This window comes from Diplotaxodon limnothrissa, linkage group LG13, assembly GCF_057381915.1.
Source record: "Diplotaxodon limnothrissa isolate DT_005_m linkage group LG13, D_limnothrissa_male_GT1.1, whole genome shotgun sequence".
Taxonomy (NCBI): domain Eukaryota; kingdom Metazoa; phylum Chordata; class Actinopteri; order Cichliformes; family Cichlidae; genus Diplotaxodon; species Diplotaxodon limnothrissa.
Window position 1 is genome coordinate 3,334,456 of NC_140608.1, and position 144,179 is coordinate 3,478,634.

General features: G+C 38.7%; 1 protein-coding gene across 1 annotated transcript; it reads left to right on the forward strand.

The window, feature by feature from the left end:
* Positions 1-30,448: 30,448 nt before the first annotated feature.
* LOC146619683 (contactin-associated protein-like 4) lies at positions 30,449-109,879 on the forward strand. The gene is made up of 24 exons (XM_085369020.1): positions 30,449-30,683; positions 47,685-47,795; positions 58,334-58,527; positions 63,251-63,398; positions 64,910-65,113; positions 74,293-74,468; positions 74,588-74,713; positions 76,438-76,702; positions 77,380-77,529; positions 77,760-77,931; positions 85,514-85,620; positions 87,909-88,028; positions 88,205-88,405; positions 89,037-89,199; positions 89,471-89,598; positions 89,737-89,907; positions 93,977-94,195; positions 95,986-96,225; positions 98,400-98,639; positions 103,945-104,078; positions 104,318-104,405; positions 105,740-105,958; positions 107,796-107,867; positions 109,683-109,879. Exons 1-24 carry the CDS (start codon positions 30,449-30,451, stop codon positions 109,877-109,879), a joined length of 4,080 nt encoding a protein of 1,359 aa, XP_085225146.1.
* Positions 109,880-144,179: the final 34,300 nt, after the last annotated feature.

The window sequence follows — 144,179 nt, forward strand, 5'->3', positions numbered from 1 at the left end:
ATTGAAGTGATGTCTCCTTTGGTTTCGAAGCAAGTTGGCCCTCACTTAAACAGTAATGAATCAAATAGTCACAAACTTTTTAGTTTATTCTTCAGTTAACAGTACTCGATTAGGTTTAAATAACATGCCTTACAGTGTAAGTATAAGTATTTATTTCATTTTTGCTTTGATGTTGCAAAATCATCAGTGAATCAACTTTGTAAACAAATATTTCCTTTACTGTATACAAAAGGAACCCCTGACCACCATCACTGGGTTACTTCAAAACTGAAAACAAAAGGCTCCAAGAGAATGTCTGAAGTGTTCACAACAAAAATCACTAAAACCAAGTAAGCATTATATAGAGGAAAGATGATAATATGCTTCACAATTGCACACACATAGTACAGTGCAATGCTCCAACAAAATGCACGTTCACATTCAGTGTTTATTTGTGATCTTTTTGATCATGCTCAGAAAATATAAAATGTCAAATATATAGCAAGTTGAAAGTCTTTCAGGCACATTTCCAAGCTCTTCCTGTCTTATTCACTCAGAAGCATGTGTGCTATATAAAGATACTTTTCTTCAGTTATTCGAATGGGAAATTGATCCAGAACACTTTGTTGAACCAGTTAAAGCCGAGAAGAGTGTTCAGTGGAAAAAAAGAAGACCCAGACGTGCAAAGTGGTGCAGTGGAGGCTGAACATTTCATGGGTTCATATGAAATTTCTGTGCACCCGGAGCAAAGGTGCCAATTTTCTGTGACATTTTGGCTTGACGAGTGACGAGGGAATGGCATGTTCCTGAGTTAATGAGATTTATCCAGAAAGGCCAATCTGCTGATCGAATGGCATTTCATCCCCTTTTAGACTGATCATTTAGTGGCCAGAACAGCAGACTTTCCCCACAGGCTAAACAAGAGGACAAGACTCTAACTTCACACCATTAAATCCATTATTGGGGTCCTTAAAGAATGAGGGTTATTCATTTGAAAGCCACAGTAAACAGCTGGTTCCTCTGAGTAGTGAAAAGAGGCATGGTTAGATATGCATCACTTTACCTCAGGTAAATACGATAAGAAGTACAGACAACAACAGATAAAAACAGCATAACCAATTAAAAGACAGAGATCTAACAGCAACAACTTGTGCCACAGGAAATCTACTTATTCAACCTGGTTCTGTAATAGGAATTCTAAATAATTATAATATAAATGGCACTAAAAACATCCATTCAAAGTTGAGGATGTTGATGTCCATGTAGGTGTTCAACATATAAAGGTTATCTTATCTTATTGTATGGAATTGTATGGAATTTAATGAATAGTTTTCAAATATGCCGACTAACTAAATATGCACCATCATTCATTTCCAACTGAAGAAAGAAAATAGGAAGAAAACAAACTGCTAAACCAGGAAACTTATACTAAAATAATAAAACAAGGAAGTATCTGAACGATGAATGTCAGAGTGTTCTCTGGTCTTTTGGAAATGGATGTGTTAAACCTACAAAACAGGCCAGTCAATAAATATCACAAAACTCTACAATCTGCCATCTGTAACTATTTGTACCTGTTAATGTTTCTGAGTTTAGGGGCTGATGATTTTGCCCCCTCAAAAGATCATTCACATCCCCATACCATCACAGACTTTCTGCCACATCTGGTGGTCAAGTTCACTTTCATCAGTCTCAGCAAGGTTCACCACAAGTAAGTGACACGTCCTCTTCATTGCGATGATTATTTCTTTTATTCCTTCTCTTTCTTTGAATTTCAATTAGGTTACAATAAATATAATTCTTTTCTGTAAGTCTAAACATGTGAAAGTTTGCATACAATGTGACAGATTCACGCATTTTGATTCCATGTGTGGGTGCTAGGTTTCTGTAAGAGCTCACTAACCATCAGTTACTGGCTGACTTTTGACATTATATAAAACAAAGAACACAATAAACAAAAGTGGAGAGAAGACTTTTTTTTAAGAAGATTGAAAACCTTTTCTTTGAAAGTAAAGATTCCATGCTCCCTTCTACTAATCTGTGTTTAAATGAAGTGTCTGCCAACACAACAAGCCAAGCAATCACAGCCTCCAGAATCACTGTCAGTCAACAGCACCAATCACAGGCAGGGCAAGTTTAATCAGGCCAGAAAAATCAATTTGCTCCATGTAAGGCATGTTAACGGCTTCAAGGATAGGCAGCTCTGCTAACGTGAAAGTCTTTCAGCGCGGATTACTTTAGGACTGATTAGTTGGTTCTGCTTTACCACACTGCTGCTGCCATGCAGAAATCACCCAGCTGCTGGTGGTGATTTAAATACGGTTTGGGTGTTTCAGGTGAAACTTGTTTTATTTTCCCAAGCCAAGGGTGAAGCTATGATTTTGGAAAAAGGAAGGGGAAAAGATCAGGTTTTAGAAATATATTGTCTTTCATTTTCCCTTCACTTCCCTTTTCACTTCCTGCTTTTCATTCCCAGTTTTTCTTGACAAAACCCACTGGATTAAATAGGGAAACTGTCTTCCATCAACAGCAACAAAAGCAGAAGAATATTTCTGATGTGTCGACACAAAGGACAAGAAGCTTAAATGAAACTTATTAGGCATTTGTAATCAAAGGCTGCAAAAGACAAACATAACTGCTGTGACGTGTTATTTTTTTTATGACCCACAAGTCACAAGAGGACACTACACGCTCAAGTAGTAAACATAAATCATCAACCCTAAAGCAAATACTGATTAATTGAAACTAGCAGGGGTTTTTTTGGGTTTTTTTTGCAGAAAATGAACAAATTTTTAAATGCACTCAATGAGGATGTAAATTGAGGGATGCATATACAATCTGAGCTGACCTCTGCTGTCTCCAAAATGTATTTATGTGCAGTTCATGCTTGGCACAATATATATATATATATATATATATATATATATATATATATATATAATTTATTTTTTGAGTTCCAATGTCAGCATTCAGATTTACTCCATGACTCTACCTTCACTTAGCTCAGGAGTGTCCAACTCTAGTCCTCAAGGTTACTGTCCTGCAGCTTTTAGACGCATCCTTGTTCTGACACACCTTAATCAAATGAATCGCTTGTTATTAGGCCTTTGCCAAACTTGACGGCATTATGATTCAGCCGTGTTGGAGTAGGGATGCATCTAAAAGCTGCAGGACAGTTAGTCTTGAGGACTGGAGTTGGAAACCCCTGAGTTTGATTTTTGCTGTGAGGTCTTTAGAAAAGAGTTTTCTTGAATCTGGTTACAGAGAAGATACTATATACAATGCAAATCTTTTTAAATCACCACTTACTTTGCAGCTACTGAAAAAGTGAAATCTCTGCTGGCTTTACCCACACATGGTTGCATCCAGAATTCTGATCTTTCTGTCTTGAGGATCCAGACAGTAAGAGCTCATTAAGAATTGGGAAAAAATGTAATTACCCTCATGGATGTCAAATGGTGACGCTTAACAAGTTCTGATGCTTGGTCAGGGCATTCTCATTCTAAGTGAACAAAATACAGTTTTTTCAAAGCTTCTGGTGTCTCACTTACACACCACAGATGTCCTGTGGTGGCTGTGCCTGAAAATCCACCTTATGGGATTAGTATAACAGGCCTGTCTTTCCCAACCCATCATTTATCAGTGCAAAGAATTTAAAGGCCATGTTATCAGCCAATCTTTCTCTTTACCTAAGTGCTTTAAAGCTTTAAAGCAAGCACCCTTTAATGCTTAAAACTAAAAAGCAGGAAAAAGCTCAATTTAAAAAGGCAGTTAAAAAAACAAATAAATAAACAGAAGCACCCTTTTGTAGGTGCATCTTTGCAGGTGGTGTCTTGATGCACCTGCAAAGATGCACACACAATTCCACTGATGAAAAACAGACCAAACAGCACCGTGTGGCACCACGTAAACGGTAGATTAACAATCCCCCTGACCACTAGAAAGTCCAATATCACAAAATTGCTTTGAGAGAGAGGGAGACAAAGAGTTTTAAACATACAACAAACATCTCAGTCTGGATTTAGTCCTTGGACTTTGTAGTTATTTAGCCACCAACATGCCCTTAGATGTTCTGTTTTATTTAAAAACACTAGTTTTGGAAAATGTGCCTACTTATATCAATAACATTTGCTGATGACCAACATTGCAAACTCACCTCATGGTCCTCGTGATTGACTCCTCTTGACTAAATTATTACAAAATATAGCTTCTTCGTAAGGATTTAAACGGGTTGACATAATCTGTTCTAGGTAGCTTCCCATTCTGAGTACTCGGGCCTGTTGTGGAAGACAGAGTTGTTGGTTCGTGGCTTTTTTGAATGTAAGCAGCTCAGAAAAAAAAGGGGAAAAAAATCATAATTACCCGTGAAAGGTTTTCAATGACCCTAAGCACAATAACCTTTTATGGAATTACTGTTCAAGCCGAGGGCAAGATGATTAGATAAAACCTGGCACTTCTGCAAAACACAGGGTGCTATAATGGAGAGCCTGTTAAAACTACAATTAGGGAAATAAATGGCAGCTAATGAAGCCACAGTGGTACTCAAATACTGAGTAATATACACAGAATTTTAAAGGTTATCCAACAGGAAATTATGGACTTACCAGGGCAGAACAAAGTGCTCTATTAAATTATGTACATTAAACAGCAAATGCTTCTACCAACCAATTTTTTTAACATCATTTTTAGTAAAATGCCTCTGTAACTCAGATGGACAGGACTGAAACTGGAGCTGCTGTGCTCCAGTTAAGTAACATGGATCACAGACGCTAAGATTTAGATTCTGCTAATTAACTTCACTTGCTATAAAAGCCAGTTGTTTTCAGTTGAGTTTCAGTTCAGATTATAAGTATGAAAATAAACCAAAGAATCTTATCAATTGGAGGTTAACATAAACATTTTCAGCAGAATCTCTCTCATTTAATGAGCTGGGGAAGAGGTGGCTGGCAACGTGGCTTGTAGCTCTGCATCAGCTGCAGACGGGCTCAAGAAGCTTAAATAGCTCTGGATTACTCGGATGCATTGAGGGAAATTGGCAGAGTTATCACCTTACATGAGGTCATATTGGCCTGGTCTTCTGGGATTATGGCTGAGCTTGACTCTGTGGCCTGTCTTAGCTGAAGAGTTTGGAAAAAAGGGAAGTAAAGTGGTGACATGTTAAAAGTTTCCTTCTTACACCAGTGGTTGGTTCTAACACTTACTTCTAACACAAGCTGCATCTCAGATTTGTCAAACACAGCAGTTTCTGAAAAACTTTGTGGTCAGTTTACTTTCATCAGAAAGATGTGACAGTCTGTCACCTTCTGTACATAAAATGAAAATATCAACATATGCTGCCTTGTGTGGATAATTTGTTTTTAACTTAATTTGCTTTCGTAGAACTTTAATGCAAGTTTATATTTATGGTGATTCTTTGACAGCAAGCAATGCCAAAATGTGCTCATGCAGTAAACAGCAGGCAAAGCGCTGTCACATGTTGGTATTTCTGTAAACAAACTCAGCACTGTTCCATCCAGGTCTCTCTGTATCCAGGTATCTCTCTATAACTTTATGCACCGTTACCTTAATTAAATAATGAGATGATCCAGGAGAAATCAGTGGTTGTGCCAAAGCATCATTTTAATGAGGTATGGTACTCTTTATTTTACATATACAGCAGGTTTCTTAATTCCCTCCTGAGACTCAGAGATGGTGGCCCACCAGTGGAGTCTGTCTAAATAAAGATGATGTGATTCTTTGATCATATTGGAGTTTGGAAGCTGGACATCCAGTTTTTGCTGATGTTGTTAAATAAGCAATATATACCAACTCACTGTCAAGTTGTGTTTTACTGGTGCAATTATTGCTAACAAATAGGACTGTGTATGGGCATAAATATTCTCTATGTCATTATTCCCACCTAAAGAACAGAAGAATGGGACTTTAAAAGCATACTCTTGTCTTCTTATATATTTTTTGGTAATCGTTAAAATGTCTGAGAGCAAAAAGAATTTTGAGAATGAAAGTTTTTGTTTTCTAGCTACCGGTAATAGGATGAGGAGATTCTTTGGACTAGCAACAAAACTATTTTACAGTGTTGAGTGTCTAAGTTTTCAGGCTTCTTCGTTTCTACCATTTTCTGAGAAACATTATTTTTGTCCTTTCTTAAGCCACCTAAAACTGACTTATTAGTTATTCAAGTGTTTAAAAAAAAGGCACCTACCTCAAGGGATGAACCAGTGTCTATATGTAATAGACAACCTAGCTGAAGAAAATACAAAATGGGAAAAAAAAAAAAACCCAGCAAAGACCTGTCACACGAGGAACACCTGACAGATTCATGTGGTCCTTTAGGTGATCAACTACTGTTTGCTAAAGTCAGAAATGGTATCTGTGGGAGGGTGGCTGGCATGAAGGAGGGGAAACATTACACAAGCACTGGAAGTCAGTGGCAGTAGGTTTAATGGGGGGGGCTCCAGAGAAAGGAACAATGATGAGATCGGCACACATCTGTAAAACATGGTCCATGCTCTGTTGACATTGATGGAATTCTCTAAACAGAAAAGTGCGCCATGCTAAATAATCTGAAAAGTTGTCTGATTCAGTTTTCAACATTTAAATGATCTAAACCACAAAGCCAATTTAGTAAAAGCATACCTGAATTTAAGTAACAGTGTTCCACACAATGGACTGGCCTCCTCGTAGCCTGAGACTTAACATTAGTGAAGCAGTGTTGTGATATTGTAACAGAAAACAGACAAACTTGAAATGTCAAGTATCATTGAGAGCTTTTCCTAAAGACTTCTTCAAGAAATTCTAAGAAAGCTTTCCTAAGAGAATTCAGACTGTTAAATAATAAAGGTGGTCATACCAAATATTGATTATCAAGCTCATTAGAATTGTTCAAAATCTGCTTTTGTCTTATATACTGTATTTCCATACATATTCAACAAATCTAACCTGAAAATCTGGGCAAGCAACGATTGTGAAACATGTGGCGCTTTCAGATTTCAAAGACCAGAAAAAAAAGCATAAGCACAGGGGATGTTTTATTTCTAACAACAAAGAGACAGCCAAAGGATGAGCTTTCCTCCCAAACAGATGGCTCCTCTTCGCACACTGCCAACCACAGAGAAAAAAGACACAGATGAGGGCAAAGTGGAGAGAATGCCAAGCCAAAATGTCCAGCATCTAGACTGACACTTGCGATGAGGATGTTTGTGGTTTTATGGTTTGTTTGTTTTTTTACTTTATGGAAGTAATTCCACATGTGTCATCCTCTTACTCTCTGAAATATAAACTCAGAACCTGGTTCACAGCTGACATAGATGGTGGGATGGAAACATGTACCAGTGAACCCTTTTCTGTGCATATATAATCAAACAGAATATGAAATATTGAACATAATGAGGAAGCCAAGCCAGAACTGAAGCAAGTGCCTCTCTATTGGCAGTCCAGTTAGTTCAAGCAGGCAGAGTACAACACTACACAATGCAAATTCAGGAATTTTAATAACTAATCATCCTAAGCTGGAGAGTTTTCTCTTTTTCTTTTGTTATTGTGCAGCTGCCACCTCTACATTTCTGGCATGCAAACATTTGCATACAGAATTTGTTCTTGTTTTTGCCAAATAGTTTATTCTGAATAACCCTTGCTATGAAGTGCTTTTAAAGTGGTTTACACTGACATGATACATACCATAATGTACAGCTGTAACTAATGAGAATAGGTGTAATTCATTTCATGTACGATTAGGGCCTTAATTTGTTTGGCCTCTTCACAGTACAACAGAGTATTTTAAGGGGATGGGGATGATATGAAGTGCAGACTTTCAGCTTTAATTCTATGAGTATTTCATTGTTGAAACCTTGGCACACCAAAAGCAGCCTCAGTGTGTCCTTCTCTGTCCAAGTTCCATCCCTTTCCTGATATATTCTAGTTTGGATTGTGGTTTGGTTTGGAATTTTTGTGCCTTCCATCAATCCATCAGTCAGTTCATCCATACATCCCTTATGTATGGATCAATCATCCCCTCGAATCCACTGGTAAAAACTGACGCCAACATACCACCAACATGCCGCTTTTTCTGAATGCAACCCAGACTGGAATAAAGATCACCTCCTCTCCAGGAGACTGGTTCCAGAGCCCAAGCACAGCATTGAGGTGAGCTTGACTATGTCTATCCTTACGCACTAGTTCAGGCTCCATCCTCACCAGACAGGTGACGTTCCATCTCCCGGTAGTTTGGGAAGTAATGAAAAGGACGGGTGCATTTAAAGTATTGATTCCTCAAAGTTCCTGTGTAGACACCGGCAATTTGGTTACAAGAAGTAATTTACAATAAATATTCTTCTAAGTAGTTTTTCTTTTAAATTTGTCATCGGTTTCATACAATTCAAAATTTAGATTGTTTAATAATAAAAGAAGAAATTGAACTAATGAAAAAACTTTTGAACCTCAAGTCATACATGATCAGTTGCAGGAAACAAATAAAATGAAGCACTGGCTTTCAGATTTACCTGGTGGAAATGAATCTATTAATGAATAACCGACGCTAACAAGCAAATCTCAAGAAGGTCAACATAAATTTTTCAAGAAGGAAAAAAAAAGCTTAAGCTGGCATGATGATCCCAGGTGGGATTTCTGTATTTCAAAATCTGAAGTTGGGGAGTAAGTTGGGAACGACTGACTTAACAAATGGGCCCATCTACAGTTAAACTGTAAACAATAATACATACACATTTATTTATCACAGGTGTTCAGAAGATTTCATTTTAAGTCAATGTGTAAATATGAATCAGCCCTGTTAATTAAGCTTTAAAGTTATTCAGTTATGTGACAATTTTAACATTTATAAAGTTAGATTTTAGCATTTGCACAGAATATATAATGTTACACTTATATATGCATTCCCAGGTAATACACTGTTATCACCTCCAACAGTGAAAAACACACATTCCTCCTTTTACTGTTGCACACACTAGCACACAGATAAGGTCCGATAGAACAGATACAGCCCACAGTTGGTAATCGTGTGTTACTCTCACTGTGCAGAGCTGTTTATTCATCCAAGTTGACTCCCAGATAGTATCACTGATGCACTGTCGACACTGCCCTGATACAAGTGGAACCACGGCTGTTTTTTAATGAGACAAAATAACACACTCTTCTCACTGCATCCTTTTAGCTCTGACACCAAAGTGTCTGCAAGGCTCTTCGCAGATTTCCTACAGTTTCATACCTCCTGCTGCTTGAGGCGTGTGTCTGTGAGTTTGTTAAAAACAGAGCGATAAGCTGGCTAGCAGGAGGTACATTGAATGAAGGGAGGTGAGAATAGAGCCGACGAGTTGAATCTGTTTTTCAATAGATTCGACACCACAGTGTCTGCTCCCACCCCCACAACCTCACCTGCAGTCAGCCTGGAATCCAGAGCCACACCACTGTGCCAGCCTCTCTCTTCACATGTTGCCTCCTGTGAGATTCCTGACACCCCTCCCCCACCCATCACCTTCACTCAATACCAGGTTGAGATGCAAATGAGGAGACTTCACTCAGGCAAGTCTGCTGGACCAGACGGAGTGAGTCCCCTTGTCCTCAAGGCCTGTGCCCCCCAGCTGTGTGGAGTCTTTCATAAACTGTTTATGCTGAGTCTGAGTCTGCAGAGGGTCCCGGTGATGTGGAAGACATCATGCCTCGTCCCTGTACCAAAGACGCCTCGTCCCAGTGGCCCCCAGGATTACAGGCCCGTGGCACTGACCTCCCACATCATGAAGACCCTGGAAAGGCTCATCCTGGACCAGCTGCGACCCATAGTAAGACCACATCTGGATCCCCTTCAGTTCGCTTATCAGCCTCGTCTCGGAACAGAGGACGCCATCATCTACCTGCTCAATCGTGTCTACACCCATCTGGACCAGCCGGCGAGCACTGTGAGGGTCATGTTTTTTGACTTTTCCAGTGCTTTCAACACCATCAGGCCGACCCTCCTGGGTGATAAGTTAGCAGCGATGCAGGTGGATGCTTCTCTGGTGTCCTGGATTGTTGATTACCTGACAGGAAGACCACAATATGTACGTCTCCCACAGTGTGTGTCTGACAAGGTGATTAGCAACACAGGGGCACCACAGGGGACTGTCCTCTCCCCCTTCCTCTTCACCCTCTACACCACAGACTTCAGCCACTGCACAGAGACCTGCCATCTTCAGAAGTTTTCTGATGACTCTGCGGTGGTTGGGTGCATCAGCAGGGATGATGAGACAGAGTACCGGGCTGTGGTCGACTCCTTTGTCACGTGGTGTGAGCAGAATCATCTGCAGCTCAACGTGGCAAAGACCAAGGAACTGATCGTGGACTTCAGGAAGACCAGGAAACACTTGACCCCTGTTTCAATCCAGGGGGTCAGTGTTGACATTGTGGAGGACTATAAATACCTTGGAGTACACATTGACAATAAACTGGACTGGGCTAAAAACACCACAGCACTTTACAGGAAGGGCCAGAGTCGTCTCTATTTTTTGAGGCGACTGAGGTCCTTCAACATCTGCCAGAAAATGCTGAGGATTTTCTATGAGTCTGTGGTGGCCAGTGCGATCCTCTATGCTGTTGCATGCTGGGGGAGCAGGCTGAGGGTCGCAGATGCCAACAGACTTAATAAACTGATCCGTAAGGCCAGCAATGTTGTGGGGATGGAGCTGGACTCCCTCAAGGTGGTGTCGGAGAGGCGGATGCTGTCCAAGATAAAGACAATGTTGGATAACACCTCCCACCCACTCCATGACATGCTGGTCAGTCACAGGAGCACGTTCAGTGAGAGACTGAGATTACCGAAAAGCACCACTGAACGACACAGGAAATCATTCCTGCCTGTGGCCATCTCCCTGTACAACGCATCCACTTAACACACTGTTTGCTGCTACAACTACACATGTTTCTTTTCCAAATATTTATTTATAAGTGACTTATGTATGTATGTATATATATGTATATATTGTACTATTCTTAGTTAGCGTATTGTCTGTCTTGTCTTAATGTTGGTTTAAAATGGAGCACTGTAACAAAAAATAATTTCCCCCAGGGATCAATAAAGTATTCTGATTCTGATTCTGATTCTGAAACAGTGAGACAGATGGAAAACAGAGAAGGCAGGACAACGACAGAGAGGGTAAACACAACAAGATGCAGAGCATATGGAGAAGCAGGTGGAAAGAAATCCCGCTTAGCCATGCTCCCACTCCTCAGTGGTATTTCATGCCTTCATCCTTCTTAATGCATCGATAGTTATCAAATCATTAATTAAACTTCATCAGATCTCCATGGCTCAGTGTGGAAATGGAGGCAGAAGATATCAAAAACAATCAACCACCTGCTCCCCACGCATAGTTAGCATGGTTTCAGAAGTGGGATGTGATGCACCAAACGAGGGCAAAAAACATCTAGGCAATAGGGGTTCTCTTAATTTACTAATCATTGCATGTCTTTAGTTTTGGTGTTATCTTGTAATTTGGGTTAGTAAAGCAATCTGTGAATTAATTAATCATTAAAGTGCATAATAACCAAATCAGCAGTCATCACAAGTCACTGGTGGAACTTATCCAGGTTTTGTGGCTAGGATGTTCTTGGAGGACCATGACCTTCTTAAAGGCAAGTCATAATATCAATATAATATTACAGCAAGACAAAGACACTTGCCTGTGCAAGTGTGGGCATGAATGGCGACAAACTATCTCATCTGACAGCAGGTGTGGTCCCTGAAAACCTTTGGTAAGTACAAGTATCATCCATTTACAATCAAGCTTGGTATTTAAGCTCAAACTTCTCCACTACTCATTTGCAGTTTGTTGACCTCATCTAATTGTATTGTGTTGCTCAGGTTCTAATATCTGCTGGTGCCGAGTAATCTATGAAACATTCGTGCTCCTTTCTTCTCCTTTGCTCAGGATCCTCTTTGGAAAACCCATCCCATTATCATTGTGCCTGTTTGCTATTCCCACTCCTTTCTGCGTGCAATACGCTGCTTTACAAGGGCCAAACACAGTCACTGGTATCCAGCAAGGAGAAGGGAGATTGGTCATTACTGTGGAATTCATCTACCTTCTCAGGAAACAGATCGTAGGTTGCAGAGTGTCCAGAGACTATGAATCTTTTTGCATAACTAAACATTCCAGCACTCAGTGGCGTTCCTGCTTGCTCGTAAACCTGAGAATACTTGTCTAAGTTTTGATTACTGGTCTGCTTGCACACCTTGCAAATCCACCTGTACCCTGCTGAATTAACTCCTGATTTACTTATATTAAAGTATCAAACTTTTTAGCATTTCCTGGGCCTAAATCAATATAAGTAACATTGCTAAATCATGTCTCTTAAAAAAATGTTTCCGGTGATGCTTCCAGTGATGCGTGCACTTTCCTAACCAAGCAGACAAAACAAAAAAAGTTATTTAATTTATGCTTTTATCACAGATATTTTGTGGCTCCTATAATGTAACTTACATAGTTTATATAGTTAGTTTACATAGCTTACATAGTTAAACATAATGCATTTTTATTTCAGCCCTGAATGATAAGGCTGAAGTCCCCTGAAACCGACAGACTTTTATGTCTATTTTACATTTGAAAACGCTTTCAGTATAGATCTAACGGATGATGAAAGTTCTGCAATATACACTTGGGGAAAATCCAGTTATTTATTCAGCAGCAAGGACTCAAACCTTAAAGTCAACCAGATTCAGCTGGAGGCCAGTAGAGGACAGCCAGTGCAACGAAGGCGTTTGCTGATCAGGAAGTCTGGGCTTTTTTGGAAAGCATATCCACTGATCTAGTGTTCTTGACTGTGAATGTCTTGCAGTTGTGCTGCTGCATCTGCCCTTGACCTTTACACTCCCTGAAGGAGGACAAATATAAAGATAAATTCCCCACAGAAAGAAATCAAAGCACATTATTATGATTAAAACTACTTTATGCAGCTTTTTGCCTTGCACCATTGAAAGCGTGACTCCCATTACACTTGACCTCAGTGGCTCACATCCCCTCATGTCACTCAACATGATGAGCTGTCTGCCTTGAAACGGCATCAGACTGAAGCTAAAATGACAAGTGTCTAGAGGAGCTGAAGAAAGCAGGCAGTGAACATAGACTCTGTAATTTCTTACTGATGGTAAGACTATATCTGAACAGCTCATGCCTGCAGTAAATGTGTGCTTGTATAACATGCATATACTTGTTGGTACCGTGTAATTTATGACATTTTATTACCTTTAACCCTCTCAGGCTCAAATTAAACTTTTTGTTGCTAATTGTCAATAGGAAATTGTACTTAGTAGTCAGTATAATCTTTTAATGATATAAGTTTGCATATGGTAGAATACTGCATGTAATCATTAGTGTTTAGAAGTATATAGTTGGTGGCATATTGAAAGAATGTCTCATCCTAGGAGGCCTGTAACTTTCCAAGGTGCTCTAGCTTCACCCCCACATCCTGGGAGCATGGGAAGAGGTCGTACCTTGTCTTATTGTTTTACGGTAGGATTAACGTAGCTATATCTGTCTTAGTCTAAGTGCTTTTTGGTTTGATGAACTACTGGACTTCGAGACCAGCAGGTGTGGAGAAGTCATTTATGGGGTCACACTCTGACCCCCCCCCCCCCCCCCCCACACACACACACACACACACACACACACACACACACCTCCACATTTCAATGTAAGGAACAAACACTCACCGAAGCATATAAATAAAGACCGGGGCAGTTTCTCAGTGCGAGTCTCAGTTCTGGAGGCTGCCCTTGCTAGCAAGAAGTTCTGTGTTTTTCTCTTCTCTGAGTCTTTACTGAAGAAGTGTTTTAGAGTATACTTCTTGACACTAATGCACAACCAAGTCCTGCAGTGGTACTTCTGAGTAAAAAAACCTTGTAAAATATGTATGTGGGGTAATCAGGTTGTTAATTTTTAACTGTTGCAATTTGGCAACGCCTGCCTCGAGAGGGTTAAAGTAAAACAGATTCTGGTGGGACTACTGGTTCATAAGATTTAGGATCACATTATTTAACCTTCTATACAGGAACAGGATTAAATTTCAAATGTGGCTCATCAGCATCCTCGTAGAAGTTAGGTAAAGTTAGTCTGACAAAAGTTGTGATTCTGCAGTCCAACCACAGTTGGCTTCTTCGGGCCATATTTCACTGAGCCGGTGTCTCAACTTCCATTTCATTCTGTTAACGGAGCAATGCAGAGGCTGTTCCAACTGCTGATTACTCTAAGATTATATATGTATGAGGCGGTGATGACGGGTAAACCTCTCAATCCCAGATTTATCTGGACAAACAAGAGAACCCAAATCACAGGCAGACCCCACTGCAGGTTTGACAGAAAACTGTAATGTTTGTTTTTAAGATGTAATCACAGCTTTCGGATTGGCTTTGATTGTGCAGAGCAGTGAAAATGACACAGTTTCTGATTCCACAGTCATAAACAGAATACTAAATGGCAGCGTTGGAGCAGCTGCACTCTAAAAGTGAAAAGGCTTTGAAGAACATTTAGAGGATTCTTTTTTTTTCTGACTGCAACGCAGAGGAAATCGCAGAAGCTTTCTTCAGAGGTTTCACTCTGACTGTGATGACATGATTATATATGAGTTTGCGTCCATTTAAGCTCTGCTCCTTTTGAAAAAATGCATTGATCAGTCATGTTGTGGTATGTAAGCTTGCATCACTGCTGATATATTTCAAAAGGAGTCTTCACTGCACACATTCTGCTTTATATGTTTTCTGCCTTTTTACAAATATTTTCACAAGGTGAGGAAGTCTAGGGAGAAAAAATGGGACAAAAAACTTAAAGAAATTCAGTCTATATTTAGCTTCCTGACAAAGTATCTTCTACTGATAAACCCTTTGGTGTTGGAGCTTCTTTGATTGCGCTAGAAAGTGAAAGTGTAGCCATCAGTTGCTTGTATATTATTCAAAATTTTTGTAGGATTTAAAAAGGCTCAGCAGTAATGCAAATAATTCATGACATGCACTGGACCTTCAAAGAATCTCAGATAAAGTACATTTTTTAGAGCATGCAAGACCTTCTCAAATGAAGAACAACAAAAGGGGAAAATAATTTTTAAAAACTAGGAGGAGATCCAAGCCTCCTTTTTCCATTTCCCTTATCACTGCGTGCACACAACAGAATGAAATGCAAGAAATGACAAATTTACAAAGGGACAGGAATGCATTAAACAGGCTGTTCACTGTGTGTCCCAAAGTGAATACAGTCCTTTCATCTGGCTGGGTTTTGTCACCACTTCTTGATAATCATTTAATGCACATGAAGGACCCAATTTCAGCTGTTTGTTGCAATTTAATATGTTAATCTCACCCCTGTTTGGAAGCAATTTTCAGTGATTTGAGTTTGTCTCTTCCTACATCTTTCAAGTACATGTTGACTTTTTGCAGAGACTAAATTTACTAAAAATCCTGCTGCCTAAAGCAAGTACAAGAATATCACAACACCAAAAACCCACAGTGGACTGTATTTAATTTCCTGTACATCTAACCATAATTCCAGAGGTGGGAATTAACGAAGCACAAATACTTTGTTACTGTACTTAAATACAATTTTCAGGTATCTATACTTTACTTTGGTAGTTTTTTTTTATTTTCACTGCTTACATTTTAAAACAAATATTTGTACTTTTACATTTCAAAAAAGGTTAGTTACTTTTGCTTTAACGCAATTGGGAGGAGTTATTATTTCGTCACTTCAAGCCTTCGAACATCAAACTGATTTGAGCCCAAATAGAAACAAATGAATGGCACTCATGTTCGTTTATTAATCACCAGAAGATGTCGCTTAAAAAGAGATGATGTGTGTCAAAGTCAGGGGTTATAGTGGGATGGTGTTTTATGTTTTGTTTTTGCCTGTTTTATGCCACAGCACCTGAACAACTCAGCATCTGGCTAACTCTATAAAAGAAGAGCAAACATAAAGGGAGTGACTTTTTAAAAGTGTTAGGTAATTTAAAATGCAACATTTCTATCAGCTCAACAAAGAGTTTGTCTGACAGTGTGCTAGCTAAAGATCCAATTGCTGTATTTCACAGGGAGAGAAAAGAAAGAGACTGAACTTCACTTAGAGATGGAGAAATTTAGAAAGACAGGACAGGAGACGAAGAAGAGATGTTATATTTAAAGGTAAGGACTGCTCAGTGGTGTTTAATAAACTGGAAATTTAAAGTCCTCATGTTTTTAAATCAGATATTGGGTTTGTACATGTGACATTGTGTTTTTTCATAGTGTGAAACATGCAAAACAAACTGAAGTAGACTAACTGTTATTTAAAGGCAACATGAAAATACTCTGTTCTTTACTTTAAGTCCATCACAGTAGACTAAACTAATCTAATCTGTTTATCCTGCACTAACCTGCAGTGTGTGGCTGCTGCACTGGTTTCATGGTCGGAGGTAGATTACATCAAGTGTAGCAGATGTAGTGTAGCAAATATGAATTTTGGCTGATGATGCTTATATTCATCAACTGAATTCCACCTTTATACCATCTAGAAAAAAGACAGCATAAACAGTGTACTGTCAGTGTAGAGGATGGAAATCAGCCAGGACAGCTCATGAAACATCTGCTGACATCTGGTTAAATTCAGTTGTGTACATCCACAAAGAGCAGCAGGTCAGCTGTGCACTAAGAAAATCTACTCGAGCTCTCAATATAAATTACTGTGAGTTGTGATTCTTTTCCTCAAACTGAGCAATTACAACCAATTTTAGGGTTCCCCCATCTGCTGAATCCCACTCACTGCTGTTCAGAGGCAAAGTCACCCTCTACAGTGTAAGCAACAGAAAATAGATATTTTTTATTTTTCTTCTTTTTCTTCAGATTCAAGCTGATTATAAGCAGAATAAAAAAAGTTAGACTGAAGTTTGTATTCTTATCTACTGATATTTTCTTATTATAATGTTTTAATGGCAAAATGTTGTGTTAGGTTTGCACAAAGATAGAAACATCTTCCAAAGAGCTACTCTTTAGTTTGTTACTTTGAGTATATTTCAGAGACTGTACATTTTTACTTTTACTTGAGTAAAGAAGTTAAATCAGTACTTTTACTGGAGTATTTATAAACAGTAGTGCTTGTACTTCTACTTAAAGTATAGAATGTCTATACTTTCACCAAGTGTGCATAATTCCCACCAATCCTAACCTTCCCACCATGATATCCTTTATCTATTGTACCACTCTCTGTTACACCATGAGTAATAACTGGACAATACACACACATGAACACCAGTATAACGGTGTATTTAGTTACAGTTATGTTCTGTAGATTTATTCATAAACCATATGTGTAAAATGCACAGGCACACATTGACTCATTAGTGCTTTGTGGACCATTAGAATGCTCCAAAGGGCACCATCAGCAGGTTTAATGACTCAAAGTAGTGAATGAGGCCTAAAAGACTGGCTCCAGCTGCCCGTGTTAGGAGACAGTATCAGTGTGGTAATACTCCTTATTCAATTATAGAGACTGATTTTTTTTTTTTTTTAGATCAGTTGTTATAATGGGCGAAACTATCAATAGAGGCCAAAACTATAACAGGCTGTCAGTTTTTTTTAATAATAGTAATAATTTCTTGTGCTATTATGTTGGGCATTTTAGCTTGGGGGTCTGTGGTGATTGATTGGAACCAGCCTTTAGTGTTTGCCACTTTGTTGGCTTCATTTTTCAGATATGGAGGTGGCCTTGTGATACACAGACCGAACCGTGCAGGGAATGCAAGTTTAACAAGTCTCTCTTACACGTAAGCCCAGTTTGTTCTTGTTGTTGTGACTCTCATGGACCGTGGCCAAAAGTGCTGGTGCACACCAGGCTTTGGTATCATTTTGGCTTTCATGAACTGCAGATTGTGACAGCTTGATAGGCGATGTTCTGGAACACACATTCAAGAGCAAACTGGGGGAAAAAAAACCCAACTTGATATCTTTTCTTCCTGCTTCTACTTCTACTTCTATACCACTGCTGATAAACTGCCTTTTTTCTGGTGTTGTCGGAGCCAATATGACCATAAATTTATCTTCACTCTTGAAACCCTGTCTATGTATAAAACTGCTCTCTAGCAGACAGCTGGTCTCTATTTAACATTCCATGCTGTCATTGCTCAGATGACATATTTTCAATTAACAGTATCCTTTGCTCCTAATGCTGGCCTCAAACCTGAAGCTCACAGTTCAGATTAATTTAACCTATTACCGATCGACTTTACTCCACTATTAATGTTCTTCCCGTCACTTCAAGTTGCCGAATTTCATTGACGTTCAGTGATCTCTGTTTATCATGTAGCTTCTTGTCTCTTCCGTGTGCTCATCTCTCATGTGCTCAGCAGGTCATTAGCATTTCAGGTTAATCCTTTTCAAAGAAAATCAAAAAGCGCCCACCTCAAAATGCCTTTATTCCATTTTTATAATGGTAAAATAGTTTTAAAAACATTTAACATAGGAGGTCTCAGTCTTAACTAACCCTAACTATGTTTTTGAAAAAAAAAAAAAAAGCATTTATTTAGAATAAATAAAAAATGCTTTTTTTCTTGTTTGTGTGTTTCCAAGATTTGGTAGAACAATTCTAAAAATAATAAAATAAAATAATATGTTCTGATAGCAGACGTTGTCATAGTTGTGAAACATTGCCTATGCTAAGACTGTCAAGCAAAGTGCTAACTCCAGAGCTATTAACAAAACAATCCAAGCTGCAAAAACGAAACAACAATTCAGCATAACTGATGACACTGCACTAAAATAAGTTAGTCTTACTTCAGCAAAAATTAAGTTTTTTTTTTTTATTTATTTAATTTTTTCATTATTACCACTGCAAGTGTCTTTGGCCCCACAGACAAAAGGAAAAGTTTAGTTATCTGATTTATCATCCTCTTCCTCCAAACAGACAGAGAGAGACAGAGGTAGAGGCAGGCAGCTAAAATTAATTTTAGCTCGGGTGAAAAATTGCCCACATGACGACCTTCAGTGCAACAGTGAGCAGAAACACAACAAAAAGACAATGCAAAGTCCAAAACTGCCACACAAGTAAAACAACTGAAGACTGTATAGTGTAATCAAATGGTAGCAGTACCTAAATTGTGGTTAAAACAAACAGGTTAAGGCTCTGCCTAAGTTACGAGTGCATTTATGGTAAGGGACTCTTTACTCTAATATCCAGGCTGATATTAGGAGTGTGACACTGAATAACATGTATTTTAATATTGAAACTCGAAATATATGAATATCTACAGAAAATGAAAATGTCTGAAATATTTTGTCTTTGACATTACGCAGAACATATTAATTTTGTGTGTAATTTGTCTCAGACCAGAACCAAGATGAACAAAATAGATTTCTGTAACTGAGCAATCATTCCTATCATTTGGTCCTCCAGTCTAACAGCTACTACAGTCTAATAGTGAGATATTTATAATTAGAGCTATTTTGTTACATTTAGTAACTTTTGAATGTGTTGTATTGTTTAATATAGTTTAGTTACTGTCCCTACTTACTTGGAGCAACGGTGAGCACATAATTTCTTCAGGGATTGAATAGTATTCTGATTCTGAATACCTGTGAGCCTGTCTGAAATGACATTTAGGGGCATTTTCACTAGTGAGAATCAATAAAATCTGTCTTATATATGAAGCAAGGGAGCAAGAAGCAGGACACACACACAGCTTTTGGCCACTAGAAAGGTCTTTGAGTCTTTTCCATAGCAGTTCATTCTTCTCAGTATAAATGATAGACAGGCTGCTGACATGCTCCTCTGGATACACACCACACAAACTCAACATTGTGCACTTTGTAAAGAGCATGGATACACTTGACCTATCAGGAAGGTTTAGCAAAGTCTCTTTTGGACGGTTCACAGCTTTCTAGGTCTGTTCTGTGTTCCATGCACAGGCTGCAAAGTCACCTGCTCTCCGAGTCATTCTGTCCCACCTTTCTTCCTGGAGCTGAACTAGAGACCAAACCTCTGTCTCTTACAACTGCTTTTTGCTTTTGTTTTCACTCAAAGTACGACATTAAAAAATGTCAGAAAGCTTTATCCTCTGCATTTTCAAGGTTTCAGGTTTCACCCCGTCTAAAGGGGCTAGATTCATTTTCTGAAGTAGAATAGTCACCCCCACCCACTCCCTGTGTAACTAAACATGTAGGTAAACAAATATAAAGACAGAAGGTCTGGCGGTCACCACCTTGCATCATCCTGCCAGACCACAGAGTATGTTCAGTTTGAAAGTAGTGTGGAGCATTTGGTTTTGTTTCCATGAAGGTCATCACACTATTCCCCTCATCTAGTTTAATATTCCACACAACCAGATCCTTAACCTTCTGCTTTGGGTTTATATTGCAATTGATCAACGGCAATGAGTAGTTGACTGCAATTAAAACCAAACATCAGTGTCATCAAACGTTAACTATACTTATGAGAAGTGAGAACAGAAACAGTATCCAGATAATGCTTCAGTCTCATTTCCTCTGTTTTCCCTTCTTAGTTTTGCATTTCTTCACCCTCCTATTGTCTCCTACATGCTTCATCCTGTCCTTCTCACATCTCTCTATAGCGCATTACTTGTCATCGCTGTCTTAGATAAGTAATACCCCATAAGCCTGGTGAACCTGGAACCACTGATGCACAAAAAAGCTCCATTACCATCCTGTAATGCCGTTAGGCTCTCCATTAATTCGTCATCTCCATACACTGCTGGTTTACCACAATAAACTGCCAGCAGCAGGCAGTTCAATCAGCCAAATGATTAAATGTGCACAGATTCAGTGACTGATATGGATTTGAGATGAAAATGTATTCATAACACTTCACAAAGCTATGTAAATTTTAGAAGATGAAGCTGCAGAGTTACCTACTGAGATTATGTCATTTGTTGGCTGACAGGAAGAAGCTTAAGGTTCATATAATTAAAAGAAGAGCTACTTTAGGAAGCTGTGTATGCAATAAGACAGTTACATTTGGCTTACTGCTTAAGAATTACTTATGAGCAGCTTTCATTTAATGACATTACTTTAGCAAAATACATGATTAATTACAAACTTTCACTGAGGAAAAGGAATATAAATCACAAATTAGTATCTCTCCTAGTGTCACGGTATGGCATGGCACACCGTGGAAGGAGTGGGGAAGGAGGACCCAGGCGCGGTGCTCTATGTACAAACAGTGTTTATTTACAGAGTGAAAACAACGTAACAATAAATCCCCGTGTTCTCCCAGACTCCCGTGTCGTGTCTCCCGTGAATAGTCCGTGTGCTCTCTGCTCCCGTGTCAGCACCCCCCGGTGCTCGCTGCTCTCCGTGCCTTCCACGCTCTTCCTGCGGGAAACAATAGCGCAGCTGTCAGGACACTCAGAAATGGCAGGCATACACTTTCTGACTAAACTTAGACAGGGTGACTAACGTGGAGTCTCATGCAATGATCCCGCGTCGGTGGGAGCTCCAAGACTCTCTTAAGTAGCTCCCCCGACGAGGCCTGATCAGCAGCAGGTGTGTGGCTTCGGGTGTGGCCAGTCCCCTTGCAGGGCCACACCCTCCAGGCCTGACGCCGCCTATAAACAAGTGCTCAGCCACCCACACACACATATACACAAGCACAGGGAAGGGGGAGCAACACCAAAATACACAACAACAATAATAATAATAATAATATAATACATGACTGCTCAGGGATCCTGGGTCGCCCAGTCCCAGGACCCTGACACCTAGATTCATATAGTTATTTTCAATATTATTTGATCAATCATTCCTTTTTGGCAAATGATGTTGAAAACAACAGCTGAATATAATTTAGAATGTATGAAAATATAAAGTAGGATGGACTAATAGGATCTTTGCAGGTAATATAAAAAAGTAAAATAAGAGAAACTGCAATAGGAATTTATGGTGCACTGCACAAGCAATTGCAAATCAAGACATGTGGAAAGGCAATGAATTCAAAGTTTCATTCTTCAAATGACAAAAACGTCCTATCCTAAATACGAGATCACTGAAGGTCCTAAATTTAAAAATGTATTTTTATTGTCAAGTTTGAATGAAAAATTAAGGATTTCACGTGTCTTTAATGACACTGAAATAATGTAAACAGCAAAAATAAAACCCAGAACTTAACCATCCAGTCATCCAAGTATAGAAATATTGGATCGTCATATCTTGACTTGAAAAGTAATGTAGCTAACCCAAGTAATGGAGCTATTTCCTCAAGTAAAAGTTAGGAGATTATCACTGTGAGCACGACTGAACCTGAACAGAGAAACCCCGTTGAAATGGTTGGTTTTAGAAGAAAGAAATGAATAAACATATGTTACTTTACACTTCAGAGTTAATTGCAACTTGCAGAGGTTACAAAAATAACAAAAAGGAAGGCATGCTGTACTTTACCTCCTGTAAGAGTGAAAATCAGTTTACTCAGATTAACACAGCTCTTGTCAGCAGGAGATTGTCTGAAAGGAAATTGGTGTTGGCAGTGACAGACAAAAAGGACGTCAGAGACACAAATGAAGAGACGACAAAGAGCTGAGGTAGACAGAGAGAGAATTGTTAGCTTGGATGTGGATGGAGAGTGGGTAGGAAACCAGAGGTTATCGTTGTCCCTGGTCTTGATCACTGCATCATAAGCCAGGATTGAGAAATCTGCCGAGCCGTTTCAGAGAGATTTTTGTCGCCTACATAAATTTAATGGAGCACTCGCTGAGAAATGAAATGGCAGCCTCATATGTGGGATATTTACTTTATAGTGCTCCTGTGCCTAACGGTGGGGGAAGAAAGAATTCAACTTTATGAACAGATTATACACTAAACAAACCCACTATAAGGGTCAGAGGTCACCACAATGACAGATTCACTGACTGAATGCTCTTAACAGCAATGCAGGTCAGATAGAGTGAGAAATCCTTAAACCAATTTTGCTGGTTATTGGTGAGATTTATCCACATCTCTTCCAGTATATTTTTGCCTTGCTGGAAACTTCCTTTTATAAACGGCAAAGCTAAGGTTGATGTGCATTGTCTCCCCAGAGTTGCACATTGAACTAAGGTCTTTCCTATCATCAAACCCTCTGACTCAACTCCATATTATCTCAGCACCAGTTCTGGCTGCAAGATCCTCATCTCGCTGGATAATGACAGAGTAAATAAAGGGTGAATGTAGCCTCAGCAGGTACAGGCACATCTTATTTGCAAGAAATGTGCTTGTTTTGAAGTGGTTTGCATACAACAAAAGGAACCGTATGCTGAATTGATTTAAATTCATGTTATAATAAATGTTGCATGGTTTAGTACGTCCTCTCTGTCCCAAGCAAATTTACCCTCTGGCACTTATCCTGTTCTCTAGCTAGTAAAAGTCACACCCCCAAAGTGGTGTTTTCTTCCAGCTGAGTGGCTCCTGTCAGTCACTGCAGATGGGTAAGCATTGCTCCGAAATCGTTAAGGCTCTGAGGCATCTTGGCTCAAAGACTTGCAGCTAATATCACGCTTCACAAACCGGTCAATACCCAGCAGCTCCGTGAAAAAGCCCAGCCTGAGCCTAAATGCCCCCAGAACACTAGAGGACATGCTTTCATTCACCCCACTGCTCACTGAGGTCGGAGCCACCAAGAACAAATCAGCTGTCATATGTCTGGGAAGTGTAAGAGCAGTCACTCAATCAGCAAGACAGCCAGACAATAAATATGAAAGTCAGTTTTTCAGCTAAAGATCGCAGCTCGGGTGGTCGACTGCAGATTTTTGTTTGTTTGTTTGATGTCACAACCTTTAAAATCATTAATCAGTAGTGACCGGCTGATTCTGCTTATAATCTTATCCAATTGAAAGTTAACATATTAATGTAATAGGGACTTTTTTGGAAAAAAGCCCAGCTTAGACATTCATGCCAAATGAACACGCAGGGACACACTAGTGAGATTTATAGAAAAAAGTTTTGTGTGGCCTGAAGCATGCGAAGATTATTTTAATGCTTTTGAACCTTCATTCACTAAGGACATAAATCAGCAATTGTGGGAGACTATCAATCCATTTTCTTCTGCTTATCCAACTAAAGGACACAGGAGCCTATCCCAGCTGTTTTAGGACACACTCTGAACAGGTGCCCAACCTGTCAAGCCAAATTATTATGATTTTTTTTATTATCCAGTCTCACAGTGGGCTGTGTGTTTGTAGCAGTAATTACATTATTATGCATACTTTGACATTAAAGCGTACACCAAAATATTGCCATATGTAGACTAGTAACAAGGAGTGCACAATGCTGATTGGATAAATTTCTATAACATAGAGAGTATCCAGAATTTTCATCAGCTTCACAGACAGATATGCTGTTTATTTGGACTGATATGGAACTATCCTCTTTCTTATGCATGCTCCATTGTGGTCTCATAATCAGTTTTTGACTTGTGTTTGGTGCCGTGACAGTCATTAAATTAATCTGCTGTCATGAGTGATTGCTGGGGCATTAATATATGGAAATTTAGAGTGGCTGATATTTTGGTAGGTTGAGCAGTGCAGTAGCTCTGTCATGCAAGTGAATGGGGGGAAGGGATTGCCTTGAAAAAGTCAGAGCCCTGAGGCCCTGTTGTACTTTAATTTGCCCTTGTATTACAACCTCTGTTTTCTCCACATTCTTAGGGTTGACTGAAAGCTAAGCTACCAAATCTTACATTATGCATGTACACAGTTTTCATGGATGACATTGATTTTTCAAAACAAGAAACACAAGTGCTGTATGAATCAGTCTGTTTCATCAATGTTTATTAAAATTATTCATGCATTAGCTGTTTTGGAGTTCAGCTGAAATACAAAGAAACCAAGCATTTCTCATGGCCAGTAATGAAAGTGAAAAAAGTGAAGTCAATAGTGGAAACAGCCACTTCTGTGAAATTAGCCATGGCAGCATTCCATGTAGAGGAATTCTACCTAAAGTGCTCTTAGTCATATTATTTAAGAATTAGCTGCACATTCAATTGAAACAAATAATCAGCTAGGCAAACACTGCTGCTACCAAAGTGAAGATGCACTTTTCTGCAAGAAAGTGCTCCAGGCTGCCAAATAAACAATGCATGCCAGTGGTTTGCAGATACCCCTCATAAATAAGTCAGTTTCTTTGTTGCAGGATAAATTTTCATTAATATTCAAGGTGACCAAAGACTGAACATTAACAACCAACACTATTCCCCCTTTTAAGGTGTTAACAAAGAAATCTGTGAATTTCTTTTTTTTTCCCAATGCAGTGAATGAAGAGAAAAAGAGCAACATCACCGGTTTAAATGCTTACCATTTCATGGCTATCACTAGACCTTGACTAAAAGATCATGCTTTTATTTATGTATAAATAACATTTTCTGCTCAGGAAAAAAATCTAACTCCAAGCAAATCCAAAAAACAGCTCTGCATTTGCTAAATACTTCAAAACTGACAGCATTTTTCTCAGTGGAAGTTACACTTAACATCTCTTCCTAACATTTATGATAAACACTTGTAATTGTAATTAGGAAAACAACCCATACATCACTGTTACCCTGTAACCACTCATACCCACTTCATAATGAACTGCAAAAAAGCAAAATCAAAACACTGACCACCATTAAAAACTGTCCTTGGTCGTCATTACACGGGGTAAAATCAGCAGTAATTCCTGGATCAGATTGTTCTGCAGTGGTCATGGGTATTTATTGGCTCCAGCTCTCGTTGTCAGTGATGGAAATGTGGTGGACATACAATATTTTTCCCCTTTTTTTATTTCATGTCCAAGTACTTAAACCAATAACAGTGCATATGAGAAAAATGTTAAGAGATGCCTGACAACAACATGATAATAGTGTCAATAACCCATACGATTGTACCATTAACAGGATACATTTGTAACCTCACAAAATTTATATTTAGTTTAGACTGTGAGAAAAGTCTTGGATTTCCCTGTTTTGACATTTGGCAAGTTAATAATAAATATAAAAAAACAGGATGAATTTTAGCTTTCCCCAAAGACAAAATCTTTACACAGACAGTGAAGTGAAGCAGAGTGCGAGTACATCAGTCATTGGTGGGCTTTATTTGGTATGCAACAATAAAAACGATTTCAATAAATGATCCCTGACACGTGGCTTCAGAGGGCCTCAAATACAGCTGCAAAGCAGAGGGACAAAGTCAAGGCAAAATAAGCACTAATGCACCAAAAACACAATGTCAAAGTAATCTCAGTTATTTTCACTTTGATACAATTCATAGGAATTCATTAGCTGTTTGAGTTGCCACCAGGCAGATTTGGAAATGACATCCAGTCAACTACTATAGGAACATGCATAATTTATACCATTTTTTTTTCTAAGAGAGCAAAAATGGCATGGTTTGGTCGAAAAATATTTTTCACATTATAACCCAGATGGTAGATTTGTTGATTCAAAAATGAAAAAATAATTCTGCATCCAGGATGAAACAGCAGGAAAAAGAAACTAGCAAAGATCTACTTAAAGGAACACTATTAATATGTGACTTAAGTAAATTAGGTTGGAAAAGGCTGTACTCAGTTGTACCACAAGAAATCGAATGGATGATACGTTTGTTGCATTATGTACAAAATACTGTATTTGTTAGTTTTGATCAAAAAATATTCTCAGCTCTCAATCTGAATAAAAAAATATAAATTAATTAAGTGAATTTATTAACCAGATGTTTTAGTTGCTTCATAGGTGCAGCATATTTAGACAAACTGCTCTCAGTAAAGGGAACCAAATATTGGAATAGCATACGAATGGCAATGAAAGAAACCTCTACACATCCTCTACACAAACAATGTATGATGGCAAACCAGATCTGTGGTCACATTTAGCTCACCTTTGTAAGATACTGAATTTGCTTTTGTTTTTGTTGTGTATCTTGGTTATTGTAAAGTTTCATTTGCCCAGGGACCACATATGCCTTTGTGCATGGCATTTGCCTGTTCTACCTGTGCCTGCATGGGTCCTCTCTGGGTTATCCAGCTTCCTTCCACAGTACAAAGGCCCACAGATGTCTGCTGAGCCCAGGACCTTCTGCATCACTGGGTGGCCTAATAAAGAAGAAAATCATCATATTTTTCAAAGATCCACTGAAATGATGGATAATCACTAGATGGTTTTTACATCAGTATTTACACAGTGAATCTGCTGATGACACAGAAATATTTGAAAATGCTGAGTAAATATTATCCATGGAAATATTTACAGTCAGCTTGGTCATTACCCTACAGGGCACTGAGTGTCATCCTGTCACTTTATAAAGTCTATGCAGAGTAGAAACTTTTTGGAAATGTCATGCTTTTTAGAAATGAAGCAATGATAAGCTTAATGCATGGTAATTATTGCTTGCACACCTCCGGGATACTGAGATAAGAAAGCGTGCTCTCCCACCCATCCCCCTGGAGATTGCAGTTAGGGTTCATCAGGACAGATTCCTCATGGCACATGAGCACTTTCCTTCCTCATGCATTGGACTTCTTAACATACCCTACACCCCACTCGCAAACCTACCATTGGTCAGGACATAGGTGATGTGTTACGATAACACACTTATTTGCTCAGGCTGTAACATTTTACACACTAGTTTGATTAGAAACTCTGCAGATCATGCTTTCACTTACATTTTGCACATCTCCCTGCCTGCTGTCAAAAACATGCATCCAGGCTCAAAAACTTCCTTGAATCTTATCCTTATCTGTCCCTTTGCAAGTTGTACCTCAATCAGATGTTTTTAGTGTTTCAGTGAAAAGTGTATAAATATTTGCCAGATGTTTTAGTCAGTAAGCTTCTGTCATAATAAAGGCTGGAGATTTAACCACTCTTCTTAGCAAAATTGGTAGAATTTATTTAAGATGGTTTGTTAGATTATAGATCATGATGCTGCCATCACCATGCTTGACATGAAGGTTACCATTATTGACAGCAGGTTGTTAAGATTATGAAGCTTCACCCTTACTCCTGTGTCTTGTCTTCTTGTCAATCTTCCTCCCCTCTCACCATTAAACTTTTCTCCAGACTTGGGAAGCTTGGTTTCCACCCTCTTAGTCCATCTACAACTTGCTTCATTGTGGACAGTGATGCTCGTGTTACAACAATTTCCAGTGCATGGCAGGCTTGAGACTTTGGATTATTCCTGATCAGCCTAACCAATTTCCTAACTTTTCTCTTATCCTCTCAATTTTATCCCAACTTAAATCTCTTCTCTGTCTTCTGTCTCTGTCTGTTCACCGAGTTTGCTGGACTTTCTCCGTTCTGATTGTATTGGTCAATCAGAACGAATGCTTTTGACTTTTTTTCTGGCAAAGAGAAACTATTAGTTTTACTTTATCATAATCACTAGTGTGACGTTAATAGGCCTTGGTCTTGTGAAGTTAAAAGATACTTTGGACTCTTCAGTACCATTTATTCAAATATTTTAATGAGTGTATGCATATATTTGAGGCTATACGTAGAGTTTTAAGCCTGTGTGGATTAGAGAAAATCCAAACTAAATTCAAACTTGTTAACCTAATTCTTTTCTTTAAAAGTCATTTTAAAGTCATTAAAGGTGCATGCTGTACAATCATTCCACCCTGAAAGAACAGAAATCAACCCCCCAAATTACCATGACATTCATGTTCATGATGGTTTTATGTAAACATCTGACCACATCTGGATATTCCATTTCTGTACCACTCTTTGCACGGCACCAAGCCAACGTCTCTTTGTGTAAAAGCTTGCCAATAAATGTAATTCTGACTCTGAATGACCTTTTTGCTGACATATAAATACTCAGAATACCCAATGCATGTTCTTTGTGCGTGATAGGATGAGAGTGGGTTTCAGCTTCTCACTTTCAGAAACGTTTAAAACTAAAATTACACTTCAATAAGATGCAGGCAGCTTCAGCCCGTATCTCTAGTTTCTCTGTCACAGTGCTTACTCATTCATATGCAGCCTGCCTCCCTGCTCCTGAAAAGCCTCTCTCACATTCCTGAGTGGCTGCATGGTAAGCCATCATGGCAGATAAAACAAGCACAGCGACGTGATCCAGGAATAGTTATATTAACTGTGATAATGCCACAAAGACCGCCGTATTATCTACTTCTTCATTCAGAAGAAGTGAGCTATTTACACAGTATTCACATCAACGTGTGAAAACCCAATTTAGACAGAGAAATTACTTCTCTCACCTCCTCATTATGTGTTGGTTTCAAATGACAGATGACTGCGCAGCAATGTCGGACTTTTCAAGTGAACAATAAAGAGTATTTTTTAAGACAGGTGGTGTTTTATCAGGCCTGTTTTTCTTGTCTTTTTGTTTGAGTACAAAGACTGGAGGTGGCGAGAAGAAAAAAAAAACAATACCTGAGGCTTTCTGTCACAATCCAAGAGCATTGTTTCGATTTGGCAGTTTTTTTTATTACTATTTTAAAGCTGTTGCCATATTGCCATATACATTTTAGAAGCAATAAATTTCCATGCTTGGACTCGAATGTATCAAATGAATATAGAGATGAAGAAAATTTGAAGCCTAGATTTTGATTTCTAGCTTCCATGAGCAGAGAATAAATTGTTCTGGATGTTGGAGGAGTTCGGACTAGTGTATATAAATACTTGCAAATTACAACTTCAGACCTAATTAAAAGGACTTCTGTTTTCATGCTATGAAGCACTCATTGCCAGCAGGAATTTATACTGTCAAACCAAAGCCAGTGTAGTGCTAAAATCTTTAGATGTGATTACAAGAGGGCGTAAACTCATTATAATTATAATTCTTCATTGATTAAAGCTGATTGACTAAAATACTTGGAAAATAATACAGATGGTGATTAGCTTGTATGTTCAAAGTGGTTATATATTTGTGCATTGACCTTATTTTAACCAGTTTATGGTGCATATGTTGCATTTATTGCCATAAAAATATTTTCATGTATTTTTGGGACAGTTTCTGGATCTAGATTTCGCTCAGAGTAAAAATTAAAGTAACAGCGCTGAGAATCAGACCTTTAATTTGAAGTCATCCTTTAAATTCCTGTATCATCCTTCACTGTGCTGCTTTGGCTGATTTGCAGTGACTGAGTAACTGTGCTGGGGATCCCGTCACTGACCACTGGACCTGAACTGTTGGATTACACAATGACAAACAGACCGTGAGCAGGAGCCCCGAGCCCAGTGGGACCTAAGATGACTCTTTTTCTCAAATGTTGCTGGAACACAATAGCCCAGCCTGCAGTGGGTTTTCCATAGTTTTCCACCAAAGGATTCAAGCACACTAGAATTTCTTTAAGTCCTCTTAATGACTAAAGTACCTTGCTTTGGCGCTGTGACATAATGAAATCTTTCTCACTCCTCTCTCTCTCTCTCTTTTTCTCTTTCGCTCTCTCTCTCTGACTGTGTGCCTCTCTCCCTCACTTACTTCTTTCCCCTCACTCTGCAGAGTGCAGCCAAACAGAGAGCAGCCTTGCTTCTGGTGCTATCTCTTTGGAGCCAGGCGGATGTTGGTAAGCACGTTGGACGCAGAAGCAAAAAAATTCATCAGGGATCTGGGGAGTGAGAGAGTCTGGAGGACTGAAGTAAAGAGGAGTGGAGAGGCAGACTGTCTCCCTCCTTCCCCGTGCTTTTCTTCAGCATCGTTTCACTTCGTCATGGATCTCTGGAGTAAAACAGTCCTGGGAATTAATGCACATGTCGCCCTTATATTATTCAGCTTGTATGGGGCAGTGAAAGCTGGTGAGTAGAATGAGATGTCATGTAAAGTTGTTTTGCAGTTTGCATTAATACAAGTAGCTCATTTGCCTTGGAGTTGGAGTTTTTGAGCTCTCAGATATTTTGCATTCTGTGTGTCATCCATAAAAACTAACTTTGCTGTTTTACATGCTTTTTACAAAAACAATATCTGGATTTGGGAAAATGCACTCAAATCTTTTCATTGATTTTGTTTCGGTTAAAAGAAGGCACTGGGAACCAGTGCATGAAGCATGGGGTTGGGAAAAGCGAACAAGAAACAATTTCTTCTCCCAAACCTTATTAAGCAGTTGCCCTTGAGCAAGGCACCTGCTCCAGTGAAGCTGCATACTTTAGAAGCATGAACATTGTGAACCAGGGAAAAAAGATAAAATAAGTTGTTGTTTTTTACTTTAATAATTCTTCATTTATTTCCTTAGTAGAATGTAGATATCAAAATGCTCAGAGTGTGAGAAAAAAGGCCTGTTTGTTTCTGAAAACTTAAACTTCAGACTAAATTCACTAAGTTTTACTATTTTCATCTTTTTCTCCCTGTTTGTGTTTTGCAAATTCTTTTGCAGTAACACGTTTCTTTTGATTTATTTCTCCCTTTTTTTGTTTTAAATCAGTTGCCATGTGTTTTTTCTGATTTGGAACTTTTGAAGCACAATTGCTGATGATTTAGCAAAGCATAAAAGATCAACCGTAGGCATGAATCAAAGTATCCTGCCCTCACAAAGTGAAATATATCCCAAAATGCTTGTGTCACATAATCCCACTACACCACTGGGATCCAGATCACACACTGTTTTGATGGAAATGTTAACAGAGGGATCACTTTACATCTGAGTTGTTTGCATGTGCCACACACTGGTGTATCAGTGACAAAGCTGCTAACACAGTGGAATGAAGTGGGCAAATTTCTCCTCTCCTAGAGGTGATGGTGTATTAAACTGTATTTTGAGTCAACATGCCTGAACAAATACGATTTATTAAGCTTTTCAGAAACACCACAGGCTTCATTCGGTGGAGGCAGCATTGGACAGGCAGATAAATGGTAGATATTACTACGTCAGGCTTATATTCCCCTTGACAGACAACAGCCGCTGGACACGGAGATGTGCTGATATTATGGGCTTTGAAAGAGTGAAAAAAAGAGATAAAGAGATTTCTCTGCCTTGGAGGAAATGGTTTGGGCTGAACAAAGTGCCTACCAGAAACTATAACTAAAACAAAAGAAAATGCAGCGGTCACTCTCAAATCAATAAGGCGTACTTGTAACCCATTTCTGCACTCTCGGAAAGCAAACATACAGTACATCATCCACTTAATAATCTCCAGTGCCCAGACCTCTCTCCACATTTTATTTGACTTTGTGTTAGTGCTGAGCCAGTGCCATAGGCAAGGTCTGACTCAAGCTATTTGTCAGAGTGAACAAAGGAGGTAAAACCGTCACAAGAGGGCAGATGCTTCTGTTTCTGCAGCTGGTCACAGTGACCCTGCCGTCCACCCGCTGCTTCTCCCAAAAGTACTGAAGCAGCAATGTTCTTTTGGGAGAAGCAGCAGGTGGATGGCTGGACAAACATTTCTGTGACATGACAATTCAGGCTTCAGACAGGTCTGTAATGGGCAGCCTGTTTGCCCTATGAAGACTTCTAACGAATGAAAAGGCTCAACATCAACAACAGCAGGTGTTCTGATTAGTGGGTGCCAGCAAAGATTTCAAGAGAATACATGAATTATCTCAGGTTATAATCATTAATGTTGTAGGAAGTTCTTTGATATTAGCCATATCCCATCTTATGAATTCCAAATGATACCAGTAAAAAAAAAAAAGTGGGTATTAAAGTGTACCCACATGGGAAGTGTTGTGTGAACTGGCGTGATGACCAAACGCGGATGAAAATCAGTGACATTCTATGCCCAACTCTGAGGTAAGCAATTAAAGTAACTAAATTAAGAGCACAAGATACGAGTGATTGACACATGACAGAAGAGCATTAGAGGGTTACCTAGGCAACTGGAACCTGGAATGTGCGTTAGTAACCAATTGTCAGCTTCATAGTGATGTGAAAAAAATTGAATCGCTACCTGTGTGAAAGCGACTTTGTGATGGTCTGCACACATGGAAGCTTTGCTTCAATCAGTCATGTCCTACAGAATAATTTGAAAGATGCTAACAATGGACATACACCCACTGGTAATTTAATGTATTAAGAATTAGCATAAGTGTCCAGTTTTAACATTCTTAGGGTTTTAGGGCTGTGTACACTGATATACATTGATTGAGGAATAGTTTACAATTTTAAGTCATCCCTCTGGACCAAAGAACCACAAAGAAGAACTTTTTTTTCCCTCCAGTGTGTTTCAATCAATTTGTGTTCACAATCTGTTTGTAATTTGCTCCTGATGAACTAAAACAGCTGCTCAGTTGGTGCCCTTGACTGTTTGTACAGTTATTTTCTGCAGATCATAGAAAGCGCAGATGCAATTTAGTGGTGGGATTTGTCCAGGATCACCAAGCTCCCTAATGAAGTTGTGGCTGTAGGAACAGCAAAGTAAAGACAGCTGATAACGAAAACTCTGAGGAAGGAGGAAAGATGAAGCTGATATAGCTAATATCTCACTAACACTGCACCTAACTGTTAACATCTTATCAGAATCATTCACATCCCAGCGTGACTAGATATCCTGTTCCAAGTCTCCCCAGTCTCACCTGAAGAAAGACAACAGTGGTTGATTTTTGACTACAGATTAAACGACATCTTGTTTGGATGATAAAAGGCCACTCACCTAAACACATTTTCCGTGTCTCCACAGGCCATTGTACAATAAAAATGACTCTCTTCTCATTAATTATGAGGCATTCATTAAATTCACATCCAACTTTCAATAACCGTTTGTTTCTCATTTCAAACCAACAGTCAAAGTGGTTCTTTTTACTCGCAGGTTACAAGTCTGCCGTAACCAACGAGAGTGAATTTTTTAACAATGACAGCAAAAAACCTTAGAGTGCTTAAGAAAGCCAACCCATGATCCTTCCCTACAGTATATATAAGAAAATTTTAAGCAAAACTTTCCCATTATATTGCTGCATAATGATGTGGTTATTACTATAGCTATGATCTTACCACGAATATGCTTTATTTATTTATTTCTCTGTCATCTATAAAATTAAAAGCTCAGGTTCTTTTTCAACCACAGCCTTCCTCTGTTACACCGTGCTTCAAAGACACGTTTTTCCGCTCCAAAATGGTCCCGCATAGGTTGTGTGAACCTGGCACATCCAGCTGAATGCACAGAACTACTTATCTCCTCCAATTATCTACACCACGTTCCTCCAAATTCACATGCTGACAAACACAGACCGCTAATGACGAGACAAAGCACGCGTCCAGACTGCTGTGTCTGTTCACACAAGACTTTAGACACCTAAAAGAGGTGCGAGGGATGTTTTTCTCTCTCTCTCTTCTTCTACTTGTCTCTAAAGTGCAACGTGGGATCATTATCTCTTCACTCAGCTGATTTTGGACTCTGTGAAATGTGTGTTTCACCCGGGGCCTAATGACAGATAATACCACTATCTGTATCCTACGCACAGACACACTAACCTGTGTGTCTGTGCGTAGGAGCATGCATGCGCTGATGTGTGAAACGTGTGCATCCTCTGACAAGAGGATGTGTGAACATGATGAAAGCAGAGCAAAGGAATGCTAATAAGAGATGTGCCTGTGAATGTACACATGATGGCTAAAAAATGTTTACATAATGCATGAATCACCAGTCTTTCACACATACTAATAACCAAGAAGAGAGGTTTCCAAACTGAAACATATATACGGTACTTAACTGGCAGTAGGTGCTGCATCTCGTAAAAACAAAAAAGCACAAGGAAGTGTTGTCTTCTTTAAGTTCAGTTTCCTTTTATAGTTAATGTCGTGCAGGCACTTGTGGAGATTCTGGGGAAAACACAATAGAACAAGAAAAGTTTCCAGTGACCTTAAATAGATCACCTTATTTTCAGACAGGGTAAAAAACAAAAATCTGAGGATATTTCAGCCTAATAAACGTAAACATGATCAAAGGCACGGAGGCTAAAGCTTATAGAAGACTGACATTAATCTCAAGCACGGATATTTATGCCAGTAGAAGAAATTAGGAAAATATATGTACATAATTTAAAAAAACAAATGCAAAATGAACTTAAATTGCAGGAACTGAAACAGTCATATTAACGTGAAACTGCTATGTGAACCTTCAGTATTTCAGCCACCTTCTACTTTAACTACAATAATTGCTTGGCAATATTGTATCGATACAGGAAAACCAAATATTGCTTTTCTATTAAATAAATTAAAATAACCTGGGAATAATATGAACAAGAGGATTCATCTCATGGATCACCATCTAATCTGCAATCATTCTCAGAGTGAGCTCAGCCAATCAGGAAGCTCTGTGAAGGTATGTCATTTCCTTGTTACCTGGAAGCAGGAGCTGAAAGTTTACCATCAGTGCTTGAGCTAAGCTACCGGTGCTAAAGCAGCTGGTCATGAATGAATCAACTTTTGAGTACTCTCTGCGGGGTTTTAAAAATGATGAAATCTTTATATCACTAGCTGAATCGCTTGTTCTTATTATCAGCATAGCAGCAATGTATTCATGTTTAATATATATTATTAGCTCACTGATACAGTCACTACCCAATTTACATATTTTATGGAGTTTCCTGATTTTCTAATGGCTAACTCGAAATTTTGAGTTATTTTCTCAAAATGTTGCCTTGTTTCAAGTTGCACAAGTTGTTCAAGTTAGTGTATGAGGTTTGACTCACTTTTGGAGCCAGCCTCAAGTGGCCACAAGAGGAAGTACAGTTTGGTCAAGCCGACATTCTTTTGTTCACAAACAGACTGAAGATGCATTTTCTGACACAGCACATTTATGTGCTCATAACATAGTCTAATGTTCAAATATGAAAAACTGATTTTAACCAAAAACCCTCGAGCACTATAGAGTGTGTGTCTGTTTTTTAAACACATTTTGGAAAATAAAATCTATTCAGTACTCTCAAGATGATTAAATTTGGTTGAAAATTGCATGAGCTGGGTAAATTAGCACCTGCCACAAGCCAAATTCCAGTAAAATATTTAAGTGGTTAGTATATTCCATTCATAAAATGAAAATCAGAAGTAATTATTTTGTCACTGGATGTTACATTTTCACATTTTATGATGTTAATTTCTCACCCTAGTCCTCAGAAAGATGTAAGCTGATGGGTTCCCAGAATGGGCATCAAATAACACCCTAGGCAGATGACCAGTACATCATAGGTCCAACACATCAAGACAGTGATTAGCAATGTGGCATCACAGCCAAAAGGTCCTGGGTTTGAATCTACAGCCCGGCTGTCCCCCATCACTGTGAATGTTGATGTTCTCCCCATCCCTGTGTGGGTTCTGTCTAGATACCATGACTTCTTCCCACAGTACAAAGACACGCACATTACATTAACTGGTGATGCCAAATTGGCTGTAGGTGTGAATATGAGTGTGAAAGTTTAGCTCAAATTCAAAACTAGGGATTTTTGTCGAATGAGCTTTAAAGAGATTTACACTAGACAAAGTGGGTAATTAATGAAATGCTGGATATGTGATTTTCCTTCAAGATTCGATTTGATTTCAGACTGTCCATTTCACATAGAATATCCAGATAAAATTTTTACTTTTCACTGTTTTGATATAAACATAAACCTGCAAATTTCATTAGTGAGGAAAGTGTTGTGCATTTCTTTACGCCTTTGATGTGATGGTGATGAATGATTCATGAGACACTGGTTTGTGACAGCAGAGATGAGAAAAGTGAGAGGAAGCTAAGGAGAACCCCTTGTCATATTTCTTCTTTAGTGTCATTTATGAAAATGTGTGTTCAGAGAAGGCGAGTCATGAATGTGAGTTGATGAAGTCAAGGCCACGTTACGGCGGCGGCACCCATCAGAGTAAACTTGGAGCTGTCAGTCAAGAATCAGGATTTATTAACCCAGAGACAAGTAGTTAAATGATAAAACTGACAGTCCTGTGCGGTCCATCCATCTGAGTTTGTGACACACTGATATTTGCTCAAGGCCAATGCCCCTGAATCTCTGGCTCCCTAAACACACGCTCATTTATCACAGGGTCCTGTCATCACTGTAGATCATGTGTAGCTGGTCCAAGAATCTGTCAAACTCTGCTAAGATCATTGTGTTCGGTCACCGCATTGTTGTGGGTCCTAGTTTGTATAAGAAGAGAACTTCAATTTACTGGTTGAAGATTTAAACCTTGCTGTAAAGAATCACTTGAGCAAAGTGTGAGAATCCCAACATACTAGAAGAATAAAGTGATGTTAAACCTAACTCAGGGCCAGATGTATTCTTTTCAGATTTCTAAAACTCTCAAGGATCTCAAAAGTTTGATTAGCCAGATTTAAAATCCCATCATTAGCTATGAGCGGAGTGGCTCCATAGTGTCATGGTTAATACATTCAGCTTACAAGCAAATATTCTTGTGAGCACTCCCAGCGGGGGAGGGATGTGTGTCAGGAAGGCCATCTTGCATCAAATTTGCGTGAAATCAAATATGCAGACTCATCATGTGACATTTAGAGCAAGAAAAGGAATTTCAGTGCATTCTTATTTAATTTGGACGTAAAATCAATCTTTGCACAAAAGGATATTAGACATGGTAATGAAGACAGCAAAAAACAGAAAAGTTCTCATAAGAAGATTGGAAGATTGTTCGTGAGTAAAAATCCTTTCTCCAAGGACACTGGCTTTGTTTGTTGGACCTTGATAGTTTTGCGATATAGTTTTTTCACTTAAAACATCGTTGAAGGGTAAATATGTAGGCCTCCACATTATATTTAAAAAACAAACAAACAAAAAGAAGTCTCTCTTTTTGTTTTAACTTGCTCTTTGTTAAGCTTGTGGTTAGGATTAGGAAAAAAGAAATTGGGTTAACCCCAAATAATAACCCCATGTTACAAAGGTCTATTTCTATTTTGCTACACTGCCAAGTCACACCCTGACAACTTGACCCCAAAAACAAGATTTTCACAGTTTTTGTAAAAATACTACCCTTGTACCAACGCAGCTGTGACATTCTGCTCCAAGTCTGAGCTCATGCACTGTATCTCTCTCATTAGCTGATAGACATGTTGTACCTACATGCATTTCTTCACAGAAATTAGAATGTGGAACTCCTCAGTTACATAAAAGCCTTTCTACAGTACTTCTGGGTCATAGTTTATTATTTATAATGTACTGTTATAATACTTCTACTTGTTAGTTTTAATTAGTAAGCATGCAGTATTCCTTCTGTGTTTGGTGTTGTACGTATTTATTCTGCACGTACCGTACATTGTTTACCGGTCATTTATTACACCTGCCCTGACTGTAATGCATTAACTTTAGGTTGATTTAATGGATGTCGCTGACAGCTGAATGTCATCTCTAACATGCATATTTTACGAAGAACAGGGACAACGTAATGTATTCATAATTCAGAAATAATTTAGCTTGCCACATGTATGCTTTGTCATCCTCACATTCCTTTGGACTGCAAATCATCTTCTGCAACCTACCACACTCAGAGCTGCCACTGTAATTAGATTAGATGCAGCATCGTGGCAAATGTGAGAGCGGTTGAAATGCCAAAACATAATCTGATATTGAACACCTTGGGATAAAGCTGAGTCGAAGCTAAAACTTTGAGATGTAAGAGAAATGTATATCTGACAAGCAATTTAACGATTCAGTAAACGAGGCTGAAGAAATAGCAGAGAAAGATGAGTGTGCACCGTCAGAGTACTGAAACTTTCAGTTCCATTCATTTTATGTTACTTCACTATATAATCAGTTTGAGAATAGCATCCCAGCAGCTGGCAAAGATTCAAAGACAAAAATCTACACCAAACAGCTGAGAAAACTCCCACTGTAACTACTGTGACCCCAAATTATGAATAGGCTAAAACTTATGCATTTTACATAATAATAATTAGCTGGTGACATAAATATTTCTCACTGATTAAAATCTAGCATCATCTCATTTGAATTGTTTTCATCCTTCCCTCTCATGCATACTAATCCTTCTTCCAGAAGCAAGCAGAGAATTGTTTGTAATAATCATAAAATCTGTCAGAGGCGCAGACAGCCACGGTTATAAATGCGTCTCTCTGAGATGAGATAATGAGTAGCAAACATTGTTTCATTTAGGAAAAATCATATAAGAATATGATCAGTAACCTAATTCAGTTCAAGTTTAATGTGTAGAAAATAAGATTTCGCAGCAACACTTAAATAATTACAAATACATGCAAAATTAATTTTTTCTTCATAAATAAAAGAAAATATAACAGTTATTGTTGCATCAATGTTGCATCCTGTCATGTTGTTGGCTTTTTGGTGTATTCGTTGGCTTCTGGTTTCCATGTTTACTTTTCCTAGTTCTAGGGTCACTGCTTGCTACAGCCCATTTAATTTTAATGATATAGGTACACTAACCGGTCCCTTTGTCTGGTACCCCTGTTCAGCTGCTGGTGAACGTCCAAACCGAGCATCAAGATGGTTGAAGAAATACGATTTAAGTGACTTTGAATGTGAAATTGTTGCTGATGCCAGACAGACTTGGTTTGAAGATTTCAGAAATTGCTAATTGCTAATTGCTAATAAAAAATATCCAATGAGCAGCACTTCTCTGAGCCAAAATGCCATGATGATGCCAAAGATCAGAGCAGAATAGCCAGACTGACAAGCTGATAGGAGGCCAAAAGCAACTCAAATAACCACTGTTACAAAGGTGTGCAGAAGATTATCTGTAAACGCACAACATGTCGAACCCTGAAGAACTACAGCAGCCGCAGAAGACCACAGCGAGTGCCAAGTGCTAAGAAAAGGAAAACTAAGGCTATAATGTGCACAGGCTCACTAAATTTGTCAATATGATCCGAACTCTCAGAGTAATGCTTCCAGTACCTTGTTGAATCAATACCATGAAAGTTAAAGTAGTTCTGAAGGCAAAGTGGGGTCCAAACTGATACTAGCAGTGATTGGTGAGTGTATATTCCAAAGATTTTCCTTGCGCTTGTTCCTTTTGTTGTTGTACTTCCTTTGTCTATCCACATGTTTACATTGTGTTCACATGCTCAAAAAATTAAGTGAACCTTCAGACATTGAATCTTATTGAATGGAATTTTAAAGTTTTAAATCTCTACTAACATATATTGTGCACTTTGTTAAAAAAAACAGGAAAAGGTCAGTGGTAACCAAAATAAGCATTAACCCTTTGAGGATTGGTTTTTAAAGGGGGATATACTTAATTTATCCCAAATTTAGGAAATTACTAATATTATCAAGTTTTGAAGTATGTCCTCCCAACAGGAAGTCTTATATCCTCTCCTGTGTCAACAGACCTTACTAAAAATGTATTTGTGTGTAACGATGAATCCCTGCCAACTATAAAAGTGCTGATCATTAGTATATGGACTAATCTACTTGTGCATTACTAGTTCAGGAACCAATACAATGAGACACAAGAAAGAAAGGCAGATGAACGCTGTAAAATAAAATCTTTTGTTGATAGTTCTATAAACTCCTCAGGGTAGAGGCAGTAGCATGAAGCCATAATGAAGTATGGAGTTAAATATGGAGGTTAAGGCAGTTGGTGTAACTGTCATATAAGTTATGCACCCAATCTGTCTTTAACGCACAAATGTACAAAGATGAAATGGCTTCAGGTGTATAGCAACAGCTTAAGAGAAGTCCACGCTGTGCTGTCTTTGCACTGTTGTAAATTTATCTGCTGGTAAAATCCAGTTTTTGGAATTAGCCTCTTGGTTATTTTCTCAAATGGGAAATACTAAAAACTTGCAAAACGATAATAATAAAAATGTCATGCTGTGACAAAAAAAGGCTTCCTCTTCACGCATATATCATTAACTAGTAGCTCCCAGTTATTCCAGCAAATGACAGACTTAATGTGATGAGCTGAATATTCAGTATTTCAAAAATGCAAAACAGGAACCATCAACAAGCTCGGCCAGCAATGACTTGTTTTTGTTTTTTTAGTATGTTCCTTTTGATTTCTATGCCGCATTACGTGAGTAGTTGGGAGTCCAATATTTCATCAGTAATTGAAGTCTGTGACGTTTTGCATTGTTTTGCCGTATTCTGTAACCTTTCCGGCACTGAGGAACCAGGGGTTTCAGTTTTCTGTCACTGCAGATGGGATGGAAGTTAAACGTGTATGCAGAGTATTGCTCCTCTGGTACTCAAAGGATTACAGTCACCTGCACATCTCAAGTAAAGGTCTGTTTCTCACTTGAAAACATTTTCGTAATGTAGACAGCTCTCTTGATATGCTGCCAAAATCTTATTGAATCTAAATTTGGTCAGAAAATATGCTTCACCGAGCTGCTACTTTTTTCTTTGCCCTTGGCCTAAATTATATGCGAATGTGCCAAGGATTGTACCTAGGACATGCATGAGCGAACACAAGGTTTTGCAGCAGCATGAAAGACTTATACCTGTCTTGTTCCCTAAATATTCCTGCAATGAGCACAAAGATGCTTTGATATTGTTAGAATTCTGCACCATACACAGGGGTCAGGCCCTCCCACCAGGGGAGGAAGCCACAGTTTCTGCTCAGTGCAGGAGCCCAGTGGAGATTTAATGCGTAGCGCATTTCTACATATTTCTTTTCCTTCTTTGATTTCTCTCTGGTCTCTGTTTTATTTTATTTGTAACCAGAATTTCCAGAACCTTATATTTGCATACTAAAGAAAACATTGTCTCTGTGAACTTATTTTTATCTGTTACTCTTAAAGAATGAACTGCGAAAATTCCTCAGTGATTGTGGTTCATTTTTTTTTAGAATTGAAGACGTGTGTAGGATGAGTGGTGAAACATCTTCCCTAACTCAAAGAACTCCGGTTGGCTTTATTGTACACGTCAACATGTACAAGTTATTATGTGACACATCCCACAGCTGCCACAGATTTGTCAGCGGCACAACTATAATGCAATTATTGCAATCCAGCACATTCTAAAATTGCTCTACTGGACTGAAATCTGGTGACAGTGAAAACCATTTCTGTACAGTGAACTCACTCTCATGTTCAAGAAGACAGTTTAAGAGTTAGATTAAATGTTTTCCTGCTGGAAGCAGCCATCAGAAGATGGGTATATGGTCATAAAGGGATGGACATGGTTACACAACAGTACTCATTAAAACGATACCCAACTGGTACTAAAGTATACCAAGAAAATATTCCCCCCACCGTTTTACCACTACGGTGATACATGGATCCATGTTGTTTACACTAAATTCTTTGTGTAGCCTCAGTTTCCCATCAGGAATGCAACCCAGTGTGGTCTTCTGCTGCTGTAGCCCATCTGCTTCAGTGTTTGATGTGTTCATTCAAACATGCTTTTTTTCATACCTTGGATATAACAATCGATTTCATTTGATTCTCTGTTGGATTTCTGTCAGTTTGAAGCAGTCTGGGCTTTCTCCTCTCACACAACAAGTCATTTTCATCTAGAGTAAGGTCTCAAGAACTCAAGAGATGGTTGTGTAGGAAAATCAAAGCAGTTTCTGAAATACTCAGAGCACATCTGTCACCAATAACCATGGCATATTCAAAGTCACAAAAATCACCTTTCTTTCCTATTCAGATGCTCGGTTTGAACTTCAGTAGGTGGTCTTGAACATGTCTACATGCCTACATGCTTTGAGCCATATGACTGGCTAAACTGAAATTTGTGTCAGCGAGTAGTGACTGTATTTCTGAAGGTGTTACACGATCAATAGAAACAGCAATGTAACACAGTCTAACACAATATCCAGCCTCAAATATAACTCTACTTAACATCAGCATTAAGACATTATGTATCATTGTTAGGTATTTGAAAATAAATCTACTCATGTTGCCTCTTTAAAAAAAAGAAAGAAAGATGTAATACGCTTTGCAAGATATGACTTGCCCTGGATACTGTGTTTGACAGTGAACTGAGCTACTGACCGGCAGTTTCTGAGTGGATAAGCATCCGTTTCAAACAATACCAGCATGCCAGAGGTGTTTATAACAAGGCAGGACTGGAAACATTTTTTTTAGCATTCAGTCGCAGCTCAGGAGCTATTCAATAGGCAGGCTCCTGTCTCAAGCCAGAGATACATGCTGGAATGAAGGCACGCAAGTCAGAGCAGAAGAGAGATCTCCCCGATGAAATGCCCCATTCTGCTACCTATATACACTAGCAAAAACGTGACATTACGAAGCTTATTTTTAATTAAAACACAACTGAAGACACACATACTTAATTGGGTCTGTGTAAGCGCGCCATCATGAAAAAATGCAGTCCTGAGATCCCAACTGTAGTGGGAAGTACCACAGGGATGGATTTAAGTACTTCAACAGGTGTTTAGAAGTCTGTCTTTCTCTCTTTGGACAGATTTGTCAATACAAGTAGTCCCTAGGTGCTCACAAATAGAAATATAAACATCGTAATGGGCATTGCTGCCGGTGTGATGTTACTGCAAAATGGTCTCTGGTGCACATAATTCACAGTGATCCAGAGACTCCACTATTATCTGTATAATAATTTATCACCTAGTAATTTTTTCAACATCTGCCCCTAAGCAATGCAAGCCAGCCTGGCATTGCAAAATCCGAAATAAATAATATGCCAAATGATTAAATGTTATCCCCAGAAATACTTTGCTTTTTCTTTGTATACTTTTGGTATCCTGTGATTAAAGAAAATGTAAAGGTGAGTGGACAGCTCTTTCTCTGGATGTCCGTATGTTACACCAAAACTTTAATAACTCCAATGGCAGTAAAAAAGCACAGGTGTTATTGTTTGTGGTCATGCTACGGAACTCTTACCCTGCTAATGGAAACAACTTCCTGGTATGTATTACTGAAACAAACTGTTGTATTTGCAATAAGTACTTACAATTTTTGTTGGAGGATTTATTTAAAAACCTATTTTTTGCCTTTTTACAGCTTTATTTGAAAGGGCACAGTGAAGAGTGACAGGAAAGCAGAGGGAATGACATGCGGCAAAGGGCCACAGGTCGGACTCGAATCCGCCTCCTCATCCCAGTGAGCTTAACTGGCACCTTCTTATTGGAGGATTGAGGAAGATTTGAGTTTGAGGCTCTAATATTTTTTGCTCGGCATTACTGGCTAGAAAATAAAGTCAGTTAGACATTAAGCACCACTGTATTGAGAGTCCAGTATCATTAAGGAGCTCCATACCAATAAATCTGACAGCTCTTGTTCATTTAGGTGAAGCCACTCATAAATGCTTCTGCTATTTCACTGACAGAGTAAAGTTGACTCTATTTGGTGACACAACACGATGGCAGGATGCATGAGAGAATGTGTGTAAAGTTCATTCTTTTGGATATATATTTATTTCATACATGCCATGGGCGTGCAGAGCACTGGGAGGGGTTCTCTTTTTATAGCACTCTCAAAGTCACAGGAGTTATGATTATAAGAGCTGTCAGGGCTAATGATTCACAATATCACTATTTAGGCTGAGGCCTGTCAAGCTAGCACTCCATTACTAGCCCTAACACCCAGTCCTCTGAGAGCCTACACTGTCTGCTTCTACATGGTGTTAAAAATATGCTAAGGCTGGAAACATAAATCTGGAAAGAAATAACCAAAAAAGTGAGTATAATGAGTACCAGAGAATTTAATTGTACTGTGTGGTCTCTGTTTTATGTCTTAACTCTTCCATGAGAAACTGAGCTCCAGTTGAGTAAGCAGTAAGTGTTCAGAGCCAGCTTAATTCATTATGCACAATTCTGTGATTGTCTATGCAGCTTCACAGCTAACAACACCAGCTACTGGACCTATAAAATGTTATGATTGAGTGAGTGCAGACCTAATAGTTAAAGTTAGTTAAACTTAAGTTTTCTTAAGAGAAGCCCTTAAAAGGTATTACAACCATTAGAATCCAATTTGGAAAAATTACAACATTTATCAATCCACAGGTTTAGCTTCATATACATGAGTGTGAAACAGCAGAAGAAGAAGTTCTATTGGGCTTAGTTAGGTTGTGACACTCAGGAGGCAGCTGACAGGTACAAAAAGGACAGTTGGAGTGAGGTCCTTGCAGTACGTGAAGCAAAAACTTGGATGTAGCAGGAGTTTGGGTAGGCCATCGAGCAAGACTTTCAGCCAACATCACGGCACTTCTGAGAAACCGTCAGGTAACTGCAGAAGGGCAAGCAACCTCCTTTTCAAAGTGTATACAGTGGGGACAGAGTGGTGCTGACCTTAACTGAGGTTATAGTCAGTTGTTGCAAAGAATACTTTAAAGAATGTGAGAGGAATTGAGGAGATCCTCAAAGTGGAAGCAGAGCAGGGGACGATGGGGATGACTCGCTTATCAGGGTGGCCGAGGTCACTGAAGCAGTCAAAAAGTGACAAAGCTTTGCTTTGGGTTTCTTAAAGTTGACTGACACACCTCTGCAGCGTCAGATAGACGTTAGGGATAGTGCCTCTGTATTGACACCGGACAGTGGTCACCCTTTTTAAGAAGTGGAACCAGGAAATGTGGTCCAGTTTCAGAAGCATTGCACTCCTCAGCCTATGACTTTATCCTGTGCTTTCTGTTGCTAAATGTGCATAGGTGAACTCAGTGAAGGTCTTTAATTTCAACCCACAAAAAGCTGCATTTCAAATATGTAATAAATGAATAACTGGACACTGAACAAAATAAATAAGAACAAGGTCTCGAAGTTCTCTTTAAATTTCTTTTTAAATGGACACGAGAAATTTCAAATATATTTTAAATCATTAAAATGTTGACATTCAAGAATGCCTGAAATATCTTGTATTATAATGTTTCATAGGAGTTCGAACAATATATTCAAAGATACTGATTATTATTATTGCAGTTTTGAATTATATCTTTATCACATATGTTTGCTGGAAATACAACCAACGCCTAGTCATCCTGCATCATCACATTCTGCCAATTTGTGAAATACCTGTCTCACTATGTAGAATGTCACCTTTGCTTTTAGTCCTTGATGCACTTAATGCAGCAATATTTTTCCTGAGAAATTAAAACAGTTGTGTTTTAAGGCACAAGGTCTAGATTTGGAAGTTAGCAGGGTGTTGTGGTTAATGTCCTGTTTGGACATTTGTGTTGCAAGTTTCTTTTTTTACTTAAAACTAACTAAAACTACATGGTCTGGTTTAACTTAAATAAATGTTTGAAAAAAATCAGGAAAGCGTGACGTATGAGCACCCATATGTGACTAGTTGGAAGTGAGCTATCCATCTCACTACTGTCGCTACACACTGCCGCTAAAGGACACCTTGTATTCAAAATTAGCTTTGACAGCAACACAGAAATGGGAACCGACTACATAATAACTTCTCCGCTTAAAGAATCAAATGATCTCTTACTCATGAAAACTTTATTTCTTATCTTTGCATAATTTTAGACACACAAAACCACAAACAGTACACATTATACCTCTCTTTCATATTAATTTCCAACCTTGGCATTCTTGGAAATCTATATAGGTATTTTGTTTCGTGTAGGCAATGGCACAAACACCATGGTATGCCTAAACATATATACGGTTTTAATCTTCGGTGTTTCACCGAAAGAAGATCTGTTTACACCTTAATTTTCAAGTCCAGACTCTAAGTGTCTTTTTCATACACATTGAAAGGGGATGAAAAATGCAGCTGTCAGCTTCACCTCTCTCAGTTGATAATTGAAAAGATAGACTAGATGGCACTTTCATTCAGGAAGGGGTGGGGTGAAAAACTAAAAATATATTGCAAATCATCAATTGTCATAGGAACAGGAACACCTGACTGTAGACAATTGTGGAAGTCCTTTCAAGTATCAAGGAGACATTAGTAGATTTTTATAATTATGCATTCTCTTTAAGTTGCTCCCCTTTATCAGCTGCCAGACACAGGTGCTTTTGTTTGGAGATGAAGTGCACAGATGTAGATCTTTCAGAGTAGAATCTTAAAAAAAAACAAAAAACATTTTATGCAAATAATCTTTAAACTGTGTAAACACACAAATGCCTTTTACGCTTTATCAAAAAGTTCAATTGTATTTAGCTTCTGATCATTTTTATCCTTAATGTCAGTACTTTTGTTTATAATCCAGAGTAATTTTGTACTTGATTTTTAATGCTTTACTTTTTACATTGCAAAAATCGCTGTACCGTGTTGTTTAAGCACAATTAAAATGATGAAAGTGAAAGCAAAGTCAAACTTTCTGTCTAATTTCCCAGAACAGGCAGAAATCCAATATCAAAGCAGGAAGGCAAAGTCTGATTAAATCTTGACTAAACGAAGCTTAAGATGCTTCATTTATATAATCTCACCAAGAGATATCTCTCTCTCCAAGCTCTCTAAGATATTTGGCTCCCGGCCACAAAGATCATCTAGCAGGAGGATTTAGCTGAAGTCCAATCCTCAAGTCACTTCAGCGGATTACTGAACATTTTAGTTTGTTAAATAACTGTTTATCAGACATGAATGCACAAAAATCTGCATATTTCTTTTCTTTATTGCTTATAACTGACAAAATGTTGCCTTGAACTTATGCTTGCAGTGTTTTTTTAAATGAACGTAAAAATGTAATTATGTATATTCACGTAATCCTTGGAGAAACTGATAAAGCTGAAAGATGCTGCTGAGTCTGTAAATTGAAAGAAAGGCTAAATGTTGTATCGTACCACACTCGGCATCAATTTAATATAGTCAATAAGAATTAGACAGTATGAGTAGCCTCACATGACATGACTGATCCACTCCACTGTTGGCCATTATGTTAAATGAATGTGTTTTGTCAGATGGCGAGAACACTACACAGCTTAAAGCTAATCATGAACATTAATCTCTATTGTTGTTTAACATTTGCAACAATGACGAGGTGTATGCTCACCTATTGTTTTAAATTATGTGTTCTCTGATTCTCAGAGGTGTGTCACAGTCCGCTAGTATCCAACCTGCCACCATCATCGTTCAGGAGCTCATCACAATTATCCGGCAGCCATGGACCCGGCTTTGCCAAGCTGAACCGGAGAGAAGGTGAGTAACAGTAATTACTGCATTTGTCTTGGCTGAAATGTTTTTGATCAATAAATCAAACTCCATTAGCTTTCCACATGGATTCTCTTAAGTGTTGTTCTTAGGGCACAAGGTAGGCATTACTTTTCATATTAATACTTACTCAAACGAAAGTGTGAAACTGTGTGATATGAGCGATTCTGCAGATTTTAGCAACTCCATCCACTGCTGTGTTTCAGCAACCCATGTACAACTGTCAATATGAAATTGGAGGGCATAACTCTAAAAGGAGCTGTTGTTAAGAAGCTAGATAAACTAAAGTTTAGTTTTTCTATATAGCACAGATTCACAAACACTTATATTATGGTAAAAAGCCCCTTAACACCTACAATATTAGAGAGTTAATGCCAATGATTTAACAGTCCTTTTTGCACAAGGACAGCATGATGCTTGGGAGCAAGATAGCTCTGAAATAACCAAGGCTCAAGTAGCAGCAGTCATCTCCCTCCCACACACTGGAGGCTTAGGGGTAAAGAAAGGAAAGAAAAGCAATACCTCTGTACAGGACAGAGTAGACAAAAGGTAATGACATGCAGTTGTGGCAGAGATTGCATGCAGAGTTTAAAAAAATAAATAAATAAAAATTGAGAGTCATTGAGAGTCCCACTGAAGTTTCAGTCTATTGCAACTTGACCCAGCCCTAACTATAAACTCAATCAAGAAGTTTTAAGCCTAATTTCCTGAACTCAAACTAGGAATAGTTTTCACAGCAGAGTAGACCAATAGCTAAAAGTTCAGCCTCCCATTTTATTTTTGGAAACTCCTGCAAGTAAGCCTGCAGTTTGAGAATGATGTACTATGACTAAATATTATGGGCTGATCATTCAAGAGTTTGAATCCCTTCTACTCACAAATTAAATCTGGCATTGACATTTAGGAGAAATATGATCTCTCTCCCTCCTCCCTGTTAGTGCTCTCAGTGTGGTTTTTAAACTCAACTGAATAACTTCACTGGGAGCTTTGAGAATAAGCTAATAACAAGAAATTATTATGTATAGGCTAGAAGTTAGAAATGCATGGACTAGAATATAACCAGTGTTGTAAGTGGTGGAAAAGGGACAAAAATTAAGAGGTTTCAATGCAAAACTTAATAAACAACCTGAACCTAAGTTAGTTGGATTATAGAAGTCAGTCACAAATCCAAAAAACAAATATAAACAGCAGAATCAAAAGTCACCCAGCAAACATGAGGGACGACAACAACCAAGCAAGGGACACAAAAAAAATCTAACAGAGGTCAGAGGAAATATATGGCTATTTATACACTAAGTTAATTAGGACAGAGTGGAAACACCAGGGGAACAAGACACAGCTGAACCAAGTCTGAAAATGAGACATGAGGGGGTGTCCAAATTCACGGGCTGCATCCTCCTGAGGCCGCATTTGTAGGCCAATTACGTCACAGCGATGCGACGAAGGCTGTCCAAATTCGTAGACTCAAATGCAGCCGACAAATGCATCCTCATTTTCCCCGAATTTGAAGGATGGGTTGGTGTGTCCTTCGTGGCCTACCATATCCCAGAATTCATAGCGCGGCTCAACCAATTCCGTGTGTGAATTATTTAGGACCCAAGATGCGGCAGCTCTGGTGCAAGTGAGTTTATTTAGCAAAAGTAGACACAAACAGAGATGGTGAGGGTGAGCTTAAAACTAAGAAAGCCTAAACTGGGAACAACTAAGGAAAAACAAACCTGAAATTTTGAGACAAGAAACCGAGATACAGGGAGACGGAGACGACGACGAGAAGAAGAACATAGGGAAAAACCACACAGGATGACGGCGGGAGAAACGCAGACAAACCAGCAACTAACAGAGGCAGACACAAGATTTAAATACACAGAAGGATAACGAGGGAATGAGACACAAAAGGAGGGCACAGCTGGGAGTAATCCGGCCTGACGAGACAGGGGAAAAGTAAAGTGAACACACTGAGATCAGACACGGATCTTCAAAGTAAAACAGGAAACACATACACGTAATGACATAACCCACAACCTTAACACAGACTGGGGGACACAGAACATAGGAACATGAACCATGAAACAGAAGAGTACAAACACCCAAGGTAACCAAAACCACAGAATAATAATAATAAACTAAAACATAAACACGGAGTCACAGACTCCGGATCATGACAGGTACTAAGTTTTAAAATTACTCTTATTACTCTTTCTGGGTCACAAAACAAACTTTTAACATATTTTCAGGCGAGAATGTAGCTGTGTAAACTTCAAATATGCTCAGTTTATCAAGATATCACATGTTTGCAAAACGTCTTCGGAGATGTCTGTTATCCACCAGCTTGATAGCTAGCCGGAAGCTCGAGGGTCACTGAAGCCACCGAGAACGGCACAACTCCCGGCACATCATTTTCAGATCACCGCATTCTTTCGCTACTCAGGTTAAACGTAATTTATAAGTCACTTAGACAACCTAAAAATGTTATTGTTGGGCTTTTTTCAGTGTTTAATTTGTTCGTGAGTAAATCGGTTTGATTGAGATTAAAGTCATTAGATTAGATTTGATAAAAAAAACTTTTTTAATCCCCCGGGTGGTTTTCACACAGCTGAATAAACATCAAACAGAAAACCGATTAAACAGAAGTGAGAGATGGTCGAGAATTTACACCACTGTCCTGTTATATTTTAGATAGGAAGGAGCAGACAGCTGAGTTTATTAAACTCCACCGAGACAGCGGTGACGCAGATCTGAAGGCTAGACCGTCACAGCCGTTTACTTCCGGTCTACCTGACCTTCTGAGGACCCGGCCCACGTAGACCGCAAAGGCTGGGTCCTCAGGAGGATGCAGCCCACGAATTTGGACGTGACTATGGGCAAGTAAAAGTAAGGAACAAAACACAAATGACTATCAAAATAAGACAGGAAGTAACATAACATATAAACATGTAACATAGAGACAACCAATTGATAAGATACAAACATATACAAGCTTGGAATAAACGAAAGCACAAAGGCTTAAATATAACTGAACACTAACAGAAAATAGAATACAAAAGTAGTGAGAACTAAAAACTACAAATCCTAAAGACTAAACACAGAATGATGATGGACTTGATGCAAAATAAAAGGAATTCAAAAACCCAAGAATATTAAAGAAAACCTACAAAACAAAGAAAAACAATAACATAAACTGAATATAAAACTATATGACACAGAGTTACAGAGGTATAGGAAACTTCATATATTAGGAATTTAGTATATTCCTCCCCTCTTTTTGAAGAAGTATTATAAGTGACATTTTCAATGCTCATATTTCAGTCTGTGCTTTCACCGGTGCCTTCTAGTATAAAAGGAATCCTGGGCTTGCAAGACTTTTAAAATAGAAGGTGCGATCCTCCAAAATAGATTCATAGAGCGTTCTCCTATTGTGTCAAAGATATTATATATTTCTTAAAGCTAATAAAAATCAAATAATGGATTTGAAAGCTTCTGAAACCTTTTCATATTTCTGTGACTCACCACTGAATCCTATGATGAAAAATAGAGTGGATGCAATCATTTATTTATTTATCTGCTTATTCAAATCAATAACTTTTCCATCTTATTAAATACTATTATTTGACCAGAATTGGGACACTGATGCAAAATGTAACCAGCTATGGGAATCCTTTCCACTCTGATCAAGTCATAACTTTTTAAAATGTATCCTCTTCACGCAGATGTATAGATTTTATTGTAGATAAACATTCTCATTTTCACTCTTTAATTCCACTGGTGGGTTGAGCGAATTTCCTGAACACGCCTCAGAGGTAGCTGTCTTTAAACCAGATGTATGCACTTCAGAACCCCAGGATCCTGCCATCTCATTGGCATTTACCAACATTTTGTTGTTTTAGATTAAAATTTTTCATGACATCTACTCGTCATCTCAGGAAACAGGCTCAAAGGTAACAGGCAAGGTTGGTGATGTAGTTAAGCCAAAGAGTGTTACAATAGTTTAACTATTCTATCCCTCCCTCTGCTATACTCACAAGTATTCACATATAAAATTTAGAAGTTTAACATTAATAAATTATTGCTGCATCATTGTCATTTTTTTAACTCTCCAGTGTTTTCCTTGAGCAGATGTAGAGGGAAGCTCTCCTTTGTTTCTGCTCTGATGGTGCAGCAGCGCGTCTGATGGTGCAGCATGCAACATTAAAGACACATTTCAGCTGGATTCACATCAACTGACACCTTGTGATTTGACTAATCGGCAAAGAGAATATTTTGCAAACACATTAGAAGATAGAGGTCAACAACTGAATGTGTGGCTACGTGGTCACTGGGAAAAAATTTTGGTGCATCAGTCACCATCATTTGGCTGCTTTACACTCAAACCAGAGACATAAATCAAAAAGGAAATTTGATGTCTTTGTCTTTGACACAACTCAGGATGTGAATGATTTTCACCACCTAACAGACAGCAGGAAGCGCAGCCTGCAGGTTGCTGTTTCCTCGGTGTGTTTGATGGCAAAAGCTGTGAGCAAACACACCCACTGTGTTTCTCCACTTCTGTCAACCTGTTCCGTTTGTTTACGGATCCGAGTTTGATCTGCATAACAGAAGATGTGTTGCTTCTGAAGGAAGATTAAGTACATCTGAACAACATCAGTTAGTATTTCTTTTTTTTTTTCCCCGTACGGCTAAAAAAAAATCACCAAGGAGATGAAGATAGAATAAAACTTGGAATAAAAACGAAACTGAAGCTAATGATGTGCGTCAGATGTTGTGCAAACAAGAAACTACCATTTCTAAATCAGAGCACTCATTTTGCCTGTACATGTGTACTGTGTCACTCTATGGTACTTAATTTGGCTCCACATTTTGTTTTGGCATATTGTTACACTGGATATCCTTCGTGATGCAACCCGCAAGTTAGTGAAGTTTCACTTGTTAGGGAAATATGTTACCCACCATAGGGCCTTACTCATATTGATTGGTATATACACATGCACAGCAAGATACAGCTGATTTGCATGCAAGGTGTACAATATGTTTTAAACATGAGACAGTATGGAGCCTCTGAGCTGAGAGGTTTAACTGTTTGCTAATACAGAATCTTGCAGGCTCTACTGTTTAGTATCAGTGAGGATTTAAGTTATTGCTAATAATAAGAAATGCTTCATTTACTTATCTCTTGCACTAACAGCTGGGATCATTAAGGTTACAAAGCCTTATTAGTTTTCTAAATCTAAAGCTGAATTACTATGGATTCCTTAACAGATTGCATTTCGTTTTGAAAGTATTAACACAAAAACTAGAAAGAATCCAAAATTTGTCCATGTTAACAGATTAATTAACCAGAGCTGCTTTTATTTTAAAGTCCCAACTGTTCTCCAAAGAAATCAGTGAATAAATCAGCAGCTTCTGTTCATTTACGTCTCCTCCAGCTGCTGCTAACACTCCTCATACTCTATAGTTATTCTCTAAGGAGCCACCTTATTCAGAGTTAATTTACCAGCACATTTAGCAGACTCGTATGGAACAACACAGATGTTTAAGAGAAATGGATTGCTAATTTTGCTTCGAATCACTGCGCATCAGTCTTGTTGCACTGTTAACCCCAGCATTAGCCTGTGAGCAACCATGATTATGCAAATGTTGCCTAAACCTCTAACTGGCCTTCTTCATATCCTAAAACAGTTATTGTTTCCTTATTTTACTGTATTTTGTTTATTATTTTTTTGCAAATTTAATTTAAATATTTGGGAACAAATTATTGGAAAAATAAAATGGAGCTACCATGTGTTTATTATTTCTATGATTTCTAAAAAATAAATAAATAAAAATGAGCTGAAGGAAACAAACTGTTTAAACATTAACTGATTTCCCACCAAAATCAAATCAGAAAAACTGCTTTAACATTTAGAAACGTGCACAACCTATTCAGCCATGTAATTCTGTGTGAACTGCAGGCTAATCAGGAGTACTTAAATTAGATGAGAGTAAATGCAGGGGTGCACTGAAAACAGATCTCATCCAAGAAGAAGAAAAGTTTATCCTACTGTAGCTTGCCATGTCAACATATACTGTGAAATCTCAGAAGTAATGAAATAATGATTACTGTTGTTTTTACTGTAATAGTAACAATAGTCATAAGAATGCTAATCTTGTCATATCACCTACCTTCATGATATCATTTTTTTTCTCCAGTGTCCAGCATGGACACCAGCAAACGCTGCAACCAGTGAAACTGTCACAAATATTAAACCAAACCTTCACAGTCCCGGGTTCTTGTTTACTTTTTATTAAGTTTTGGTTCTTGTTTAGATTTTACTGTTTGCTTTTATATTTGTCTAAATTCTTATTGTTTCATTCTCCCCCTTATCAGTTCCCAAGTAGCATATCCTCTATTCCTGCCTTTATTCCTCCCATTAGAGATGGGATCAGAGGAGGCGAGGAAAAGATGCAAAAGGAGAGGAGTCAAAGCAAACAAAATGTAACAAAATGAGACCTGTTTGACTTGGATCAAATATTTTAAAGTGTCAATTAATTATGATGTTTGATGCAATCGGATCATAAATAGTTTTGTTCATCGCCCAACTACATCTCTACTTTATGACATATAATAGTATTAATGATATTTTTTACATTTATGACTACTTTTAATTCATTTCACAACATGTGATAAGATATTATACCTTCTTTTGAATATACACGGAAACAGGGCTGTCAAAGTCCAGTCATATGATATGAATCATATGAATAAAACCAGTGAGTTGCTAAAAGAGCACTCGTGGTTTGTTTACAGTAGTGCTCCAGTCTTTGGGTTTGTCTGTCCTGACTTAATTTTTTCCACCTGCCCCATGTACGTCCCCATGTACGTCCTCCATGTGTGCATGCATTCTCTTTGTCAGATCATGTTGGACTTTTGTAGAGCCAAAAACTCAACAATTCACTTTTCTTTTTAAAACCTGCTTATGTGTCCTGTGTTTGGGTCCTCTCTCTCTCACCCAATACGTTAATTCTGATCTGTTCAACCTGAAAGCTTCAATTGCTACACACAGAAATTGCTGCAACATTCAAGTACAGACAAGATAACTTGCCATTTTTTGGATAGGTTTGGTGAGCTGCGGTATACAAGATTTGGACAGATGAGCACACCTTGGGAAAAAAAATCAATCAAGCAGCTGATCAGACAGCCCAATTTTTTTCTTTTTTTCCCATTTCTATTAACTTATGATCGATCAAATGTCCACAAAGAACAGTACTTTTTAATCTTTAATTAGATCTGTCCAGTTTTTCTCAGCCTGACATAATTTATGCAGTGAGACTGACATGCTTGATGTCTTTTGTCCATTCCTTGCTTTTCCCCATTTCAATCTTTTCCCTTTTTTCCTCACATAGCAGAAATAATGGGAAAACAGACTTTTGTTAGCTACATGCAGCTAATTGTGAAGCTGTCACTATTGAGGCAATCTGGCCATGGCATTGAACACATCTGAACTACCAGATGAGGGTATTCAATCATCTGTCTCTTTGGACAAACATGCAGGGTCCAACTTTGAGGTCAGCTTCAAAATCCTAATGTGTAATCTCACTGTAATTAAGTAGAAAAGCTGGAAATCAAAATGATAATATCTCGTTTGGAGGGAAATTGATTCCTCGAAGAACTATCAGATTCTGGTTCCAAAAGGGTTGGCTGTGTGAAAGTAATATCACTGGCTATGCAAAAACATTTAACTTTTTCTACATTAAATTGGATTTGGGAGGCCTTTAATGTTCTCGGAGAAAATTCTGGAACTTCCTACTCCTTGAGAAGATACAAAGGATTAAGTGAGCAGAGCAGAAGTGATTTTTCTTTAATTTTTGCTTAAGTCTCAAACTCAAACTTTTAATTCTACTGATACCAAGTGACTCAGCGGGCTTTAATCACAGACTCAAAAGTTTTTCACAAAAAAGCAGACATTGCATTCATATATTTCTATTATCATTGTCTTTCATTATAAAAAGAATTGTGCTGGGAAGATAATGATACTGATGATATTTGGTGATATCTGTATGCATTCTCCTAAATCCACATTTAAACCTTTCAATTCTGTGTATCACTGTACCTTACAACTCATCACAGGTGATTCTTCGTCAGCCATGAAAAATGTGATAACCATGTATGTACGGTGTTTATTTAGGAGGCTCTATACTGCAAAGACTGCCTGCTTACCTCTGCTTTCTGACTCAATTTAAACACAGCACTTACAATATCAGATCCCAGGACACTTTAACATCAGCTGTACCTCTTATTCAAACTGAGCTTGGAAAAACTGGATTTAAATACTTTGCTGCCTATAAATGGAATGAGCTACAAAAAACCCAAAACAAAACACAACAAAAAAACAAAGAACTATGGCGTAACATTCTCTAATCTCTCTAACAACAACAACAACAACAAAAACAACAACAACAATAATGAACAATAGATTTGTCAGCCAAAAACACACATATAATTGAGCACAAGCTGCTTTAACATCAGAACGAATTATAGCTGTTTTTGGTATAATCACACTTTCTCTATAAGGACCGTTTCCTTTAACCTTCACAAAGTTGTTCAGTGTGTTGAATAATATTTTTTATGCTTTGATTATAATTTCAGCTTGGCCTGGGATAAAAAGTGACTGATGCTGCACAATTGACTGAGAGTTACAGAACCCCTGAAGTCCAAAAAGACATTTAAAAAAATATATTATGTGTTCAAATTATTATCTTGATAAGATAGTTGTCTTATGAGAACAAATTATCTTATTCAAACTGGGGTTGCTGATTCATCAAATAGGAAGTTGCTAAATATTGTTTTTTCTTACTAACAAAATACGTTTGAACACTTGTGTACTGTTTATATCTATAGTTACATTAGATATTGTTTTGTTTTTTACTTTGATGACAGATTTGACTTTTTCATATTATTTTATTTATATATTATTTAATTGCTTTACCCATTATCCTTAGTGTACAAGGACAGTTGTAGGCTACAGAAGACATTAGTGCAAAATATATAAATAGACATCTGTGAACAGATCCTCTCATAGGTTGTCCTCTGTGTCCACATATGGTCTAAAGATCAGTCATTACTGGGCAGAATAAAACAGCTGTCTATAAAGGACATGATCCTCCCATAGTTTTACTGCTGTTCTGACATTGTTTCTACTAAGCTTTCAGTGGAAACAACTTGTATTCACAGTGACAGTCACATCTATTAGTGTGGCAGATATATATAACAAGGTGTCTGCAAACATGGGAAACAACTCTAGTGTTGGTTGTCTCTTGTGTCTAATTGTGTTAGGTTTTAAATATCTCTTTGTGTTCATCTAGCGTTCTGTTAAGGACTCTAAATTACCTTTATTCTGAATAGTGCAATACAAATAAGTTTGACTTGACTTGCCTATGATTATACTTACACTATATGGTCAAAAGTACTGGGCCAGGACTCTTAGTCCTTAAATTATCCTGTAGTCACAACCTGCAGGATATTTTTGAGATAAAGTGTTAATGACTAATTTGCAAACAAATTAAAAGAAAAAATAGGAAAAAGAGTTATGAACTCTATAAGAAAGGCAGTTAAGTTATGAGCCAAAAAAATCAGATCTGCTAATGAGGGAGAAGCAGGATTAACAAAAGCATCTGTTTATAGTTTGTATACAAAAAACTTTTTTTGGTAACATCTATTGTTATTATCTAATTTCAGTTGAACGTGACCCAGTACTGCAAACATAAAAATCACCTTTTGGTATTTTAATAATTGCCTGTCAAGCTGTTTGTTTTTGTTTTTGCTTGTTTGTCAGTGAAATTGTGCAAACATGTCATTTGTTTTTCCAAAGGAAACATAATGAGGTAGAGGCCAAATAGAAAAATGCTGGTGCAGTGCCTTATAGCTTTCTTTAACATTTCTGACAGGAAGAAATCATCCTGGGAGGAAGAATTCTTTGATTTTATCTTGTCTTCACCGTATTATGAGCCTCTGCCATGTACGGTGGTAATATGGAGCCCATGAGCTCAGGGCGCAATTATTGTGTACTTGAATTGAAATGTCTTAGTTGCAGCTTTTATTATGCACAGAAAATATTTTAAGCCAGAGATTAAACTCTTTACTCCAAATTAAACATTAAAGAAAGAAGCTGATAAAGCATTTGCATTTAAGGTGCTTGTACTACAAAAAGAAGTTTGTTTAGTGAAATCAGTTTCGGAAGAACTTGCTCAAATTTGCCTGAATGCTTTTTTGTTCTTCTTAATTATGAAATTGTATTTAAAGCATTCAGCAGATGTTTTTGTATAGCTTAGTGCTTCTTGATACTATTTAATTTATTTTATTCCCCTTTGGTGTTCTTTTAGTCTTAACTTTCTTGAGAAAAGTTTAAAGGTATTGTACTGTCAAGGTTTAACCATTTTTTTTTTTTTTGAAGCTCCAAAAAATATATAATGAGATAGAAAAGTCAACTCTCAATTCCTCTGGTTATTAAGGGTGTTTTTCTTTCCCTCCCCTCTCTCTTTTTCCCTCTGCCCAGGAGCTGGAGGTTGGTCTCCTCTGAGTTCAGACAGATATCAGTGGTTGGAAGTCGACCTGGGTGGGCGGACACGAATCACTGCTGTTGCAACACAAGGCCGCTATGGCAGTTCTGACTGGCAGACAGCCTACCTGCTGATGTTCAGCGACGCAGGGCACAACTGGAAACAGTATCGACAGGAAGGCAGTATAGGGGTGAGTTTGTTGTAATAGCTCAGAGTCGTCAGAGTTGGAGGAAAGTGAGCCTGAAGCGTGACTAAAGAAAACAACATTTTCTGAAAAAATCAAGTAAAGGTGTTAATGTATTAAGGTTTCCATCATCTACAATTATGTGAACATTTTGAGCTGTGGAAATAGAGAACAAATCTAAGTCTTCAGGTGTTTGCTATTAATTTACTGCAGAGGGAGAGCATCAAGAGAGATTTAAAATGTGGAAGTCAAACCTCTAGTGTTAAAAAAAGAAAGAAAAAAAAATCAGGATGGTGTTTCATTTATTTAGTGTATTGGTTAAGTCAGGTTTTTTCTAATGCTAATCAGGAGAAGTTGTTTCATCCATCCACTGGTTATATGAAGTGGGAACAGCAGGCTAAGCAGGTTATTCCAGACGTCCTGCTTTCTAGGAATGCTTTCCAGTTCCTCCTGAGGGATCCCAATGTATTCCTCCGCCAGATATATAATCTCTAGAGCAGGTTCTGGGTCTACCTCAGGGTCTGATGGAGGTAAATATCCACAGAAAGACCCTCAAACTACTATAGTGTTCATGACCATTATGTTATTATTTACTGGTTATGAAGTTTTAATACTGTAACTATGAGCTTTATGATCTTTCGCCCTGCTAGCTATACTAACAAGTTGACTGCTAGTGTCACAACTCTAACTCCACATGTTCAACTCAGTAGTGAATCCGAATGCAGGACGCAGGGCGCAGGATCTATTGATTAATATTTGATTATTATTGGCTCCACTCACCACTGTCTTACTTTTTTTTCCCTCTTCCTCTTTTCCTGTCAGTCACAGAAGAATAACTCCTCTTTGTTGTCATTACATTTGCTTAAACAGAATCATGTACACAACTTCGACGGCAGTGAGTGTAGTCAGATGGAGCCCCTTGAGGGAGGTCAAGTCTCTTGTACACGGCCACTGTTGTAGTTTAAAGTTTGTCAGCCCTTGGGGGTCTCCCCACTGACCTGGGGCCCTAACAGTTTCTAGTTTTAACTAGTGGCAAATGGCGCCTCTGGGCACATATGAGACACCCTAATTAAATGCCTGAACCATCTCAGCTGGCTTCTTTTGACCTCTGACTTAACTGCACTGGAGATATTGCCCTGAAGCGGGAAAAAAATAGCATCAATTTGCCGCCCTGTGGGTTAACCACACGCCAAGACAGACACTAAGGTCAGGTGCAATGTGACCCAAGTGGGGTGCAGTGGCAGGGGCCTGGGGAGACTGACCAGCTGAATTGCAGACTGATTTTGGGGGATTTCGATGTGAAGGGAGTTACTGTTGAAAAATATAAAACATACATTATTCATTTTATTGTAAAATATATGCTTTTTAATTTTGTATTATATAAATATGTGTATTTAGTAAGGTGCCAAGCTTGCATTCCCTCTTCTGACCTGACCAAATTTAGGGGAACCAATTCTAAAAAAATCCCCTGCAGTGTTAATTTAGGTGACGCTGCTTTCTCGTCATTGGTGGCAAAGATCCAATGTTGTTTAATCTGCTAATATAACATCAGTCTTCAACACTAATTGGTAGAGTTAAAGGTTGGGTGGCATTTAAAAGTTTTACATATATATATATATCAATTTTGCCCTTGAGAATGTTCCATGTTATTTTGTAGAATTGATAAACCAATTTTTCCAGTTGTGGCAAGGACAGAAAAAATTACAAAGATTTTTATATTTTCAGTTATTCTTTTAAAGGTTTAAAAAAAAAATGCTGAAATTAAAAAAGGAGTCTAGAACCACGTGGAAAGAAACAGTGCAATGTCATGGCAGTGAAACTGAAGGAGCTAAATGAAATTCAGCTATTGTTACTTTCTTTCTTAAACCTCTGTGTTTTTTCTCCTCTATGTTCTGATGTCTTCTTTGGTGGAAGCAAGACTGAAAAAATTATGTTATTATAACAGCATTAATAATTTAGAAACTGTTAAAAATATATGACCGAGAGTGTGTTCTTAGGTGATCTTGGGCTTACATCCAAATGCATTGTCTTGACTAAAATGCTGGATCTAAAACAGAAATCTGTTGAAAGTAAGCAGCAAAAATATAAAATATCAGAAGTCAGTAAAGCAGATAGCTTTTCAGTCAACTAAATAAAAAGATCACCTTTCCAGGAGTCTGCATTTCATTACTAGTGATAATTTTGCTTGGCCAGAAACTGAATATTAACAACTACCTTCCAGTTTATTCAAATGTACAAAATCCAAAGTAATTAGCATCGCATTTTCTGATCACTTTCTAAGATCTAACAACTTTTTGCTTAAACCACACCTAGTGGGTAATGAATCCCAGTCATGCTGATGCTGTGGCAAATAGCTTTATTTTAAAGATTAGGAGAGTTAAGACTTTCACAGCAAGGGTAAAACTAATGTCAGCTTAATACTCCTTCTGAGGGAGAACAAAAAAGACTTCTCACAGCTTAAGAGCTTGTTGATTTCACACACAGCATAAGTCGGTATAAATCTGTGGCATGTCTCAGAAGTCCTTCCAAAGCTCTGCATATTAGTCAGCCTAGTTTATCACGGCTTTCAGGGTACAGAGTCGACTGCTGAGCAGCTTCATCAGTCACAATTCCTCCAGGACCTCTTTTTCCTTTAAGCTTAGAGGACAGAGTTTGTAAGGCTGAGTGAAGCGCTCATTCTCCAATTTTCGCTCTCATCGTCTCCTCTTTCATGCTTCGCATCAGCTGTTATGGTATAAAAGAGCAGGTTGTGTTGGGGATGTATATACTGTTCTAATTAAGAAATACAAATTCTTTAAGTGTCAGTAGAGGTAAATTTACTAGATTTGCATAACATATTTTCATTTCCTTCTGATGCTGATTGTCTCTTAAATATTTTTCTGTTAATGTTAGTGGAGCAGATTTGTCCTGGTCTATGTTATGACTCCTGGATGTTCGTTGACTTTGTAGGTTTAGTAGTGGTTAAAGTGTTCTGAAGCAGCATTCTGGCACCTTCAGTTCACAAGCAATTAAACCTTATACACAGAATAATACATATTATGATTTAATTAGTTCGTTTTTTGTGTGCTGCAGATTGACAGCATGGAGATTTCTTGCCCAGTAATAAGAAAATAATTACATCCCACAGCCCACTTACACCTTCAACACATCCCTTCTGTTTTCTCCTCCCTTGAATTTGTTCATAGTCAAAATGTAAATAAAGTCTTGGCCACAATTTAAATGAAAAAACGTTTCTTTTTTAAGAGGCCGGTCATTTCAAATGAAATTATTCAAGCAGCTCACATATCATCATATGTAAACATGGATGCATTTAGCATTTCTGTGCAGTTTGTCACAAAATGTGTCCTCTATCAAATTCACATTTGTTCTACATATTTGACACTTTGAGTGTCATCAGTGACGTTTAAAAAAATGGAAACTTAAACTATGCATATATTGTCTTGTTCATTTTAAACTACTGTTTGTAAAGCAAGTGATATCTAAACGTGTGTTGCTGAATTATGTTTGGTGCACAGAGGCTGTGGCATTCATGGTCAAATGTTAGGATGTAGATCAAGGGTATTAGATATGAGTCTATATTTAAGGTGATGATGCCTCAAAAAGCAGTGAATATGAGCTGATCACAACCAGCTGAAAAAACTACTGCTGCTCACAAAACAAGTTATTATGAAAGAAGTATTTGCTCCCTTTGGATCATCATACATATGTTAATGTAAGATAAAGATAACCTGAGTAATAATTTACTATTATTATTATCTAACCAAACCTACCTGGCACTTCAAACAAGGTCAAGAAGTCCAATGCAGTGATTTGAATTAACGGCTAACCTCATGCTCCATACCCTCCTGTCAGAGCCTCGAGCAAGTGGGGACTGAATGGTTTGTTTAAGGGCTTTCCAGCTGGGCAGATGTCCTCCATGTGAAGGACGTTGCTCACTGAGCCATCCTTTATTTCCGCGCAGAGCTACAATTCTGCTGTTTAGGTTGAGTTTACAGTATTTGCATATTAATTAAAAATAATGATCAGAATAGGTACACAAAGTAACCTTTCAAGTGAAACATTTTCATTGAAAAGCACCAAGAGAGGGAATATTAAGAAAAAGCATAAGCACTTGTATTTTAGGAAAACAGACTAGGTTCTGCAATTTATAATGGAAGTCATTTACTTATTAAAAGTCTTTTACTTATGTCCCTGTTGGGTTCTGGGAGGGAGAAGAAAAGAAAAACAGTCAGCTAAAGGTTTAAAACGTACATAGAGGAATTTTAATGCATCACGTTAAGTCCAAGTTGAAGCTGAAACGCTAAAACAAAATGCAGACAGGCTGTTTTAGGATTGCAGAAGTTAATAAATGTTATTCTCCACGGACCACATGTTTACCAAAGCATTTAACGCAAATAAAACTACAACTACTGCTTCACAAATCTAATTTTCTACCTGATTGAGAAACCATTCACCAGAAACCTGGCCCTATCTCAACAATATTCCCTCCATTAGGAGAAAAATCAAACACATCACTTCTCACAGATACCTTGGGGATAGTAGTTCAGCTTCAATGAAGAGATGAAATGTTCATTTTCTGTAAGAATCCTACTACAATAAATGTCCACAGGAGGAAATTTTAGTTATCTTTGTAGTGTCTCACAAACAAAAGATGAGTCGACTGATGCATGAATGCAAATTCACAAAACCAGCTAACTGTGATTTTATGTCTTTGTTTGTTTTCTTTAAGGCATTTGCAGGTAACAGTAATGCAGACAGTGTGGTTCAGCATAAGCTACAGCACCAAGTGATCGCTCGCTACGTCCGCCTGATTCCTCTCAACTGGAATCCAAATGGTCGGATTGGACTCAGACTGGAAACCTATGGATGTCCTTACAGTCAGTTTTTGTTTTTCAGTACTTGTTTCTCTACACTTACAGACATTAACTGAAAGCATGACAGTAGATTAGACACTTAATTTTGTTTTTGCGTCTTGAAAAAATTATATAACACTTTGTATTTACTGTATATTCCTATTTGTGTGACTTTGAAGCATATTTTGGGGGTAAAATACCAAAATGGTTTTTTTTCAGTGTCTCTTTTCATTTTTTTTTTTGTTATGCTTAGCATCTAATAGGGACAGGTTTGCATCATCTAGCCTTGTGAGAGGGTTGGACATCAATGCATTTGTTAACCAATTTTTAGAATTAAACAATAAATTTCATTTCTTTTACCTTTGGAACCTTACCAAAGATTTCTTTCCTCAAAAGGCGTAAATAAAACAATGTGTACATAAAACAGGGGATGTAAATGTACCTTGGGGGTTGGTGAAGAGGCGGCAGATCAATGCTGATTACAGTAGAAATGAGCCACAGGTGAAACAGACAGTAGGAGCTCACCAAACACCTGCTCAGAGGAAGTGTTGATGGAGAGGGTTAGGGCGGAGCTATGGCCATGCTGGTTCAGCACGGTGTGAAAATATAACCTTGCAGCTTTACTGTTAATGGTGTTGATGCTAATGGGTTTAATTAGACTTTGACATGTTGCTGGCAGCGCGCAAACGTTTTGTGACTTTTCCGCACAACTCTGTAACTCTGTAACTGTATGTGATCTCCCACTTTGTAAATAAAAAAACAAAAGTCTTTCAGATCCCCAAAGATTTACCCCACATAAGGGCATCTTATATGAGTTCATTTTATTTACTTATTAAAATCTTATATGATTAAGGAATTTAAATTAATTTTTCAGTTGTTTTTTTTTTTTTTTTTTACCTGCAACTTCAGTGTACACACTTTGGTAACAGTGGTAGAAAAGAAGATTTATGTAAAGCATATAATATACCAGCCCTGACAGACAAACTTTTGAACAATTTCAAGGCATATTTTTTTTCTGGTGCTTTCAGCCTTTCTGTCACTTGTAGAAGTTCAAATGCATTGGATCCAATAACTCATGTGTCTGAGTTGGCGTTTCTAATTTGACGCTTCAATAGAGACACTGTAGGCTAGAGATTTGTGTTCTTAAGCAACACTTTCACCATTAGTGTATAATTTTCTTCAGAGTGACATGAAAGCTGCACAGTGGTCATTAATCTGCTTTCTATAGTCAGACATCATTTGAATATTAGCTTCTCTTCTTCTTTTATTGATGCTTAAATATTAATTTGCCTTTGGGAAGCGTTTACTGTAATATTTTATATGTATATGAACACTGCAGGTAGAAGATGAAGAATCCAGAATGTATGTTTTGCAACAGAAAATTGCAAAATGTGCAGCATATCAGATGGGATTTCTGGAAAGCAGGGTTGCATAATTAAATATTTAATGAGTGTAATGAATTATAACAATTACAAGCATCTGAGTCCAGGGTAATGATTTTGTGTGTGTGTGTGTGTGTGTGTGTCTTTTTAAAGATTCTGACGTGTTGAGTTTCAATGGCCAAAGCAGCCTCATCTACAGGTTGACTCCCAGGCCGAGGCAGATGTCCAGTGAGAGCATCAGCCTGAAGTTTAAAACCCTGAAGAACTCTGGGATACTGCTTCATGCAGAGGGACAGAACGGGCACAGCCTCACCTTGGAGTTAGAAAAAGGAAAACTTCAATTGCTCATCAGAAAAGGTACAAATCTGAGGTTTTTATTTATGCAGTGTGGAAACTGCCTGTGCTGCTGTTTTTATTGAACAAACTAAAAGAACTAACAAACAATTTGTTGGTGAATTACTAGTAGCTATAAAATGAAAGTTGTGTTGACATTGCAGCATTTTCTGGTGGATGTATTTCTTGAACGTTGCTTGGTCATCATTGTTATTAGACAGAGGGGTTTGTGTATATGCATAATCTTACACCTGTTAACTCTTAGATGAAAAGAGCATAGACTTCCCAATAATAATAATAATATAAAAACATGAAAACAAATTTCACTACAAGGGAAACCTCACTTTCAAGGTCAGGGCTTATCATTCAAGGTCTAGAATTCTGGCCCACTCAACTTTACAGCACTCCTTGAAGTTTGTGGATTTTCATTTATGCATAGCTCTCTTAAGTTCTCACCACAGCATTTCAGTTGGATTGATGTCTGACTTTGACTAGACCATTGAAACACCTTGATTCATTTTCTGGGAGATCCCTTTCTTCTGCAGAAGTGAGTGGGCCTTAACGCCCACTCACTTCCTGGGCCAATTGATCTTAGTAAATCACATGATAGGGTAGTTGATAGGGTAGGCTAGCTTTCACAGTGTGTTCACCCAAAACTAGGGATGGGTATCGTTTAGGTTTTATCCGATACCGGAGCCAAACTGGTACTTTTGAAACGGTGCCTGTGCTTAAACGGTGCTCGAACCGGTGCTTATGGAATGGAGAACACAAAATTGGTCCAAAAACCTCTCATGTTCAGCTGTTTTCCACTTTTTCTTTGGTCATTTTAGCCTTTTTGGCCAGGGTGACGGGAGTATCTGCCATCAAACAAGAAGACAGCTGCATGTAACTATGACGGTGTTTGCTAGTTCACCTTACATGCATTAATTTAATAACGTGGTTAGCCTACTCAACGTAAATTACACATGAACAACATTAAGCCACTCACCCAGAGAAGAACAGCTGCTGCTGCCATCATCATCCGTCATCATTTCTGCTACACTGGCAGGGCTAGGGGCCAGGACTCTCCTCTTTGGGTTCTTGGGGAATGTTGCTAACTCCGGGACTGATAACAGGCACCACACCCGCAGTAGATGTGCTGCTAAGTGTGAGGTCTTGCAGCAAGCTATCAAATACGTGCATTTCTCGGCTTTTAAAAAAACACTATGCGTTGCCGGGTGTTTCATCAGATTCGAGGTGTTACCTCCTTTGCACAGTATCACCTTAAAGCACTTGTTGCAGGCTGCTGATTTTGTATCTTTTACTGTGAAGTACAGCCAGACTTTTGACCGCTTTGCCTTGGGCATTTTTAATCTGTAGCTCTGCTCTAAAAGAACGTACGTACCTGGGTCTGCCTACTATCCTTGGAAAGGGAAAATGATTGGCTCGAATCAAAAGTGTATGACATCTCAGGGAAAAAAAGCACCAAAATAAAGCACTGAAATGTGCGCTGCTTTTCGGTCTGGTTACTACCGTTTATGTCAGAACACCGGATACCCATCCCTAGCCGAGACCTTGGCTGATTGTGACCCACACCCGTTTTCACACCTTGGCTCATGTGATTAGGTAGAGGATCAACAAGGGGTCCATGACCCATTCTGTTATAGATTTGCTAATGTGCTTGGGCTATTGTCCTGTTTCATGACCCAGTATCATTCAAGCTTTGTCTGGCAAATAAGAGATGAAATCATGTTTGAGTCTAGAGTACTTTGATACTCAGAAGAGTTCATGGTCGACTCAATGACAGAAAGAAGCCCAGTTGGTATAAGGTGCTGATATGCTGTGTTTGGGTTTCACCAAACCATACTTGTTCAGTCTTTTTCTAATTGCAGTGTTATGATAACTTTAGAGTCTGAGATGTAGTTTGTCTTGCAGTTTATCTGAAGCATTGCATTTTCTGACTTTGAGGTGAATTTGCTAGGACATCCACTCCTGAGAAGATTTTGGCATTGTGTAGTAACACACACCTGAATGCCAAAACCTCTGCTTTTATGGAGGTGATGATGTCACATCTGATGATGATCACTTAGGTGGGCTAGATTAGTAGCACCTGGCTGCTACCTACCCTCCTGATTCCTCTGGAAGCAACAAGGTTGTTTTTTCCATTATTGCACAGAGTCATGAGAAAACTTTCTTTTTCACAATATTTTATTCCATCACACTGCTATTTCAAAGAAGTTTGCTATGTTAGATAATATTAAAAGAACTGTAAAATATATATATATATAGTTTTTAAAGAAAAACTCAAGTAAGAACCAGCTGCCACAAGATAACCTTTCAATGGTTTATTTTATTGGTTTTTCATTTGGTTGGCAAACTTGCCAGCTTTATTAATGTTATCCCAGAGATTTTATGGTGGAGAAGAACACATTTATCTATGGTTTATGCTTCTTCAGTTCATCACTACAGGATATGCTGAATTTACATTTACCACGTGTAGTACAGTAATATTTCATAAAAGATCTTCCTTCAAGTAATTCTCTGGTTTTAATTAAACGTCTAACCTTTATACTTCTGCTGCGCTTCGTTTAATTTATTTCACTAAACAGGATATTCATTTTACTTTTATGTGGATAAAATAAAAATATCCTATATCCTATCTGGGTTCAGTATGTCATCATAGGGACTTATTATTATTATTGTCACTCTCCAATCTTGGTTATGCCTCAATTAAAAACAAAAATCCACTCTGTCCATATTTGATTGGCTAGCTGACTTTTTGGGCATGTTTTCTCTCTGGTATTTTACTTTTTGTCATTCCACTCCCTATTTTATTGGCTGCTGTGGTTGGGTTTATCTCTGCCCCTCTGCCCTCTGCACTCAGTCTCTTCTTCTGCCTTAACAGTTCTGCATTAGTAATTTATCACCATCCTTTGAATATGTCATTCCAGTTCTCTGCTTGCCTTTCTTTTTATGTTTTGTTTTGAAATTGAGTCATTTACCTTCCATTAACTGTGGGACTGTGCTTATTTGTCCTATTCTCTCTCATTATTTTCCCACCTACTTGCCCCCTTCTTCCTATATATGTGCAACCTGAAAGCAATACTTTCAGGTTGCATATACAACTAACAACTTAAAAATATACATTTCTGTGAAATTCGTAGTAAAGTTCCAAAACATAGGGGGTGAGAGGCAACACATTATTCCACTTGAATTACACTGGTCTCAAAGTTATGCTGACCCATGAGACCTGACTGAAATGTCTAATTTACAACTGTAGTTCCTGATTGTACTGCAGCGAAAACAAATTCCTCAGCTTGAACATGATCAACACAGATTGCTTAAATTTGTTGAAGGTTTTTAAAGAACTGTGTGATAATAGATTTATGTTTTTTCACTTTTTGGACATGCAAGCTTGAATGAGTTCACTCAAAAACATTTTTGGCCATGACAAAAATGTCACTGTTGGAATGGCGACAGTAAGGTTAATTTTGTAACACGATCTTTTCTCTTTTTTTCCTTTTAGCTGCTACACAGATATGAGACTTTGTCGTGAGTTTCTGGTGGAAGTTGTTGTCTGAAGCAGCTCTCTGTGATTTGTGTTTGAATTTTGGCCTAAAGCAAATTTTATTGCTGAATGTGTTTTTCTTTAGAGAGCATATGAATAAACATCAGTTCATCCAGAATCCATCCTCGATCTGTGGGTTTGTTCCAAGATGCTGAAAAGAATAAATGCAAAAGGCATGCAGCCCACTGAGATAATCACTATGAAAACATTCAAAAATCAGGTTGAAGTTGACTGAGATGACAGAGCTTTTTGAACGCTGACCTCTTGATCATGACAGCATTTGAAAATCAGGTTTTTTTTACACCAGCCAAAGATCAACCTTGGATCAAACCTTGAGTTAATGTAAAAAAAACTGACAGGAGATTCTTCAAAACACTTCACAGGTAAAGAGAAGAAAGGACAGTGTAGCTTAACTTTCACACATGGCTGAAACATGCATTTTTGGATGTCCCTCTTTTTCTGCACATATTCACAGAACTGCATGGATAGAGCTGGCCGTGCTATGTCTGATCAGTTTTGTTGGCCCAGTGAATCACTCTGTGATAATTCAGCCCTTTGTCATTCTGTGCACTTCTTTAAAAGTTTAACTTTCCAAATTACAGCAAAGGTAATAACTGACTGATTTGCACCTGTACCAGCATTAGATTGAGAGTTTTATTTGCCCACGTTCACAATGCAGCCTTCAGCAGTATTTAACAGACGATGCTTAGCTCTCGAGCCCAGTTTGAATAAATACGCTGGCTCATTAAAATTCATGTGTTCTTTCCAGAAGCAAACCATTTCATGGTTACTATACATTCATCAAATTCTTGGATTATAGTTCTCAGGGTCATACCTATTTAAGCTTGTAATTAAGCTGAGTTCTCTTTTATTTTGGCTTTTGATTATTTAGTGAAAGCAAATCTGCCAGCAGTCATTGTTCACTGATCTTGTGCCCTCTGGTCAAGTGTTTTTGTTAGGTGAAGAATGAAGACAGTGCTGCTTAAAAAATGTAGCACTTTTCTCTTGTAAAATAAAGAAGCTGCCTACCAGGTATAAGATATAAATATATACATATATATCATGGAAATATTGGAAGTTTTCTACATGTAAAAATAATCCCTTAGGAGACAGGTATAAAATATAAATGCCTTTTTTGCAGAAATATGTAATATCAAAAAAATGACAGATGAGCAGACAACATCCCCAGAGTTTTCGCTATAGCTCCTACAAACACACTGTAGATATTTGCAGTAATAACAAGGAAAGCTGTACTTAAGGCCCTTTTTTCAGGCACCACAGGAGAGGGGGAAAAAACTCCAAAAGGGACTCCTTCAGGCTTCCCCAAAATAGTGAGGTTCCACTAAACAGAGGGGTCATGTCCCAAGGCCAGTAACTGTACACAACAGTATGCATTTAGAGTTGTTGATAAAGTGTGTCTCTTTTACTCACGCTCATTTGCACAAACAGAGTACAGTTCATTTACTGTCCATGTAGGCACACATGACAAATCAAAATGACAAACTGAGGAGTCTTAGGCGGCACATCAGAATGCCGAACATGTCAAAAGTGACTGGTCGTATTTTACTCCCAACAGGCAGCTGGGAATCGCCTGCATTATTATGAGCACTCAGAGCTTTTTATAGCACATGATGAATTATTACAGGTGTAAAATATTTAAATATTTCTTGTCATTTAGTGGCTGTTCTTCTCGACCCTGCTGTTGGATGCAGGTGATGACTCATTCTGCCAGCTCAGCTGTCACAGTGAATGGTGGGCTGCATGTCATGTTCAATACCGTCTTACAATATTGACTTATCTTGTTATTCTGCTCTGCCTGTATTGACTGATGCGAAGGCGTTGCAGAATAAGCTGCTTAGCTTTCATCCAAGAAGCAACATGCTCATGTCAGAAGGAGCCGACTGTGTTTAATTTTACAGCCCACAGCTGAATCATTTCAGTGACACAGAGGCTATGTTTGACTCACAACTGTAAACTGATTAGCTGTAAGCCCTGTGAGACTTGGATGGTCTTGAGTTTGGAGCAGGCCCAAATGTTTTTGGATTTGCTTGCTATGTTTAAAAACTACTGAATATGATCTTCTGGATATTCCATATTGCTTATGCTCCAAAGGAGCCAATTCTTTAACAATGTAACAACTCGGGTACATGTCCACTTGCTTTACTTTTTGATGCATCTCAGAAACAATCCAGCAGTAGAGTAGTTGTACTGTAAATTCTTCATATCGACTTGATTTGCTATGTTTCTTGCTTCCGTTTTGTTTTAAACTGTAATTCCTTCTTTTTTGCTTACTTTTTTTTTTTGCTTGCTTGAGAAACTTTTGCTCCTGGAGCAGCAGCTTGTGTTGTGAGCACATTTAGAGGTTGTTCATTATGCTTGTGTTGACTGATTGTGCACACCGTCTCAATCATTTACTCTAAATAGAATAAAATGAAAACACTGAAACAATTATATCAGTCTGTCATCTATCAGTGCCTTCTAACAAAATTAGATTTAGAGCTGCAGCGAAGTGCTGAAATGCAGAAGTAGACAGCAGATTATGAGGAGGTATTGCCCTGGGTAGCTGTCTGAAATGATTTAAAACAAGGACCTATGTGAAAATTAAAACAGCTTTGAGGAACTTTTCACAGTAAAAAAAATCTTTTTTATTCTGAGGGCATACTCTAAATTAAGATGATGTCATACTGGGAAATTTCCAAAAGTCCATCAGATACTTATACAACAAATATTCCAGAGAAGGATTTTCTGGACAGGAAAAAGCTTTTACGGTGGGATAAAAAATTCAAGAGTTTCACATTGTTTTGCTTATCTTCGTGGCCTGTTTCGAATAATTTAAAGATGTCATGTGAACTTTTCTGGTAAATAAAAATTATGTATACATTCAACAAATGTGCTGAATGCATTTCCTTCCTCATAAAACATTTTTAAAGTTGACTTCTTGCACAATTTGAACTTGTATTGAATTGTTTACCTCCATGTTCTTTTTTTCCCCAAACCTCTCTCTTGCTTTCGGTGCCATAATGATGTAATAATTATAATAAATGTATTTGTCTCTTTGGCACCTGTTGCCAGCTGTTTAACACTGGAATATTGTGAAACCATTGGTATGAAGGTGTATTGCATCACTGGTATGTGTGTGCATGAGAGAAGAATAATGTGGACTCAGCTGGCACGAGAGATGGTGGTTTTTTTATTAATATTTCCAGTCATCTGTTGTCAGGTTTTGGTGAGCACGCGTGGAGTGTAGCCTCAGTTTTATGTTCTAAACTGACTGGAGTGGCATCCAGTGTGGTCTTTTTCTGCTTAAGCCAATCTGCTTCAAGGATTTATGTGTTGTGTGTTCAGAGATGCTCTTCTGCATTCCCTGCTTTTAGAATAATCCTTTAATTGTCCCACAAGGGGAAATTTGGATGTAACAGCAGCAAGAAAGACACATATACAAACAAGTAGTACACAAGACACAGAACAGAAACATACACAATTTTTACATATTTACATCAAGGACAATGGTTATCAAAAACAGATTAAATACAGATAAGAGGCAAACCCTGGTTATAGTGTGAATCGGTTGATAAAATAGTGCACGTTACAGCGCTGATGTAAACATCTATGTTTTTTGGGAGCAGTTTTGATTGTACAGTCTGACAGCTGCAGGGAGGAAGGACCTGCGGAAACGCTCCTTCATGCATCGAGGATGCAGCAGTCTGTCACTGAAGGAGCTCTGCAGTTCAGCAACATTTACATGCATGGGGTGGGAGACTCTGTCCATCAAAGATGTTATTTTGGCCAGTGGGTCCAGGGTGCATCCCAGAACAGAGCTGGCCTTCCCAATGAGTTTATCCAACCTCTTCCTCTCAGCTGCCGATAAACTGCTGCTCCAACATACAACGCTGTAAAAATGACAAATGCCACCACAGAGTCATAGAAGGTCTTTAAAAGTGCTCCCTGGACTCCAAATGACCTCAGCCGCCTCAGCAGGTAGAGTCTGCTCTGACCCTTCCGGTAAAGAGCATCAGTGTTGTGGCTCCAGTCTAGCTTATTATTCAGCTGAACACCCAGGTACCTATACGAGTCCACTATCTCAATGTCCACTCCCTGGATGTTCACCGGTGTCAGTATGGTGGGTCTGCGTCTCCGGAAATCCACCACCAGCTCCTTGGTTTTCCCAGCATTGATCAGCAGGTGGTTCTGCTGGCACCAGTCCACAAAGTCCAGAGTCCACTGTCTGTACTCTGAGTCATCCTCACCTGTGATGAAGCCGACTATGGCAGAGTTGTCAGAGAACTTCTGTAGGTGGCAGCGTGGGGAGTTGATGGAGAAGTCTGCAGTGTAGAGGGTGAAGAGGAATGTTGTCCCTCTGATGTTGTCCTGTTTTGGTTATTTGAGTTGCCTTCCTATGAGCTCGAAGCGGTTTATCCATTCTCCCGTGACCTCTGGCATCAACAAGGCATTTGTTGTTGATTCTTTGTAAACCCTAGAGATGGTTCTGCAGACAAATCCCAGTAGTTCAGCAGTTTCTGAAATACTCAAACCAGCCTGCCTGGGATAGTGTGACAATACCACATTCAAACTCACCTAAATCATCTTCTCCACTGTGATGCTCATTGTGAGCTTGACCAGGTTGTTTTAACTATGTCTACATGATTACATTCATAGAGTTACTGCCATGTGATTTGGTGTAATGAGCAGCTGAACCAGGTGTAAAGTGGCTTGTGAGTGAATATTTTACCCAAAACATAGAAGTTATTAGTATAGTAAAAAGAAAAAAAAACAGTTGTCAGTAGACTACACCTTTGCTCAGTTTCCCTGTTTCTCTTCATCCTTGTGCGGTGCAGACATCAGTCTGCTGATCAGTGATGACTACTCCCATCTCTTTCTCAGGTCTCTCCCTCTTTTGTGCCAACTATCTGTTTGACAGATCAATTATGATTGATGACAGAACACAGTGAACTTGGCCCCAGTCTGTCTCCCTTTCTCATTCACTCATTCTTTCTTTCCCCACACAGACAAAGTAGTCTCCTTTCAAACAATATCTAATTCATATTTAATGACAGAGTGCATTTAGCTCCCCCATCACTCAGTGAAAGTGCTTCACTCTGCTGACACTTTAGGGAGTAGAAAGAATCAGAAGCATTTCACTGGTCATTTTTTTTATACCCATCTACCTCTCTTTCTCTTTTTCTCTACCCCATTTAGTGTTAATTACTGAATGTTTCGCCATCTGCGTTTTCTGGTTCTTTCTGAAATGTAGACCTAGCCTTAGTTTTGTTTCCAAGATATAAACCCCGGCAGAAAACTGTGACACCGTGGCACCACTTCAGAGACCTAGAAAACAGCGGGGAGTTCAAGTTGATGAGAAATTTGAAACTTCATTTCCAGAGAGGAGGAGGAGGAGAAGCGATAGCTTCTGCTGTGCAGTTAGAAATAAATATGTCAGAGTCAAATTCTTTCACTGCAGAAATCATTTGGAGGAAAACAGAATTAAAATAAACAGTTTCTACATGGAAAAGATCCTGACAGCCTGCAGAAAGAAAAGTCAGTGATGTAATACTTATCGCCATTGGTAAAGAAAAAGGTTTTAAGATTCAACTGTTCTCTCTTTTAACCACTGTTACTACATGATCATGTCATTCTTCGTCTTCCTCCCACGCGCCAGGAAAAAGTTTGTCTCCTGACAGCCGGTATCTTGTGACTCTGGGCAGCCTGCTAGACGACCAGCACTGGCATCACGTTGCAGTGGAGCATCACAGCAATCACCTCAAGCTCACAGTGGACAAAAGCACAGAGTGGGTGCACATCTCACCAACATTTGCACATTGGGACCATGATCAGGTCTGTATTTGAGGATAGGATGACAACTCATGAAAAGACAGATGGCAGAAAGACACCCACCTCGCAGCTGCAGACATTTTATTGTATCTGCTTGTTTGTGTACTCTGTCTCCTGTACAGATGATACTGGGAGCACAGCAGGGCTTCAGCTATACGTCATTCTATGGCTGTCTGGAAAACCCAGTTTACAATGGCCTGAACCTGGTAGACCTCGCTAAACAAAAAGACCAGCGGGTTACAGTGAAGGTAAACTTGCTCATAGTGTGCTGCTGAAAAAGCTATTTTGTGTATCTTTCACAATGTGTAGACAGGAGTCAAAGTAGAACTACCTAGTTATACGTAAAAGTACTTGATTTAAACAATAAACAGATAAATAATTCTTAAAGGGGCCGATGTAAAAATAATGTCACAATATTCATGTATTTAAATGCATGTAAAAATGTGATTAGGAATTAATTTAGTTTTAAAAAGTTCAGTATAGTTCAATGTATCTCTCTGCATATTAAATATTTTCTGTCAGGCCTCTATTATGATAAAAATGGCACCTCAGACCAACATCTAGTCAATCTAAACTCCAGGTAAGTTCTGTCCTCTTGATGTCTGCCTGGAGGTCTCTGTCCAGGTGTTTCTTGACTGTCCTTTCTTTCTCTTTCCTTCATTGCATGTTAGAGCTTCTCTGGTGATGCTTGGTGATGATTTTATGATGACCTCACCTGGCCAGCTGCTTTTGAATCTCACACCGTGAGATTAAAACTTCCAGATGTTGATACACTGATAGCTTTTGAGTCTCTCTCCTTCTGTGAGGGGAGTATCATCTTCCAACTTGCCAGTCCTGTTTGGCTGGATGGCATCCACCTCCTAGACTCATTACTAGCAGAGTGATCTTACATTTATGTCTATGCTTTACACATATTGACAGCATGGGCACATATTGTATCTCATTTTTCTTGTCCTGTTTTTTAGAGGAAAGTTTGACTTTCTTCTTTTTTCTCATTAATTCTGGAGGCCCTTCTGCTATCTACACAAATCTCTAACTATTCATAATGTGGAATATTTGTTTATAATGAGCATGGATGCTGAAACTGACTACAAACACACTTTGTAGAGACAATTTTAATGGATGTTGAAATGATGAAGTCGGGTAAAAAACAAATATTTTAGTAAAAATGGTGGAAAACTACAAATGCAACACATAAGAGAACATACTGGCATTTATATAGTGTCGTTCAAGTCTTTAGTGGACCACTCAAAGTACTTATGCCTGCAGGTCACAAAGTGCCTCATCACATATATTTATGCAGCACTTTACTTGTTTTATTTACCTTGCGTCCACATCTGCAGTCAATTTAAATTCACCAATTAATCTTGTTTGCTTGTGTGTGTGTGTTTGTGCACATAAAAATGTATGCATGGCTTTTAGATCTCATCAAGCTACAGCAATATGTACAAGAAAACTGACCATCTTTAGCTTTCACCTCTTCAGTCTGCATTACTCTATATTGCTTTGACTACCCCACAAAGAGCTTTTAGATTTGATCAAGTGTCAGTGTGCTCTGTGCTGAACTGAAAATAGAAACCCAGTATTCCCACTAGAGGACACGGAATGGAACGTATCACTGTTGCTGCCCCAGCGGTGGATTTACTGCAATTACCACTTCTCGAAGCCTGCTTCTCACTCTCTCGCTATCTGTTTTTGCCTCTCCAAACTTCTGCTCCCTGGTGTGACCTTAGAAATCTTTTGGCTGACATTGGTCTTCACTAAGATCTGTGCTTATATTAAGCCTGACTATAATCATCATGGTAATGCTCCTATGCTTTTTAAAGGAGAATTGCTGATGACATCTTTGTGTATTTGGGTAGCACCAGACAGCCTTGGAACTAATTTATATTCAGACATGATTGTTTTCTATACTCATTCCTCTCTATTCATATATTTTCCTGTCTCCTCTTCTCTTTTCCATCTGTCTCAGGGCAATGTGACCTTTTCATGTTCTGAACCCGTTTTTGTTGCCATGACGTTCACCGGCCCCCAGAGTTTCCTTCGGTTACCAAGGATAGATCAATCTTCACTGGGTATCTCAGTGGGGCTTCAGTTTCGGACATGGAACAAGGCCGGGCTGCTCCTGACCTTTGAACTCCCAAATCGAGAAGGCAGAGTCTGGCTTTACCTGAGCAAAGCCAGAGCACATTTACAGATCCACAAGTCTGGCAGGGCACCCCTGGAGCTCAACGCAGGTCAGTCTGACAACTCAAAATCATGTTAAACTCTTTCTCGGGTGCCTCCATCCTGCCTGCACTTACTAACTGGACTAATTTAAAGCCGTGATGTAAAAAAGGAGCTTAATGTTAGAAATTCAGTATCAAAAATCGTGATAAAAAATTTCTGTTTTGAGCCCAAAACACTGGAAGGCAGCAAGCTGATATCATCTAAACATCCAAATTTACTTATCAAGATACAAAATCCTGACCAACTCCAGAAAGACATTTTTGTGGTTAAAACTGACTCCCAAACATCAGATGTCCAAAGTGAACCATAATAAGTCTGTAGTATGAAGTCTGTTTGATGGCTGAGTGTTCAAATGTGAGAATTACACAGGTATTTTTTAGGTATTCTTCTTTTTGTATGCTTGCATGATTTTTCCAAGTGTCACCATTTCCTAATAGAAACTACTTCCAGGAGTGATAATAGAACTGAATGAAACTATGTCCTGTTATAGGCTGTGTGGCATTTGAGAAAGTGCAAATTATTCTTCAAGCATTGTTGGGAGTTCTTATGTTAAAGTAGTTGTAATATCACACACTTAGACATTCCTGAGCAAGAACCATCTTCTATTTTTTCCATTTTCAACAAATTATAATTGAAACATGATATCAACATAAAAACACTTAGACATATATGTGTGGCTCTTCAGGTTCAGCTCTGAATGATGGTCAGTGGCACTCTGTGGACTTGATATCAGGAGGAGGACGTCTGACCATCACAGTGGATGGTGATGAAGGAGCCAGTGCTCACGCGAGCCCCTCATTTTTAATTACCACAGGAGGTCATATATTCTTTGGTGGTAAGCGAGAAATGAACGATAAAACACATGCATCATTATTCATCTTTGTCTATATAATCTAATCTTGCATCACAGCGCATTCAGTTTAGTTTTATTTATATAGCGCCAAATCACAACAACTTCTTTATATTGCAAGTTAGAGACCCTACAATAATACAGTGGTATGGTAGAATGATGGCTTGATTTCTCTTGTGTTTCATTTACTGATTGATGTTTTCTCTTCTGTCCAGGTTGTCCTGCTGAAGAAAATAGCCAGGAGTGCTTGAACCCCTTCAAAGCTTTCCAGGGCTGCATGCGTCTACTGACTGTGGACAACCGGCCAGTGGACCTGATCAAGGTGCAGCAGAGGCTGATCGGAAACTACAGTCACCTGCAAATCGATATGTGCGGCATTATTGACAGGTAAGACCTAAAGGGGCCGTTTGCGACACTGATTTATGTAAATGCCATGTATTGGGTATTGCTTATGTCTGTCTCTCCATTTGTCCAGGAAAAGAAACGCATTATTCTATGTAATGCATTTGTTGTATTAACGAGGATTGTCAGAAAAGAGGATTCACTGGCATTAAAATGTTTGATTTTGTTGTCACGCTTGCTTTGTAAACCTCCTTAATCTCCCTCTGAAGCCTTTTTGTGAAATGGGGTCGCATGTGGATTATTAGGCAACAGTGAATATGATACAAACGCAATATGGCGTCAATGTTTCCCGAAATGTGTTCTGGTTAAGAAAACGTCATAATTTTTCATGTAGCTTGTCTCTGTTTCAACTGGTATGAGGAAAATAAACCTGGAGGCGTTCACACACACACACTCCGAAGCAATTAGTGTTCAGCAGCGTGCTGATTAAACTTTTCTTCAAGTTTCCTGATTGCTGCCTCTTCATTCCTGCTCTTCCAGTGGTTATCTGTGTGGCTGTGCTCTGCATCTGGTGCTGTGCTTTGTATTGACAGTAGAGATGGACCGATCCGATATTACGTATCGGTATCGGTCCGATACTGACCTAAATTACTGGATCGGATATCGGAGAAAAATAAAAAATGTAATCCGATCCATTAAATATCACGAAAGCACCTCACAAAACTTGCAACATGCCGTAACTCACCTCAGAACGTTAGCACGTCGGAGCAGTATGCATCACGTGATAGAGCGGCTGTGGCATGCGGGACCTGTCGGTGGTCTGGATAGCATGTGGAGCTTCGCTAGCAACCCGGCATTTCATCTCCGACAAAGTTATCCCGAGAGAAGTAAAGCAAGTGTGTAAGTCCATCTCTGAATGTTTGTAAAGCATTCCTGCGTTAAGCTTAACAAACGACTGCCTCTCCTGCTGCTACTTCAATCATGAAACTGCTTAACGATCAGCTGATCGGCTTTTCTGTCGCGAGTCCGTGTCTCTAGTTTGCTTTTGGCCCATTTTGCACCAGAAAGAGGAAACCAGCGGCTGAACAACAGCAGCACGTTTAAGCTTGATCAGCTGTTGTTAGAATTTATTTAATATTACTTTCTACTCGAGGATCTTTTCTACGTAGCTGACGGCTGGTAACTGTGCAGGGGCGGATCTAGCAAAGTTTAGCCAGGGGGGCTGATAGGGCATTAACAGGGAAAAGGGGGCACAAAGACATACTTTTCTTTCTTATTCTCATTTAAAATGTCTAGCTTTTAATAAATAATTATCTGACACCCAAAGTTTTAATTTGATGTAAAATGAATAGAAGTCAATTACTGTATATAGTAACTATTAAGTCTAATATATATATATATATACCCTAGTAAGCTATAGTACTTTTTCCTTTGGGAAGGTACCATCTGTGCAGTCTGCAATTTTGTTGAAGAAAGATGTTGAATCTATTTAATATTTCTTGAAAAATAATTGATTTCTGTGCATTTTTTTTTTTTCACACTGCATCAAATTAAGGTTGATTACGTCGATTAAGCATCATGAGGTGGAGCGTGAGGGGTGGTTCCCTATTTTTTATTTATTTATTTTTGTTGTTGCTGGGAGTTGGAACCCTATTAGTTAGGTTGCTTAATATTTATGCTAAGTACTCTTTAAAATACCAGAATAGGGAGGATGGTGTAGGTTTAAGTTTATTAGATTGATCAGTATTGCTGAACTATGAAATTTTTTTTTTTGCATACAGGTATAACAGAATAGCTTTAGTGTAGTTGTTGTTTTAAACTTGAGTATGAACTTATACAAAATGCAGCAAGATATTTAAAAAACAGTTTTGTTGATTAAAAAACACTATATCGGATTCATATCGGTATCGGCAGATATCCAAATTTATGATATCGGTATCGGTATCGGACATAAAAAAGTGGTATCGTGCCATCTCTAATTGACAGTATAACATTTTATAAGGACACCAGCACCATGTATGCATACATGCTGGGGACTAAAATGCTGTAGCTGAAAAATCCTTTTTTACCGTCTGACAGAATCGATATTTCTGGGATTTCCATATCATAAAATAGTCGAGCAACTGCAGCCACTAACATGTCTATTTTCTCTTTCCATACTGCAGAAAATGTCAAGTTAAGCTCCTCTGTGTGAGTTTAATGTTGTGCTGTGTGTGAGCAATAACACATTGCTCTCAGAACATGACATTAGACCTTTTTCCAAATCATTAGAGCCCACTGGTGAATGGCACACATATTACCCACAGAGCAGCTTTTGTTTCAATAAAATGTCAACTTGAAAAATTGATTTACATTTCTCCAACCCCTCACCTCCAACCCACAGCACACTTTGTTGAAATAAGTGGTGCTTGATTGATCATATGTATACCAAATGTATCAGTGGACTCTCAGGCTTGATTGAAAAATGTATAAAAAAAGAATGATAAATGCAAATATTTAAAGTGGTGGAGGAAATACGGAGTGCTGCACCTGGCTTCATGTCAACTTACTTTAAGTAGAAAAGAAGCAAAGAAATTGGGTGTTAAAAAAACAAACTTTACCATCTGACAGAGCTGCTGAGTAAGTCTTTTTCTAACAGCAAATTTCCCCCTGACTAAAAGATTAAAAATAGATGCTGCTCTCCCTCCCCTTCTTTTTCACTCTCCGCAGTCACAATTTGCTGACCTCATTTCCCCTTCCAAATATATTTACGTACTCATTCACTGCTCTGTTCATCCAACCTTCGTTCCCTTTGTTGCTCATTCCTCTCCTTCAACACACCCCAAACTTTATTTCCGCTTTCCTTTCTCTCCATGTTCTTTTTTTCCTCTCACTGTTTCTGATGTTCTGCTTCTTTTCCTCCAGTCATCCGCTTTGCTGCTTTCCGTGTTTTACACAGGAAGACTGAGGAGGAAAAAGTTAACAGCAGCACAGTTTTCTCAGACTTGTTCTATGGTGTGTAATTTTGACACGAATTGCTGTGAAAATTCAGGTACTTTTGTCCAGTGATGTATTATTCTCACACATACAACTGTGTACTGTAAATCTGCAAGTTTCCTTTCAATCTTATAATTCTATATTTTCCACTTAGGTCAGGCTTGACTCTCATGCTTGAAGCTGTCAATGCCTCATCCAAGTAAAATCACAATGCATTAGGTGCAATTACTTTATTTAACACACACTCACATTAAAAGGCATGAAATATTTTAGCAACTTGAGGTGGTATTTGCTCAGCATACTGATGGTTCTGTTTGCATCCATAAATAGGTTTTGTAATGGCTGTGCTGAATTTAAACATCACTTCTTGTGGATGATTAATCTGGTTTTGCAGTATTTAATATGTGAGGTCCATACAGCACAAGCAGGGCCTGTAGTGATTTATCCTGTATGAGGGTGTCTTACTCGCCCTCTGGCCTTAAGTGCCACCCTCCTGTGCAGCTGATTTTACTCAGCAATTAGGCCACAGTATTAAAGACCGGGGGGGGGGCGCTCCAGCCCTGAGAGCCTTTGTAGCTTTTGCTTGTGAGCTGTGTTTGGCACCACTTCATCCCACTGAGTGGGATGAAGTGGTGCTTGAGTCATTTTGTCTTATTGACTTACTGTTTTGTTTGGCAACAAACTTACAGTTTTATTGTCTTCTTGTCATGGTCCTGAGTCCGACGACTCAGTGCTCTGTGTTTCTTTATAATATTCTGTGTTCGTGTTTATTCTGTTATGTCTTGTCTGTTATGTTCAGTGTCTTGTCTGGTTCTGTGTCTGTTAGTTTCCTGTTTTATTCTGAAGGTCCTGGGCCCTGTGCTTCGTACGTCGCTTACTACATCCAAGATCAAATGAAACATCCAAGATCAAATCATCGCGCTAACCGTGAGCTCGCTAATCCGGTTCCCCGAACACACCTGCTGTTGACGATTAGTACAGCTGGATGAAGTAATGTGCGATCACTGGGTGCCGTAAAAGGGGATACGCATCGATAGCAGAAACAGTGATCGGCAACCCGCTGATTGGTTGGCGAAAATGGCGAAGGAGCGCGCTCGGTATTTTTCGGCAGCAGAGCAAGAACTCTTGAGTGAGGGATTTCAGGAGTTTCAGAGTTTAATTAAAACGCAAGGGAACACTGCAAAGGCTGCAAAAGCAAGGAGAGAAGGCTGGCAGAAAGTTGCTGACAAATCAAACTCGTAAGTAATCCAATAATAACAATAATAATGGAGTGGATTTATATAGCGCTTTTCAAGGCACCCAAAGCGCTTTACAATGCCACTATTCATTCACTCTCACATTCACACACTGGTGGAGGCAAGCTACGGTTGTAGCCACAGCTGCCCTGGGGCAGACTGACAGAAGCCAGGCTGCCATATTGCGCCATCGGCCCCTCTGGCCAACACCAGTAGGCGGTAGGGTAGATTTATCATATCACACCATATTATCCAATATTATATTACATTATATTATATTATAATATGTTATATTATATCCCCTTTCACATTAGAGCCACAACAGGACCCACTAGAACATGGGAACAGGTAAAAGTGAAATATAAGAATATTCTACAGAATGGTAATATTTATCACTTATATTGCTTGTCGTCTCTTGGAAAGAGACCCTGGAATAATCTGTTTGTTCATAACAGCAACCAAGAAAAGGGCAGAGCAAAAAAAAAAGACAGGTGGTGGTCCTGCACCCCCTCGTCAACAAGTTGGTTAAGTAAATAATACCCACACTGTCGCGCTGAGCTAAAGGATCCTGTCTGTCCCGCAATATACGCTGAATTCTGAGGACTCTCCTTATCAATCTTGCACCTTCCGCAATGGGTTGCTCGCGTAAACGGACAGGACATGGCTGCGACAGACTTCCCAAATCCACCTTCGCTTTTATAGCCGTGGTCTCCCATCTTGATTACACGAAGTAATCTGCAATTACTACTCTGAAATATGAATTACATCTGTAATAATCACATACATGTAATAGAATGTTAATAGTACATTTCCCTTTTTTAGGGAATGACCTGTATGTATCTGTGTGAAATCAATAAAAGGATCAAGTGCTGCATTATCTTTAGTTACATTGATGTTATTTATTTATGGTGAAACAGTGGTGGAATATCGCTGTTGCTTTCGTATGAATGACGCGGACATACCTGCGTGGCCACGATCTAATCCTGTTTACATAAAGTAAACCTGCTCCCCAGCAGGTTTACGCTTACGGCTCTGTTGCTATGACAGCAAGTCCCGGATGGGCTTCGGGGAACCGAACGATCCAGGATCACGCGAAATCGTCAACAATCTAATCCAGCTAACTCACTTAGCGCGGTACGAAGCACAGGCCCCTTGTCTTATGTGAGTGTGTTCACTTTACGTTTCCCCTGCCTCGTCAGTTGTGATTTCACCCAGGTGTGCTTCCCTCCTGTGTGTATTTAAGCCCTGTGTGTTCTCCTGCCTGTTGCTGGTTCGTCTGTGTTATTTGGTGTTTTCTTGTCTGTGAATCTCCTTCCGTCATCCTGTGAATTCTCCCTGCAAGTCGCTTTCTCTCGTGTTCAGGTTTGTTGTTTAGGTTTTGGTTTTCCCAGTGTAGTTTATGTCTAAGTTTGGTTTTTCGCCACACTCTCCTTTTGTTTGTTATCACTCGGGTTCTGTGTCAATAAAGCCCTCTCACTTCACTGTATATCCGCATCTTGGGTCCTTTGTTAAATTCACACGGCTTTCCCCGGCAGCCCGTGACACTTCTCTATTTTGATGGAACTTTTTTTTAGTTTAAATACCCCCCTGGACTTTTTAAGGAAACATAACAGTGGTTAAGAACAAGGTTTAGCCAGCAGTGGGCTTTCATAGACTCTTAATGAATAATGATTTGCGTCCAGTGTGGGTATTTTTAAAAAGGTAATATTTATGTAAAGAAAATTGTCGCAGAAGCTGAGATATTGGCATAGGCGTGTTATGTGTGTCATACACACACCTGCACATACAAATAGCAAACCCAACCTTCTAATTTAGTGGTCTATTTCTGTACAACTGGCACCAGTCTGCTTTGCTGTCTAATGTTTCAACCCCTCCACCTGTCACTGGGGTTTGTAATATATTTGTTGTTTTAGATTTTTATATAAGTTGGGTTTGTGTTTCTATGTGTGTATAGTTTTGTTTTTTTCCACTGCCTTTATTGACCATCTTTTTATGCTAGGAGAGGAGATCATTCCATCCCAGATGTCAAAATGAGGCGCCATCCAACCATTTATTAAAAATATCAACTTAATAGGCAAAGTGGCACACATCATGTAAATATTAATAATAAATTTGCTTTCCATTTGCATGACCTGCTGGTATGTTTTGAATTTTTAACAACAGGCTGTCAAACTCACAGCTGGTGCAGCTGCTGTAATAAAATCTGCTTCTTGTCCAGATGTTCCCCTGCATGAAGAGCGTAGAACTATATGAGCTCTCTAAATCAAGTTTATGTGCTAATTGATCAAAGTGTGTTTAAAGTTCACTATAGTTCAGTTGTCTTTACTAATGCCTTGGAAATGATGATGAATTAATTTTCACTTTGACTCAGCTGTGGTAAGTGACCAAAGTGAATTTAACTTTGGTCACAAAACTCCAAACCAAGGAGGGGTAATTGAGTTGGACTACTTTCCAGCAGAAAGCCTATATGTTATCTTTAAAGTTCCAACTTTTGTAATGGCATTATTTTTATGTTGTGGTAAAAAGTTTAAAATAACAGAGTAGCGGTGAGATACTCATTTTGTAGTCCATCTTATGAACAGATATTAACATTCTTAATTCAAGCCCATTAGACTTTGTGTAATGTACACATTACTGGAGATAAATTTCAGGAGTGGGTCCACCCCTCCTAACCTTTCGGTTCTCACCTATGTATGTTCCCCCAGTTCACCAAGCTGTTCATTCTTGTTTACTGGCCCCACCTTCCCTCTCCTTTTCAATTCTTTAACTTCTTCACTTCTATTTAGTACATGGGGATCTGCCAGGCCCGGGAGCCATCACCAGTCCCCTTTGAGGCCTTCCCCAAACCGCAGCTCAATTCATGTCCAAGCCATTCACCTTTACCTACTGAAGCACTGTCAAACCTAAAATGAGGACGTGGGCCCAGCTAGTGAAGTTTATTATAAATAGATTTATGAAATCCTTCATCCAGCCATCCATTCGCTTCTGCTTATCCTTTTCAGGGTCGCGGGGGGTGCTGGAGCTTATTCCAGCTGTTATAGGGTGAGAGGTGGGGTACACCCTATACAGGTCGCCTGTCTGTCGCAGGGCTAACACACAGGAACAGACAACCATTCGCACTCACATTCACTACCGCATTCACACCTATGGGCAATTTAGATTTTTCAATTAACCTATCCCCACAAACTGCATGTCTTTGGACTGTGGGAGGAAGCCGGAGTACCCATCTTTTGTCTTCAGTTGCCTTTGTCTTTGAGACTAAGCAAACAAGTTTTAATAAGACCCCAGAACTGATGCATTCTCTCCCTTTCTCCACCAAACTGGGCATCGAGAGCTACTTGCACTGTTCTCTCATGACGATGGGGTATTTTACATAGATATGGAGACGTGTGCTTTCTTTCCTGTCTCTCTCTCAGATGTTCCCCCAGCCACTGTGAACATGGAGGCAGCTGCAGTCAGTCATGGAGCACCTTCCACTGTAACTGCTCTGGGACCGGGTACAGCGGAGCCACTTGTCACAGCTGTAAGGCCATGATGGTTTTTTGAGTGGTGTCGTTCAAAGGTCACAGATCTGTATTTCAACTCATGTTTGGGAGTTTCCGTTAACCAGCGGTCCCCAACCCCCGGGCCTCGGACCGGTACCGGTCCATGAGTCGTTTGGTACCAGGCCGCTAGAGTTGAGGCTCAGGTGTGAAATGTATGGTTTTCAGGGTTTTTATCAGTTTTCAGCGTTGTCATTGTTTTTATCATTAACTCGGTTTTCCTGGGTCTTTTCACGTGTGTTATGAATAAATCTTCTTTTTTTCGGTACCGGTACTAGTTTTATTTTGTTGTATTTATCCACGACACCTTAAATATTGTCGGGCATAAACTGGTCCGTGGCGCAAAAAAGGTTGGGGACCGCTGAATTAGACAGCCTGCTGCTTTAACTTTCCCTTCAGACATTTTTGTGGCAGAAGGTCAAGCAGAGATCTAACTTCTTTCCAGCAGTCATGATTGTAAGCACTCATGGAATAACTCTTAGCACAAAAACAGAGTGATTTAGAGGTCACACAAGAAATAATGAAAGAAGTGATAAGATAAGATAAGATAAGATAACCTTTATTAGTCCCACACGTGGGAAATTTGTTTTGTCAAAACACAACTCTATTGGAAAATAAATCCTTTATAAGCACTTTAGTTTAAACCATGAGGCAGTTTCTAAGATGAGCATGTAACATGTGCTTCTTTTTAGCAAATTAATGAATTTCCTTTGCAAAAGCGTTGCTATTTTTTTCTTCTTTTCAGGGCTTTGTAAAGTGCTCATTTTTGACCATCTAACAAAACTGAAAATCACTGGATATTTTACAGGACAAGCATGGCTATGCAGTCTTTGTTCAGCAGTGGCAACAGCAGCCTCTGTAAACCATAAGTGGTAATTACAAGATTCTAGTGCATTAAATTAAATGGTAAATGGACTGGTGCTTGTATAGAGCTTTATGTAGCACTCTTGTAACTGGGCACTCAAATTGCTCTTTACACCCATTCACTATATTCACCCATTCACAGTGTGCTTTATTCCATGCTTTCAAGTGGTTTCAAGCAAGCACAAGAGCACAAGATATGATATCCACATCTATTCATCTGCTGCTGAATAATTTTTGTTAATCAAGGTGCACCAACCTGTGGACATAGATTTGGGTTTAGAGAATATATCTTCAGCTTTTATTGAGGTTTCCATTTTTTTTTCATTAATTTGACCAGTATAAACAGTACAATCATAATTCATATTAATATAATAATTACAATTATTAGGCAATAATTCATTTTTTGTTGCTTTGCACTAATATAAGAGTTAAAAAAAAAAAAGACCAGCAAAATTAAATCAGATATATTAGCATAAACTTTATTCAATAAACCTTGAAGATATATAGCCAGATACACTTGCAACCATTAGGTGCACCTTTTTTGTACCTGGTTGGACTTGAAAAAATGTTCTCTAGTCTGATGATTCTCAATCTTCTATTGTCCAGTCTTGGTGAACTGTGAATTGTAGTCTCAGTTTCCTGTTCTTCCTCAGTGGCACCCAGTGTGGTCTTCTGCTGCTGTAGCCCATCTGCGTCAAGATGTGACATGCACCTCTGAATGCCTTAGCTCTACTGGTAACTTCCTATCAGCTCAAAGCAGCCTGGCCTTTCTTCTCTGACCTCTGGAATCACCAAGTCACTTTCACCCAACTACTACTCGCTGGATATTTTCTCATTTTCAGACCATTCTCTCTAAACCCTAGAGAAGGTTGTGTGGGAAAATCATCAGTTTCTGAAATACTCAGATCAGCCCTCTATCGCCAACAATCACGTCATGTTCAAAGTCAGTCACATTTATTCTCAGTTATAATGTTTTCCATAAATTAAAAAATACTAGTGCATTAAATTAAATAGTAAGTGGGCTGGTGATCTATATAGTATATAGTTAACTTTATGAGATTGTTTTGACCATGTCTACATGCTCACATGCATTGAGTTGGAACCATATGATGAAGTAATTTAACATATTCATTAAGCAGCAGTTGCACAGGTGCACCTATTAAAGTGATGAGTGTATTAAATGGTAACAATAATATCACTAAAATGTAGCTAAACAGATAATCCAGTGGAGAAAAGTTGGTCCCTCTGCATCTACATTGTAAAAAAAATCTTAAGTTACTTGCAATATGTTGAACAAGACCAGATGCTGAAAAACGAAATGAGCAACCACTGTGCAGTTGCATAGACAGAAAAACAAACTTAAATGTCTGCAGTGATGATGACGAGGATGTCTCTCTCTCCTCAGCAATATACGAGCAGTCCTGCGAGGCTTACAAACACAAAGGCAACATTTCGGGGTATTATTACATTGATGTGGACAGCAGCGGACCCATCAAGCCACAGCTGTTATACTGCAACATGACAGGTAGCTGATACACACATCAAAACACACACGCGTCAACATGCCTGGCGCACAATCTCTTCCCCTCTCTCTTTCATCCTGCCTTATTCTTCCTCTTTCAGTCCTGCATACATACAAATACAGATACAGGTGAAAATTAAAAATACACGCTTTCCCTTATTCTTCTTTCATTGCACCAGAGGACAACACATGGATGGTGATCCACCACAACAACACAGACCTAACGAGAGTCCAGCCATCACCAGAAGTGAATACACATGTAGTGCATTTTGAATATGCATCTGATGAGGAGCAACTAGCAGCAATCATAAGCCTATCAGAGCACTGCGAACAGGAAATTGCTTATCATTGCAGGAAGTCACGCCTACTCACCTCACCAGGTAAAGACCTTGGATGATCTTTAACGCCAAATTTATGTATTGTTGTGATGCAGTTTAAACAGGCAGTTGAAGTTATTTTGGACCAAGCATGGGTACTTCAAGACAATAGTTAAGACTCTTGCATAGTGTGTATTGTGTATCACATTGCATCATAACAGGTTTCTGTTTTTAATAATAATTAATTGTTTTTTATAATGTGAGATATGATCAACAGAATGTCTGTTTTACCTTTGGCAGCCAGCAGTAATAAAAAAGTAGGACCTTTTGACTCAAGGCAGCACAGGTCACTGTGGTTAGCACTGTTGCTGCACCGCAAGAAGGTCCTGAGTTCAATTCCACCATCAGGCCAGGGTGTACCCTGCCTCTCGCCCTATGACAGCTGCAATAGGCTCCAGCCTGACCCTAAAAAAGGATAAGTGGAAGCGAATGATTGGATGGACCTTTTGATTGAATTTACTACCATATAGTTGTGGTTGTGGTATAAAATCATTCAGTATAGCCATGTCTTTTTCTTTTTGTGTTTCTTTTTTTATTGATTACAATAGTCTACAAAAATGTGTCCCATTATAGAAACATAGCTACCATCTGGGGATCAGTCACTTGATATAAGTGATATGTCTGTGTGTTTCAGAGGGCTCTCCCCTCAGCTGGTGGGTAGGAGGCCCAGGTGTGGGACAAATGCACACTCACTGGGGCGGAGCTCCACCAGGGAGCCAGCAATGTGCCTGCAGTCTGCAAAATAACTGTGTGGACTCCAGATATCACTGCAACTGTGATGCTGACAGCAATGAATGGTACTGTATATCATAATACTCATATCAAAACAATTATAGTGTGATGTGTTCCGCTATAAAAATAGCTCATATCCTCACTGCATTTATAAGTCACCAAATTTGCTGCCAGTGCAGCAGATTTTTGTAGGTGTGGCAGCTGCAAGAGCATAAATCAACAACATGTATTATCCTTTACAGTGAATCACATTTTATGCTAAAGATAGATATGTCTTTCCCTCCTCTAGTTTGGAGTTTGTTTTTAATAAAAAAAATTCTGCTCCTTATTTTTTAGGACTAATGACTCAGGCCTGTTGACCCATAAGGAGACACTCCCGGTTAGATCTCTGGTGCTGGGTGATATCCAGAGACCTGGCTCCGAAAGCACCTACAAGGTGGGACCTCTCCGTTGTCATGGAGACAGTAAGTCGAAATCAGAGTGCCAATGTCAGTTTGTCACTTTGTACATGTTTTTAAAATGATGCAGGTGTGTCATGTCAGAGTTGTAAACTCATTCCTGTACCTTGCTTCATGTTTAAAATGCTTTCATGCATTTTGCAGAAAATGTTTGGAATGCTGCATTTTTTGACAAGGAGACATCATACCTCCACTTTCCTACATTACATGGAGAGCTGAGTGCCGACATCTCCTTCCTGTTTAAAACCACTTCATCATCTGGTGTCTTCCTGGAAAACCTGGGCATCAAAGACTTCATTCGAATTGAACTCAACTGTGAGTAAAACTTCTCTCTCTGGTGAGATGTCTAATCTAGACTTCACTTAGATGTGAGTACAAACTGAGCAGGAAGAAGAGTCCTCCGAGTTAAAGTTTCATGTGGTTTTAACTCAGCCGAGGTGATGGTGTCCATCAACCCTTCAAAAGAAATACTTTACAGCAGCACTGCCATTTATTTCTCCTCCTCTGGGAAATCACAGAATTGTTGTTTTTGATGTTGTTGTTGCAGCCAGCTGCAGTGCTTTTATAACCACCAGAGCGTGTAGCTCTCTATCACTCTACTTAAAACACTGTAAAAGAAACATTTGACCCACCTGCAGTCATTTATATCTGCTGGTGGAAGTCCCCACAGACATCCCTGCAGAGCAGACATTATGACCAGGGGTGCATATAAATGGTCTGTAGGTGTGCATGTGCTGTCAAAATAAAAAACGCGCACCAGATAAGAAGTTGCAACGCACGTTTGCGTACATAAGATTTTCTGGAGGGATTTTCACGGCATATTTTGCACCACATCTCTGTTCATTATTTGTTTGAAGGCAGCTCACCTCCAGTAACCACTTTTCCGAGAATACACACTTCTTTCGCGGTTCGGACTCCTTCTGAAATTTCTTTGGAGGTGGAGGAACACCAAAGTAATTGCTTAAAGGAGCTTCTTCGACTTTTTTAAAATTTCTAAACAAATGTCTGTCTTTCTCCAGAAAATCTTATGTACGTAAACGGGTGTTGCAACTTCTTATCTGGTGCGCGTTTTTTATTTTGACAGTGTATGCGCACCTGCGGACCACTTATGTGTACCCCTGAATATGACAACAGACTAGTCTAGCATAGTATTAAAAAAGAGATGCTGGCATGGTCTGTGTGTCAGTTTATGTGAACTTGCACTGAGAGCATATGATGTGCCGCTGTAGATCAGGAGGCAGTGCAGCCTGTCCAGTAATCAGAAAGAGTGTGGTTTGATCACGGGTCTCATGCTCAAAGTATCCCCAGGCAAACTACTGAATGCCCAGCATATCGATTGTGTGTGTAGTGTTATTGATAAAGTATGCAGAATAAAGTGGTGTATGCAATGTATGCTTGAATTGCCTTGTACAGCAAAAAGTGCTTCGAGTAGTAAGACTACAAAGGAGCTGTGTCTATATACTTACAAGTCTATTTACTATTGTAGTTCAGCTTGACTGAATTGCTCCAGTTCAAACACTGATGTGTGTGCTGTTGTTGCTTTCCTCTTTGTTCCTCTCTTGATGAGGTGCTTCACTTCATGTGATTGCAAAAGAAATCGAATCTACCGCTGTAGCTGGTTTTACCTTAAAAAGAAGTCCATGTAACTATATATGCTTAAGGCTAGCAATCAGATCTGACACTCGATTCAGTACTTTCACAGTATTTTGCCGTAAGGCTACAACTGTTGCACTGTAAGCAAGACAGTATCTGCAGTGTGGAGGTACTGTTACTTCCTTTCCTTTTTTATATTCTCTTATATTATTTGTTTCATTTTCTTTTCCAGACTAAGCAGCTAGCTCAACATGCAACATATTTCAGTTAGAATAATTAGAGCTTGAGTAATAAAAATGATGAAGGCAACAAAGCAATAAAGGAGAGCCGGTCCTGCTGAAGATAGAAAACAGGAAGAGGGAGAGCTAGCCTTGAACTTAGATGTGGATTGCTGCTCTCTGAACATCCAGAAAAGGGATTAGAGACTAACGGACTGATAGCAGGTGGATGAGGAGGTTATTTGGCCAGGGGAATGATGACAGAATTAAGAACAAACTGAGTTTGGTAGCATGGGAACTCAGAAGTGAGGAAAAGAAGAGAAAAGAATAAGGATCTTTTCAAATATCCTTTTTCCTACTTTCCTACCTGCCTGACGTTCCTTAAAAGCAAACCCTGAAAAGAATTTTAAAATGGCAAACATTTACAGCATATATATTTTTGACATAATTTCTCCTCCTGTGAACACCATGAATTCCTTGTACAAGACTGATTCTTTTACTACTTAAGTGATATATTTCTTCATATTACTTAGGTAGTAAAAGAACTTCCCCAGGATGAGGCTTGTCCTGAGTTCCTAAAGGCTCTGGATGTTATAGGGCTGTCTTGGTTGACGCAGCTCTTCAATGCTGCATCGAGATCAGGGGCGGTACCTCTGGTTTGGCAGACCAGGATGGTGAAGACCGAAGGGTGTGTTCCAACTATATGGGAATCACAGGTTCAACCTCCCCAGGAAAGTCTGTGCCAGGGTGCTGGAAAAGAGAGTCCATCTGTTTATCGAACATCAGATTCAGGAGTTGTCGTCCAAGGTTGCAGAACACTGGACCAGCTCTTTACCCTCTCAGGGAAATTTGAGGGTGCATGGGATGTACTTCTGGAGTATGGGGTGTCTGCCCCATTCTTTGCAAGAGCTTGGTCCACATAGCTAGCAATAAGTCAGACTCATTCTGGTAGGTGTGGACTCCACCAGGGCTGCCCTGGGTGCTGGCCCACCTTGGTGTTTCCCCAGAGAAGCTGGAGGAGGTGGTCAGGGAGAGTGAGGTCTGGGCTTCTCCAATTAGGCTGCTGGCCTTGTGAAGCAGAAGAAGATGGATGGACATTGACTCTACATCAATAACTTTAGCTTGTTTCTGTGAAAACAAACTAGTGCTTTATCTTTGTAGCTGGTTGTCACAACTACAGTACTTCATTTTTATCTTCCAAAGTTGTCAGCAGTTTTATGTGACATGCTTACGAGCTGCTTGGTGTCAGGTTGTGTTTGCATCACTTAGGTGATACATTACTTCAGCCTGAAAGTGTTTTTTCTCATCAGAGTTCCAGTGGTGCTCGTGTGTCAGCTGCCTCTGTTCCTTATCTTTCTTCCACAGATGATGTACTGTAGTTCTAACAGAGAATGAGGACTTCAGAGTGAGCATGCTGACAAGTAAAAGGGGAAAGCAAGAAAGAGTTTAGCAAGATAAAAGATCCTTTGTGGTTCCACTATAAAACAACACAAAGTTGCTGGTGTTCAAAACAAAGGAACATGCTCTACTGGTAATAATTCCTGGCATGCAAACAACTTGATGTGATCAGATTTGGCTATGAAAATGTTGCTCTGTGTCCTTTCTTTCTATTTTCTGGGGGAAAATAAATAAATATGACAGACAGATGACAAATTAAAGGACATTGTAGTGAGTGGATGCAGTGGCTGTGTTTAGCTGTGGATAGTGTTTTACTGGCATGGTTTGTGTCCACCTGTCTCTTCAGTTTAAAAGGTTATTGTAAATCAATACAAAATGGCTTTGAGTTGATCACCTTTAACCTACCTGAGTCAGAGACTCACCAGGCAAGGCAGGAAACTGCAGTGGGCTGCCAAACTTTAAGCTTTAGCAGTGGCAATGCTCAAAATTTGCAGTGACAGTGGGAGAGACCTGACTTGACCTGGCCCCGCCTGACTCAACTCATTCTGCTTACCGACCGAATGCAGTCTTTGAGCCTGAGGGACATACTGTAATAAACAGCATTTGCACAAATCATGGCCCCCAACCAATATTCACAATGTTTTTAGATGGTGTCAAAATAGTTATAACATAACTATGATGAATGCTGGTTGTAGAGGCCTCCTGTGAATTGTTGCCTGGCGCCTCAACCGACTCTAGAATTACCACTGAACAAAGCGGTCTCCTCCAAGGTGGAAGTGCTCCCATCCATATGATGTTAGAAAATGATTTGAATCATATGCTATGGTCTTTGCAGTCATCAGAACTCAAGCCACCTGAAAGTCTATTTGAGTTTCTGCAGAGAATCAATACCAAGATGCAGTGAAGGTCTTCTTTTGGCAAGGTAATAGCTCAATACATTAGTAGGATAATATTTTTTCCTTTACACTTGTTACCCACCATTAATTAGTTAGAGGTTAGACAAACAAAAGCTCACTCAGTTAAATCATGCAAATAATGAGCACATCTTTGTGTGTGAGCTGCCTTGTGTGCAGGGCAACAAGTACCAAACAAGCTGCAGGAAGGTACAGGAGACACAGAAGGTGCTTCTTACATGTTCTAAAATAAGTCTTATTTTTCTTTCCTCTCTGATGCAGCCTCCAATGAGGTCCTCTTCTCCTTTGACGTGGGTAATGGTCCATTGGAGGTTTCGGTGAAAGCTGGATCACCTCTGAATGACAACAGGTGGCATCGTATTCAAGCCGAGCGAAACGTTAAAGAGGCATCGCTTCGCCTCGACGAGCTTCCTGCTGTCACGCAGGAGGCGCCGGCTGATGGGCACATCCACCTGCAGCTGAACAGCCAGTTATTTATAGGTGTGCAATCAATTCAAAGCTGCTTTTTTTGAGGTCCCAACAAAAACAATGCGACATTTGGTTTTTACTCATGTAATTATTATTAGAGATTAGGATTTCTTTCATTTCAGTCCATGCTTGTTGTTGGAGCTGTCAGATTTCTACTTTTATTTCTTAAACTTTTTCAAATAGTCTGTTTTCTGCTCGGTCTTTGTTTCATTGTGTCCCTTATTTTTACACACAAAACCGCTCTGTGCTCATAGGGTACATTTTCATTGACCCCCTGGGAGGTTGGTGGATTTGCATTCTCGTCACAGAATATATAATCTTCCACGACTCCACACTTCCCTCATAGTGCACAAAGAACATATTGCATTGTCTGCTTATTGATCCGCATTGATGCTGACAGGTTTAAACAAGTCCACAGTAAAGCAGTTCTTGTTTCTAAACCTTACTTCGATATAAGCTTAATAGACTTAATAGAAAATCCCCACAAAGTGATAGAAATTCCCTGGGGATGTGTAGAAAAAAGTCAGTTTTGTGGTCAGTGTCCTTGCAGTAACCTTGGTAGAGTGTTTGAACTCAGTCCATTAGTTAAGGTAGTCATTTCCTGACAGGTCCTGATGAAACTCTTGGCCCTGATACGAACCTCATCAACTCTGCAGCCATGGGAAACTGTTTATCTCATCATAACAGTCTTGAGATTGCCAGTTTGGCAGTCTGAGACAATTATAATGTTGCAGAGCGTGAACTCTGAGGACAGCTGGAGGTTGTGATGCAAAAACTCAGAAAACAATAACTTTTTGAGTTTAAATTCTGACCTGGAAGGAAAAAAAAAATATTTTCCTGTCACTGTCAGCCAACCAGACAGGACAAGCAGACTGTCAGAGCGATTGGCAGGTCGCTAACTTTCTAGATAACAACAATCAGCTTGGTGCTGGGTGAGCAGAGCCATAGCCAGTGAAATGTCAATTTCTGGAATTTTTCACCTGCCAGTTTGGGTTTCATTGTGCTTCATTTTAAAAATTCAGTATGAAACCGATGACAGGCCTTTTTTTCTTGGAGGTGCAGAGTATGTTCTGCCATTAATAATAGAATCAGATCAGTCAGTTTTGCTTAAGAATTTGATAACACAGATTGTTTGTCATTCATGCGTGTCTGTACAGTATGAATGCATAAAAATCATATAGGTAGTGTTTTAGATTAAGATAAATTACATCTAAAAAGATAAAGCACTGCAAATATGTCTCCTAAGTTGCATTGTCCTGCAGCACTTTTATTTCACTGTGAATGATAAATATATAAAAATAAACTGGTTAAAATAGAGTTACATTCAGTTACATTCATAACTTTGTTAGTTCCAATTATCAAAATGTTGCATCTCTTTTTCACCTATTCATCAGGTAAATCCTAGACAACCTAAGACCAGGTGGCTAAAAATGTTCCCACAGACTGCCACAGTTAGAAAAGGTGTTTTCTTTTTTAAATTAGCAATAGATACATCAGCTTTCAAGAAGGGAGCCTTTCTGCATGTGCAAGAACCATATTTGCTAGATTAGTTTTATGGCAACTGTTTCTCAAATGCGAGGATTTGTGATTTATGCCACTGTGTTTAAATATATTTTGGGTCTTGGACAAACCTGCAATTTTTAACTTGTACTCAAGGCAACTGTTAAATGTTTAAACATCACTGGGATTATATTATTTCACGTTGGTGGTTTGCACAGAAACATAAGTAGAATAAAATAGACAACAGAGAAAATTCATTACAGTGTATGCTTTTTTTTTCTGTGTGTCTCCTGTGTGTTCAGGAGGCACAGCTTCAAGGCAGAAGGGCTTTCGAGGTTGCATCCGCTCTCTGCAGTTGAATGGCGTCACTCTGGACCTGGAGGAGAGAGCAAAGATCACCCCTGGGGTTCAGGCAGGATGCCCAGGCCATTGTAGCAGCTACGGTTCGCTGTGCCAAAATCAGGGTCGCTGTGTGGAGAGACCCACCAGCTTCTCCTGCGACTGCAGCTCATCCGCTTACACTGGACCTTTTTGCAACAAAGGTACAGAGACTTGGTCTTCAAGCTCAAAGATGCACAATGTCAAATTGAAAATTACATTAAAAATCACTTAAAAGCTTAAATTTGGGGTTTAATAATATGTAGCCTTGGGTCACTTTAGCAGTAGTGCAGTTCTTGTTCTTCCTCTATCAAAAGTCACATAATCCAAATTAACACAGGAACCTAAAGAATGAGTGTATCTTTTGAAATTTTTAAAAACCCAGTCAGCATCTCTTGAGCAACTGTAGTTGCTGACCTCCAACACAGCCACCTTCATATGCGCTACAGTGCAGCACTTGGATGGCCTATAAATAAAACACATATACAGTAATGTCATATATAAGTGAGGTCACACCCAGCTGTGCTGGGGCACACTCTGCATACTCTACTGTATATACACAAGGATTAGCTGAGAGGTTTGGTTTGTACATGTAGATGTACGACGACCAGTGTTGGAGACCAAAGTACAACCAAAAGTATTGCTATGATGTGCATCAGACGTGTGCTGTTTTTGCCTTTGAAATAGTAGTTTTAAAGATAAAGATTAGGAGATGCATCATAGACAAGTTGCACTTATCGACACTACTGTAATTGATTGTGACATGTTGGCCTTTCTGTTTATATTTATGAATTAGACAGGAATTATTTGCTAACCTTTAGCAATCCGTTTGAGAGTGATTGCAATCAGTCAAAGCTGGACAGCAATAGGAGACAAGTTGCTTCCCAATCAAAAGGCAATCAAAAGTGGTAACCCAGAGGCAGTGTCACATGCCCAACTTCAGATTAACTATTTGCAACTACTTGTAATCAGTTGGTGAATGTGTACAAACTCAATTAAAACTTATTTATAAAACACAAACAAGGTCAAAAAGTGCCTAAAATCAAGAGAAAATATAAATAAATAAAACAAATGAATGAACAACACTGTTAGAACATAAAAGATACAAGCTTACCAGCTACCTTTTCTATCACCTTAAAGCTACCAGTTTTTCCTGTCTTTAGCAGGTTGCTGTCCTATTTTCGGTTTAGTGTGACTGAGACATAGTGTACTATCACTTGTGTCTTCATTCTGAAAGGCAAAACTAAGTTTTAAAATCTACTCAAATCCTTTTTAAACTATGATGAAAAAGGATCAGTACCGCTGCTGACCAACACTGCTGCATGCAGGTGTATTTGATGTGGCATCTGCCGTCAAATCTAAGCCAAAATGCTTCGCATTCATTTTGGCTTGGTCCCGGCACTGAGAGTGCAAAAGCTTGCAACCTTAATGGCAGGAGTAAAGCCAGCCCAGGCAGGAGGAAAAGATAAGAGCCAAAGAGGAGACGTATTGATGTGGTGAGAGAGGAAGATCAGTTATGTTGACTTCTTAAAGAAGCCAAAAGAAGAGGAGGATTTTAAAATGGAAACCAGAAGCTTTGTGAAGATTTTCAACTGAACTTTTCTGACAAATGTTTCATTTTCCGAAAACTGTCAGTAAAGAAGCCCCTGCTGGGCATCCTGATGGAGGGATTCTGTCATAACACTAGTGCGCACCCATACTTCTTTTTATTTAAGTTATCAGAGAAATATTGAGTCATTACATCGGCATAGTAACACAGCTTATCTATATTCAGTTATTAACAATCCCAGCTGCGTTGCTTGTTATAACTCTGCATTTTTATCTACAGTGGAAATCATAACTCTGACATCCGACTCTGTTATAATTAGAGAGCCAGATTTGTTGTTTTTTTTTCACCTGTCAGCTGGTTTCCTGTGGCTGCCTTTTCACCAGCTCACTAATTAGGTGTTGTCAATGAAACAGAGGCACAGCACATTTAAATATATGAATCATTGATATTGTCTCTTGTGAGATTAGTTGTCAGTATAAAGACATATTATTTATAGCCATGTAAATCATACTATACAGTATCTGCAGAATGATGTGGTTCAGTGAAATGACACGACTGGGATAAAATGTTTCCGGGGCTTATTTATCAGGTATAATGTGTATGAAATGGTAAAGAAATGCTTGATGTGAGGAAGAAGAACTCCTAGCTAAAATCTAAAAGCTCAAGTAAAATCTTTCACAGCTTGTAAATTAATCATCTACATATTAAAATATAATGCCCGCCACAACTACTGCATAACTGCTGTAACTTCTATGTTTGTAATTCAATTTATCGACTTACTCCCTACAGAGGTTTCAGCCAGCTTCAAGTCAGAAACATCAGTCACCTATGCCTTCAAGGAGCAGATGGTGAACGAGCTGAACAGGAGCAGCAGCAGCAGCAGCTCCTTCCCCTCCTCCATCTACTCTGACATAACCCTAAAAGCAGAAAATGTGTCCCTGAGCTTCAGGACCAGCCAGAGTCCTGCTCTGCTCCTGTACGTCAGCTCCTACCACAGAGAGTACTTTGCTGTGCTGCTCAGCAAGCCAGGTGAGCACTGAGATCCTCTCTGTATTTTTAATAAGGAAAGTGTTCTTGCATCAAATACTTTGACTTGGCCTTTATAAAATAACCATGACCTTTTGTTGCTTATATTTATAAGTTGTAACAGTGGTGTTGTAGCATAAGGCAAAAATTGTAGCATCAGTTTCCTGTTTTTAGCTCGCAGGAGTGGCACCCAGTATGGTCGTCTGCTGCTGTAGCCCATATGATTCAGGGTTTGAGTTGTTATTTGCGTTACTGTTGCCTTACTATCAGCTCGATCAGTCTGTCTATTCTCCTCTGACATCAACCAGATGTGTTCAGTATTTACTCTTTTTTTAGACCGTCTCTGTAAATCCTAGAGATGATTGTATGGGGAAAATCCCAGTAAATCACCTGCTTCTAAACCAGTAAGCTTCAGAACCAGCCTGGACAGTCTCATTCAAAGTCAATGAAATCTCTTTCCTTCCCTGTTTTAATGCTCAGTTTCATCAAAATGTAGACATGGTCATGGTCAATGGGCCTCCATGTTGCTACCATTTGATTGGCTGATTGCGTATTTGCCTTAGTGAGCAGTTGAACAGGTGTAACTAAAAAAAACAAGTGAGGAGTGTTACAAAAAATGAAACGTTTTTTCAGTCTTATCAAAATAACAGATTTAAATGGATTTCTAAAGCTATTTATTGGTGTTTCTGTAATAGGCATGTAATAGTGAATGACATCAAAATCAAGAATTCAGGCTATGAAGGCCTCATCCATAATTTCAGCTCGTCTCCGTTTGTCATCCTTCTTTTTTTTAATACAACGAGTCTTCCTGCCCTCACTCACCTTCTTTTTCCTATCATCAAGTTCCCCTCTTCTCTATTCCTGTTCACTTCTGTGTTTAATCAACTCACTGTGAGTTCAGCCAAAGAAAGAGACAAGAGGGGCCCATCTGAGTCGGAAAGGACAAAGAAGGCTGACAGACCTATTGAAAGTGGGATACCACCTAAATTAGCTGTAAATAGACTGCGAATCGGCTGTTTTAATAACCCAGGAGGAAGCTGATGACCAGGAGGTCACACAGTTTCCATGGTGATCAGGTAGTCAACATGACAATAAACTGAAGCACCCCATTAAAACTCTTGGACAAGCCTTTTCTGGTGAAAAGACTCTGTGCCAAGACTGCGAGCAGCTTGGTTGATGTGTCGCTGCTGCTGCTGTGCTGTTACTGCACCTGTGTAACATTTTTATTTTTGCTGTAGTTTTAAACAGGAAGATTATATTTCATCGCATGTCTAAATAAAGGATACGTCTGCTGAAATTCAGCACTTTTGTGATCGTCAATAAAAAAGATGATCAAGCCAATGATTAACCAATCTACCACCATGTTTTGGTGGGGCACTTGGGCTCAGAAGGCAAAGTTGGTCCCTGTCTCCTCTTGACTGCATGTTGAAATGTTCTAGAAAAAAGTAAGATACAAAGGCCTGTAAAATGGCATTTTAGTGTGAAAGTGCTTTAAATGGTCAGTAAGGCTAAAAAGTACTGCATGAACACCAGTCTATGCACCATTACAATTGACACCAATCAATATTTTCAGGTCTTGTTCTCTGCTGTCGTAAAGAGAGGAGAGTGTGAAGTCGTACACCAGATTGATTAAACTATTCCTGGATCTGTTCTTTGACAGAAAATGTCATCAGCTTCATCCTTTTGGCAGTTTTAGCCCACACCACACACATTGAGATGATTCTGGGACCGTAAACATGGTTTGCACTGTATTTGAATTTTAGTGGAAAAGTCAGCTCGTGAAATTTATCTTACTAATATTCAGTGTTTTGTTATGAAGCTAATGTTGTCTTGTAGGCTAACAGCTGTGAGTGAACACAGGTTTTGAAAATCCTGATGCTGAAGAATTTAGAGCTTAAAGCATTGCATTCAGGGAGCTACAATAGTGAAAATTATACTGAATACAGCTTGAATGTGGTAGTATCATTACATAATTTACCATAATTATACTTTTTTCTTGTTTTAAAAAGGTTAGAAGGAAGGGGCTTGTCTTCGGTAGCTGACTGAAATTCCTTTTATAAGCCGTGTTTCCACTTTTACGCTTATAATTCGTGAAACCAGTTGTTAAATCAGTGAGGCTCCACCTTCACTTTCAACCATTTAATATCAGACTGCTGAAATGACAGAATTAATACCTCTTATTTCATCTTGTTTATCTAATAACTCCACCGCTGAGCACATGTGGTTAATAAGTACATAAGAGGTAACAGGTGCACTGAAATTTGGGATTCATTCGTGGGATATTTTAGCTACCTGAAAGCGGTAAAAGTGAAAGAGTGATTTGAGTGTCTGTAAACAGACTTATTCTAGTTTAGACCCATCTAGTAAAAGCATGGAAATGCCTTTTCCCACACTTGAACTGTTATTTCTACAGGAAAATGTGTTTTAGACAGCATTTTATAGGCTTTTTTTAGGGAGTCTCTACATCCATTCGTGGATGATGATAAGAGCGGAAATTAGCCTCGGGCACATACAGATAATATATTTCTAATAGACTGAACAAAAACAATGTGCATGCAAATTTCTCTTTTTTTCCACACAGTTTTAGTTGTGAATCTCTAGAGTTTTATACTTCTGGCACCTGGTGTTGTTAGTGATGGCTGAACCTTTCATCTTCAGTATTTGCTAACTTTTTACCACCTACTAGCTTAAAGCTTGCTGACAAACTCTCTCTGTGGAGTAATTTCAGTCTGTCAGCTCAGCAATCACCTCCCCTGACTTGTTAATCGTGGTCATTACAGTGTGAACACACTTTATAACTGCCTTTGGCTCACTGCTGTTTCTTCACCTTTAATAAGCACGGTTCAGAAGCCAAACGGGTGTTAAAAGTATTAAATTGTTTAAAAAAAATTATTAGCAGAGCTGAAAATATGAATAATGCATGATTTGAAAGTTGGAACAGGTTTCTTTCTCACCCCCATTTTTTTTCTGCTGCTCTCACTTTGTCTCTCCTGTCATTGTTCTCATAAGCAAATTATTATTAAAGATATGCTGATATGAATAGGAGTAAACTAAAAATAATGTGTTTAAATTCGCAGTGGATGACGGAACATTTGCTTTTGAGAAAAGCCTGATCAGCAACACATCTTCCTACAACCAATGGAGATCAGTCATTATTCATTTAAAAAAGGTGTGAGGAAAATCAAAGTACTTCATGCTGTAGAGAGCCTGGCTTTTCCAAATACTGAATTATTTCGGGATATTTTTTGGATCATTGTTCAGTTGCTAATACCCTTGAAGAGCTAGATCTTTTGAATTAATATAATCTTCAATATATTCATGATTATATAATGAGGCATGTTTATGGAGAAAATTTGATTGGGTCTATTTTTAATATAAATAGGAAGATGGCTTTTAAAATGCTACAAACGTAAAAGGTTTATGTTTGGAATTAAGTCATGAAGGTTTGAAATTAGGAATTGTGCACTCACCGGCTGCTTAGTTACAGTTTTTATAGTACTGGTTAGGAATATGTTTTGTCTATAAAAATCTCTCAATTCTTCGTGACACCTTTATACTCCATTCTCATGCTAGGTTTGAACTTCAGCAGCAGAACTTCTAAAGCCCCCCTTATTTTAAGCACAGGCTGGAGGATCCAGAACAAGGACCTCTGGAGCATTTAAAAAGGTTTAATGGAGTGAATAACACCAATATAGAGAGCTGTCAAAATGTCAAAAGAGGAAGCACATCAAGTAAATGTGATGAAAATGGCAACAGAGAGTGGACAAGGAGGGAAGTGGAAAAACCTTTGCAGAAGAGCAAAAAATCACTCAAATGTTATCAGAATCAGAATCAGAATACTTTATTAATCCCTAGAGAAATTTTGTGGGTTACAGTTGCTAAAGAACAGTAGCATTAACAATAACAAATTAGACTATTTATCAATATAATATGTTAATATATGAGGAATAGCACAATATATACAACAAATACAAGTCACCAAGTAATAAATATTCAGGGTTGACAGATGTGATTATAAATAAATATCAATAAATTGACAGCAACATTACAGAGTAAGAACGAGTATGTGCAAAAAGGATGTAACCATTGCTTGATACCACACTGATAGCAAAATCAAGGGGAGAGTAAGTGACACGACCGCATTATATATGCAACAGGTTGATGAGTGGATGAGATCAGGCAGAAACAACATAAACAGTTCTGAGACATGACAAAAACTATTTACTGGATGTAGACACTCCTCCACTTCATAATTTGCATCTAAATTTGCCATTTACACCTCAAGTTATTAGACACTGCAATTGAGACTTTTCTAGGGAAGAAGTGCAATTTTCATTAACACATAAGTGGAGGAAAGGAAATGTGAGTTTCCAGAAAGATGGCTCGAATAACTTTCAAAGCAAAAAAGCAACAGAGGATCATATAAACAATCCTACAATGAAAGCACACTATTATATAAATGAAGTTACTGATAACATTCACAGTAAAGTTGAAAAGGTAAACTGTGCATATTGACAGTGGTGTGTGAGTTTGAAAACAGAAAATGTAAATCTTGGCTGTTTTTGTTTCATATTAACCTCCTAAGACTGGAACTCTTTCATGGCATGCATTTTTAATTTCTCTTTGCTATTTGGGCTGATTGGGACCTGATGAATGTGAAAACAAAGAATTGCCTGATTTTTATTTTTTACCTGATTTTTGTTTCTGACAAAAATGATCCACATATGAGGACATTCATTTTAAATTTCAAAAGAACAGTGGCAGTATAATGTCCTCGTAAGTGGATATCAGGCCCCTGTGGGGCAAAATTTGTTTTTTTGGGTCTAGACAACCCAAAATGTGATGTCTACATATGTTGACGCCAGGTCCTAGGAGGTTAAGAATTATTTTTTTATTTCTTCTTCACCTTATAAAGTTCAGCATGCTCTTGAAAATGAGCATCACATAGTCTAGAATATGCATGAGATCCACACCAGCCACACAAAAATCAGTTGGTATGAAGGAATTCCAATACTTAATTTGGTATTTTAATATCTAACGCCAGCTTATTAAAAGAAAGGCAGGGACAATGAATCCACACAATGGACAGAGATGGCAAAGAGGAAGGATGCATGGCGGCAATGAAAGCTTTCTTTTTTGAATATAATCGGAGAAGAATATCTCTTATGTAAGGTGATTTTAGACAATATTTTCTTCAACTACAGGAGCTTTTGAAACTTCCCATTTAAACATGTATTCAATGTTATTCAGTCCTGTCTTTTGTGCCACACAGAAATATAGCAGTTTACTGTGCTGTTGCTAACCACAGATAAGCTAGAGGTGAGGTACAGACTGGACAGCAGCAAAGATGCAGAGATACTGAGGAGCAAAGTGAAGAACCTCGCCGACCGACAGCTGCATGTTATTACCATCAGTCGACTGGCAGACGTTGTCTCTATGCAGGTAACACACACGTGCAAACAAAAAGCACTCAACCCGTCTTCTTAGTCAATAATAAACAATAAGTCAGCCTCTGTCAGCGGAAAAAGCAACAGACAGGAGGTTTATGAAATAAAACCTCTCTGAAAATCAGTATTTACATTATATCATTTGTTGTATATACCAAAGTACTTACTAACTATTCAAGTGTTGGCGTTTATTTGAAAGCCCGTTTTGAAGGGAAACCTTTTATTTTCTGTCAGATTGACCAGAATCCCAAAGAGGACTTCAACCTGACATCTGGTGTAGAATTCAATGGCATAAGGTCGCTGGTTCTTGGCAGTGTGCACGGTAAGTGAGACAGCAAGGCCTTTCAGGCTGAAGAGCACTCAGACAGAATATTATTTTTTCTGCTATATCAGACAATAAGGCTTTCAAACCTTTCCTCACTGGTTCCCTCACTGGAGGCGGTGTTGTCTAGACTATAGGGTGTATACGACACAAGGTTTGCTTTCAGTTTTACTGCACAAAATGACAAGAACAAAACTCCTTCCAGGCCAGAAACAACTATTCCCTGCTGTTAACATAACACCAGCTTTACTACAACTTTACAACTTCATTAAGTGCTAACCATAGACAGTATACAAAATGAAAGCTGCTGTGACATCACCCACCGGTTCCTGAAAGACTGAGACGAATGTTTCTGCTATTGCAATCTTGGTTGCATTCAGTTTTCTGTTTTTGAGACTTCTAGATCATCTATGTATATTTTCCCCTTCTGAAAAAACTAAATCAATTGCTTAATATTTTTTAAAGGAATTTTAAAAAAAAAGCCAGATGCAGCAAAATACATTGCAAGTTAAATTATTTTTATGCAAATTCATCAGATGGCTTAATAAAACTTCTGTTTTATAAACATTTGAATTTTCTGGCAACTATTTAATCATTCAGGCTTTAAAGGGTTAAAGCTGTGTGTCCCGACTCCAGCCAAGCAGCTAAAGCTTGACTTTCAACAAGTAACAAAATCAGTGACCTCAAATGCACTAAGATTCGTTTCAGGGTCACGTCACAGGCAAAAAGTACAGAGGAGACAATGAGCCAAAGAACAGAAAAGCTTCATATGTGTCTTCATGCTTTCTTGAGTATTTTGGGACTTTTTTGTTTTGTTTTGTTGGATCCTCCAGTAACCTTGTTTTTGTTCCCAGCCATTTGTCAGCATTATTTGTCCTTTTTTTTGTTTTTGTATAAAACATTTGATCATTTGTAACAACTAAATGTACAACATTAGCATCTTTAATAGAAGGTTCATTGATGCCAGTTTTTACCTCATAGCGAAACTGCATCAGTAACCTCATCATTGTCATCTTCTCCTAGTAATTATGAGTGCATTGTAGTGGAGTTAATAGACCTCAGACTATTTGGAAGAGAGAAAACCAGACACTGATTATTTGGTCAATACTCTAAATCAGCCGCTGCACCTACCACTTTGAAGCAATATTCTTTCAGCTTGTTTTCTTATTATCTGCTTTTGTTATGCCCAAAGTATTATTTTTCCTTTTTGTTCTTTAGCAGAGTTACAGTAGCACTGCTAAAGCAAAATCAATTTTAAAAAAGTGAAGTAATCACCATCCTTACTGTACATTTTATAAAACATCACAGTCTGTGTGCTTGTCTTTTCTCTATAGATTCTGAAGGGTTGGATCCGGACTTGGCTCAGATTGCTTCTCTGGGTTTCACTGGCTGTCTATCTGCTGTCTTCTTTAACTCCATCAGCCCTCTGAAAGCTGCTCTGCTCCACCCAAAAACTAGTCCAGTTACCGTAACTGGTCCGCTGATCCAGTCCATTTGTGGCTTTACTTCAGCCAACCTCTCTCATGCAACAGAAACCACACACCATCTATCAGGTAAGAGGGTTATTTCCTTGCTCTCTTTATTGGTGTTGGAGATTGAAGGAGATTGGAGTGGTGGCAATGATGGTCAAACTGTGTCTCCAACACAGTTTTGTTCTGTCCCTCGCATGGCTTCAGATCACGCAGAGAGAATTTCAGAAGCAGAGCATGTTGTCTGCATGGGGTCATCTGTTTTGAGAGTTGACTGGATTTTCTCTGCTGTTCCTGTATCTGACTTCCTGCTCCCCTTATCTGATTTGTTCAGCTTGAAATGGCTTACATAAAAAAATAGAGCTGGTGCTGTTTGCGTGACGCAGAGTGATTTGCTTTGAAATCACTGGCTGATTTCTTTTCTTTTCAGGTGCTTTTTATTTTTGTTTCTTTGGACACCTCAGTTTAGGCATCTAATTCAGGCCTCTTTACACTAACTCTGCATGTTGCAAAGTGTCAGTTAGCTTGTGCATGTGCATGTGGCATCAGGAGATCCTTTAAAAGCATCCATATGGGACGAGTTAAGAATGACACCACTGCTACTGCCACAGCAGAAATGCCAAAGGACACCCGAGACAGCAAGTGTTTTGCCAAATGAGAATGAAAATTAGAAAGGACTGGTGTGTCATGGGCAGAAAAAGTATTACTTACTTTCACTTTAGACCGTATATGTGTTTAAAACTATTAATACGTTTTGAAAATATAATATTGTGTCTCTACCAATGATATCTGAATTTCTAAAGCTGCACATCCTATTTAATGAGCTGTTGCTTCCTCAGTTGTGTTATATGCAGATCTGGAACCACGCATAACGACTAGGTGAAGACAATCTCGACGTTTCATGGGGCAATTTCTGCTGGATGATGGTTTTTCTGCATTATTCCTGCGACTAGGATAGTGTCAAACATCAGTTTTTTTATGCCAGCCTCTACAGATGTTCTTTTTACAATTGCAAATGCATGTGTCAGGGAAAGGAATTAAATGTAATGACATTATCCTGGTGGTTTGCATAATTAGAACATCATCCAAATAGCTTTGAATATCATCATAAATGCAATGTCTGGTCTCCCCCTGCAGATTTTCAAATAAACACTGCTACAAAAAAAAGAAAAGAAAGATGCTAAACTGCTTACCACTCAGACTTATCATGTCTCAGGTTTCTGCACAGCGGAGCAACAACAGTCATAAAGGTCATGTGCTATTCTTGTAAAAGTCAGCCTAAACGTATTACAGAAAATAAAGGCATATATTAAAACACAGATTTGTAGTTAGGGGACAACGCTTGGACATGTCTCATCTGTGAAAGCTACAGCATCCTCCACACAGGTCAGATAGTGAGTAGCAAACACATCCTCCAATATTTGTAATGTTCCTTTACCGCACAGCCACGGGATTATGTTTCCCATCAGACTCAAATAATTAATATTACTGAAATTCCTATCATAGGCACTTCTGTGTGGGTGATACCTCTCCAACTTCATGATGTGGATGACTCTAATGCTGTTGTGCACTGCAGTAACGGCTAGAAAATGAGGCAATTAATTTGAACCAGTGGTGAGAGTTTGCGTTGTCATATCCTTCCCCTGTGGTCACTCATCTAATCCACTCTGAAGTCCCACCGTAGATGATTCCTGTTTCCCCCTCTCTGCATTCTCTTTTGAGCATGTCGCAATATCTATTTTTCGCCTCACTAATGGCCATCCTTTGCTTCCTTATTTTTCTTTTTCTCTTATCTATTCTCTGTACTTTATTTCATCATCTTCTTTCAGTTCCCCTGTGATGCTTGTGCTGCAAATTCCCTCTTTTCTCTTTCATATTTTCATTCTCCCTGCACCTTTTCTTCTATGTCTCTGTTCTGCAGGCCAGTCTGGATCAGTGGGAACAGGTCAGCCTTTAGTGAATGCCATCAGGAGTGACTCAGCTCTCATCGGAGGTACTGTGGCAGCAACCTGTTTCAATGTGGCTCTGCCATTATCATCAATCATGAGACAGAAACTGTGTACAAAGCCAACGGGGATAATGTGATGTCAAGTCAGTTAATAGATAGTTTCAAACTTGTTCTCCTATCACATCTTTTTTCCTTTATTGGAATTCATTTATACCTTTCTTTTGACACACCTCAGTGCAGAGGAACTGGCATTGAAATGATGATTAAAACTGAACTGCATGTTGTGCAAATGAAAGCCCACAGCTGCCTCTCAAACAGCTTGACTGTGTCTGAATACACAAAGGAAAACATGGCTAATTAGAATACAAATTACGTTCGACTCCAAGTACAATTCCTGTCAGTTTTTGTTATTGCTAACATCAGTGTAGATACCTTCTAATAGCTCAAATTGCCCAGGGAGCCTGGAGAAAATGTGGACCCTGCAGTACTAATGATGAAGCAAAGCAATTTTGTTTCCTGTGTCTGTTGGGCCACTGACCACTCGCCTTCAGATAGGAGTTTTATTTCATAATGTTTTGTTTCCAGTTTGGCTCTCCGGTGATAATTTATTCCAATTGAAAATAAGACAAAAGCACTCAATTGTAACCAGTTTAGTTTCCTGAATCTGCTTTCACTGTAGAACAGCAATGAATAGTTTCAGCCTTTTTCAGGAGTTTCCAGAGGTTGTGTGTGTCCTGCATTATGATTTGCATAAAGTAGTCCAGATGGTGGGCACATGCCATGAGTCTATAACTGGTTTTATTTCAATATGTAAAGGATTAAGAGAGTTGCAGTTATTTTTACAAGAAGAAATGTTAAGATGTATGCAAACTTGAAGAAACTTTTAATTTCAGCTTTGACAATTAACAGGTGTTAACAATTCATGATGCATAAAACGTTTTTTCTTTTGATCACATACAGTTCTGACATATTTTAAACTGTTGCAGGTATATTTTCAGCAACGTATTATAAAATAATATCTCACCTCCATGTTACACATATGGCTGGGTGTTTCATTAGAGACTGCTGCTCCTTTTTCTCCCGACTCTCTTTCCTTTACTGACAGCTTGTGTACACCGTACTTGTGGTTCTGATGAATTACGTAAAGCAAACAAAAGAAAATCATGACATCCTTAGAACAGGGTGATATGTGCTCTGGCTTTCTGTGGAAGTCTTGTGAAAGACAAAAAATATATACCAATGAGGCCAATTGAAATTTCCTGAAATGTTCAAAACTCAGTCCAATCCACAAATTGCTGGCTTGAGAATTTCACAAGTTTTTCATTAGACATGAAGAAAAAGCAGAAACATAGACTCAAACAGATTGTCTCTACGAACACTGACTTTTAGGGAAAATGCTAGTGTGATACCAAGAAATTATGAACAAGAGTTTTCATTTTTATCAAAGGCAAAAAAATATGCTTTGAATTTCAAAATGACATTTTTAAAACTGTTCCATTAACACTGTTCAGGTGTGTTAATGGAATTGTTCACTGTTCACTTTTTATTTTTGTGAGTCAAATCAGAACTTTTTGATTGCACCTCATAGTTGCATACCCTGTATTTGCTTTTTTAAGTAAGGCTGCCGTTGTCGTATACAGTTTGCATGGAAGAAGTCTCCAACAATTCTCTATGTCTACAGAACTGGAGCCTAAGCTAAGGGATGTTCCTATTGGCTGCTTTAAGGCACTTTAGTATCAGCTTTTCAGACTGAGAAGTTACATCCACTGTTTATGTGAAGTCTATGGTTGATGTCCTTAACATATACTTATATTGCCTCTGCCATACTGTTATATCTTTGTCCATTTATTTGCTTTGCAGGTGTGATAGCTGTGGTGATCTTTGTAACCGTGTCTTCATTAGCCATAATGGCCCGATTCCTCTACAGGAGGAAATGCACATGTCAGCGCCAGGAAGTAAAAACAGTGAAACCCGAAGACAATCCAGAGTTGCCATTCAGAAGTCGGATCACTTCACAGAACGGTCCCACTGAGAACCAGAAGGAATATTTTATTTAAGTGACGGTTCAACTTGCTTCTGACCTGGCAGTGTTGGAGCTGAGGGGACAGACAGAGATAGAGATGCCTTGTCAAGCCTCAGTGCTTTACACAACAAACTGAGCCTGACTACTGGCTCAACAAGACAGGAAGACGCAGACAGAAACTCATGTTCTTTCATTTTGTTTGCTTTGTTTTTGCTTCTATGGTAGTGTTTTTAAACAGACTCTAAAGATGGTCATATGTCAATATCATCGGTGGAAAAACTGTACATAGAAAATGATGTAAATGTTACAATTCTGACTTTATATCAACCAATCTTGTGATTATTGAAAGAACAGGACAAGAACAGGAATGATGTTGATAATGAATGTCTGCTGTTTTGTCAGTGAGCTCAGTTCATTTATTTTAATGTTATATTTCATGGTGGGAAAGAAAAGTGTATCTGTTCACAATGAACATGTTTGTGTTCTCTTTTCTTTAACATCTGTTATTCATGCTTCTTTCATTGTTACACAAAGCAAAGTGTGGCTTGTATTCATTTTCTGAAATCTGTTATCTGAACAAAGGTGGAAACCACAGATTGGTAGAAGTTGAGGTACTGATTTAACTTCTTTGCTCAAGTAAGTAAAAACCAAAAGGCTTTGGTTATGTAAGGACATTGCTGACTATTTTGGTTCAACGATAGCGGACTAATGTCTTCATTTTCTCTCACGATGTCACTTTTCTCTAGCGCAGGCATGTCTTTGCTTTCCACTCATATTCCCTGCATATATGTTTTTCGTCTTTAATCTCTATCACATCTTTTTATATCACGCATGATAAACACCAGTAATGGATACACCACACTTCATTACTTCCCGCCTCCGGTTCCTATGAAGGCATTCCACTTTTTGTCCCAATATCATTTTTTTCTTTTTATCTGAAAGTCAGTTAAGTATGAACAACATTTTTATGTATCAACTGGCGCAGACCAATGGACTATATGAAAAATGTATAACATAAATATTATATTTTGAGCCAAGTACCTCCAACCCACTCTCTGGCCAAATAAAAAACCCAAATTGCTCCTATAAGTTTCACCTTCATTGAAAACAACTTGTTTAGGTTTATCAAGGTTTGGTTTAACAACACAAGAAATATATTGTTGTACTATGTAAAATATTTTGTCAACCCATCACTCCACCCCAATCTCTTTTCTGTGGAAGGTTAGTGAGATTTGAAAAACCTCATCTAAATTCTTCAGTTTCTCTCATTGTGTTCATTGCTCTTAGCCGGGAATGGTGTGAAAATTAAATGTAGTGAACCGCTTGCACACACAGTATATGGTCATGTTTTTGCTGAGAACATTGTAAGTTGTCTTTTTCTATGGTGTATTTTAAGCAAGGACTGGATTTCAGTTTTATTGTATTTTCTCTTTTCATCCCAGATGTCATTAGATTTTATTAGCTGATTCAGCAGCATCTTCGTGTGCAAGTTAAAAATTTTCATTAAAAAAGTGAGTAAATGACCCCTACGATAAACCCGAGTTGAACTGAGGAGAAGTCGTGGAAGTGTGTTTCAGTGATGGCACCAAATGCTTGAAGACGATGCAGGGCATGCTGGGAAAAACGACATAGCTTTATCACTCCACTACATGTAGAAGCATGCAGACGGGCCTGGAGGATGTGGATGTAATGAAGAACAGAAGACCAAATAATAATGTTGATTAAATGCAAAACCACAGACTAAAGAGGACACTGAATCAGTTTATATAGTGTGAACTCTTTAGTGAATGTCGTGTTGAGTTGTTTTGAAGAGTACTTTTCAAGGTGGTGTTGATAGGTTTGGTTCTCTTCTAGTAGTGCTTCACTTCTGAACTATAGCAGCACAATCCTTTTTAATCGTACTGAAGGTTTACTGTGGTGTTAGTGAGTTAGAGTGACCTGCTGTTAGAGTTTAATTTGTACAGCTATTTTAGTAACAAACACGGTTTTTTGTCGTTGAATTGAAAATAAATGATCTTTTTCTGAAGTGGCTTTATCTTTTCTTTCACCTGAATTATAACCCTGCAATTTTATTGCATTATTAACCTTTTTGTTCTGTTACTGAAGCTGTAATTTTTCCATCACTGACTCCATTAACATGAGCACAGTCTCTGCGAAATGGTACAGAGTAGAGTTGAATCGATGAACATGAGCTTTAGAGCTTGATCAATGAGCGGCTTTTAGTACTTGCAAGACGCTCCATCAATTGAGATTTAGACAGCTAATGTCTGAATCAATTATTTCTCTGTTAAATTAAGTCGAAACTGCAAATTTAATTACCATACATTTACATCTCTGAATGTTAGGCTCTATAAAAGTTAGGTGGGACTTTTTCTTCGCCATGTGACATTTCTAATGGATATGAATATGCATCTATCTGCAGAGAGGAGATAACTTCACCGTTTGCTGCTTTGTGATGCATTCGGGTGCAGAAGATGTCGATGTGCACCTAGCCTCTCTCCGAGCTATAACAATAACACGTGAACACAAAGCTTTGACATGACTGTGCTTCCCACGATTGCTGTCCACCTACTTTGTATGCACTCACACACATACACACACATGCCATGACGATTCAGGTGACAGCAGCTGGGTGGTTGTCAGCAGGTATTATTTACAGGAAGAGACACATCGGTGCCTCTAATAGCACCTCATTAGGGAGAACAAGAAAAGGACTTGTTGTAATGACACATGCTGCGGCACTCGGAGGGAAACAAATCAGATCACGAGTCAAGATTATTGTCAGTTATTTGAGGTAAAGCAAGTTTTCAGCAATGTGTGAATGCGTGACAAGGCTGATGTTATTCTGATTGCTTAAATTAGATTTGATGATTACCTAAAGAGATACTGACACCAAAACTGTGAGTTTGTTTTGTTTTTGAGAAATTGCTATTGTTTTTGTAAGCCAATGAAGCAGATGGAATCTGATTTTCTAAGAAGGCGAGGGAAGAAAAACAGAATCGACTATTATTGCATGGTGATGGAAAGACTGTCTAAAAGCTTTTTTTAAGCTTTAATTTAATAGGGACAATGTAGTTTAACACTGGTCCAAAACAGAGCATGGAACTGATGTACTGCACAGAGTTTACAAGTATTGCTTTTTTCCAACTGTGGTCCCCTATTGGGCTTTTGTATACATAGTACACAGATAGAGAAGATTTACAGTGTTTAATTACATAAAGCCAAAATACACCATATTCACAAGACCATTGTGATACCAATCATCTCTGATTGGGGTTTTAGGTTTTGTCAAGTCAGCAGTAATCTCCTCAGACACGCTTGGGAAGTACTTAAACTGTAAAAAGCAGTACATTATATATACAGTCTGGATTACAGACAGCTATGTGTAATTTGTAAATCTCATGGGAGTTTACCAATATAAACTCACTTACTTGTGTAAAAATTCCCATCATCATAAATACCATCATCACTGACTTTGTGTTTCTGCATGCACTGTAAACATGAGGGAGAAAAGGGTGTCCACAATGTGCATGCAGGTTTTTGATACTGTAAGAATCTGCTGTTGACAGACTCGAGATCCTGCTGTGACTCGTGTCAGCTGGTCAGCGATGTTAAAGAAACCTCGCTGACAGCATGCAGACCTTCTGTGCTTGCACACCAACAGTGATGTCATTGGGGTCAGCAGCACGCAGGCCACAGGCGGGACTGCTCAGGCGAGACAGTTTTTGTGTGTGATGATTTTGTGGCTGAAGAAGTCAACGGGGACACAATGAGACAGGGACCACGAGAATCATAGGAACAGCTGCTTCTTCTTTTTCTTTCTTTAAACCTCCACCACATTAGTGACCACAGCAGGGTTATTATTCTGTCCTCCCTTCTTTTAACTTCTACTTTTCTGAATTGTGTGATTGCAGCACCCGTGGGACAAATCACACACCGGTTCCCATTGATGTCCATTCTTCATATAAGATACTGACAGCAATATCACCGCCATGTGGCCTCTTAAAAGTGGATGTAAAATTAGCGCATGCAAAATTATTTCGTGGTTACAACCTGCAGATCAAAACAGCATCATAACTACCTGCCATTTACTATTTTTGCATTTGGATCGAGTGCTACTAGCTTATCATTAATCTTTTTCTCAGTCTTTTTGCACAACCCACTGTCATTGTTTGTTTTGCACAACCACCATCATTGTTGCACTTTCTATTGCACTGGTATGTCTGCACTGTCTTGTGTGTGTATCGATCTGTTCTGACTGGTGTTGCGCTGTTTTTGTTTTTTGCATTTTTTGCACACTTGCAATATATGTAGTCCTGTGCTGATTCTCTGTTATATATTATATGTAGCACCATGGTCTTGGAGGAATGTTATCTCGCTTCATTGTGTACTGTAACAGTGCACATGTTTGAAATGACAATACAGCCACTTGACTTGACTTGATCTCTTATCTTTGGGGCAGAGCATGACGGGTTGTCAGCTAACTGGATGGTAAATGGCTCTTCCAGGCCATATATCATATCATTTGTGTTTAGTGTTGAATAAAATTGAATTAAATTGTTTGGATTGGAAAATGTGGCGTATAGATGTGTGTATAATCCGTATTACAACTGTTTCTTTGTTTTTTAAACACAATTACACTGAGCCTGAAGTATTCAAGGAGCTGCAGTTTGTGGGACCTCAACACTGGCGGTTCAGTTGAATTTGTGGGGACTGACTCACTTTTGGAGCTTGCCTCAAGTGGCCACTATGTAACTACTGGAATAAGTGTAACCACTTTAGTAGCAGTCCCACACGTGATTTATTTTGGATGTTTTGCTGATGCAGATGGTGTTTGTTGTCTGTCTCGTTTGGCTCTGTAACATTTTTTTCCTCAGTCAATGACTTGTTTTTATTGAGAGTTAATTTAAATGGCCCTTCTGAAAGTCTAACAGTCTTTTATGGTTTATAGAAATGGCCCCAAACTGCAATGAGTCTTTGGGGAATATCTATGAGATTATTTTATTTGAACATCAGATGCATAGCTGAACTGGGATAAAACTGAGCTTGGCTGCAATGAAGAATGAATATACCCAGGGGATGTCACTAATCTGTAACTCCCAAATAACAGCTCTAGAGGACAACTTTTAATCAGAGTGTTTGAAGATGTGACTGAGTCTCTTTGTGAGTGAAAAGCACAAGAAATGGGTGTTTTTTTTTAAACAAAGTGGATTTAGCCACAAAAAATATTACTTAGAAACAGCTGGTTTCACAGGATTTCTTGTTAAGTGTGACTTGTAAAATTATATATATATATATGTGTATATATATAGTAGGGTGGGGTGCACTTACTTACTCACTCAAGTTTGTGAGGAAGTGGAGTCCAATTTTTTGTGCGGCACGCCCTTTTGTGTGAACCTGAAAAAGAAACTCTGGGTTAAAGAAAGTTGATGACCACCAATGTGATACCACTTAACCATACTATAACCAGAGATTTAGCCAGTTAACACAAAGCCTGGCTTTCTTCATCATGGATGAGATCATTTGTCATTTCATGGACATATTAACAACATCATTGTGAACAAAAACAAAACTATTGGTCCTCATCACTGGCTCTGTCCAAATGTTGTAAAAAATTTTGGAGGGTAATTCAAACTACAGCAATCACACATCTTTGCTGGCTTGGGTTCCTGAAATCTCAAATGAATGCATAAAACGTATCAGTGCTTAAACAGATCCATTTGCAAATGCATTATTCATATTCCTAAGGTAACCACAAACATTTTTGAAATAGCTCAGTCTTTGATTGCTTACTTCAAAAAAGCCCCCTTGCTTCTGAGTGGATGAATACATTGGCCTTTTGCAGAGCTGTTGCGCAAGACAGGTCAGGACTAATTAACATTTCTAAAGATCCTGCTCACCTTTGTTTAAAGATGTTTTAAAATACATTTGCAGAGTTAAATTTTCCCAAGTTTCTCCTTGTTTTCTGTTTTTACACAGTACAAACTTAAAGTAAACTCTGATTTGAAGATGTAGCTTCACAACAGCATGTTCAAAGCTCATCCACTTCCACATCGCCTGTGGTAGTAACATAGTGAAACTTGGCAAGCAGCTGTAATCAGGTCCGAGTATTTGATCAGCAGCTCTTCAATAAAGAAGACTTTATTGAACAGACTGAATTCTAAAAGCAGTAAAAGTTCAGTTTGAGTTTATACTTTAAAAATGCGGTGCAGTCAGTTCGGAGGTGGTAGACTCAACTTTTGACAAGGAGAATGGAGTTCAGCTCTCATCTGACATCAGTATTAAGTTTTGGTTTCAGTTCCTTTTTAAGCTTTCCAAAAGTACTTTGTGTGGTTAGCAAAAGATCTGGTCTGAGTTCAAATACACTCTTTTTACAGAATATAAAACATTCAGTGGCTTTTGTCCCACAGTGAAATGAAAAGCTGATGCACACAAAGATCTATATTCTAGGCGCTGCCATGTGTCTGTGCCTTTTAAAAGTCAGCGCACTGTTGGTCTGTTTGCCCACCCTAAGTGACTTTCTAACTCTGTCGAGTTTAGGACTTTTTTACATCATGTTATGCTTAATTTATGTCACTGCAGTTGTGTCTAATTTCATAGATATTACTCTACACAATGCCTACTACTTTTCATTTCTTTTAATAATCAGTTTCAATTTAATTATTCACTTCACTTTAAATAACACAACCCACTACGTCAAAGCACTTGAAAGTGGGAAGGAAAAACCTCCTTTTAACAGACAGAAACCTCGAGCAGAACCAGGCTCAGAGTGGGGTGAAGGGAAAGATGGAAAGAGTACAGACCAAGAGAGACAGGACAAAAGACACAATATACAAGAGATCCCAAGTTTAATAATTACTAATGATTAAATATAGTAGTGAAGCAGAAACACACGGGAAGTCAAAAAGAACTATATGATGTTTAGGAGCATTTTTTTGGATGAACTTGTAATGTTACTAATTATCATTTTATCACTGCCTTCCACAAAAGTAGTCAGGGCACCTCTGCACAAGCTTGATTCACTCATTACAAAACCGTCTCACATGACTTTTTGTAACACCGACTAATTGTGTTATGTGCATCAAGTGTGTGTCTACATATCACATTTTCAGTCATGCAAATATTCATTAAACACCGATAGGAGGTTCAGAGTGACGGTATGCTCGCAAGGGGACGTTCCAGCTCCACCACGGTCACCCACATGCAGTGATTTTCACTCTGCATATAATCGTCTTTGCAGCAGCATCTGTGTTCAAGTTACACCTCTCCATACATATTTATAACCACTCGAGAGACAGCTGGGTTATGTGCTAAGTTTCCTCTCCTCTGCTGTGTAATTATTCAGTCTCGGTGGCTACAATACATCAGTAATGCTGTTTATGGCTCAAGGTCAGGGCCAAATGTCCACAGAGATGAGGCGGTGATGGATTACTGCTTTTCAGAGTCTTGAACTCTGTGGAACAGTGACAGATTTCAGCAAATCAAAAAAGACATTTTTCTCTGAGTCATTTTATTGACGCCTCAGACCTCTCAAAGTAAAACAACCTAAAAGTTTTCCTGTGTGTGCCCTCATTTGTCTTTTACCCAATCTGCTCCATCTAGATAATCAACAATCTCTTCAATTGTACAGAGCGCTTTAGTCTCTGAGCTCACTGTTTGAGTTTACATGTCCACCTGAAAGCAAAAAACGCTAAGCTTTGGAAAACACAGTCTGTGCAACCTGTTCTGTTTTTAAACACCACAAAGCACAAAGATAATGTGGATAAATGTGTAAAAGGTATATTGTTCGTGGTGCAGGGTGTATTGTGGTGGTGATTGTTGTTTGTGTTGGTTTTAGCATGTGTCTCTTTGCAGATTTGAGCATGATAAACAGTCAGATTCAGCATGGCGCACTGTTCATGCATTAAAAAAGTTCTCTTTGGTTTCACTGAGCTTCTAGTGCTCGTTCTTTTCCTCTTTTTAATTAGGCTAAGTTCTTTATTCTTGAGTCTTTGGTTTTTCATTTGACTTGATGATCAGTCTAGTGATAAAATTGAGTTTTGTAATCGTGTTTTGGTTTATGGTTTAATTTTTTTTTTCTCTAAAAAGAAGAGGAAAGAAGACAATGGATGGATGGATGGATGTTTTACTTCCCTCAGTGTTCCTGTCTGTCTTGTCTCTTTGTTTTCATGTTCTAATGCGAGTCTTCTTGTTTACATACTCCAAGCAGGTGTCTTTTCCGTTGCTTCTTGTTTTACTTTGAAGATCAGCCTTCTATGTCTGCCATATGTCTATTATGTGTGCACCTACATGTGTTTATCTTTTTCATCTATTAATATTATTACTATTAATAATAATGTTTTCTTGTTTTTTAATGAGTGCCATGGGGATTGACGATTTTTATTCTGTTGTGCTGGTTACAATGACAATAAAGTTATTCTATTCTAGTCTAGTCTATTCTATTTTATATCCTAATTTACCTCCTGTCGTTGTAATCCATGATTCCTAATTGTTCCCCGTCTGTTAACTGTGTGCACCTGTGCCTAATCGGCTGTCTCCACTTTCCTAATCAGCCCTCTGTGTATATATAGTCCTGTGTTACCCTCACTCTTTGTCAGTGTCTCTTGTGCACAGCTGGTTTCTCACTGCCCGCTGACAGTCTATGACTTTTATACTTTTGTTACGGTCACATTTTGGTTTTTCCTGCATGATAGATAGCTTGATTTCACTGCAATCTACAGTGTCCGGCGTTTGGTTCCCTACTCCTGCACTTTATCTGACTAAACCTGTTGGAATTACTTGAAATTATATTTGCCTGTGATTTTAAATCACTCTCTCAGAATAGTTTACTCTAATATGACTAATGTAATCACTGTTTAAATAAAAGTAATTGGCCTAATGTGTCATTTATACTATAATTGTGATTGCAGTGTTTGCCTGAATTCAGTTTTGTTTCTTTGACCTCTTTTATGAGCTCAACATTTATTACTTTTGTAAATATAATTTTGGGAGGGGGTTAAATAAATGAAAACCATATTTTTCTAATAATTCCTGGGACTCCTCCTGTTTTTCAACTCGGTCCATCACATGTGGTCACATTATAAATAGCTGGGAGTCTCTGCTGTTCCCTCACTTTGAGCAGTTTTGCATTGTTGCTGTTTGATGCTGCTTTTGTAGAAATAACCCAATTCTTACTTTCTTGGAAGGCTTCCAAGAAACAGGTGAATTTGTCCTGGAAACAGAGAACACTGTTTCAGTTGGGATGACTTGGATTTGATCTGTAACTTCAGCTTGTCACAAGCTTGGATTTATTTTGGTGGTTATCATTTTTTAATGTCAACATTGCTTTTAACATCACAGGACATTTGAGCTGTTGGGCAGATAGCCTTAAAGCAGATCTGCTACTGCTGTGCTTTTTGCTTTGCCTCCTTTTTAATTTTGTTTTGGATGTTGATGGACCTGGGTACGTGTCTTGAAACCGGTCAGGTTTTTTAAAACAACAAATATTTACACATACATCTTTGTGTGTTATATGAAAGGCTTTTATTGTTTTTAATATATTAATTTTGGATTATTTTAGAGCAGTTGGTGTGTGGTTAACAACTTCATAGTACTAATAGTTAGTTTATTTGCTTTAAACAGCACATTAGTTTATTTTTGGTTATTTTGAATTGTTTTTTTTTTATTGTTAATTTGTTAGACTACTGGAAAGAGGCCCTTCTTATAGCTGCTGATCACCACTCTGCTCCTGTCATAGAAAGAATGTATTTGATGGTTTTTCTTATGTTTTGGATATACAAAGAACACCTCTTTCTCAATCCACACTAGCAATGTGTACCTAATAGTAAAGTGTCTAGTGAGAGTATACAGTTGTGATGGTGTTATAGTCCACACAAGTTATATAACAGCTGGGTAACATTTCATTGATGAATATGTGTGTATGGGCTACAGGTTTGTGTTTAAAAAAAATCTCCAACTGTTAAGCTGTGTTGTGGCTCTATTTTTTTTCCTCTTTTTTTTTTTAAAATATATATATATATATATATATATATATATATATATATATATATATATATATATATATAAAAAAAATAAATTTTTTATTATTTTTTTTATTTAATTGTTACTTTCCAAAGTTTTTAAAAGCACAACTCAGGACTAACATGAGAGCCACACAGATAACAAACATGCAGATCAGAGGTAGAAAGTTGCCAGGTTTCCACAGAGGGTGCTTTTTATTGTGGGTTAGTCATAAAAATGATGCAGAAAAGTTAGACTCGGAAAATTCTGCTGCCTCAGAAACAGTTTTTATCAAATTTTTGAAATGGAAACTCATTTTCTTTGCATGCTGTTCCATACACAAGCGTACCAACACAGAAAATGGCATCTTATAACATCATTTTATTCTCATTTTGATATCTGCACATTGTATATTAAGCGTTAACATCTATTCTCAGTACGCAGTTAACACTTCCAAAGTTAAAGTTTTCATGTACTCCACAGATTACACCAATATCCCAGTTGATGGAAAAAAATCAGGCTCCATCATTATTGTTAAACCAAATATTACATTTTCTACCCTGAAAAGAAAATGCAACATCTTCATTTTTGGTCAGAAATGAGTTTTGGACCGTGTTCACTAATGTCTGTGTTAGACACAAGAGGATGAACGATAAACAATAATCTTGCTTGCTCAGTCAACATATTACATTCTCTACTTTTGGCTCAAAGTACAAAAACAAGTTCTTTTCAGCTCCACACTGAACCGTTGTTACGTCTTCTGTGGAGGTTATATTTTGTTAGCACGACATCTCAAAAGTGAACATTTTAATTAAATTTTGTTGTAAAGTTTATCTGTGGATCAGGAAAGAAGTGATGTTGGTGTGTTTGTGCATGAGTGCACACAGGTTCAATAAATATTCATGATTTCTGCTGAACTTGTTACTGAAATAAAATTGGTGTGTGTGTGTGTGTGTGTGTGTGTGTGTGTGTGTGTGTGTGTGTGTGTGTGTGTGTGTGTGTGTGTTCTGATTCAGAATTATCCAACACATTTCTACCAGTTTGTTTGCTTTTTTTAAGCACTGGAATACAAAACACTTTTTCTTGTTGTTTGTTTGAATTAAGAAGCTTTCTAGGTTACTGTATATGTGTATATATCCTGTGTTGGGTGCCTTAGGGAGCTTTGCTGGTACAAAACATTTTTATTTTTAAAGCCATGCCATCTGCATCTTTCTGTGTTTTGTGTAAATGCTATGTTAAGCTATTTTAAGCAAACGTTTTATTCCCAGCATGGCAGACACTGCCATTCATCAAAGTCACTGAAATGTCATACAACTACAAGTTTCACCCTTAGTATCTATGCCATGGCTATATGCAGCCCATTCTTTTGTGAAAGCCACTGGCTTTAAACTAGGAAATTTTTTGCGTCAAAACCTGGTCAAACAGAAGTAAAAATCACGTGGAAAATAAGTGAAATGCACAGATGCCTAACATAACGGTTTCAGCAAGAATAAGGAAGAAATAAGAGGCAAACACCATATGCAACACTTCCAACCTTGTGATGCAGACTTTATTTCTTTAAAATGGCGCTATTATACCTCAGGAAATCTAGACTCTGGTCCCCACTGTATCACGAGGGCACCAAAGGAGCCTTTTATAACAAGGAAACACAGCATTACTTTGGTCCATGGACAGCTGCAGACAAAGACAAGCAGGTGTTCTTTGTGTAGTACACTTTTTGTGTTCCCAGAAAGAGGCACACCAGGGTCACTGCCATAAATGTTTTTAGGGGTTAAAACACATGACTTGCCATGTCTAAAGATTTCGCATTAATAAAAGCTCCATGTGTAAGAAGTCTTTTAACTAAATATCAATAAAAGCATTTCTGAAACAACACAGCCTGTCTTCACTTAAAAGGGTGAAGACTGGAGGTGGTGCAAAGAAACACGACTTACAGCTGACCGACTGAATGGAGTTCAAGTCTTTTTCACCCTTGAGCTTGCGCAGCTTTTCAGCTGCCTCTTTCAGCTCAGCACAACACATGCAGTACCTCCCGTCAGGTCTCGGCATCCCATTGAAATAGGGAATGCATGATATGGTGATGGAGAACAGCTGTGTGAGTCAGCCTCCCCTGACACCCCCCACTACCTCACCCCTCCCCTGCAGCTGAGCCACAAACCACACCCCACCACAACAACATGCTGTTGGGTAGATAATTCTATTTAAAAAGCGCTTCATAACCACAAACATGATTTTGAGGTCCAGTTCAGTTAGTTGAGTTAGTGGAGGTGAGGTGATCGGCTCCAGCTGCACACACACAATAATCAAAGCAGTAAAAAAAATCATCCACTCTACAGAGGTTATGAGAAGAATCCACATACACTAACACAAAGTTAGCCTAGTTCATACGAGGTTGGAGCTACAGTTTTTGGCACATGCTTCGTTCTTCATCCCTCAGAAGTTGCCACTTGTCGGAGACAGAGTCTCTCTATGTAGACACTGGAAATAAGGCCAGGCTCTTATAGCTCAAACAGCGAATTCTTCCAAAGAAAGTTAAATATTGAATAATGTGTGTAGTTGATCTCTTGCAACTACACACATGGTTTCTGTTAAGGTTTAGCACAAGAGCTTAGGGAAAGGTTACCAGTCTTTATTACAAAAGCCCTCCAACAGATATTCTAAGAATATGCACGGACAGGAGGTGGAGTCCAAAGAGGGGTTTTCAGTGAAAGTGAATGTTGGCCATTATCCCATCAATACTTCTGTGGTTTTCATATGTACTTAATAACTGCACAACCTCTGCCCCTAGAGAGACAAATTGTATTAAACAAGCAGGAGAAACATAATAATCCTTGCATACCTGCATTCAGTTTTATTCTAGTTTTAAAAACTTCATATTCTGCAGCACAGAATGTTCAGTATGAATAATCTGTGGTATTGTTTTTTACTGTGTGTAGGTGGGCAGAGTACTGAATCACTGCAGTGATGTTAAAGAATGAGCAGCTGTTCAGTCATCGGTATTTGAAGTGTTGAGGTGTCTCTAAAACTTACTCAGTATTCAGTCTGTTGCTGCTCCCTGTGGACTGATGACTGAGAGCTTCCTACTTTGTCAAATCCTCAGACACTGTCAGCATACCACAGTGCAGTCCCAGAGGCTCATGGGTAATCTTCAATCCATTGACTCTGTATAAATACAAGTGTCATGATCTGACTTTTGATTTGTGGGCCTCACCAGCAAACACTTCGAACTTTGTTCCCGTCTTGTTTCTGCGACAGCTTGACTTCTTCCTAATCTGCTTCGGTATTCTTTTTATTAAATATTTGAATCAAACACAGCCTGGCTGTTCGTAAGGTAATTATGGGGCATACTGATAAAGAAAATGATAATATAGTTAAGGCTTCTGCTTTAGCTTTAACTATCAAATACTCCTTAGTGTATGTTGAAAGGTGAAAGGTGAGTTGTATGAATCATTTCATTTATGATGGCATCATTTATTTTCAGTAGGTGTAAATATAGAGATGTACTTCCAAGGCAGAGGGTTTACAAAAATAAAGTGTATCCCTAAGATTAAAAAAAGAGAGAGATGAACTAATAAATGGTAGAATTTAGTGACCAAAGATGAAGGACGAGACTTCTTGGATTGTCTCTTGGTCCAAATAATCACACACACTTGCCCATATTAAAGAGAAAATTCAGGCAAACACTATCCACTCCTCAGTTTAGTAACTTAGACTGGCTGAGATGAAGCCTAGCAAGCAGCTAGTGGTTATAGCCACCTGTCAGTAAAATAGTTTTGCCCTGGTGGCACGAACCATAACCTTTAAAATTCAATCAGAAGAGTTCTAAAAAATAACATGCAGATATTATGTAGGACGATATTAATTATAGATATTAAAACTGTTTGGAGAAACTGCAGCTTTTTGCACGACTGCATTTTTGTCATTTTTCAACCTGATATATGGCTTAATCTCTTATGGTTTCAACCGTAAAAAAAAAAAAAAGAGAAATCAAAAATTAAGTCATCAAAAACTCCAAACGTGAAGCCAGCTTGGATCACAGACATTTTGAGAAAAATGTTGTTTTTAAACGATCCTATCACCAGGCCAGAGCAAATTCTAAAACATGATTTCGTCTGATGAAACTCTCTAAACATTGTAAATAACAGTCTTCTACAAATGAAACCCTGATTTTACTGAACCTGTTCTGAAAGTTCAGCTCTGACAATGGAAATGAAGCACAACCATCCTGCATCTGTTTTAATTACAGTAGCACCAGATGGCCTCCACTCTAAATGTGCCAGCCCCCTAACCATGGCAGTAGAATGAGGTTTAATAATAGATGCACACTTTCACTGCTGTAGGAAACTCCAGTGAGGAAAAGGTTAACAAATACAAAGAATTAGTCATATTACAATGAGGTCACATTTATAACATTCAAACCAGGCTGAATCAGAGGTTTCAGAAAAGTTTGGTTAGGACTGACCCACAAACCCATGCCACAGGCCAATTCAGGAATTCTCTACTACACAACAAACCATGCACATACAAAGAAGCTTGCACATATCCATCGGAAATATTTTACTAGGATGTTTGTCTTTTTTTTGTGGGGGGGGGGGTTCACTTCTTTCTAAAAGGAAGGAAACAGTTTACTAAGAAACTCGGTTAGATTCTAAATAATGTCCTGTAAATTCCTCAGTCCAGCTGGGGAAAGCACTGTACACTTAATGGTATTCCAGTGAAAACACCGATCCTAAAGATCTTCCACAATTAGAAGATCTTTAATTGATTGGTATGCTATGCAAAGTTGTTTTCACTAGGTGAAAGTGATTTTATTTTTTTAATAGGCCATTGTATAGGCCATATTTTAATGTGCAGAAATTTAATATGCAGGTGAGAGGACAGGAGGTGTAAGAACAAGAAAGGCCGCAAAACAGAGTGAGCAGAAATCACAGAGGAATGTAAAGAAAGCTGTGACCGGAAAGCCTTAGCCTTAGGCTGTGGAGTTATGCTTGCTATGGACATCCAGCATAGAGGAGAGGCCAGATTCAGCAGTAACACTCAACATGCAGCACGAGACAGAGAGTCAACTCAGCTGCGAAAAGCAAAACTGAGTCTTTCTGTTACTGTTGTGGAAATGTTTTTTTTACACATTTTTTTACAGCTTTTATATGCTTAAGAGCTTTTAAGTATTTCTATATATTGTATATTTTCTTGTAATTTATTTCCTTAACTATTACACTTGTCTGTTTTTCTTTGTCACTATGCTTTTTGGCTGGTCTCCACCAGTTTCCCCTGTTAAATAGTCTCTGAGCGCTCCTGCTCTTGATCTAAAAGAGAGGTTGGACCACAGAAATGAGAACAAACAGGAGCATTTATAGACATATGAGAAGGAGGGGAATGCATGAGGCATGGTCCTGCAGCTGAACTTCAGCTAAATTATTTCCAGCAAAAAAGCACAAAGCTATTGTGTTGTTTCTGGGATGACGTGACAACTTAAAAGCAGAAAATGTGCAAAAATCCTTTGCACATATTATATTTTTAAATTCCAACACCTTCACCAAATGTTGAAGAAAACAGTGAACATCCTCCTAGCTGTGCTCATGAGCTTGGACTTGGACAGTTCAGGAGCTTGTGACAATCCACACAATAGCAATGTGTGGTTAACTAAATCGCGTGCATGATATCAAGCTTTGGTGAAAAGAAGCATATTGAAAGCAATTAATGACCACATGCAACTTCAAAACATGATGGCCACACATTTGTTCTTTTAGCTGTATTTCCCAGATAATAAAACCTTCAGAAAATCAGGAGGCTTTCCATCTTCTTGAGCACGTCTACACCAGCTGCAGGAATACGGATTGTGTCGCTTTGCTGTCTGGACTGCAAATGAGTCTGAGCAGCCCAACATGAACCCGTCAAATAATTTAGGACCAAGAACCATCCATACAGAACAAGACCTTTCACTAGTACAGAGAAAATAGATAACACCACAACAATCATATGACCCCCTATGAGCAAGTACTCCCTTTTAATCCCCAGCAGAGCTAGGCTCAGGGTGGGGCAGCCATTGCCGAGACAGGGTGGGTGTAAGGTGAGTTGGACAGGACAAAAGAAAAAAACTATAGAAACTAACTGATTATGTCAGTTAGCCTACATGTCTTTAGAGCAGGGGTGTCGGACTCCAGGCCTCGAGGGCCGGTGTCCTGCAGGTTTTAGATCTCACCCTAGGTCAACACACCTGAATAAAATGATTAGCTCATTACCAGGCCTCTGCAGAACTTCAAGACATGTTGAGGAGGTCATATAGCCATTTAAATCCGCGGTGTTGGATCAAGGACACATCTAAAACCTACAGGATGCCTGCCCTCGAGGCCTGGAGTTCGGCACATGTGCTTTAGAGCATGGGAGGAAATCAGTGAGTTCAAACCCAGGATCTTATTGCAGTTTACATGATCGTTTTTGTCCAGATTTATAATAAACATTAGTGTCACCAAATCATGCCACAGGCTCCATTCTGATCCTGAGATGTGACATTGAATAATGGCCAGAAAAGTGTTTTACAGAATATGATTTTTCCTGAGTGAAGTGAAGTGGACTGGCATTTATGTAGCACTTTTCTAGTTTTGCTGATCACTCATGATACTTAACACTGCTAACACTGGCTTTTTCATACATATTCATTCAGCATTTTCTTACATTTAAGTGCTTTATTCAACTTAAATTAGGAGCTCTGGCACATTTTGAATAGCCTTTTAATGTATCATGCTTTTCTTTGACTTGGGAGGAATCTGGTGGAACATGCAAACCTTAAAGACCCCGAGCAAACCAGGAGCCTTAAACCAAGAATCGCTGTGACTCAGCTGTAGAACGAGTGCACCATGCATAGAATTGATCCTTCACATCTAGCATAAAAATGGTCTTGCTTAAGCATTTTTGACATTTTTATTGTTTTTGTTTGTATTTAAATTCAGAAGAAAGTGACCTGAGGTCACAGAGACCTTAACCATCGACTCTAAATTCCAAAATCTAGTCAGTTCTTCCTTGAGGCCAAACACGTCTTTGCCAAATTTGAAACAAATTCCCAGTGTCCCATGGGTGTTGCTGGTGGATATTATTGTCATCAATTGTTTCATTTTATTTGTTTGATGCTGTGTTTTTTTCCCCCAACTTTTCCCATTGTGTAATGCACATGAACAACATTACTAAGAGACACTCTGTGTAATAGTGTCATGCCCTTTGGAAGTCATCAGAAATAGATCAACAGTGTTTGGAAGACAAAGAAATTGCCTAAAGCTGATTTTTCTCAGGAAACATTCTGTGTGCAACACTTAATAATCGACAACAGATGCCAAAATGGGACTACTGGGCTACAACTGTACATTTATTTACAAAATATGCACTAGACGCATAATATCACAGAGGTCTGATACATAATCCCATAAGTCAGGGAGTAACAAGAGTTTGTTTGTTGTTTAAAATTGCTGCCTTTCTCCACTGTAGCCTTGCTGCTGTTCTCTGCACTATAATCACTTCTTAACCTTCTCTGTGGTGTTGATTCTTGGAACCTTTTTGCTGGATCCTGACAGCATGTTGGCATGTTGATACACCTCTCCTGTTTGGAGAGGAGGAGAGTGGGTTTCTTTCTAGCTTGTTTCTTGTTTTGTTTTTGTTTTTTGTTTTTTTTTTTCGTTTGTTTTAGTGCCAAAACACGAAGAATGAACCCCAGTTGTATCACAATGTGCAAATAAAGCAGCACCCTTCGTCTTCCTCCTGCTGTTGTTCATTAGGTTGGTCCTGACGTAGTGTTTTAAGTGTTATTTGTTTTTTGTTTGTTCTTTTCATCAGTTTGGAAACTTTTCCTTTAAATGTTTTTATATCCTGCTGCCATTTGGTTTTACTACATCTCTTCCTAAATAGGAGTTTCATCAGTGATAGCAGAGATATCTAAACAACCTCTGCATGTTCCATGGAAATTTCTAAGCCTGGACTTATTCCAGTGTTGAATTGACTCTCAAGTGTCAATTTAAAATCTTTAATCTCAGGTTTATTTGAGCCAAGTCAACAAACATGCTAACATTTCAGCCTTGTGCTCCTCATGGGACATCAGAGAAAATGAAGGTCAAGAAGATGGCTTACGTGACAGTCTCTGTGACAGTAACATTTATAGATTTCACTGTTTACTGGAGAAGTTAGACTAGCTGGGAATCTGTTTGACTTCATGATTGTGTTTGTCTGTTGCATTTTCCGTTTGAGTCCTGCTCTGTAATAGTGTCACAGTTTCTCGTAGACCAGGACAAAACATTGAGTCAGAGGCAAGACAAGGTGGTAACTTAGAAAACAAAGCATGTGTTTACAAGCAGGTCACTTGTATAATGTATGCATGGACTAGTTAATGAATGAATGAAATCATGCTTTAACTGAAATGGTCAAAGTCTGGGAGCCAGTGTCAGTCAGTGCTTGTGTGGCCCAGATCACTGGGCACAGGTGTAGCTCACTGCAGAATAAAGCACAAAAAACAAAACAGCAACAACTAGTCCCCCAGGCGGATGCAGACTGATGGTTGTGGGTCTGTGGCTCTTTCTGTGAGATTATCGTGAATTCATGTGCCTTTATTAAGCATATTCTTTACGAAACTGAGACTGGTCTACTTTGTCATGATGTTTTGCTTAAGTGCTATCTTTTTACCTTTTGGTATTCAACACGAAACTGCAAGATTTTGGTTTAGATTCACAAAGAAGTATGCTCTTTTGACTTTGTTATTTAAAGAAGAATGTATTTGTTTACATAACTGCGCTACTTTGGTATGTTTGCTATGCTGTATATCAATTTCATATGGCATGTATTTTATTTTTCATCATTTTGCTCCAACTGTTTATATTAATCAAAATAAACTAAACATAGACACACGTGAGAGAGACATTTGTTAAAGAAATGTGTTAAACTCATTGCTTGAGTTGTTTCTCTTTGACCGATTCTGCAGTTGTTGTCTTTGCTTTGTGCAGTAGAAGCTGTAATAATGGATTGGATTTATATAGCGCTTTTCAAGGCACCCAAAGCACTTTACAATGCCACTATTATTTCACTCTCACATTCACACACTGGTGGAGGCAAGCTACGGTTGTAGCCACAGTGTAGCCACAGCTGCCCTGTGGCTACACTGTGGGAAGCGAGGCTGCCATATCGCGCCATCGGCCCCTCTGGCCAACACCAGTAGGCGGAAGGGTAAAGTGTCTTGCCCAAGGACACAACGACCAGGACAGAGAGCCCAGGGATCGAACCGGCGACCTTCCGGTTACAGATACGCTTCCCAACCCCCTGAGCCATGGTCACCCCATAAGCCATGGCATCTTGTTCATCCTGTTATTTAGCTGGGAGTTGTTCCTCCTGTGGGGATATTAGTAAGTGAAAGACTGATTGCCGATTGCAGTAATGCGGTCATAGAAAGTCTCTAAATAACAGAGGGTTTCCTTTCTCTGAAGTTTATCTAGAAGGCAAACGCAGCACTTTTTACAGCTTCTGTAGCTGTTTACTCAGGTTAATGTGAGGTTGTGCTTCACAACTAACATACACATAAATATTCAAATAACCATGTTGTGTGAACACAAACAAATTCCTACACATACTGATAAGATTTTTTTTCATTAGTCTTTTTTTGAAACTGAATATTCAAAATACTTGGATTTACCTTCACAGTTTTTCCGTGCTGTTTCTTTTTCTTTCCTCATTATCTCGTAACCATCTGCATATCTACACAGGCTTCTTTAACTATTAATCTAACCCATTCGATCAGTGTTCCATGTGTTTTTCTTTGTGCTACTCATTATTCTCTTTGTGGCTTAAATCTGGCTCGTGTGCCAGCCTGCCACTCATCGGCTGCCTGGCAGCTATCTCATCACCTCACCAGCCCACTCACCTCTACCAATCCAGTCTCTCTCCATGCTCTGTCACCAGCCAGCCTCAAGCTTCAGTACTTCCAATACTCACTTTTTACAATAAAACATTTAAAACTGACTCCTGGTCTGTTAGAGTCCATTTGATGCCTGTTAACATTTTGCCTGTTATTTTATCTATAACCTTTGGTTTGTACTGGGCCTTGTTCAAAAGTCAGAGTGAGAGATCAAAGCCAGATTAAGAAAAACCTAAACCTAAATCCTCTTTTCTAAGGGATTCAGATGGTTTCCTTTTGAGCAGGAGGCTCACTGCAGAAAAAAACAAAGTCAATGAATCCTATGCTGAAAAATTATTATGCTGATGTGCGTGGCTCCTCCAGAATCATGATGACCTTCGAGAGGTCACTGAATGTTTTGACGAGTATGAATGATGTGAAAATGGTTGTCATCGTCCTTGGTCTTGAACACAGAGTTGAGTTTTAGACTTTTACATTTCAGTTTATTTAGTATTCTCTGTTTGGTTCTTAATCTCTTTACAGGTTAAAATTTCATGTACGTCCATTAATATTTTAAATCTTACTTGTTAATTTTAGTTTTTGGCTACATTAGAGTTTATTTGATCCTGCAGCTGTTGCCCCATTTTAACCCCATGTGTCAAGTTCTCCTGTTACTCATTTTCACTCTTACATTTGCATTTAGGTTTATTTCCTGCCATTGTCTTTATTTATTTTACCTGTGTCTGGTTTCCCCAGCTGTGTCTTTTGACCCTGTTATCTTGGCATTTGTGTGAACCATTTTCCTACCATTAAAAAGTGCATTTTGACTTTATTTTTCCGTGTTTTGGACTCATTTGGACTTTCATTTTGTTCCTTATTTTCTAAATACCTTGACAATGGTCACCAGATCTCTCGGGCAGATCTCATTAAACACCTGCTGGTTATTTTGGCCACTAAGGTGATAACGTATCTTCTCAAAAATATTACACTTTCAGCTGCATAACCTGAGAATTTGGACAACCAAGACATTTCTTTCATCGTAAAGGTTATGTCATAATTATGCTTGTGCTGAGTGTGTTGTTCAGAGACAAAATAAAGATATTTAAAACATAAATGGCAAGGCAAATGTATTTCAGTTACAATGATGACAAATAACGCTGACATTTGGCGAATAACCAAACTTTATAAGCAAGTCTTACCAAAGTCTAAAAGAATGACATTATACCCACAGGCTAATGAGCACTGACTCTTCTGTGTGCATCTGACGCATACATGAATCATAAACTTTACCGAATATGTTTCTGACAGCTGTGAAAGTCATGTTGGCATTCCCTTTTTTCAGGATTTCTTAAGAAAGGAAGCTGTGATGAGACGGACGGGACAGACAGTAAAGGTCCGTCTTTGTCTACCTCGACAGCTCTCATCTCCTTCTTTCTCTGTCACCCTTTGTCTGCCACTTTTTCTCTGTACTCTTGAATCTCTTTCTTGTTGTTTCACTGCAGAGATTGATGATTCAGCCTCTTGGTTCACTTTAATTTATCTTTCCTTTGTTCTACAGCTGAGATCAAGCTGCAATCCTCCGTTTGTTCTGTCCTGTCTGTGTGTGCATTCTTTAGAATACTTTTTTCTTCAGATTTCCTTCTTTCAATAAAATTCAAGTTGTAATTGCACATATGATTCAGCCCATTTTCTTCTGCTTTTCACCTTAAGACATTGGTGCAGTGGTTATTATAGATGCTTCATTTTATTGGACTTGCCAGGTCAGCTTGGGCAGTTATGTGTAGAATTCTCCCCGTGCTTGCATGGATTCTCTCCAGGTACTCCCCTTCCTCCCATAGTTAATGTTGATTCTAAATTGTCCATAGATGGGATATTTGCAATGTATCACACTGCCAACCTGTAAAAACACGCAGACTCCTACTTGCCCCAGGACAGCTAAAATATACTCATGTACCAACATATATCCAGTCTACTCAAATTAATGTTCCTGAGACCTTGTAGGCGTTGTTGTTGTTGTTTTTTCTATATTTCAGTAATATACTCATATCCTAATTTTTATGCCTAGTGGCCTTCATTTGGAGTAATTTCAAAGGGATATGGACAATGACTTTCTAATTCTATAAATGGAACGTCGCTTCTGTTTATGAAAGCTTAAGCAGTGCCAAAGTGCTCTAAACCTGCTGGGTGAGTTGTGAAAGACCTGGGGATTAACCTATTCTATATTCATACAGTAGTGACTTATCAGACAAATCCACCCCTCCCTGGTGACAAACAAAATGACAAACCTAAAATTTTTAAACTGGATTCCATCCATCAGTCAGTGAAATGAAGCTGGCTGGAGGAATGAAAGTACCATCAAAGATATTTAATAATTTATCAATTATGTCCATACAAAAGGCACAAGGTAACAGTCGAAAAACACACCCCATCAACAGGGAGAACAGGGAATTTTCAGGAGAGCTAAACAGAAACAAGATAAACCACAGAAATAAGCCAAAATACAAGGAAAACCCAAGAACCTAAGCTCAACAAAACCATGAACCAACCGCACATTGGGTTGTTGGATTCAGGCTTCTCGCCTAAACTAGCTCAGGTAAACTAGACTACTCGAAAAACAAAGGCAAAAATACTGCCGGTAACTCCCAACTCATCCTATACTCAATAAACAAAGATTTAAAAGCAACAGAGAGATAAAGTCAGTGGTGATGGAGGCAAGGGAGGAGAAGAGAGGGACCAAGAAGCCAGCTTGCGATCTTAATGCTCTGCAGTCTACGGGTTTGTATTCATACGGTGAGCCTTCGTCAATCAATCAGCACTGAGAATATATCAGAGACGTGAGAGAGAGGTTAGGGTGGTCATACAAACACAACAAGATGATGATTGGATCAGTGCATTGAGGTTACATTTAATAGCATAAATAGAATTAAACTCCTGTCACTGTGATAAGGTGAACAGCTGAAGTTAGTTGTATTATAGTGTTGATCAATGGAAGTGTCTTTCTGACCTGTAAAATCACTGTATCTGATATATCCTTGTGGCTCCATGGTGCAGTGGTTAACACATTCACATTCACCAAGCTATTGTACTCCTAGTGCTGGTCCCAGACCTCAATAAGTGGGAAGGCTGTGTCAGAAGGAGTGTGGGCCAAATAAAACATGCAGATCCAAGGGAGCAACCAAAACAGCTTTCGTCACGTTTGATGGTTATTACAGGCAGTATATGTTAGTTATCCCTGGCCCACATATTTATTCTGCAGGATCCATTTGCTATATACAAATTTGACCTTTGACCTCTCTCAAGCTATCATCATTATTACAAACTATAACTATGAACCTTTCCCTACCATAGAGCTGCCGAAATGACAAATGTGTGGATGTCCAAGCTGACATGTAGTATATACAGATACTCCGAATAACCTCCAGGGCTCCTTATCTGTAAGCACTGGCCATCTTCCTCATCCTGAAGCCTCTCGGTCTGTCAGTGAAATACAAAGTGACGCAAAATGGGAAAAATACAAATATTAATGCAGATGATCAAAAAATCCTGTCTCTCTTCTTAGGCTTTTGTGACTGAAATCACTCCACAAAGTGCTGTGATAGATTGGCCTTAATTACCAGCTTAGTGTTTAAGTAAGAGTTGTGGGGAACTCATGATTAGATGCTCTAGCCACAGACATTAAAAGGCAATGTTTCCTTTTGTTACCATTTGCAGTAGCCAGTCTTGTCCTGTCAGCCCAATGCAAAAAACACACCATGATTATTCACAAGGAAAACAAAAAGCACTTTTTAGATGCAAATGCATGTTGATAAAGACATCAGATTCACAAGGGCTATTGTTTGGTTTCATCTTGATAAAGAAGACTGGGGGGGAAAAAGTTTTGCAATGCAAACACGCTCAGATTCTAAAGACATGCAGAGTAACTTTAAAATGCACACAGGGATACGAGCAGAGTCTCTTAGAACCACCATCCACAGCTTATTTTTCCACAAAAAGTGAAGCAAAGAAAAGATTATTATATCTTAGCAAATCTCTTCATTCGACCTCTGATGCTTCGGGTCAATGGTGGAAATTGTTTTTGTGGCCACAGAGAGACAGAAAATAAAACTGAGCTCAGAAGTTTGTAGAGAAGGTCTCTGCTTTACTATCAGGCACTAATTGGTTTTGCTGCCTGAGGGGAGGTGATGGTAAGCTGACGCGGCAAAGGGCCAGAGAGCTGGAGCCACAACCAAAGCTGGAAGTGATTGACAGCTCTGCGGCTCGGAGAGTCATCTGCAGGATGGGTGTTGTGTCCAGATGGAAAATGAGTCAGAAATGTGTCCTGAATGATGGTACAATGTGCAGCTATTTAACAGTGTGTACAAAACTAATAATTGTGTGTGTACTTGGGAAAATTCCAGGGTGATCCCATTCAATGTCTTTTTTGTAAAGTGGAAACAGATGGAACTTAATGAAAAACACACATCCCATTAATCTACTTTGTAACCCATTTTCTCAGATGTCATGGCTTTTATGACACTTTTGAGAAGATGACAGCTAAACGGATAAGCTCACTATATGTTTGATATAGCGTGAAAGAGCAGACAGTGAGCTGGAGTTTGTCATAGGAAACCACTAGAAACAAAACATGTCCACCTGTTTTTGTGAGAAACACTTTTAGACCATCAGAGCGATGACAGTTCCTTCACACCCCTTCAAAGGCCAGTTTTAGGTTTAAGACTCCACAGCAAGGTAAGGGTTTGGCATGCAAACAGAGATGTGTAATTGTTAGTAGCATTCGGTGTACACTTCAGCACTGGATACAAAAACATGGCCAGTTTAACCTCGTCTGCAGTCACTGTTTAGTAAAACTGAGCAGAGCATGAAATGCAAGTTTTACAACCCATGAAATGAGACCAAGGCACTAACCACAAAACCAAACAGAAAATTAGTGTGTTCAAAATCCCCGTTTCTGTACTCTTACTTCAAACTGAAAGTAAAAGTGATGAGTTGTTGTTTACCGTAAAATTTAACAGCAGCAAAAGAAAAAAGGACACGTTGGCATACACACCCAGGAAATATCATCGCTTTCTGTTAGAAACTGTTGAGGTTTCACAAACAATTGTAAATACATATTGATGTGCTTTCACTCTCTGTACCGTCATAGTCTAGCACTTCCACATATTTATGTTTCATTTGTATTGACATTATGATGATGAATTCTGTAGAATCAATTATTTATATTTATGAGCCAGTGCATTAAAGAGCAAAGAAGCAGAACTATTCACTTCTTGTGAAAAGCACACTTTCTGGTGAAGCCGATAAGATATCTGAGGCTTTACTGACATCTTGTGGGATGTCATGCTTTTGGCCCAACATTGCCTACAATGATAACAGGAGGTTATATTGACCAAGAACACCACATGTGCACTGGTTTTGACAGGTTTCATAAAGACAAATTTGATGAAGTTCTAAAGCCAAAATGTGATCTAAAATGTATTTAAATTTAACACATCAAAGCTGATGATAAAATGAAATGTTTAGAGATGTCATGTGATAGATGGAATTTGCAGATAAGATCAGCGCTCTAATTTCTCAATGCTGTTGTAACAGGCCCCTACTGAGCTGGCTGCCAGCAGAACCTGAAAGACAATAGGTAATGTTTTTTCCTATCTCACTTCTGCAAAGTCTCCTTTTTTTTACACATTCAATTGTTCCAAATGCATTTTAAAGTTACCGATGTCATTACGGTTGCTCGGAGGTAATAGTTACACTCTTTTTTCACATAGGTTGACAGGACAACTCTGCACAAACATGGCAGAACTAAGAGAATTAATATAACAACTGTGGACAGTTATTTTGAAGGCACTCAAAGCAGCCTGTGTGAACTCGTTAGCTTACTTCTATGCAAAGGATGCATGCTATGCAAAAGTTTAGAGAAAAGACAAACAGAATTGGCACACCCAACATTTGTACTTCACTTGGTATGTCAGTTATATGGACTGCATGTGAAAATTAAGGCCCTTATTTAGCAAAGTTACACATGAAAAACTTACACAAGACAAAAAAAAAGTATCACATAATACGACCACACATTACAATGTGTTACTGCTGTTCACAGGAATCAGTTTTACAGTATATTTTAAGCAACACTACCATAAATCAAGGCTTTTTTCTTTCAAATAAGAGAAAATCCCTTGCTAAGTGACAGTATCTAATTTGGGAAACTTTGCAAAGAGAGCAACAATACAATCTTAGAGCGGTACAAGACGGATTAAGGAAACCTCCACTTGCATACAATCATCGCAGTGAAAAACAGTACCAAAGCTCAAATACTGTTACTATTTATGGAACAGGGCCCGTGTTCTTCTTGTAATTATTCCGTTGACCTCAGGATAATTTCCTTGAGTAGATTCCTCAGTGCTGTATCACAGTGCTGTATGCTCTCATAACAAACAAATCACAAACAATGAACCATGTTTACCTGCTTGTTGTTGCGCTGTGGCTTCAGTCAAAGCAGACGTGACTGACTGTTACCGAAGTGGCATAAATCACACATGGGGAGTTGTGTAATTTTTATCTTTTAGTCAGCCTTCCAGTTAGACTGGTCTACCAAAAATCTGTGAGCACACTAGCCAAATATCTTAATAAAATACACCCCAGAGGCTAAAAAATACCCAACAGAAACAAAGAAAAAAAAAAAAAAAAAAAGAAAGTACAAACTAACTCCTAGTGAACCTTACACTGAGGCTATGGATCCAACTCGTTGACCTTCCTTTTCATGTGACCAGCTGGACACCTTGGAAACCTGCTGAGTTTATGGATAAACTCTTCCCCAAAATTATAGGATCATTAAATTAGTTCACCAACTTTTCCTTTCACAATAGATGATGCATAAATGACTCATACATAAACAATCTGTGGTAAAGTCACAGTTGCTTTTCTTGCCTCTGAAATGAAAAACCTCATTTGGCTTGCAGGAACCGATGCATAAAACCAACGTTATGCTCTTTCACCACCCCTCGCACACACAAAACTGGTTTGCAACCACCAGTTCACTCACAGATGGTGAGACAATAAGCATAGTCCAACATCTGATAATCAGTACAGAACCTGGAGCTTTTTAGAAAAACTTAACTTTTAGAACTTTCAAAAGCACAGTGCTCCCTTTAGGGGAATTTCCACCCCTTAAAACATTAAGACAAGGTTTATTCTTTTAGTTCAGCCATTCTACATTCATTCTATAAATAATACCTATAAAAAAACAATATTTAAATCCATTCATTTTAGCAGATTCAATCCAATGCCTGAAAAAGTCTTGAACTTCAGAGGATTTAGAAGATTTACTTTGTGGAAAGTCATTGAAGACTCACGATAAAGCACCTCAGAACAACATCAAACTTTTTTTTTTTTTTTTGTATTTCCTCTTCCAAGGAAGCTAAACAGACTTACTGTGACTGCAAAGACTGCATCTCCTTTTGGAGGGGTATTAAATTACATGTCATGTGGTTTCCCGTTTACTGCAGGTTTAACCCTGGCTGTGCTCTCTAGAGCCACCTTTTACCACAAGTGACCTGACAAGAATTGTGGCAATTTATTGTAAATGAAACATTTCAGTGAAGTGGTTTGCATGATAACGACCTAGAAGTGACATACTGGTCTGTGAAAGAGCATAAGGCACTTGACTCAGTGATATGTTTTTTTGTGTGAGGACACACTGAGAGAAAAAATGATCATAGAGATATGGGTTCTGTGGTTCACAGAAACCACTGAAACTTTTACACAAGTTCTGCTTGCTCAATAAGTCAGAATATCTGTTTGCAGCTTTCGTGTCTTATCACATTTCCCGTAAATTAGAAGGGATTGGGGGAAAGGCATTCAATTTCAAAGAAGCTGGTATTTCAGTCGATATTACAAAAACCACGAAGTGAAGTGGTGGTAACTTCAGGCAGACTTTGCAAACAGGTTTGCATAAAAACATCTATTGTCAATGAGATTTTTGTTTCCAGATGATTACATATGTTGGTTACAATGTTTAAGGGATCCATGGGAGACATATAGTGCATATTCTTCATTCTATTTACTCATCTGCCTACACATCTTTTAATTGTCTCATTAAACCCTGCTGCAGGTATGACACTTTAACATAATCAATTAACTCACACCTGTTAGGAGGTGGTGGGTAGGTGTATTGTTGTTGTTTGGTGTTTGTTTTCCTTTTTGGCATAGGTAGGTGAGGCGGGGCTTGATGGCATTCCGGCACACCTGCGGCGCATCGGACGTCATCAGTGAGCGCTTTTATGGAGCTGAGTCACGGACGTCTGGTGTCGGAGTATTGTCGCTGTCACAAGTGGTAACGTGTTTGTGCAAGCTGAATCTGCTGATTCCACGCTATTGAGCTGCATGTTTTTAGGATCCATCTTCTGCCTGCTTCTACTTTGTTTTAGCCTGTTCCGCTGCCTGCTCGCCTGCCTAGTTTCTTTGTGTTGGCTACTGTGGATCCCTGACGGAGAGCTACGTTACACCAGTCTGTGATCACTGCTACAGCTGTAGTTTTGTGTTTCAAGTAAGCTCTCCAACTCTCTCCGTCCACTTTAGTTTAAATCTCGGCTGTCGACGTTACTCCGTAAACTCTGTTTGTCCCTCGTTTTCAGGTAGCTCCGGTGCGTCATCTGCCCACCCACATACCTTGGCTCTGTCTCATCTCTTCGGCTTTGCTCTCCTTGCACATTTTTATTTGTCACTGTATATAGCCCCCTCCCTTGTAAATATTCCCCATCATTGTAGATAAACTTGCATCACAACTCTCTTGTGCCCGTGTGTGTTTCTGCCACTAAATCCATCCGTGCAGTTTTCCTAACAACACCTGAGTAAGTAGTTATTGTTGGCACGTGTTGGCGCGCCCACACACACTCACTCACACACACAAACACACACACACACACCTATAAGATTTTTATCATACATAGTAATATACATTTAATCACTACCCTTGTAATGATAAGGACTTACGTGTTTAAAGGTGACTCAGACAATTGCTCATTCTTGCAATCGTGCAGTAATAATTAACATATAGCTTAGACAAGGCAAGGCAAGTTTATTTGTATAGCACAATTCAACAACAAGGTGATTCAAAGTGCTTTAGAGAGACATTAGCATGCACACACACAAAAAAGCAAACAAACACTGATTCAGCAACTGTAGCAATTTGGTTCTCTTTTTCCCAGAAGTCTGAAGTTTTCCAGTAACTGCGTCACATCAGCATCAGCATCAAGTTGACTTCAAGTTCCAGCAAAGCAAAGCCAGTTGCAATATTTAAGCTTGTTTAAAAAAACCACAAATCCTTATAACAAAAAAAAGGTTTGTTTCAGCCTTTTTTACACTATTGTACAGTTGAATTTAGAACAACATAAAATGCAAAACCCTGGTCTTTAAAAACAATAGATACAAAGTACTTTGAAGTGTGTTGCTACATTGCACAACAGGAAAGTACTGTTTTTAAACCACTGAACAGTCACTTTAGTGTTAAACCAATGATAAGGACCCGCATAAGATGCACTTCTACACTTTCTAAAGTTACTTAGTGCTAAAAGCCAAGAGCAACTATTTCTAATCCTTTTGTTAAGATTTGGACAATTTGAACTGAGCACCTGAGACAAAGAGATAGAAAGAGTGCGCTAATTTAGGATTATGTTGTGGTTTTGGGTGTGGTTACCCAAAGACAAGAGGCATGCCTGAGTTATGGGGGACAAATCTAAAAACTTGCTGGACTGGTTAAGTCTGACATCAAGGTGGCTGTAGCTCAGGTGGTTGAGCAGTTCACCAACTTCTGTCTGCTCCGGTCTGTATTTATGCCAAATATGCTTGGACAAGATATTAACCCCATGGTTACTAATCCAATGCATCCACTGGAGTATGAATGCATGTGAATGTTAAATAGGAAGCAATGTGAATGTGTGTGAATGGTTGTCTGAAGCACTTTGAGTGCTCAGATAAAGTAGAAAAGCGCTTTATAAGAACAGTCTGTTTACATCAGACTTGCTTAGACGTGATAACAGCTTAAATCATTCTATTCATTTATGTAGGTTTAGAAAGAAGATATTTGTTCAATACAGCATAACACAAAGATGACTCCAAACACACTTTGAAGCTTCAAAGTATACACAAACTATAAGGTGAATGATGAGTCACCCAGGCATTACATGTCTGTTTGTTTATCTGATGCCATGACAACAGTTTATGACAGTTTAGCAACATGAGATTATTTTCTGTTTCTTTTTATCTAAATCAATTTATTGTTCACAGCTGTTGTTCTCATTTATGTCACTTTTGATGTGTAGCTTGACACCCTACAGAAACCATTTTGACATTCCAATTTGACTGAGAGGCCACTGATGTTACTGATATGTCAGTATTTCATTTGAGTCTCCAAACTAAGCTTTACAATTCCCATTGAAAACAAAACCACCACATCATGAGTCATCACCCCCTCAGTTCAATTCAATTCAATTTTTATAGCACCAAATCACAACAACAGTCACCTCAAGGCGGTTTATATTATAAGATAGACCCTATAATAATAGATACAGAGAAAAACCCAACAATCAAATGACCCCCTATGAGCAAGCACTTTGGCGACAGTGGGAAGGAAAAACTCCCTTTTAACAGGAAGAAACCTCCAGCAGAACCAGCATCAGGTCGCAGCCATCTGCTGCGACCAGTTGGGGTGAGAGAAGGAAAACAGGATGGAAGACATGCTGTGGAAGAGAGACAGAGATTAATAACAGATATGATTCAATGCAGAGAGGTCTATTAACATACAGTGAGTGAGAAAGGTGACTGAAAAGGAAAAACTCAATGCATCATGGGAATCCCCGGCAGCCTACGCCTATTGCAGCATAACTAAGGGAGGATTCAGGGTAACCTGGTCCAGTCCTAACTATATGCTTTAGCAAAAAGTAATGTTTTAAGCCTAATCTTGAAAGTAGAGATAGTGTCTGTTTCCCGAATCCAAACTGGAAGCTGGAACTGCAGAAGAGGGGCCTGAAAACTGAAGGCTCTCCCTCCCATTCTACTTTTAAATACTCTAGGAACAACAAGTAGGCCTGCAGGGCGAGAGTGAAGTGCTCTAATAGGGTGATATGATACTACAAGGTCATTAAGATAAGATGGGGCCTGATTATTTAAGACCTTTGAATTTTGAATTCAATTCTGGATTTGACAGGGAGACAATGGAAGGAAGCCAATACTGGAGAAATCTGCTCTCTCTTTCTAGTCCCTGTCAGTACTCTTGCTGCAGCATTTTGGATTAGCTGAAGGCTTTTCAGCAAGTTTTAGGACTTCCTGATAATAATGAATTACAGTAGTCCAACCTGGAAGTAATAAATGTACGAACTAGTTTGTCAGCGTCACTCTGAGACAGGATATTTCTAATTTTAGAGATGTTGCGCAAATGGAAGAAAGCAGTCCTACATATTTCTCAAAAACATAACATTCAGCCCATTTTCAATTAATGTTCCATTTCAGAAAAAGTTTCAGATATTTCAGAAAATATTGTGTTTCTTACACAGGTCATCTAATAAACACATATTTAAACACATATATTCTTTAATTTTCTTTTTTAAAAAGAAAAAAATACACTATGGTTGTGGCTGTTTTGTGAAAGGCTGTACTACAGTACATGTCAATGCAGTATGTGAGAGGGAGCAGGAGTTATCTCTCTAAAGTAAATCATTGCTGGCTGTGATTTGCTAACATCAAATTCAGTTTAGGTTTATCTTGCTAATAAACCTAATAGATCCCCTTTTTCTGTCTTAATTCTTCATGGCATAGATTCAACAAGGTCCTGGAAGCTTCTCTTATATTTTTATATAACAGTATCAATTCCCAAGGCAAAAGGATTCAAAAGAAGCAAACTTCCAGTTTGCAAACACATAATCAAAAAAAAAAGGTGTTTACTTCACACCCTTATACAACCTCCTTCTATTTTTAAGACAATCAAAATGGAATTTACCTAAAGGTCATATGAACCATTCATGCAGTTTGTTTACGCAACTTCGCTTCTTGTCTGATGTCATGGCAACACTTTTAAAAAAAATGCTAGTGACATAAAGTCAGTAACTGTAAGTGGAGCATTTAGAAGAAGTGATTGGAATATATTTTCTCTCCCGTTCAGGGTGTGGAGTCCTGCATGGACCCGAGGGGAGACACACCCTTGAAGACAACACAACAAAGGAGGCAATAAGGAAGAAAGGAAGAAAAAGACTCAAGGAACTAAACTGCACTAGAGATGTACCCAACATAAGTGAATCTGAAAAACCTTCCTACAGTTTAGTGTCAATTTAAACAGCCGCTCAAGTTGTTTTCCTTATTAAAATTATGGTTGTCTTTTGGAGAAATGTACAGTATGTGAAAGGAAGTTGCAGCCATTATTATTTAAGAATGTCTTTGACTGTTTTTGTGAGTAACATCTTTTTACCCTCATGAGTCATGGCTTCTTTCTTTCTGCTCATGCGTAACATTTTTTGTCACATGTACAGTATGCTTTAACTAATGACTGGGCTTTTCAATAAAGAGTTGTGAACCAGTAAAGGACCAAAGAGTTTATAGTAACTTAAATCAGGCTCAATATCATGTTATAACTCTTAGTTTGTTTATATATCTTGTTGAAATCTAAGATCAGTGTAAGTGTGGCTTAGTCCTGTTTTAATTCAGTTTTATCTGCATAATCCCAATTCAAAACCCAGCAATGTCATAGAGAATCCCCTACAGGAAAGCATTTGACAACAGTGGGAAATCTGCAGTGACTGGCCCTCAGGGCCTAAATGGAAAGAAAAAAACAAATGAGCAAACAGAAACAAGAACACAATGTGAAGTGTGAGAAAGCATAAGGTATGATAAGCAGAAGTGAAAGAAGAAAAAAAATGGCAGAGAAGTGATGACAGCGCAGGTCTTAAGCACAGCCTCGCTGATTGCCGTCAATGGATATCAAGTGAGCAGCACAGGTGAAGAATCAAGGCTCTGCCCACAAGGCAGACACAGGAGAGCACAGGAGGGCAGTGGAAAAACACCAGGTGCTCACCTGGATCATGACACCATTACAATACAATTTAACTAAAACCTCTAAGATACCTCATAAAAATGGGAAGTGAAACAGACACAATGTCTTTGTGTCATCTCCCTGACGATCCTGTTCCCTGGAACTCAGAGAGCTTTTCCCAGGAAAAGCACTTTTGTGATTTGTTCACTTAGAAAGGATTAATTGCTTCCCTTTGTCAAAAAAAATGGTAATATCATGCAGCGGCGCAGCTCTCCACTGGTAAGGGTAATCTGGCTCCCTTGTTGAGCTCCAGCCAAACTTTCATGTCATAAATTCACTACAATTGTAAGCTGCTGCTGCTGCATGTCATCTTACTGAACATCTTAGCAACTTTAAAGTTAACTGCAATGTTTTCATTCTGAATAGGTTGAAAAAAAAAAGAATGACCATTTTGATGAAAGTTGGGTGTAGTTATTTTTCCTCTGTCATGCCTGTTTCATTCATTTTGGAAGCACTGTCCCTGCATAGCTACCTTTTTAGTGTCCCCACCAGTGCAGACCAGGTCTCACAGCAGCCCGAGCTCAAGCAACATACAAAAGGGATGATTTTGGGGTCAGCTCATGCAGCAAGACTTGAAGTTTGAAGTCTAATTTAAAAATGAATCTGGAGCCATGCTCCCTTTAGGTATAATAAAATGTCCAAAAATGGAGTACACCAAAAAGTGACCCGTGTCTGAAACCTGTCACTTTAACAGACTGATTATTCTAATCCTTTTGCAAACCCACTGACTTCAAAGGGCTTGTCTAAGACTCTCAGAGGTATTGATTGTTATGCTGCCAGTCCTTACTTTTACTTCCGAACTACACATAAACTCAACCTGAGCTAAATGCTGAGTCACCAGGCTTTTTCCAGGGAAGTCAACTGTCATGTATTTTTTGTGAAGTCAGGAGCATAAGTCATTTTAATGTGACACATTTAATGCAGTTGTTTTGAGCAAAACTTCCTTTTCAGCTTATTTGTTTTGACGTTCGAGGACGTGGCAGCTGTCCGTAACATGCTGCTGACAAGGTAATTTAGTGTTATTGGAGCATTTTGGAGAACTGATGTGAACATGAAGAGGAAGAGTACAGTGGCATGACCATATGACACCATACCCTCACTGAAAATTAGACTGAGGTCATTTATAACATAGAAATGGATCTGAAATTGCAGCGCTTCCATTTGAAAAGTTGCCAAAAAATGAACTGATCTCAAATAATCACTCAGTGAGTTCATGTATTTTTATTCAGCAGTGTTTATCATTTCCTGAAGCTGCCATGTGATAATGTGTGATGTGTCTTTGAGAATGCCTCTTAAACTAGACTCTCATGGGGCTGTCTGCCTTCACATGCATATGAACTTGAACGTCCCCTAATGTTGTTTTGTTTTTTTGTTTCTGCTTGTTTACTATACAGA

Excerpts from the sequence above, each read along its gene's own strand:
- LOC146619683 (XM_085369020.1), top strand. The coding sequence starts at position 30,449 with ATGTTGGTAAGCACGTTGGACGCAGAAGCAAAAAAATTCATCAGGGAT. Across the intron at positions 89,200-89,470 it reads GATGCTGACAGCAATGAATG|GACTAATGACTCAGGCCTGT; the intron begins GTACTGTATATC and ends CTTATTTTTTAG. Across the intron at positions 96,226-98,399 it reads TGGACCTTTTTGCAACAAAG|AGGTTTCAGCCAGCTTCAAG; the intron begins GTACAGAGACTT and ends TACTCCCTACAG.